This window comes from Alnus glutinosa, chromosome 5, assembly GCF_958979055.1.
Source record: "Alnus glutinosa chromosome 5, dhAlnGlut1.1, whole genome shotgun sequence".
NCBI lineage: Eukaryota > Viridiplantae > Streptophyta > Magnoliopsida > Fagales > Betulaceae > Alnus > Alnus glutinosa.
The window spans coordinates 23,416,147-23,554,723 of record NC_084890.1 but is presented as its reverse complement, the minus strand read 5'-3'; the positions used below and the strand labels follow the sequence as shown (position 1 = coordinate 23,554,723).

Below are 138,577 nucleotides of genomic sequence, written 5' to 3'. Positions count from 1 at the left end.
AAATTAGAAAGATGTTATTTGCATACATGTTCTAGACCAGAGCTTTGCACAACGTTCGTTTGCACTCTTTGTTGACTTTGAATAAATAAAAAATAAAAAAATATGACAACTAAGTATACAGAGCAAAGCTATTAAGTTGTCTCCATAAAAGAAGAAAAATGAAAAATGAAAGAATAAGAAGTAGAACAAAGAAACAAAAAAAAAAAAAAAAGTACGGTAGAACAAGATTAACTCATCAAGATTAATATATATGGCGGGAAAAATGCAAAACCAATCATTCTTATTACAATGATTTGCAATAAACTCTTTGTAGTAAAAAAAATATTATGAGAGCTTCCTATAATACCCCAAAATATTATATAGGATTAATTAAGCTTTGGAATAGCTAATGGGTTTGATAAGATTTGTTAGGATTAATTGTGGAAGTAAGAATGTTGACTTTTGTTCATGACCGAACGTTCGAGTCAAACCCTAATTCTAGACATTTTATGTTGAAAGTGTTGGGGATCATCTACATGCAGAGTAAGCGCAACGGAAAAATCAATCCCGTTTAAAATTTTGCTTCAAGATAAATAAAGCTAGATAAAACAATTACACAAATTTGTGGTACTTACAATTGAATTCGACCTCTCCTTGCATGTTGAATGATCAAGAACAAGTTCTTGACGTTCATAGTGTTTTTAATTAAACCTTCAAATCTTATCTTTGATGACTAATTATGACTATGAATGTGGACTCACAAACTATTATTAAATCAATAGAATAGGTAGAAGCATAAATTTGAAAAAAATTAAATATTCTCTCTTGAATATTTCTCACGACTCTCTTACACGTTCATGTGTCTTTTCACAAAACTATTTGTAAAACTTGAGTCTCAAAGTTTTTCAAATTATGAATCAACGAATTCTATCAATCAATGAATGTGTAATTTATGCTTCACTATGGTACTCTATTTATAGACTTAGATTTACAATTATGATTGAGATAAGAGATAAACTGGAATTGTAATAAAACTAGGATTGAAGTCATAGAAGAACTAAGACTGTAGTCAAAGCAAAACTAGGACTGGATTCAACACATAACAAATACTAGAGTCAATGAAGAACTAAGACTGTTAGTACTATCCTCTAGGGTGCACAGTTAAGGGGAGAAAAAACTCACTTCAGCATTGCATTACACGGCTAGCGTCTAAGGCTAGGGCCACTACTATTATAACACAACGTGTAATAACCCCGACCCCCTTTCGAGGGTAGAATAGTCTTTACCACCTATGAGAATGGATAACTAGACGGGATTAATAAACACCTGATTTTACATATGAATTTTTATTTCTTGATATTAATTCATATTTCTTGATATTAAATAACCACTCCTATATTTTATTAAAACACATACTTTTAAATTTAATAAATTTATATCAATTTAAGTTCCACTTTTATATTTTATATTAAAATATGAGGATCAGATTTTACATTAAAAATATTAGATATCTGATTTATTATTATTAAAATACTTATTTTAATATATATAAAACCCTAGCAGCCAAAGAATGAAACCCTACTCCTATAAATAAATATTTGAGCCGTCGCTCTCTTCTCCCATATCAGAAGAGTTTTCAAGCCTCCTCTACCTTGCACAGGTTTCGGCTCTGTGGACAAGGTACCATCTTACCTCCTATTTCTTCTCCTTAGTTCTCTTTTTCTGGTGAAACCGTAGCATTCATTTGTTGATATAACCATTGTTTATTGTATTTTGTCTTCTTGTAAATCATGTCAGCATAACAATGAAGAAAAAGGATTGCTACTTTTTCTTTTAGACTCCTTCCTCTCAAAATGTGTGCCTCATGTTCAATATATATATATATAATTTTTCTTCTCTTTTCTAACCATGAGATGCAGCATCAATTGTCCTTTTTCTCTCTCCTTTGTCTTTCTCCAAATACTAACGTCACATACCTTATTGTATTGTCTTCCTTTTCTTTTGTTTTTTTTGTTTCTCCCCTATTCTTTCCTTTTTCTAATACCCCCGAGAGGTATAGATATATATATATATATATATATATATATATATATATATGTATATATATATATATTTTTTCTTCTCTTTGTCTTGGCCAAACTCAATTCAGAATTGTTGGATTATGAAATCCTCTCACTTTTCAATTCAACCAGGCTATTTTGGGGAAAGGATAAATTGTTGTTTATTTTCTTTTGTTTATTTTCTTTTTACTTTTATGTACAGATTTGGGTTTGCCCTAAATTCTTCCACAAAAAGATATATAGTCCTAAAAATTCTATTTTTGGTACAAAGTAGTTTAATGTAAACATTCAAACCTTCTTGTAAATTCCTCAAAAAAATCATGGATCATTTTTATAAATTACTTTATTTAAGGGTATAGTTTGTGATATCGGAATTTATTAAACTCTATAATTATAAAATAAAATATTTCTGATGACAATTACCTTTATGGAGTCGTATTTCTAATGTCAATAAAAGAAAACGTGTTATTACTTATCTAATGATTTAATTATTATTCGAATAATTAATGTTGTTAAACATACCTAGAGAATCCATTCTCAGTGGGTTAGCAAGACAAATCCTAGTGGTGTTAGTGTGTAGTTTAGTGACTAGCACAAGGTATTGATTTATTTAAACCTGTACCAGGTGACTAGTTAGCAGTCGAGATAGTCCAGCGACTTATTGCAATCAGAGAGGTAAGGGATCCTCTACCCCTTCTCAAATTGTTTTATGTCATATTACTTTATCATTTTATTAGCATATTTGAAATTAATTGTTCTTGTTCCGTATTTCCAATTATATTAATGCATGAAGAACTGTTTTAAAAATAGTTTTGAGATGAAAATTGTTGGTATAAATGTTAATCTTGAAATCACTGTTTTAAAAGAAGCTTGGTTATAAAAGGATTTTCTAATTATTCGTAAATTGTGTAGTTGGTTCCCGAGAGGGGAAGTTACAGCTTTTTGAAATTAATGAGAAAAGGAGAGCAAAAACCCTCCCCACACGTTGCCTACAGAGTTATCAAAGGAATAAGAATAATTTATGAGAATGAGATTTTTATAAATGAAGCACGTGTGTGGAGGAGACTATTATTTTGGCCCCAGATATATTCACAGAGATTTGCAGAGTTTAAGCTCGGTACCGTTGCTTAGATGGAAGCGCAACCGCTCAAGGACTTAGAGAAAGCGGATCCATCCCTATGTCATGCTAAGTGCACTTTAATTAATTAGCTGACGGGGCAGGGCCTATGGCCACAGTTTACCTGCCTGAGGTCGCAGTAGACCGCGCAACCCTAGTACACAGGGCGTAATAGTGTACATGGGCCCTATATATGAGAAGTTTTAATCGTTAACGGGTATTTTATATGTTAAGTAAAATGTCGAATTTTTATTTGTATTCTATAAATTTAGATTTCAAGTGTATTTTAATAATTGTTTTAAAGAAAATGAAGTTAACTCAACCGTTTTATGGTTGAGGGTTACCTTACTGAGCATTTTTCGCTCACCCCTTATTTTGTTTTTGTTTTCAGGTTATGAGCAGAGAGACCTAGGCGGCCGGGATGGGATCTAGGCTAGCATTAGGACATTGCATCTCAGTTACCTTAATAAGTGCACTTGCACAATAAATTTAGTTTTTCTTTAGATTTTCAATTATTAAATCAAGCATAATTGCTCTTTTCGAAATAACTGTTTCCGCATTTATTAAAGCTCTGAGTTTTAAAATCTTTATTATTTTTGTTATTTAATTTATTAATTCAGCATATTAGCTAGGTTGTTGGCAGACCTTACGAATCTTTGCAGTTTGGTGTAAGAAATTGACGAACCTAACCCTTAGCGGTTTGGGGGCGTTACACAACGGATTTTAAGATATAAAATATTATATCTTAAAATAAGATTTAAAACCTAATAATACAAATAAAATAAATATGAATATTTATGGAATAAATATTCATCAATTTAGACATAAATATTTATTAGTGATAAAATCACAGATCAAATTTATTAAGTGATTTAAATAAAAGAATATTCAGATGAATAGTGTGTCGATCGATCGACACAAATAGTCAATTGATCTACTAGTCGATCAATCGACACAAAATAAAAGCAAATCCCGAGTGAACAATGTGTCGATCGATCGACATTCTTCAGCAGTTGGCAGTAGCAGCACCGAACACCTGTATTTCAATTTTTATACAAAAATCTAATCCAAATCTTTCCCTAACCGTTGGATACGATCAAAATAGATTGATCTTGGTCGTCTAAATCCGTATAAATAGAAATGTACCCCTTTGGAATTCTCTTCTTCTTCTTCTTCTTTATTTCTCTGTTTTCTCTCCCACAGGAAACTCTCTCTAGTTCTCTCACACCTCTCTTCTTTCTGTTTCTTTCTCTGGATAGCAATTCATGCTGCTCTTAGAGTAAATAATCAACAGAAAGTTAAAGGAAGCTCTCTCTCTCTCGGTTTATAAAAAGAAAAACAAGAAATGGTCCTCTCCATTTTGCAACTCTCTCTTCTCTCTCTCTCTCTCTCTCTCTCTCTCTCTCTCTCTCTCTCTCCCTCCCTCTCTCTCTCTCTCTCTCTCTCTCTCTCTCCCGTGAGTACATCTCTCTCTCTTTCCCGAGCTCTCTATCTCTCGGTTGGTGCAAGCAAGAAGTAGGAAAAGAGAAAAGAAGAAAAAGAAAAAGAAGAAAGAGGATACAGGATAGAAAAAGAAAGAAAATGATATTTAGTCTTTAAAAATGTTGTTTTAATATTTGTAATTTTATGAGTTATTAGTTAAATAATCTAACATTTTAATGTTGGTTTTAAAATAGGTGTTTCAAAGCAGAGTATTTAATAAATAAATATGACATTGTGATGCCCAAATAAAAAGTCACTATTTTATAAAAGCATCGTTGCACCGTCCAAATATTTTAAAAGATTATTAGGCATTTAATATACTAATGTATTATTCTACTCAATTTTATAAAAACATAAAAATAGAATTATTTTATAACTGTGATAATTAGTTATAGTAATTGTTACATTTATAAAGTGATAATAGGTTATGGTGACTTAAAAGTGAAAATGACAATTTTTATTAAAAATGGGATTTTGGTCAGTTAATAATAAAATGTTGTATAATGCACATATGAAATATGTGGCATTATAATTAATCTACTTTATATGTCGTGGTAATTTCTAAGCAACATTAGAAATTAGGTTAAGTGATTTATAAGTCATAAGTGAAAAGAAGTGGTAAATAGTTACTTAGTATTTTATACTAATCATAGGTGTATAACTATGCAGTCGTCTTTCTGTGGATCAATCTTTGTAGCAGGAAAGAACTGTGAATATTCCACTTACGAAGCATAATACTGAGTTATTTAATGTAGTGATATATAGGTTTATTTATTGATATGCAATTGTTTAGGTTTAGGTTTAGGTATATGTGTGAGTATTACTAGAATACTTATTGAGTATGGTTTGTTTGATTATGTGGTGATATCAGTTTGTTTGATTATGTGGTGATGTTGGTTTGTTTGATTGTACGGTGATATTGATTGCTATGATGTTGTGATCTTACTATATTAAATGGTATGTGATATAAATGGCATTACATATTATACTGTCATGAGATATAAAACTGTTAATAAGAGCAACTATGAGTTAATGTCCCAAGGCAAAGACTGAAGGTTGTAGTCCCATGATAAGTTCGGTTTGGTAAGAAACCCACGACACTGATGAGAAAAATGATGGTTAAAGTTCATGGTATCTATCTATGATAAGATAGTAAAAGACCCACAACATCTAAATGATAAGATCGTATCATGTGCTAGAGTCTCACGACATCTATTCATCCATCTATCTATAATAAGACCGGAGATGGTAAAAGACTCACGGTGATGATAAAACCGTAGAATGTGTTAAAGTCTCACGACATCTATTTATCCATCTATCTATGGTAAGAGTGGAAATGGTAAAAGACCCACAATGATGATAAGACCGTATCATGTGTTAAAGTCTCACAACATCTATCTAACCATCTACATTAATGAGTAGAATTGTGCATATAGAAGTGTTAATAAGATTGTGCATATGATTCTGTCATTACATTATATTGTATATTGTTAAATATATCAATATGTCATTATATTATGGGATGCAGTTGATTCATTGTTCATACAGCGAGTTTTTGCAGGATGGAAGGAATGATACAACTACTAGTATTTATGTTTAAGGCTAAGACTTTTAATATGTGATATTTATGTGTTGATTTGAATTAGTTAAGAACAATGGTTAAGTATTATTAAGTGCCGCATGTGGCACATAATTGTTTTAAGTGTATTTATTATATTAAAACACTTGGATCGTATTGTAATATAATGAGGTAATTCAGTCAGCTCTGTCATGTTATGTTTCATAAGTTTTTAAAGAAAAAAAATATATTCTGCTGTCAATTATTTAACTCTGATGACGTCGTAATGACATGTGAAAATCGAAATTTTTACTTATGCCAAGTGGGTCGTTACAATTGTACACTCTTAAGTATGGGCTTGGGTTTTATCCCTAAGGCCTAATTCTCATTTAACTTCTCTTAAGCCCATTGAAATAAATTTCAAGAGTCGAAAGCTCTTTAATGACTTAAGCCCTTAGAAAATTAATTCATAAGCTAAATCATTTATTAGTAATAAGGGTGCGTTTGGGATTGCGATTTCGTAGACAATAAGTGCGATTTTAAACCAAATCGCAGAACATAGATCGTTTGGGAACTGCGTTTTTTAAAATTGCGATTTAAAAACGCAGAAAATCTGCTTTTTCAAATCGCAGATAAGATGGTGCTTTTTTGAAAACGCAGAATTTTAAAGGTAAATTCGCGATTTTAAAGGCCAAACTGCGATTTTGCCAAACGCTTAACTGCGTTTTTAAAAATCATTTTTTTCAAATCGCACATTTTAAAATCGTTATTTTAAATCGCACTTTTTGAAATCGCAAACCCAAACGGACCCTAAGCCACTTAGGAATTAAATTCATTTGACCCATGTTTTATCAAATAAAACAGTCTAAATAAATAAATGCATAAATAAGACCCAAATCATATAATCAATTTAAATCAACTCAAAGATGGACGTAAAAAGGTATGTGACAATATCACACGACACCATTAATCACAATTAATTCCACTAAAATAATGTAACTACACTCTAATATGTATTTTTTATTTAATAAATTAATCCATATAACATACTTATTTATTACATATTACCCCTCCACGAAATTATTCTATAGTTGAACTAAATTCAGTACATTGTAAGTTTATTCACTATCTCTTTTCTTTATTAACTTGATTTAATTAAATAATTATCTTTTTATACTAAGAAAATTTTATCTCATCTTACACAAAATTAAATTTATGTCAACCGTCCATAAATCTATAGCTTTTTTCATATGGAGCGCTATTCAGTGATTTGAAATGTGGACCCCGCACTCTTGCTCTCTCACTCTCAAGGTGAACAGTAAATCAATTCCGTACTAAAAGGCCCAAGTAAGATAACAGAGGAGGGGCAAGAGGGGAAACTATTAATAATGTGGCCCAGGTGTGTTTTTGGCAGTGGGCTGGCCATTAACGTTTTCCGTTACGAATCCAAAGCCCCATAGAGTCTGTTTGGATTTATAATTTTAAACAATGTGATTTAAAATAACAATTTTAAAATATGCAACTTAAAAAAAAAAATGATTAAAACACAGTTAAGTATTTGACAAAATTTCAGTTTAACCTTTAAAATTCTGCATTTTCAAAAAAACATCTTACCTGCAATTTGAAAAAGCATATTTTTTGCGTGTTTAAATCATAATTTTTAAAAAATCAGTTCTCATACGATTTATGTTCTATAATTTGATTTAAAATTGTACATATTGTTTACGAAATCGCAATCTCAAACACACCCTTAGCGTGTGTAAATAACGGCTACTATGTTGACTTGTGTGGTTTCTTCTAACCGTTGATTGTGCTTAATCTATGTAGATACTATGTACTTTGTATAATGTAGAGGAAAACCTTCCTGCAATTCATGATCGATTGCATAAGGAACAGAGAGGCAGAAGACTTGAAAGCTGGCTTAGAGTGTCATGTACATTTTTATATATATTTCCCTTTGCATTTGTTACCCATAGATTTTGGCATTAGCATGTCTACCTGCTTACAGCTCAAAAAACAAATTAATTCGTCTACCTTCTCAGATTTTTGGCCCATTGTCGGCCCCTTTTTAGTTTTCTAGCCCGTTGTTTATTTAGAGTGATAGACGTAAGTGTCTAACGTACACCGACCACATGTAATTTCTTATGTTCTTTTTTTCTTTCTTACTTACGCTATTTTTCCCATTCCCCACATATTTCAACATATTTGTATACAACTTCGAAGCCCTATTATTGCAGATGACTTGAAAAGATCATTTGGGTGCATATTTTCATTTTTTATTCTGTAGGGTCAGATTGTAAGAATTTACATTTTTCGGGGGATTAGTGGAAATATCCCAGATAATAGGAGCCTCTGTGCAAACCAAATTGACCAGTTCATGTTGAAGTTACTGAATTTATAAGGATAATGCTTGTGTAATTCTGAAAAGAAGTGGAAGAGAAGTTAAAGGACTTCTTGGTTTCTTTGGAAATACATTTCATAACAAATACAATTTTTTAATCCTTGTTCCAATTGAATTTGAATTTATTAATTACGTTCTAAATTTGAATTTTATTTTATCTGAATGAACATTTATCTCCGAACCTCCTTCTCCAAAGCCTTTTTATATTTGGAATATTGCTATCCATCTTGCTTAGTTGGTTAAGAACAGCTTCTAGAATCTTCTTATCACATGAAAAAGGTTCTAAAAACAATGGGTTTGTTTGGCGAGGAGAGAAAATTCTTCCTTCTTCTCTTTACTTTTTTCAAAAACAATCAATTTCAAAATATTTTAACTTTATATCATATTAATAATTCATTATTATTATTTAAATAAAAAAATCAAAACAATATAAATTTTTTTTACTTTTCCATACAAATTCTTTTTATTTTATATCACATCTATCACTTCTTACTACTACCCCAACTCACACTCTCTTACCAAACAAGGTATTGTTTGGTAATTAAGGCCTTATTTCTTTTTGGGGAATGAAGTATTTCATTAGAAAATAAAATAATTTATTACTAGAAATAAATGAGAGTGGAATAGAATAACAATTACTACTCCTTAGTTCCACAGTTTAGTGACAACATATATACTTCAATTGAAATCGAATCAAAATTACTAAAAAAACTCCATGTTATTAATTTTTTTTTTCTTCTAAACAAAAACTCAAATTATAAAAACAAATAATGTATATATATATATAAAAAATACTTTAAAATCTATGGTCGGCCGACCACCCAATGAGTATAAAGTAGGTTTGTTTCTTTAAAAAAAAAAAAAAAAAAAAAAGCAAAAGAAATTAGAAAATAATGAGTGATTTTTTTTTAAAAATGTAATATGTTCCTTTCGGCAGGGGCGACCCCCCCCCCCCCCCCCCCCCCCCCCCCCCAAAGCCAAAGGTTTTCTCCAAAAAAAATTAATTAATTAATTAATTAATCTTTATCCCTATTTTTTTAATTTCTTTAGTTTTGGCCTCCCTAATTTTATTTTATTTTCAATTTGGCCCCCCAAAGCCTAAAAGCTGGCTCCGCCCCTGCCTTTAGGAATGACTATTTCTATCATTTTTCTCTTCATAAAAGGATTAATTATTCTAAAAAATAGATCTTACCAAACAGAATAATGATTATTTCATAAAAATAATCATTATATTTTAAGAGTTTATTCCACGAACCTCTAAATCCTTAAATATATGTACGTTAGTTTCCATGGTGGTGATGATATGTGACAGTTGTGTTGGTTTGATTTTGGTTGAAAATGGAGAAGCATGGAGTTGGTGAGACTCATCTACATGGGTTTGAACGTACAATTTCATGAACTTGCATGTACCCATCGATTAAATACTTGTATTATTATTATTATTATTATTATTATTATTATTATTATTATTATTATTATTATTATTATTATTATTATTATTATTTAACAATTAGCATAGTTTATTGATAAAACAATAATCAAACATAAGCAATTTGATTACATTACCATAAATACAATTTAGACTTTCTTTCATCCAAATTCAATCTATGACACTCTTAACGGCTTCTCTAGCATGAATAGCTGAGTTAGCAAGATCTCAATTGACACTTTCTCAATTTGATGCAATCTATTATTTGATTAAATTTAACGAAAAATCTTAACAGATTGATAAAATTAAAAGAAAAAAAAAAATAGAAGACGGATACACTAAATTGAGAGTTTTTTAAGTTTATGAGGGTAATTGCAAATGTAATAAAAGTTTACGACAATTAAGTAAAGTTTCCCTCTTCTTTTTTTAATTTCGTTTATTTTTTATTTTTTATTTCTGTTTTTAAGAAAATTGGAGTATTTAAGAAGAGAGACCAAAAAAAAAAAAATAATAAGTCGTCACATTATGTATCTAAGTGTCACACATGTCCTTGAATTCCGCATATCAAAATTCCTCCTGAACTTCAAATAAATAAAATTAAAATTAACTCAAAAGTTAAGAACCAAAAAAAAAAGTGAAAAGACGGCAAAAAGAGAGAGATAGAAAGGAGGGAGAGATGTGAAAGACACATAAATGAATTAAATCTAGACCGTTAATTTTTATTTTTTTTTACAAGAAATCTCTTGGATGATATATTTCCACAGTTTCTACCAGCAGTGTCCATAATACGGTTGAAAACAAATTGGTCTAAGTAACCGAGTAATTTTAGAAGTAACTCTTATGTTTATTTTTTATTTATCATTATTTTGTTTATGTTCCTTTAAGAATGATGTGATTTTTAAAATTACAACTTAATCAAAATTTAATAGTGGTCAATCACAAGCGAGCAGGGGTGTAAACGAGCCGATCCTGAGCGGGTATTGACTATTTGGGATCGGCTCGTTTATGTAACAGTGAAGCTCGAGCTTGAGCTCGACACGAGCCTAAATTTGGTGTGCGAGATCGGCTCGCTAAGGAATAATTACTGATTGAGCTCGATCATTTTGGTTGATCTTGAGCTCGAGTACTCGGATCGAGCTCGACTCGAGTGAAAAATAAAATAAAATAAAATAAAAATCCCAGTACAAACAAGATCAAGAACCCTATAATCAACCAACAAATCCTATTCACAAAATTCAGAAAAGCAAATGACAAGAAAATAGAATGCAAACCTGATGGAATCGAAGCCAGAAGCGTCATTCTCAATTTTGAAAGCTTGAAAAGAAACGATTTTGGAGCAAGTTCTTTTTCAGAGTTGTTTATCGTTGTGTCTCCCGGTTTTAATAGCTCTTAGCAAAACTGATGAAGCATAGAGAGAAGGTGGTCGTGCAAGTAGCTGAAAATTAAATGGGTAACTGGATAGTTTACATATGAGAATAGGAAGTGGGTTGTTCCAGAAGAAGCGTTGATAGTGCCTAGTCTTTGGGGAACTCCAGGGAGTAGCTAGAGTTGGTGATTTGAAGTTGTGTTTCAGACGTGGGGCAGTGTGTGTTGAAATTAGGACTGATTTTGGAGGACAGCTAAGCTATCAACGCATTAGAGAAGGGATGAGAATTCTAGAGAAAGTGTTTTTTTGGGCATTGGGCAGTGCGTCAGTTAATGTGATGTTTTTTTTTTTTTTTTTTTTTTTTTTTTTGTTAAAGGCATGTCACTGATGTCAGTTAAGAGAAGGTGATTTTCAAATATTTTTTTTAAAAAAAAAAACTGAAATGAGAGAGTGATGGAGAGTTTAGAGAGAGTAAAAGAGACAGAGAGTACTAACGAGAGAGACTTGGGGTGTTTCTAGAAGGAAAAAAAAAAAATTGAAAATTTTTGGGTTGTGGCGCGGCAGGGACAGATTTTTTTTTTTTAATCAGTTTTTTTGATAGAAGATATTGTATATATATATTAATTATAATAGGTTGATAATAGTATTTATATAGTATGTTAAACTAATATATTAATTAGTTATTAATATTTAATTAGTATAAACATATATATCACATCACACATGATTAATTAATAAAAGTTATATATATTATACTTATATTATAGTTACTTAGTTGGAAAAAGTACACATAACCTCCTCAAACTACCACCTCAATGTATATGTCCTCCCCCCCAAAAAAAACTATCAATTGTGTAAATGTCCTTCCCTAAACTATCAAAAACTGTCAATGTTCCTCTAATGACAAAAATATCATTCATAAAATTATTAAAATAAATTAAAACTAAAAAAATATTAAAAAATATATAAAATAACAAAAATTTATACAAAAAAATAATAATAAACAATTAAAAACTGGGTTTTCTTCTTCTTCTTTTTTTCGCTTTTTTTTTGTTAAAAAAAAATTATTTTTGTAAGTTTCAGTTATTTTTTCGTTTGTTTTTTTTTTCTAAAAAAATATCATTCTTTTCATTTTTTAAATTTAATAAAAAACTGGTTTTTCCTTTTTCTTTTTCATTTGTTTTTTTTAAAAAAAAAATTATTTTTATATTTTTCAGTTATTTTTTCGTTTTTTTAAAAAAAAAAAAAAAAAAAAACTCTTTTTTAAATAATTTTTTAGTTTTTATTTTTAGTTTTAGTTTTTTTTTTCGAATTTATAAGGACATTTTTGTCTATTCAAACAAAAATTAGAATTATTTTTTGTCTTTTTGTTAGTATTAGGAGAGACATTGACATTTTTTAGTAGTTTGAGGAGGGCAATTGACACAATTGGTAGTTTGGGGAGTACATTGACAATTGAGTGGTGGTTTGAGAGGGATATGTGTACTTTTTCCCTACTTAGTTATATAAAATATATTAAACTTACTACTTGCCTACATTATACATATACCGTTAGTTTATGAACTCGAATAGGATTCTCAACGAGGATCGATTAGACAATCGATCGAACCTTCATTATGTCAAGTCTAATCGATCGAACTCTACCATGATTAATCAGACTAATGCGATAGATTCGATTGGATGTTTGATCGATTGGAGTAATACACTTGGATCGATAAGATCTTCTATCGATCCTATGATCTTGTCATGATCGATCTGATTAGTACTTAATTATGATCAATTGCACATTAGATGGAACATTCATTGTTTCAAGTTTGATTGATCGGACATTTGTATCACAGTAGATTGAACTGATGCACTTTGATGAATTAGATATTCGATCAAACCTTTAATTGTTTCAAGTTTGATTAATCATTTGATCGTATCACGATCAGTTAAACTAATGCACTAGGATCGATCAGAGTAATACACCATACCTTCTTCTTCTTCTTTTTAAGTCTATTGACAATAGTAATTAGATCTTATCTAACGGTTATATACTTATATAGCACAATATTAAATCATATTATCTAAATTCTAATGATAATACGGTTAATACCTAACTTGTGATTATAATTAACATATTAGTGATCGATTCCAATCCTAATAACTTAGTTTGGGATTATATGAATCACATTGTCATTAAATATGAATAATATGATTAAGTTTCAGAAGTGTGATTATATCATATCATTAATGTGAATTTATACTTACTAACTTACGTATGTAATCTATATACCTAGTCACTGTATTAGTGTATGAGTGTATCTAAGTATCTAATAATCTAACTACTTAATCATTGTACTAGTATGAATTTGTATATTTATATAACATTATGTAGTTATAATTTATGCTTATAAATTAATTTATAATTATAATTCTATACATTAATTATGAATCATATCATACCACTTGATTTATTAGACTATCTACGAATCTATGATAAGTATTATCATTATGAGTCATAAATCATAATTATAATAATTCATAAACTATCGACTAGTAATTCTAATATCATATGATCATACAATCTAAGTACTATCATATGATAACATATTAACATGATCTAACAATCCGTATAATCTTAGATCTTTGATCACATGATGTAATGATTACTAAATATCTAGTAATAATACTTATAACATATAATAAAGTGATTACATGTCATATGTCACAATGTTATATTATTATATTATCATATAGTCATATTATATTATATGAACAATATGATTAAAGTATATGGATTGTTATTATATCATATGACTAGCAATTAAGTATTGATATTATTTACTTTTACTATTTTATAGACATATAACCAATTAATATATACAGACCAATATGTATTTGTTACTTAATTTATGCTTACATATAGTAAATTGTTTATTACTATATATATATATACGAGTCGAGCCTTAATAAACGAGTCGATCCTTATACGAGCGGGTTCACGAGTTTTAATCGAGTCGAGCCGAGTTTATACGAGTTTGCATCGTTTAATAATCGAGTTTGATTTTGTGTTCACAAGTAGCTCATTTAATAATCGATTCGAGCACGAGTCGAGTTTATTCGAACCGATCTCGAGTAAGCTCACGAGTAGCTCAGCTCGTTTACACCCCTACAAGCGAGTAATGGTAGAAGTCTCTCTTCTATTACTCTTGTATCTCTTAAAAAATGAGGTGATTTTTAAAATCATCATTGGCTTGTGATTGATCACTATTAAATTTTGATCAAATAGTAATTTTAAAAATCTTATTTATTTTTAGAATCACTCGTCACAAGCTCAATGATAATTTTAAAGCTACATTATTTTTTAAGAGACAAAAAAAAAAAAAAAAAAAAAAAAAAAAAAAAAAAAAAAAAAAACATTATTCCTACGCAACTAGGTTTTCAACTAGGTTGTCTATCTTAATTAAAGAAACCTTTTGAATAATGGACACATTTGATTGGAACCCAACAACATTTCAAATTGTCAAGATTTCTAGTGAAAGAAATAAAGATCACGATTCACAAATAAAATTAGTGTAAATTACTCAGAAAAAAAAAATAGTGTAAATAAAACAATCTTGTTAACTTTAGCAATCCTTCTTCTTCATTGATTATCTTCGGATGAGCAACAAAATCCATTCTATCATTTCATTCTTAAATTCTTAGCCCTAGACTTTGCCCTAGAGACATGAGTGCTCTCCCCCTTCCTCCAATAGCCGAAGAGAGCCTCTTCTGTCCGGTTATGGCAGAAAACATGGATTTTTTGTCCACCAATAACCAGTCGACACGTCAGCTAAAAAAATTAAAACCAAAAAACTGAAATGCTCTTGATGCAATGAATCGCTTCTCTTCGTTCTTTCTTCTTCTGTTCTTTTTCTTTCCTTTCACCGGGACGCGGTGAGGCAGAGGGAGAGAGTGGGTTCAAGAGGGGGGAGATCGGGAGAGTGAGATCAGGGAGAGAGTGAAACAGAGAGAGAGAGAGAGAGAGAGAGAGAGAGAGAGATGTTGTCGGAGAGAGAGAGGATCCGATCCCGCGATTTTCGGTAGCCAGAACCGACTTTCGGCGAGGCAAGGACGGTTCGGCAGTTCCTGTGGAGCGGGGTTGGCGCCGATCGGAGCTGAGAACGCCGGAGATGCGCTGATTGGGTTTGAGGGGGTGAGATCGGGAGAGTGAGATCGGGAGAGAGAGAGAGAGAGAGAGAGAGAGAGAGAGAGAGAGAGAGAGAGAGAGAGAGAGAGAGAGAGAGAGAGGAACAGAGAGAGGATATCAGGGGAGAGAGTGAGACACAGAGAGAGGTGCTGTCAGAGAGAGAAAGAGAGATGCCGAGAGAGAGAGAGAGAGAGAGAGAGAGAGAGAGAGAGAGAGAGAGACGAACAAAGAAAGGATCCAATCGCCGGAGGAGCAGGAGGAAAGAGAGGATCCGATCGCCGAAGGAGCAGGAGGCGACGTCCGGTTATGGGTCATCGACTGGTTGCCGGAGAACTGACTTCCGGCAAGGCAGGGATGGTCCGGCAGAAGCTTTGTAGACTGAACAATAATTGGAGGCTTTGGAGCTTTGCTTGTCGATTGATTTGAGAAATGGAGGTTTTGCTTGTGTGTGTTTTGCATATTTTCATTTGGTGTAATATGCTAATGTGTCTGTTTTCTATTAGAGGGCAAAAAGGGCTTGGTTTCTGCGAAGTCCGAACTGAAGTTATTCCCATAGTCGAATCCATGTTGCCTCTGGATTGCTCTTACCTTTCGTTAACGGGACGTTGACGTGACAAACTGACAGTGCTAATTAGTTGTTATATCAACTCTGATTAAAAAATAAGTAGAAGAAGGATAGATTGATCTCCCGTTGACGTGACAGACTAACAGTGCTAATTAGTTGTTATATCAACTCTGGTTAAAAAATAAATAGAAGAAGGATGGATTGATATTGCCATGTAAATAAAATAAAATAATAATCGGGTAAAAACTTGCAATTATGCAAGTTTATACTTTATGTAGGTATTGGCAATTCAGCAATTGTTTGTTAAGCTGTCAACTTTTTTATTATTATTATTTTTTAAAAGAAATAAAAGAAAACAATTAAATGGTATTTTAGGAAGGAAAAAAAAAAACCTTGATATTTCGTCCTTTGATTTTTTGACGAGAAATTATAACTATGCATTATTTATATATCTCCATATAATTAAATTTTAAATTTATCTTTTATTTTGCGAAACCTACACAAATTCATTGTACGTGTAATCCAATGATAAATTTAAAAATAAAATGTCTACACCCTAGAGGAGAAATAGTTTGTTTTTCTCGACCTTTTCTGGTTTGAGAAGGTTGTTGTAGTGTTGGTTTGTTGGGGTTAACGGCGGTCGTTGGGGACTTGTTTTGTGGCCATCAGTGCTGATTTTGGGTCTGAGTTTTAGAGTTTTTCCACATCAGCGCCACTGACTGAAGATGCCTGTTGGTCTAATTGGATTCGTCGGCGACGGATTGGTGGTTCGGGGAATGGTTTTCCTTCTCTGATTCACCGTTTTCTTGTTAAAGGGTTTTCTTTTTTTTCTTTTTTTGTGTACAGGGCGTTTTTTTGCGAGCGTGCTTTGAGGGCTTTTTTAACGGGAAAGGCTTTACATCTTAGATTTCTGGTTTGATTGGTGGACACCGGTGCCGGACCTGACGTTTTTTCCACTCTGGCAGTTTTGTCTGTTGGTGCCCCTGTTTGTTTTTTCGATGATCTTGCAGGTTTGGACCATTGGCTCGGGTGACGGTTATCTTCTGTGGGGAACCGTTCCCCTGCAAGAGGGGCATTTCTTTGTGTACAGGGGTTTCTTTCGAGCGTGCTCGTGGGGGTGTGTTTGCCGAGTATTGGTTCTAGTTTCTTCTGGTCAGTTTGATGGGGTGGCCAGTTTTGTTCTAGATTTGTTGTTTGTTCCCTATTGTGTTAGTTGTATTATAAGGCAGTTGCTTTGTATTTTTAGATTAAACCTGATCTGTAAAAGCTAGTGTATAGCACAGAATGTGTGACCTCTCCTTGATCTTGTAGAGGCTTATGTATACGTAGAGGCATCTTCTATTGTCTAGGTTATTTTGTAGCAGATGTGGTCTGTTATGGTGGTCTAAGTCTGACCTTACCTGAGTGGAGGATACTCTAACCCTGTGTCTCTGACTTAATTTATTAGAGATTCTTTATAATCCTAGACATTAGACCGATTTGATCTCGTTTCAATCTATTGAAAGGGATCTTTAACTTCAAAAAAAAAAAAAAGTCTCACTCCTTTCTATCTTAGTAATAAAATAATAATAATAAAAAAGTCTCACTACTTTCCTTGACTTGATTTGTTTATTTATTTCAAAATGATTTATAGCTTCTATCTTTTCGAATTTAACTAGGGTCAATGACTTTTGGAATTCCGGATTCCTCAAAGGAAAATCCAAAAGCAAAAGAGAAATAAATCTCGTCAAAATAAGAATTAAATAATAAATAAAAAGATAAAGCTAACCATTTACTCAATCATAAACGAATAGTAATTAAAAAAAAAAAAAACCCAAAAAAATTCACGTTTAATCAGCCAAAATCTTCTTCACCCCTTTCAACTTTTTTAATAAATGCACGTTTTCTTCTTCTTCTTTTCTTTCTCTTTTTTCTTTTTTCTTTTTTCTTTTTTCTTTTTTCTTTTTTCTTTTTTCTTTTTTTGGTTTTTGGTTTTTTCTTTCTTTTCTTTTTTTCATGGGAGTCTTAGCACATTCATATGCAACTGGGTATTTCTCTTTCAGGGCAACAATGGTGACGGGCTCTGAAGGTGGAGATGGCAATGGGGTCAGGAAAAGAGGCTGGACATTGAGCAAACAAGATTTTTTTTTTTTTTTTTTTTTCGATGAATAAGTAAGCAATATTACTAACAACAAAAATCACCACACATACAAAGTACCGACATTACAACCAAAACAGCCAGCAGCAAAACTACTAAAAAACAAGACAAAAACAGATGCAAAAAACAGAGTCTGCTATAAACCGAAACAACAAACCAACATACCCAAACTGGGCTTAGTCCAAAACAGAATCAGCTAAATTTCAGAGCTGGCAAATTCTAACATTTTCCCTTGTCTTCTTGAACTTTCATTTACCAGAGATTCGAGTTCTAACTCTCCAAAAAATCAATTTGAGAATTTCCTCATCAGATTTGGGATAACCAAGAAACCGGACTTCATTTCTATCTCGCCAAATATTATACACAACAAAACCGAAAACGAGCCTACAAAGAACTCCCAATAAGGTTTTCTTTTCCAATTATTGCAACCCTCAGACAGCACATCCTGCCAAACATGAGAACAGGCCAAACCAAGACACCTTTGCATACATGAGTGCCAAATACGAGAACTAAAACTACTCTAAAAAAAGAGATGATCCCAACATTCAACACCATGCCTATAGAAACCACACAGTGTGTCACGTCTAAAACCCCACACCAGAGGCCGATCACCAGTAGTTAACCTGTTCTGCACAGCCATCCAACGAACAAAGGCATGCTTCGAAATGGCATTAGGATACCAGTTTAAATGCCACCAATCAACATTAGGCTTCTTATCCCTCAAGAAGTCCCAAGTGTCTGAACTCACATATGAACCCTTCCGGCCAATAGTTCAAACTAGTTTTTCACTAGAGCCAAGATGAACTTTGGGCAGACAACATTGGATATCAACCAACTCCTACGACCTTTCAAGCTTACAGCTACCATTACACAAAATTGTAGAAAGTTTGGAATTTAGACGACTATTAGCATCATAGATGATTCAAAAACCATACCTCTCAAACAACACACCTAAAGGGTGCCAATGATCTTGCCACATATGGATATTGCTACCATCCCTAACTTCAAACTTAATAAAACTCCTAGCAAGACCCCGCAGCTGAAGAAGCCTTCTCCAACACCAAAAATAGTCCTGAGGAATGCTCACACTCCAAAAACTCCTTCCTTTCGGCAGGTAAGTTTTAGTCCAAGCAACCCACAAAAAACCAGCACAAGCAAATAAATTCCAGATGTGCCTCAAAATAGAAGACTTATTCCAGACTTCCAAGTTTTTCAACCTAAGACCACCTTATTTTTTTGGAAAACAAACATCATTCCAAGCAACTTTAGCCTTTGCCGAGTCACTATCCTTCCCATTCCACAAAAACCAATTAAACTGCCTATTGATTTCCAAAATAACTTTCTTTGAAAGGATTGAGCAAACAAGATTTCCTGTCAGAGGAGTCGTTCCAAAGCTAGGGGAACTATGTCAAGGCATTGGGGAACATGAAAACCAAGCTGAAAGATCGCCTCCTCACGCGCTCCCTCAACTGACTGGAACTACAAAAAATGTGTGCCTGTAGCCAGCATGAGATGAAGAAAACCCTGAATTGGTGGGACCTCATTTGGTTCGGGGTCAAAGTCGTCATGGGTGCCAGAATCTTTGTCCTCACCCGCGAGGCTGTGAGGAACGACGCCGGCCCTGTGGTGGTGCTTTCGTACCTCATATCCGGCATATCGGCATTGCTCTCTGTGCTGTGCTACACCAAGTTCACAGTCGAACTCCCGGTGGCCGTCGTTCGCCTATCTTAGAATGGAGCTCAGCAACTTCATGTCTTACATTGCCGCCGGAAACATTCTTTTCGAGTATATAGTCAGAGGTGCCAGTGTGGCACGATCCTGGACTTCATATTTTGCTACATTGTGCAACCACAAACCCAATGATTTTCGCATAAATGTCTTAACTCTTGCCGAAGGCTACAACCATTTGGACCCAATTGCCATTGTTGTCTCGATTGCAATCGCTTTTGGTGCGAGCCTAGCTGAGCATGAAGGGGTCCTCGAGATTTAATTCCATTGCAACCACATCCATATGATGATCTTGATATTCATCCTAGCCGCAGGCCTTTCTAAGGCTAACCTGTCAATTTTGAAAACTTTATGCCTTTGGCATTCATGATATTCTGAAAGCTTTCGCCGTCCTCTTCTTCACCTACATCGGATTCAACGACGTGGCGACCTTAGGAGAAGAGACCAAGAACCCGGCACAGACATCCTGATCGGCCTATTGCCTTCTAGCCGCAACATTGTGCTTGATGCAGTCATTCGCCCAAGTTGATGCTGATGCGCCATTCACCGTTGCATTCCAAGTCGTGGGGATGAATTGGGCCAGGTACATTGTCGCCTTTGGAGCATTGAAAGGCATGACAACGGTTTTGCTAGCTAACGTCATAGCTCAAGCACGATATTTCACTCATATTGCGCGCACCCCCATGGCGCCACCCTTTCTTGCAGTCATCAATGAGAAAATCGGAACACTAATGAATGCCACAACTGTTATGACTGTTACCAACTCCATTGTTGCATTCTTTACAAGCCTTGATATGTTGTCAAACCTTCTTTACGTCTCAACACTGTTCATCTTCTCTCTTGTGGCAGTTGCTCTGCTCGTGAGACTATACTATGCCACCAGCGAGACGTTGAATGCTGACCAAAACAAGCTTCTCGTCTTCTTGGTGTTGATTATTGGATCCTCAATCGGTTCGGCTGTATTTTGGGGAGCCAGCCTGAATGGTTGGTTTTGGTACGTAGCGACGGTGATAGTGGTTTTTATCCACATTGGGGCTACAATTGAATGTAAAGCAAGCAAGGAAGCCCAAGATGTGGGGAGTACCATTGCTTTCTTGGTTTCCATCAGCTTGCGTTGCAATCAACGTCTTCATCATGGGTTCGATTGACGGGGCGTCATTTGTGAGATTCGCTTTATGGACAGTCTTTTTGCTCTTCTACTATATGTTTGTGGCGCTACATGCTTCTTACGATGCAACTAAGGAGAGTGAAAGGGAAGCTGCCACCATGACTCAAGCAACAAACATTGGGGCAGGGATTACCAAATAGAGAGAGGGAAAGTGTGAGTTTTCGTTTTGCCGGGGGGGTAGGCCTCACGCCTTCCCCTCCGGGTGTTGTTTTCTTTGTTTTTGTCCCCTTGGCCTTGTGTGCTAAGGTTTTGTTCCCCCTGGAAAGGTTCCAGTGGTGGTTGTCTTCTCCAAGCCTTTAGGGCTGTTGGAGTTTTGGTCCTCCCGGTATTTTGTACCGGTGGTAGCTTTGTTTGTTCTGTTTTTTCTTGGGCAAGCGGAAGATTTCAGTTACTGGCTTGTGGTGAAAAGCGGGTGTTGGAGGATTTTCTAGTGGAGATGTTGTTCAAAGCTAGATCTTGTAAACTCGGCTGGTTTTCCTTTAACAAGAACCCTCATGTTGCGGTCGTCGGCTTTCTCCGGTCTCGATGAATGCCTGAGAAGTTCGTGCGGTGCATTCCTGTTCGGTACGTGACTTGCACGCGCCAAGGGCTTTTCTTCCTTCTCTCACGCATGCGAGCCACAGCTAGCTTTTCCGACTTCTGAAGGTGTTGATCTGGGATCTGGAAGGTCGATTGTCATTGTGGGGGCTCCCGGATAATGCGCGTGCTTTACACGCGCCGGTTCCGGCGGCTTTTCCCGGAGCCTGTTTTTTGAGCTTCTGCTTGTTTGTGTTGTGTTGTTTGTATATTCTTCTCTTGATTCACAGTCTACCGTAATGGTAGCTGCTTTAAGCTAGTTTCCTAGCTTTGTGGGTAGAGAATCTTTTTCTCTAATCACTACGATGGCCTTCGGGCTTTGTTGTTCCTCGCCTACGGGCGTTTGCAGCTTATGTATTGGTGCCTTGTTCTCTGTATTTGGCTTACTGTTTGTATTCCCCTTTTGGGGTGTTTTCTCAGTAATGAAGACGGCACAATGGTTCAAAAAAAAAAAAAAAAGCACAGCAGAGCTTAATTTAGTTGAAAATCATCAATGTTGCTTTCCTGTACATAAGGTTAGAACTTTATAGTCTCTCTCTTGTTCTAATCATGGGACAGGACATTTCATTTGCGATTTGAATTCCTCTCTCTTGTTGCTTTAGTTCAATTAAGACTTGAGTTTGTATTTTGATGTTTTGATTTTCCTTTTTACCGTGTTTTTTTTTTTTTTTTCTTCCTACCAAATCTAGATCGGTCCTTGTGCCCATAAGATGATGGTGCTCATTCTAAGGGTCCATTTAAGTTTGATTTCAAGCCGTACGATTTATGAATGCAATTTTTAGAAGCACAATTTAATCTTTAAAATAGGGTTTTTTCTTTTTTTTTTTTAAAAAAAAAAAAGCAAAGCATAAGCTTCCATTATTGCAAACACATTGCATTTAGTGGGAGTCAATTAACATAACTGCTTGTGCAACAAGCTTAAAAATATGATCATTTTGAATTTTGATAATAATATACAATGATTGGGACAACAACTATATATCCACACCACTGTACAATAAACTGATTCTGAGTTTTTATCTTCAGACATTTTTGGGGAAGGTTCGAATGGGTGTAGTTTTGTGTGATTTTTGGGTAGTTGATCAATTGTTGTGTTTGTTGAATAAGATTTGTAAATTGGTAATTGGAAGATGATTATGTTGGGATTTAATTTTTTGGATTATGAGTTCCGGGTTTTTGTTGGAAGAAGTAAGAAGGATTGATTATGGATTGTTGGGTTCAAAATGTTGATGAAGAGGATAAGTTTGGGAGGTTGTGTTATCCAAATATGCAATGTTTCATTTTGGTGGATTAAATCGTGTAATTTTGATATGGTGATTCTTGTGGTGACTGAATGATCAAAACTAAAGAACCGAGGGTGGATGGTTATGTTGGGAGTGACAGGTTTGATTGGAGCAGGGATTATGATTGGCAAAAGAAAAATTGTAATGGTTATAGTTTGATTTTTATTTTGTTTGCCGTAGAGTTTGATTGGTTGATGGTAGTAGTATAATTGAAATTTGAAGAAAAGAATTCTAATTTTTCTATGGAGTCTAAAAATGAAGTCTTTGAACTAAAGAAATTTAGACTAAAATATAATAAAGAAAGAATATCTAAATCACATAGAGAAAGAATAGATAATTGAATATACGATGTCTTTTAAAATTCATTAGCTAAACTAGATAAAGTGGGTTTTAGTCAACTATTTTGCATAAAAATATGCATAAGCCCTTGAGAATGCTCTAAGTCTATGTTTATGGTTAGGAATGTGGTATTTGGTTAAATCTTGCATGATTGATCTTTAAGAATTATGTTGCTAGAGATTTCAGGAAGGTATATTTGGCTGACGAAACAACGTTGGATATTGTAACCACGAGAGATGTTCGCATCAGAGTACCCAGTGATTCGTTATGAAAGTTGCAAAAGTCCAACAGGTTCTGAAGTTGATAAAAACCTGATTTTCGTGGGACAACTTGATGATGAAGGGCACCATGAAATTCCACGGTGGTAAGTGGAAAGTCTGCAGGAGAGCAAAAGTTGTGGCTAGTGGACATAAGACTGACACAATGACACTCTATATGACTACGAATATAAGTGATACAGTTGCAGTTGCAGACAAGAGTGTTGACTCTAACTTGTGGGACCTAAGGCCTGGGCATATGTGCGAGAATGGGATGAAAGTGCTTCTGTCCAAAGGAAAACTATCATAACTAAAATCAGTTGAACCTGATATGCGTGAAGGTTGCATCCTTGGGACGCAGAAAAATGTCAGTTTCGTGATAATCGGCAGAACATCGAAGTCTGGAAAGTTGGAGCTGATACATAGACTTGTGGGGACCCTCCCCAATTGTGTCCCTTGGAGGTTCGCAATATTGATAACTCAAGCAGAAAGGTATGGGTTTATTTTTTGAAAAGTAAATCTTAAGTATTTGAGACTTAAAATGGAAGGACATGGTTGAGAGTCTTGAGACTGGAACAGGCTTAAAGCTAAAGTGTTTGAGGTCAGATAACGGAGGAGAATACTCAGATGGAGAGTTTAAAGAATTTTATGTTGCACATGGGATTAGAATGGAGAAGACTATTCCTGGGACACCACAACAGAATGGTGTAGCTGAGAGCATGAACAAGATCCTCAATGAGCAGGCTAAAAGTATGAAATTGCACACTTAGTTGCCAAAAACTTTATGGGCTGATGCAATAAGCATCGCAACTTACTTGATAAACCGGAGACCATCGGTTCCCTTAAACCACAGATTACCTAAAAAGGTCAGAAGTGGAAAGAATGTAAACCTTTTTTATTTGAGAGTTTTTGATTGCGCATCTTATGTTCACATTGATTCCGATGCTCGTAGCAAATTAGATGCTAAGTCCATAAAATATTTCTTTATTGGCTACGAAGATGAGGCCTTCGGTTGTAGGTTTTAGGATGATCAAAACCGAAAAATCATTAGAAGTAGAAATGTTATTTTTAATGAGCATAATGTGTACAAGGAAAGGTCAAGTGCATAATCTGATGTTATAGAGCTGGAACTTAAGAAATCTGAGTTTGCCAACTTAGATGAGCTTTCTGAAGGTACAATGCAGAATAGGGATCAAGTTGAGGAAAATGCAGATCCACAGGTTGAATAAGGAACACCAACAATTGTTGTCCGAAAGTCTTTAATAAACATTATACCTCCGTAGCATTTTTCACCCTCCATGTTCTATATTCTATAGACTAATGGCGGTGAGCAATAGGATCCTCTCCAGTTGAGTTTCAATTGGAGAGGAGCCAATTAGTTATAAGTCAGGGTATTTTGGTAATTTCATACAATGTAAAATTACCAAAATACCCTCCTAAATAACTAACTGGCCCCTCTCCAGTTGAACTCAATTGGAGAGGATCCAGGTCCTGGCGGTGATCAGTGAGAAACTTATGATGAAGCCTTGCAAGTTGAAAATTTAACCAAGTGAGAGTTAGCCATGAAGGATGAGATTGACCTCATTGATGACTAACCAGACATGGGAGTTGGCCAAACTACCAACAGGGAATAAGGCTTTACATAACAAATTGGTATACAGGATAAAGGGTGAGCATAATGGTAGCAAGCGCTACAAGGCCATATTAGTTGTGAAGGATTTCCAGCAGAAGGAATGTGTTGATTACACAGACATATTCTCTCCAATTGTAAAGATAACAATCAGAGTGATACTGGGAATTGTGGCGACAAAGAACCTACATCTTGAGTAGTTAGATGTGAAGACGACATTCCTTTATGATGAGTTAGAGGAAGATATTTACATGTCTCAGCCATAGTAATTTGCAATGTAGGGAAAGAAAAGTCTAGTATGCAAACTGAGAATAAGCTTATATGTGTGATACAAGAAGTTTGATAGCTGCACGTGTAGTAGTGGGTTCATGAAGTGCAACGCAGATCAGTGTCATTATGTTAAAAAGTCTTGAGAACTCTTGTATTATCCTATTGTTGAATGTAGATAATATACTCATTGCAGGGTCCAGTATTAAGATTAACAATATGAAGAAGCAGTTGTTCGAGCATTTTGCAATGAAGGATTTGGGAGCTGCAAAACAAATCTTGAGTATAAAAATCACCAGGTACTAGGCCAACACCCTTTGGAGGTCATTTTAGACTAACCAATGATCGGTCACCAAAGACGGATCAAAAAAAAATACCTACATGAGCAAGGTACCTTATGCCTCAACTATGGTGTGAGGAGTGCCATTGCTTCCTTGGTTGCCATCAGCTTGCGTTGCAATCAATGTCTTCATCAAAGGTTCCATTGATGGGGTGTCATTTGTGAGATTCGCTTTATGGACAGTCTATTTGCTCATCTACCATATGTTTGTGGCGCTACATGCTTTTCTTATGATGCAGCCAAGGAAAGCATCCCATGATGAAGCTACGAGGATGACTCAAGCAACGAACGTTGAGGCGGGGATTACCAAATAGCACAACAGATTTTAGTTGAAAAGCATCTCTCCTATGCCTAAAGCCAGTTGTAGAGATAAGTACGAGTTGAACCTGGTTACTTGGCTGTTTATCCTTTAGTTTAATAAAAATTAAGGTTTTATTTTATTTTATTATCCATTTGAACCATTGATACTGTTTATTTTTCTAGTCTCAAAGAGGGTTTATTAGATTTTTTTTTTTTTAATGTTTTCCTGTTTTTTTGCCGAGTCTATATCATTCCTTGTGCAGCTAAGGAATTGGTCCCCAATCTAAATTATATAATTGGATAAAGGAATAAGCAAAATAGATTAGCAACTTGTCAAAGAGCATGCTAAAGGAGCTTAAAAAGTGTTTCTAGTAAATAAAAAGTTGTGATAAACAAAAATTGATCGTCTTTTAAAAAAATATAAAATTAAATAACATAACATAATGTACATCATCAAATGCACTAACTTTAAATCATGACAATGAAATAGAGACCTAAACATCAAGGTGGAGAAAAATTTAAGGCCAACCTACCAAACTAGTCTGAACCGTAATGCATACACTGATTTCTTAACAACTGAACACAAACTCACGAATACACCGAATCAAAAAAAAAAATTAAAAAAAAAAAAAAAAAAAAAAAAAAAAAAAAAAAATTGAATTTCTTGACAATAATATACAATGATTATGACAGCAGCTATCCACACCACTACACAATATTTCTTACATTAAAAATAATGAATACTGCGATCAAATAAACTATTGATGGAGGGAAAGGGGGAGATGTGATGACATGTATGCCTCAAAACCTAGAGTGATATATTTCAAAACAAATTCGCTTTACACTGCTTAAATAGACTTAGGTTTCTATTTTGAGAAGGGAATTGAGAGATGTACTATTGAACCGCTGAGCAAGGCCTCGGATCACAAGCACAATAACATCCCGGAGGTGCCGCGACTGCACCATCAAGTCTACTTCATTCTCGCTGTCCACTACAATTCTAAGCCGATGTTGATCATTTCGGAAAAGCTCCACCTGTTACACCGTTAATCCTTATATTCCGGAGTATGTCGATTAACACTTAAAAAATAATAATAATAAATAAAATAAATAAATAAACTGAATTATTGTCGACTTTGTGGAACTTGACAAACATGGATGAGAATTTCAAGTATCTAGAGTTGAGATATGAACTTACATGAAAAGGAGGTGCATAACTTCCACGAATTTCAGTAGTTGGGAAAGAAGTTTTAGACCCTGGTTTTACAACCTTAACTCTTTTTCTATTAACTTCTAGGAGTCTTCTCTCCAAACTCCCCGCTGAAGGCACCTGCTAAATTACAACAGAGAGTTTGTTTGTTCCGACTTTTATCTTCACAACATTCATGAACACAAAAATATGTACAAAGCGAATATCAAAAGCAACCTTTTTAGAAGTTCGGTCCTTGTCACACAATGCCTGTTTCCAAAGAGGTAAAAGTGAGGCTATGGAGCATTAAAAGAAAGAAAGAATTTTTTAAAAAATAAAAATAAAGTAATAATAAATGTAGAAAAGCATAAGACGACAATGAAGGAAAATTAAAAACTGCATTTAATCAAACACAATCTGAAATTTAAGTTTTATAGTTCTGGTTCTAGTTCGATGAAAATCTAACTATCAAACATGGGGAAGATGGTTTTCATCATCGGAGATGGCATTGTTGAAAATGGAATAAACCCAAGATTTTTTTAAACATGGTGGTAAGAGCACTCAAATGAAAAAAGAGGAGCATTTCCCAAAACATGATTAATTAAGTGTGAATGTGCTTCAATATACACTATTACAGTGGTCTAGCTCTGAGCCATGGATAGGACTATTTAAACAATTTTAATTGTGGTTTGACTAATTATTTTCATTTTTACAGTTAGGTTTAATCTCTTCTAGACAAATGGTGCTAAGAGCACATCATGCTTGCACCCTTAATCTATAGGAAATACTGATTCCATCAACAAGAGCTCTCTCTGGCAATAGACATCAAGGTTTTATAATGTCAGTTTACATTAGCAACGAATTGACAAAGCCCAATTTGTTAGAGAGGTTCTTCGAACTGTCCTGTACTTCTTCACACAACTAGATTTCCGTGAACATCAGAAACATGTTCTGTCTCCCGTAATAGGAGAAAAAAAATGGATTGAAAAAATTACTATAACATGGAAAATGTTTCTAGAAACGACACTGAAAAAGAAACCAATATATCCTTTAATGTTTTATTCATAGACTCTTGTCATGCTTTATAACCTATTTGATTTGAGTACCCAATATGCCTTGGTTTAATTAGAACCAAAGATTAAAGAATAACCAAGGGGCATGACATCTCTAACACTCTTCGTTGGATAAACCTTATACTTGGAAAGATAGGATAAGGTATGGAAGTTATTCGTGAAAAGTTGGGGTGGCACCAATTAAGGATAAAAGAGGGCGAGTCATTTGAAATGTCTACGGAAGCCAATGAACGCACCAGTGTGAGAGTACTTACAATAATGTGTAGGGAGCAAAAAGGTCAAAAGGAAGGCCAAAAAATTACATGGTAAAAATAACCAAAAGAAAACAAGACACGGTTATTACAAAGGTAAATGGAGACATGACCCTACATCGGGCCAAGTGGCATAAAAGGATGCAAGTAGCTAACCCAATTAAGATATAGATCGAGTTGAGGTTGAATTAAGAAATAGTAACCCTAGAAACAAAGTCCACATTAATTTCAGTTGGATCCTACTCACTATTAAAATCTGATGATAATCTAATCATGCAAGCCTAAACAAGAAAATCAAACAGGTTAATATCAAGCAAAAGAAATGAGAAATCAATTTTAAGCTTTGCATAAGGAAAACAAGGCCACAGAAAAAACAAAGATTACTATCAGGCTATACTCACAATATGAAAAGATTACTATTCTGATTACTATTAGGCTATCCTGATCCAAGCATTTCTTTCTCGGCAAATACACCACATTAGAGCACTCCCATCAGTGACCCTAAAATGGTTCCCTTCCCTATGTTTAGGGAAAATATCATAAAAAACACCAAAAATCAACCTCCAACAGATACCCTAAAATTGGGTTTTTTGGTTGGGAAGCACAATGCTTCCCAACCCATTATTTTAATAAAAAAAGAAGCTCTCTCCTCTATCTCTCTCCTCTCTCCTCCTCTATCTTCCCCCCATCGCCGAAGCTCTCCCTCGGCTTCAAACCTCGCCTCCCACCCATCCACGCCTCCTCTTCCACAAATTCACCATCCCACCATCACCGGCCTCGTCCTCATGGCAATTGCTCTCCATTTTCATCTCCACCATCGCCAGCCTCGTCCTCAGCCCCCTGCCCGTCGGAGCCTGGGCCTTCCTCGGCCTCACCCCCTCCGTCGTCACTAAAACCCTGTCCTTCTCCCGCGCCATCTCCGCCTTCACCAACGAGGTCATCTGGCTCATCATCATCTCCTTCTTCGCCCGCGGCTTCGTCAAGACTGGCTTGGGCGATAGGATCGCCACCTACTTCGTCAAATGGCTGGGCAAGAGTACCTTGGGGTTGTCCTATGGATTGACGATCAACGAGGGCCGGCGGCGTCTTCTTGCCAATAATCAAGTCTTTGTCGCTATCGGCGGGGAGTAAACCGGGCGATCCGTTGGCGAAAAAGCTCGGGACTTGAGGCTGTGTTTGGAATGCGGGAAAAGAGAGGCAGAGGATATTGGGGGAATTGTGAGAATTGCAGGAGAGAGGAATTCGGTGAAAGGCAAGGAATTAAGGTTGTTGTGGTTGAAGATAGAGGGTTTTGGGGAGAGGATTGAGGAGGCCGTGGAGGGTGAGGGAGGCGGAGGCGAGAGAGGAGGGATTTGGGGAAGTTTCTAGAGAAGACGAGAGAGAGGAAGAGAGAAAAAAAAATTAAAAAAAAAATAAGATAAGGAAAGAGTATTTAATTGATATAGGAAAAATTTAGGAAATCTATTGTGGGGTGTTTTTTTATAGGGAAGTAAAAAGTAGTTTTGTTCCCTAAATATAGGGAAAATGGTAGGGAAACTGATGGGAGTGCTCTTAGACAGAGGAATAAAATTCCAAATCACTCTCCATACTTGGGTCATTCCCCTTCTTTAGAAAATCATCAAAGTACTTGCACTTTTATCAACCATTATTGCAACCAAACAAAAAAAAAAGGAGACCTTTCAGATATGTGTGCCTTGATGTATGTTGTATTATTTATTAATGAAAAGTAAGAGTGAATAACATCAGTTAATACATTGATCCATACTTGTTTAACTGCAACAAACATTTTAGTATGTATGACTAAGTTGAAGAGAAACCAAAATCAACATAAGACTGGAAATATAATCACACCTCAAACTTCACAGATCCAAGATCAAGCTTCTGCTTCACTTCTTTAAGAACATCAGGCTCTGCAAGCAAATTAATAGATCAAACTCAGTAGAAGATACCTCCACAAAAGTGCAACAGCAAAAAAAAAAAAAAAAAAAAAGTACAAAGAAAGAAAATTCAAGTAAACGAGGACATTTCGGGTATAAAGAACCAAACTTCATAACATTTTAAATTGGTCTTTGCTGTATGAGAAAATGATCTTAAGCGTCCTTGAATTGATTACACCTTCATTTATTAATATTGGTGATTACCATTGAAACAAAAACTTTTGTTGCCTACATTGAACTTGTTTTCTCAACCTTGGTGACAACTTGGCACCAAATTAATTGTTTAATTAGAGAGAGATGCAATTCTCAACATCTAGGAACTCTATGTTCTAATAAATTTTTCCTTTTTTGTAAGTGACAAATATATTACGTGCAAAAGAGGGAAGAATCATAGTAGAAACGAAGATGGAATGAAACCCCTAAACAAAAAGATAAAAAGAGTACAAATCAAACCCTGATTGTATTTAACATTTCATCTCTCAATACATTGGCTTTTGAAGATAATGACAACCAAATTTTATTAGGAATAAAAAATGGATAACTTTGGCAAAATGCATTCGGAAGTAATTTAGTTTCGGACCAATTACTGTTGCAATTACATGACCTTTGACGCATGGAAAATAGTTTTCAGTTCATACTTCTTCGATGATCCCCATCCGTCCAGCCTTGCTGGCCTGCTCTGAGGAATTAATGGGCTACAAGGCGGGCGAGACGGAATGGGTGGGCACTACTAACCAAGCTAAACCTAGTTCTCGCCAACAGTAGCTGGTAACTTGCTTCCAAGCATCGCCTTTATAATAGTTGAGGCCATATCCCAAAGGAGCCTTGAGCACTTGTAAAATGCTCAAGTCAAGGCTCCACGAGAAAATTGAAAAATTCTGTTATAATAGATCAACAGATAAACTGATACTTTATGCGACTTCCACTTTTTAAGTAAATAATAATACACATTTCAGGTTCCATGAACAAGGAAAATAACAGATCGGTGTTTCCAATTATAGGGACAACTATGATATCACCATACAAAAAAAAAAAGAAAAAAGTTGTGATCTCACTTAGTAAAGATGCCATGCGAAGCTCCAGTTGCAAAATTGAATGGTACAAATCAAGGCATGTATAACAAAAAGTAGCATACATTTATGAATCACAGAAGTCAAGCAACTTTACTAGAAAAAGATTCCATTCCAGGAACACTTCTCAAAACCTAATAGAGTTCAACTTGTTAAAAGTAATCAACAGAATGACAAGGTAGCTTATTGATTTCATACAGATTTGCAATTCTAAATGAAAAAAGATCCAAGAAGACAACCATTACTGTGCTTCTGATTTAGTCAGATCAAACTTCAAAAGAAAAATTGGAAAAAAGAGAAGAAATACAAAGCAAGCATTACGCTTGCACTTAAAGAGTTGACTTCAAAAAAAAGAAGAATGAAAGTGAATAGCAAAAGTTATTTGCAAAACCATTGAACTTCAAAATCAACATAAGATGGGATTCCAAATTACCAACTGCAATCGGGTCAGTTGATGCAGAAACAGGTTGCCCCTCAACTCCGTCCTCTCTTACAGGAGTATAAATGGCCACCAATCTGTACCCCACATCATCAACATTAGCTTCATACATCCTTCCTACTTCTCCTGCAATCAATCTTTTGCAATCAGATATTGAAAAATGGAAAATTTGGATTATCTAAAAATATATTCAGCAAAGAAGAAACGAAAGAGGAGCCAATAAAACAAGCTAAACTGTTTACTGCCACAAAGAAAAAAAAAAGAGATGATAAAGATAAAACTGCGCTAGTTCATAAGATCAATTTAAATCTAGAAAGAGAGATCATTAAGTGAGCTCTGGGATACACAATTTTTTATATATATATATCATTTTCCAAACTGAAATTTTGATTGGTTTGTAATCACAACTTGCAAACTTTATGACTGACCTGTATTTATTGTGATCAAAGGAACAAATGCTCAGGGATTTAAGCTCAAAACAGTTGGCCAAATATCGGATATTTCAGACAGGCCTTTAAAGAATGACGAATTTAACAATGAGCAGCAAAGACAACGACTTGCACAGAGATCCAAAAGAGTTACTAAATTCAAGGGTGACCCTAGTTGACTAAGGGGAAAAGTGAGTCCAATAATAGATACAAATGTTTGCGCAAATTTTATCTCATGTCATTCCTCAACCATTTATTCCCTTCTCTCTTCTTTACTGCTAGCATGACTTAAAAAAGGGATAAATAGTGAAGAAAATGAACTTGTGGATTACACGCTCGCGCACACAAAAAAAAATAAAAAAAAAAATCCAAGGGACACTTTTAAGCATGTTTACAAAGAGTTTCCTGATCTATAAAATACACAAGCTTTTTGCACATTTTTACCCCAATTTAGATATAATACACATTATCCCTTTTTCTTTTTAATAAATTGGCTGGTTAATATATAAATGCAAGTAATAAATAAAGAACAATACATATTGTCACAAAAACACGTGATATGAACTTCTGAGTAGTAACTTAAAGATATAGCATACCTGGTATGGTGATGAGATCAGGACTTCCAACCATTGATCTAAGCCACTGAATTCTACTTTTGCCTTCCTTTCCTCCACTATATATGCCACGAACAGCATATAAGTTGGTGTGGAAACCCCTACCCTCAATCTCCAGCTTATCTATTTTTGGAATCCCTACAGATAAACAAATCACTTTTGTTAGAATATTAATTAAATGATTAAATTCACTCTTTCCTATAAGCTTAAACTTTTGAAATAAGTAATGATTTAACATGATATCAGAGCAAAGGTCCTGAGTTTGAAACTTGTCTACGTCATTCACTTCTCATGTGCAAGGAAGAGTGTTAGAATATTAATTAAATGGTTAAATTCACTCGTCACAGAAGGTACTTGGCTAAGCACAAGTTTGAAGCACTAAAAGAATGCGTAGCTAGGAAAAGAGAGAGCTTCACAAGAGCTTCTTGCATAAATGCTACTCTTCCATTGTCACAGATGTCAAAATTTGCAGATGATCTATACTCTGAGTGCAAGGTAAAGAAACTCAAAGTAGACTCCTCTCTCCCTTGCGACAGTGTGTGCAGGCGCTTCCTGCCATTCTCCCCTTGTCTCTTCATTTCTTTAGCTTCTTACGTCTTGGGTCGCCTCATGGTTTACTGGGACGAGGACTTCATCGTTGTCTGCAGAGCTTGCCAGTAGCTTTGTGATTCAGAATGTGTAGTTGTTGGCTTCTCTGGCGAAGGTGTACCCGTTGCTTTTTTCTGTTTGGTGTGTTACGATGCGTCTGTCCAAATGGTTTTACATTGAAACTAAATCCTTCGAGTTTGCTCTGAAAGTAGGCATCTCTGTTTTGCGTATCTTTGAAAGGAGCAGGGGTTATATGTGTTATGTTTCCCTGGGTAAAGCTTCGATTCTCAGGTCGTTGCCTGTTATGGAGGAGGTCCTTAATGCAGAGGTGGCCAAGGAATTTTTGCAGAAATCCAAAGCAGGCTCCAAAGTCTTCTTTGTTCAGAGAAGTGTGAATAGAAGTGACCTTTTTTGGTCATTAGCGAATATGGCGGAGGAGGGCAGCACAGCTCCATCGTCATTCCAGAGGGGCGTGAGAGGAAAGGGTGGCTTGGCTGGATGTTCAAACTGAGCACCATCACAGCCTCTCTCGGTATTTCAGACAATGATAGACGCGTTGGAGGAACGGGTGTGTTTTCTCAGCCTCCAGTCAGCGATGGACAAGGTGTCACTCTTCCAAGGAGAACTCTTCATGGGTTTCCTTTGACCAAGAGGGAGGCACATTTTCCGGCATCCAGGAAGCCAGAGCAGAGGGCGGCGCAGTCGTATAAGGCACCGCTGGTTGGTCGCACTAGATGCCAAGACCCCAACAAGGATGAGGCAGCACCTTCAGCTTTTATAATAAGAGCGACACTCCATATCTGCCTTTTACGACTGCAAATGAGCTGAGCTCAAGCCTTCATAACTCTTAAGTGTATTGAGCTCAAGCAGCACAAAGTTCGCTATTTTACATTTCCACAGTGATTAACACAACTCATAGCACAACACCTTTCTACCAGTATAACCTAACACCTTACAATATTTTACTAAAATGGGTGAACAAAAGAAAAGTGATTGTGTGCCATTAATTGAGTAAGAGAGCAGTGCATGAAGTCAATTTACTAGAGTGGAGTAGAATAATACCTGGCATTACAGGTGCAGTCTCAGTATACACTGGCTCGGTCAACCTCCCAAACACGTCAGTCACAATGCATTCACATCTCAAACACCGGCCGATGTCCTCAAACCGCACCTTGTAGGAGCAGGAACACTGTGTAGGTAATGGTTCATAGGACTTTCTATCTCCATATTCTGACGAACAGAACCTGCAGTATCCTTTGTGTCATATATAAGGAACACAGTTTTTACAAGAGCCTATAAACCAGTCACAAAGATTAAATAAACTGCTAAAAGACTGGATTCAATACATCAGGATAATGCAAACAACAAAATGACAGTCCGGGAATTCTACATGAGAGACAAAGATGTAATTTAGAGAGCTTCATTTTGCTCAACATCTATTTCCCTTCAATATTACTCTGATTTTTGAAAGATTCTTGCAACTGAATGAAGAATTTAGTGAATGCAAAGATATTTGAATATGCTGCAGGGTAGTAAAAAGTAGCACCATACCACTGGTATCTGACATCTTTCTTGTACTTGCTCCACACACGTTGTTGAGTCTCACTCTTTGGAATTACTTCAACGGCAGTGAGTACAACACCTTCAACTGCCTTTCCGGTGAGTGCAAGCATCTCCACTTTTGGAAGTTCTGGAGGGCAATGAAATACCCAAATTCAGATTAAAATAGTCTTCTTCAAGTTCAATATGCAGGACAAGTTACATCACACATGCTTTAGAAATTTTTTTTACTTTTTGTAAATCCAAATCCCAAATAAGGAATGCAACTTATATGAGTCCAACATAATGAACGACAAATGTTCATGCTATTCATGAAATAATTGTGATATTAAAGGGCCCAAGCTTTTGCATAGCCAAACAAAGTTTTTACCTGGGAGAATAATATCAGTCGGCTCAGACAATTTGAGTTCTCCAACAACTGAATCTGAACGGACTGGAGTATAACTGTGAGATACATATGAAAAGGTTCGTTACAAATAGATGTTGAAAAAAGGCAAAAATCTTTTATGTGCTAAAAGATGCATAGGTCACATAATAGGTATATATAAGAATCAATAGAAAATAGCACCTATGTTATTGATTTAACAAGAACTAGTACAACAGATGAGAAAAGGCAGAGAAGAGAAAACCAAATTTAACCACTATATGATATCCATTGGTAACAAAAAGGGATTTGCAGACTACCCCAGTCCCCAGGCATGTCTGATAGGCCTTTCTTTGATACTTGGAAAAATCCAGGTCCAAAAAGGCTGACCGGCTCTTGGTGAACACCACAGACATTGTCTTGCAGCCAAATGCACAAAAGCTTAATTTTGATATCAACAAGAATATGCAAAATGAATTGTACTACGTGACAACTAAAAATTTCATGTTCAATTTATTACAAAGTTATCTGAATGCCCTTCCAATGCTGAACGACAGCAAGTTTTATATTCTTGGAAATTGATGTAAGTATGAGAAATCAACTATTTTATTTATGATCCATTTAATTAGATAGGAAGATCCATTCAGGGGTATCAAGGTTATGCAGATAGAGAAAACAATCACACCATTAAAAGCCATTAATAGATCAACCTTCCCAGGTAGTACTGCAAGATCCAACATGTTGAGTGGTTCTAAAAGTCAATATGCAAACAGATTGGCTATTCTGTCAAACAATCTGTTCAAAATTTAAAACTTTCTTGAGAACTATCACCACCTATTTTATTTTAGCTCTATCACCACTATTCAATAAAATATCATCCAGCAATAGGTATTAACTTAATGTTCAACAAATTTCCTCACTAGAAACAAACAAAACCAAAATTGGTTCTTTTCCTTTTTGGAACTTTCAGATGGCAACTTTAACATGTTATGAATTATTCCATAGTACTGAATAAACTTTCTTCTAGTTAAACAAATGACAGCAAAAATGAATAAGACAGAATAATTACCCAAACAACAAATGGCAATTGTAGTCTGAATCAGTAACTTCATAAGTACTCGAGTTAGCTCCATTGATAAGAATAATAGTGCCCTCGTTAGTTTCTCTATACCAGCTGAAAAGGCTTGATCCCTCGTACCCACCAAAATATTCACCTTCTCCAGAATAAATACCCGAAGACAACTCCCTCACACAAACATTAGAGACTACTGGAAGAGCTGCCACATCATTTTTTTTTTATAAGTAGTAAAATTCAATAAAAAGCACAGAGGGGTGCAACCCTAATACACATGAAGTATACAAAAGTGCCCATAATCAGAGGAAACAAAAGAACATGAATGTAAAAACTTGGCAAACATAATAACAAGACTGAAAAAAGTAACATATGAATGCCTTGGTATTACTTTTTTTTGATAAGTAAAATTTATTGAAAAGGCGCAAAGGGGCGCAACCCAAAGTACACAGGATGTATACAAGGAACCCCTAAGGAACAGGGGAAAGAGAACAACTGTCTAAGAAATCAAAATAGGAACAATCATGTATAGTCTTAATTCTATCCCTCCACATATACAACACTTGCAACATCTTTCTCTTCAGATTAGACAAACCCGTCTCACAATCTTCAAAGCAGCGATCATTCCGTTCCCTCCAGATGCACCACATCAAACACAGCGGAGCCATGCGCCAAATCTGTAACGAGGTCCGATTACCCTTCTGGCCCCTCCAACTCCCCAACATATCTTTCACCGACTTCGGCATTACCCATTCCACCCCAAACAGTTGCAAGAGAACCCTCCATAATTCAGAAGCCATCATACAATGCAGAAATAAATGATCGATGGATTCTCCAGCGGATTTACACATATAGCACCAATCCATTACGATAAAGTTTCTCTTACGAAGATTATCCAGAGTTAAAGATTTCCCTAGAGTTGCCGTCCAAACAAAGAAAGCCACTCTCGGGGGAACATTAACTTTCCAAATACTTTTCCATGGGAAGGAGAACTGAGAATGACTCGACAACAAATGATAATAGGACTTTACCTCAAAGGATTTCTTACGGGCTGGCACCCAATACAACTTATCCTCTCCCTCGCTACTAACTTTGAAGTTGTACAAAATCCCAAAGAACCTACTAACCGCATCGACCTCCCAATCATGAACCGGACGAGCAAACAAAATATTCCATGAGATGGTGCCATTTTGTCTCTGCATAATATCCTCCACCCAAGCATCCTTTCTTGTAGCAATAAGAAACAACTCAGGAAAGAGGATCTTCAAAGGAATATCCCCACACCAAACATCATGCCAAAACAAGACTTTCGAGCCATCCCCGATCTCATATTTCACATGCGCAACGAAGTCATCCCATCCCCTCCTAATGCTTTTCCACACACCAAACCCATAAGAACCCCCAACCTCCTTAGAACACCAACCACCCCTCGAACTACCATATTTAACCTCCACCACCTTTCTCCAAAAAGTATCTCTCTCCATAGCGAATCTCCATAACCATTTACCCATCAATGCTTTGTTGAATCTAACCAAACTTCTCACTCCCAACCCTCCCGAAGCTTTTGAAGAGCAAATCGTACGCCAATTAACCAAATGAATTTTGAATTCATCACCAACACCACCCCATAGGAAATCTCTCTGAAGTTTCTCCATCCGATTAGCCATACCCACATGAATAGGGAAAAGAGAAAGAAAATACGTAGGAAGGCTAGAGAGAGTGCTATTAATCAAAGTAAGCCTCCCCCCTCTAGATAAACACACCTTCTTCCACCCTGCTAGTCTAGCTTCCATCTTCTCAATAACATTGTTCCATATATTAGAATCTTTATATTTAGCACCCAACGGAAGGCCCAAATACTTAATCGGAAGCGAAGCCACACCACACCCAAGGATACTAGCCAACTCTTCGACATCCTCTACCTCTCCCACCGGGACCATCTCAGATTTGGATAAATTGATTCTCAAGCCAGAAACTGCTTCAAAACAAAGCAACAAACACCTCAGATCTCGGACCTGATCAACAACCGGATCACAGAAAATCAACGTATCATCCGCAAATAATAAATGGGAAACCTTCATGGCAACCTGGGAACTCGATCCCACTGAGAAACCCGATAGCCGCCCACTATCCACTGCTGCATATGTCATCTGACTGAAAACCTCCATCACCATCACGAACAAGAGCGGAGACAAAGGATCCCCTTGTCGAAGACCCCGAGAACTACGAAAAAACCCTGAAGGCGACCCATTAATATTGATGGAAAAAGAAACAGTAGAAATAGCATGAGCAATCCAACCAACCCATTTCTCCCCAAAACCACATCTTTTTAGAACGTAAAGCAGAAATTCCCAATTGACATGATCATAGGCCTTCTCCAGATCCAATTTGCAAATTATGCCCGGAGTTCCAGAACGAATCCTACTATCCACACATTCGTTAGCCACCAACACTGAATCCAGAATTTGCCTCCCCTCTACAAAAGCATTCTGAGACTGAGAAACAACCTTCCCCAAAACCACCTTCAACCTATTAGCCAGAATCTTAGAGATGATTTTATACATACCACCTATTAAGCTGATAGGACGAAAATCCTTGATATCCACCGCTCCGGCCTTCTTTGGAATCAACGACACAAAAGTAGCATTAAGGCTCTTTTCAAATTTACCGGTCGAGTAAAACTCCTTCAGCACCGCAAAAATATCATTCTTCAATATCTCCCAACACTTCTGAAAGAAAGCCATAGAGAAACCATCAGGCCCAGGAGCCTTATCCCCTTTGAAGTTCTGAATAACCGCCCAAATCTCATCTTCCTCAAACTCACGTTCCAACCAAATTCTATCTATATCATCAATGGAAGAGAACGATAAGTCATCTACCTTTGGTCTCCACTGATACTGCTCACTATAAAGCTTCGCGTAGAAGTCTACAATGTGATCTTTGATAACTGCACGATCCTCAGTCAATTGACCATCCACCACCAGTGCCTCAATCATGTTATGCCTTCTATGAGAGTTAGCCACACGGTGAAAAAATTTTGTGTTGCTGTCCCCCTCTTTTAACCACAGAGCCCTGGACTTCTGTCTCCAACTGACCTCTTCAAGAAAGACATGCTGCTCTAACTTTCTGGAAAATTCTACCCTCTTTTCTATTTCTTCATCAGATAACGGCCTCTCCTCTGCAATCAAATCCAACTCGCACAGTTCAGTCTCAAGTTTCTTCTTATTAGCCCCTACATTTCCAAATACCTCCTCGTTCCATTTTCTAAGGTCAAATTTCAAAGCTTTTAATTTCCGAGCAAACACATAGCTAGGCGACCCTTCGAACCCATAAGATCTCCACCAACCCTTTACCAACTCCTCAAAACCATCAACTTGCAACCACATATTCTCAAACTTAAAAGACCCCCTGCCTCGTCTACCGATGCCGCAATCCAAGAGCAAAGGATAATGATCCGATAGAACCCGAGGCAAACGCCTTTGAGAAACCTCAGGAAAATACTCCTCCCAATCTGGAGACAACAAAAAACGATCTATTCTGGACCACGAACGGCAATTAGACCAGGTGGATCTCCCCCCAACCAAGGGAAGATCAATGAGAGCCTGATCAAAAATGAACTCAGAAAACTCAACCATAGCATGGGTAGATCTCCCTTCCCCCCCTCTTTCGCTCGGATACCGGACAGCGTTAAAATCCCCCCCCATACACCACGGCATCTCCCAAATATTCCTCACACCCGCCAATTCATCCCAAAGGCCTCTTCTATCACAATCATCATTAGGCCCATAAACACCCGCAAAACCCCACTCAAAAAAGTCTGACACATTCCGAAAGGCACAGGCTACCACGTATCTCCCAACATACTCTTCAAACTTCTCAACAACTCTTCTATCCCACATCAACAAAATACCTCCCGAAGCCCCTCTAGAGCCCAAATACACCCAATCCACATAAGCACAGCCCCAAACACTATAAACCAACTCCCTGGTAATAAACTCCAATTTTGTTTCTTGTAAACATACAATGTCTGCTTTCCATTCCCTCAACAACCCCCTAATCTTCGTTCTTTTCTCAAACTCATTCATGCCCCGCACATTCCAAGAAATTATTTTTGGCTTCAGCATAAGCAATTGCCTACCCTCCCCTTCCTAGTCAACCTGGACGATTGACCTCCTTTCCCATCATAATTCACCGAACACTCTAACCTCTTCACTTCACGGTGTCCTCGGTTCCCCATAGTACTACTATTATTGTTTTGCCTCACTCTATCAGAAAACCGTTGTGCCTCAATACCATTAAACAATTCCATCATCTTCTCCTCAAGGCCTGGACAAGAAATTCCAACAACTTTGCAAAAACCACTAATTCTCTCAAGCACCCAATCCGATGACTCCACTCCTAAATCCTTCTCCAAGACTACCAAAGGCATAACCTCCAGCAACTCAATATCCCCCAGATTCTCCTCTGTGCTAGTCATAAAGGCTAAACTGTTAACCCCATCACCCTTCTCCCGACAATCAAGATCACTCATAACCTCATCCACCTTACCACTCACTTCAATCATTTCTAGGCCCCTGCACTGTACTGCCATCTCTCCCAATCCAAACTCAAATTCTGCCTGTTTCGGACTTTCTAACCCTTGCTCCCCCACCTCCCTGCCGTCTCCTGCCTCTCCACTCAAACCAGAAACCAGTCCGAGCTTACCCAACCTCCCACTTTCACTGCCCTTGTTAAAGCACTCCTCCTCCTCCTGATTTTCTGCCGGTCCCGGACTATAGACTATCGAAACCTGGTTCTCAATCGAAGTAGCCTCCTCTGTGGCCGATTTCAACCCTCCGATGACCCCTTCGTCCCCCTCTGAACCAGCTCCAATATCCTCCATATAGCTCCCCGCATGCTCAGCATCCCGACTCCCCAACCTTCCAGACCCAGAACCGGGATGGGCGAGCTCGGAACTTACCTCCAGCGACCTCATCGGTGATATCTGCCTTTGCTCGGCCTTTTCCTCCACCGACTCCGTTGTCGACCCAGCTTGGATCTTCTGCCTAAGTAGAACCCGACGCTTGTAGGTAAGCTGTGGGCTTCCACATAACTCTTGGGCAGCTGCTTCTTTTCCTTTCTCCTTATTTCCTAGTTGGTCCTGCGCAGGAGAGCCCAAAGCAACCTGACCCACTTCGATGTCTGTTTGACCTTTGTTTGGGCTTACGATGACCCGGCCCAACTCCAGCCGATCCAGCCATCTTGTAACTTCATCACGGATGGAGACGAGCAATTTTTTGAAATCTGCCAGCTGTATTTGCCCTTCCGCAGAAGCAACCAGGTCGTTCAGCGCAGAATGCGCTCCACCAATAGCTGTACAGTCTCCTCCCTCCTTCGTCGCCGGCTGCTTCTCCGATCTTGCCAGAAACGACAAGGATTGCTCTCCTGAACCACCCAGATTATCCTTACTTGATTCTCCATTTTCCAGCTTACTGCTGCTCCCTATCACCGCCTCCGCAAACGATCGGCCATCACGAAACGCCGGTTTCAACTCCTTTCTTGCAGCACTTGGTATATTTCCGCCTGTTTTCCCCCCAGCGGCTTTTCTCTCGAGGGATTTCTCTAATCTTCTCAGTTGCGCTAGACAATTTGCCCACCCACAACCAACTCTTCCCTCTGGTATCATCACAGACGATCTTCTACCTCCAAACGCATACTCTGACAGTTCCAAGAAACTACCGTGCTCGTTCCCCCTCCGCTGCAGGATCAACACCGTCGAACCCACCCGATATGTCCTGCAGAAATCCCGAATCTCCCCAACCTGCTTCAGTTCCTCCATCACTCTCCTAAACCATCCTACACTTAACGTATTCAGGAACACTGCCCTGAAGAGGCCCTTATTCCACTCAGCTAGCCTCACTCCATCCCCCACACAGACATCCGAACGAAACTCGAATGATTTGGCTTCAACATAAAAGTAACCGACGTAACCCATGACCTCCCTTTCTTCTTCTAATATTGAAAAGTTGGAGAACCACACTACAACCTTGGTATTACTAGGGCCAAAAGTCAGCCAGTATGGAAAGAAGATGGAGCACATACATTAATTATAACAAACCATTTAATGGCTCAAGAAAAGGTGGTATCACTTGGGCGAAAATCAGCTAGAATGAATGGGAACAACCACTTAAGCTTATCACTTGCTTAGAAATATACTAGAATCTATGTGCGCTAGAGACAAAATCTACAGGTGAGTCTTCTGATCACCCAATCCGAAATATATTGATATTATACCTAGATAAAGCCTTCTCAATGGTAGGTCTTCAAGTTGGCAACAAAAAAAAAATTAAAAACTTCTAATTCCAAACTAAAGACTAAAAACTGGTACCTGGGGCAACTGGAGAGTTGGATATTGCAACCAGGGGTTTCCCACATTTGCCATCAGCACGAGTGGGCAGCCAATATAAGGCCAAATAAGCCCCAACGTCTTCAAGTGATGGTGTATAAGATCTGCCACAGTTGCGCATAATTCACCACAATGCATTTTAAATATGGAGCCATGGATTCCTATATCTCAGAATTGTAACAATATTCAGAACTTACAGTGTTTTCCCACATATAACAACATCTTCACAAGCACTAGATATATCCATTAATGCAGACCCATGCAGCTTATTCTTTGTTCTGTACCATATATATTGTCCAACACCTTCTTGTCCACCAAAATATGTTTTTTCTGGGATTGCCTCCTCGTCCTCGACACAATCAGGAATTTCCAGGTCCACTCCTATAGGATCCGCTGTTGCAAAAGAAAGAAGAAAAGAAAAATAATTTAGACATGGAATATGCCACTTGCATAAGCACAATTAGAACCAGCAAAGTCAAGGATCTACTTGTTCGCTATATCAAATGAATCCTACAGCATCTGTAGTTAATAGACGGAAAAAGGTTGCACTGCCCCAACAGATATAGTAAATGATTATAAAGAACATCCAGACAGCTATCACTCAAAGTCCTTGGAAGCCTATGTTGAATTCTTAACAATAAATGTTAAACTAACCTGGAGCAATAACGTCAGATAATATGCTCCTAGGACTCCCTTTTGTTCCATCTTGGCGCACGGGAGTGTAAACAAGTTCAATGCATCTTCCCACATCCTCAAGAGTCAAATCCAGAAAATCTACTAAAAGAAGTTTACAACCATTAATATTGTAATTCCAAGTGGATGAGGTAAAAGATCTTATCTCATAAGTCAATAAAACTCACCAAAAGTACTTAGTTTCTCCTGTCCGCCATTACTTTTCACTCTAAACCATTCATAGAAGCAATTTCCTCTTTCCCTGAATCATAAACAACAACTTTAATTCAGGGGTAACAGTCACAATAGTAAGGCTTGGAGTTGAAGCATTATCAAACAGGAAAAGTGTTGATGTCTGACCCTCCGCTATAAGATGCAATAAAGCTCACACGTTGTCCTTCTATCATTGATCCAAGAAACTCTAAAGAATGACAAGTAGGGGGGCCTGCATTTCAAAATAAAATAAAAAATAAAAATAGTTAAGTAAATGCAATTTATAAAAAAGCGCAATCCACGTACACAGAAAGTATATAAGAGAAACAACTAAATAAAGAACAAAGAAGATCAAGGAAAACATGGAAGTTAGAAATATTTTAAGTCTAAAACAGCTGTCCAATGCAAAAGAGTTGTGAAGAAAAAATCATTTAATTCCACCACCATCCGAACACGATCTTCGAAACTTTGATCATTTCTTTCCCTCCAATGGCACCACATAAGGCATGATGGAACCATCTTTCGTATAGAAGCATTCTGAATCCTACCAAAAATGCCCTTTCCATCACGCGAAGAGATACCACTCGATTAAGTATGACCCAAGCCAACCCTACTATGATGAAAACGGTATTCCAAAGGGCACTAGCCATCTCACAATGGAATAAAAGGTAGTTCATTGACTCTCCACTCCTACACATGCAGCATCAATCAACAACAATGACATGCCACTTTTTTTTTTTATGACGGGGAAACCCTCCAAGGCAGTGCCACTTTGAGTAACCACCCCTGTTGGACAAACCCCAGACCCATGCAAAGCGCCCCTCTACACAGATCAAGTAAGACTCCATCATCATCAGCGACAAGAAATTGTTTACACCTAAGGGGATTCTAACCTTAGACCTAATGGAGATGCCACCAAGATCAAAGCCCTTACCACTTAAGCCAATCCCTTGGGATTAATGACATGCCGCTTCTAAGGTTATCCAAGGCTATAATTGTCCCTAAGGCAGCCGACCAACAAAGAACACTACTCTCAAGGGAGTCTTATTCCACAAAATACTCCTCGAATAGAAATTTGCAAAATAAAATTCAAGATAACTTTTATATCTATTAAGTTTCGTACTCAGCTTTATTGGAGAAGTGGATGTGGAGATTTGTTCCGGAGCGGAAGGCTTTATGGGGATTGGTGATTGAAGTTAAGTATGGGAGTTTGCGGGCTGGCTGGTGTTCATTAGCGGCTAAGGGGTCTTATGGTGCGAGTGTCTGGAAGTATATAAGAAAGGGGTGGGATATTTTTTATAAGTTTATGCGATTGGAGGTGGGAGATGGGTATAATGTACGATTTTGGCATGATTTGTAGGGTGGAGATAGGCTGCTAAAGCTTTGTTATCCAGTTTTGTTCAGTATTGCTCGTTTTCAAAACGCTTGGGTGGTAGATAATGTCTTTGGTAGATGGAGTTGCACATTAAAATGTTGTCTTTACGCGACTTGCACAAGATTGGGAGGTGGAGACAGTCCTTTCATTATATGAGCGTTTGTATTCTCATCGGATTCAGCATGGAGCGGATGACAGGTTGGTGTGGAGTCTCTCTGAAGGGGGGTATTTTGAAGTGAAGTCTTTCTATAAAGCCTTAGCTAGTCAAGAGGTTGTCTCTTTTCCTTGGAAGAGTATTTGGCTTGTTAAGGTCCTGTTGCGGGTGTCATTTTTTGTGTGGACAACGGCTTTAGGAATGATATTAACACATGACAACTTGCATAGACGTCATATAGTGGTGGTTGAGTGGTATTGTATGTGCAAGAAGAGTGGAGAATCCATTGAACACCTCTTCACTGTGATGTTGCACGGGATATCTGGAGTTTTTTCTATAGGTTGTTTGGTATGAAGTCGGTCATACCGCGACGGGTGCTAGATTTGGAGTAGTTAGGGCCAATTTGCTTGGTCGTGGTCAAGTTCAACAAATTTGGAAGAAGGTTTCTTTGTGTGTTATGTGGAGTATTTGGCATGAGAGGAATGCACGGCATTTTGAAGATGTAGAAATGCCGGTGTTGGAATTGTGTCGAAATGCGCTTTTATGTTATTTGTATGGGTCTCGACTCATACCCCGAGTCGTGTTACGTTTGTAGAGTTTTAATTTCCTGCTCCTTTGTTTTCTTTGATTATGAGCACTTTTGTATACTTCATATGTACTAAGGTTGCGCCCCTCTGCGCTTTTTAATGATATAAAACTATTTATTAAAAAAAAAAAAGTGTCATACTCCTACTAAACGAATTGATTTATCAAAAAAAAAAAAAAAAAGTTTCCTTCTCTGCTTCAATGGGCTGGGGGTCTAGGTCCATGCATGAGTCGATGGAGAATAAGGGGAAGGAAGTAGAGGCATGGGCGAGTTTGGTTCCTTTCAAGAAGGGGCCCTCCTTTGTGGAGGTGTTGAAGGTAGGCTCAGCCGTTGTCGTGAAGAAGGTGCCTATCGTGGGGGATCGTTTTTCCGGGAGAAAGGTTACGCCGATGGAACAATGTGATCTTGACCTTCTACCAGCGGTGAGGGTGTTAGACGCAAATCTGAGGTCGGCGTTGGACTGTTCTACCTTGGAGTCTTCTTCGTTTGATATGTTGGGTAAGGACCAGCCTCTCCGTCCGCTGGGTAAGACTTATCTTTCACATGCGAGTTTGAAATTTGAAATTTGAAATTTCAAAGTTGCGCACGTGGAGTAAGCGGGTCATAGGGTTCAACAAGGTTTTGGGCCGGGCTGCTAAGAAACTTCTGGGCCAGCTTTCAAGGTACTGACTGAGACGAAAGGGCTTGCGTTTGGGTCGTCTCATGCCAAAACCCAGTTCCTCCCAATTGTCGAGTTTCACGCCGGAGATGACGCTGGTGGCCTCTTCTGGGCTGTGCGAAGACATTCTACCAGAGTCGATGATGGAGTTTCCCTATGGGGATCCTTTGTGCGAAGACAAACCTAGGGGTGGGTCGTCTCTGGTTAAGTCGGCTCCTCCGTTCGTCTTCCCACCTCTGCCGACTGCGAAGATGCCGTCTCCGGCGACCTTGGCTGCTCCTCTGGCGTTGACTGGGCTTTTATGTGGTGAAGAGCTCTCCGTCTCAACTATTCCTTCTCCCTCAGGGGCCTCTGAGTTGGGGAAGAAGATTCGTTCTTCCCCCTCCCCCTTGCTACAAAGTCGCCCTTTTCAGCAATATTACAGGAGGGCTAGGGACCTCAGGGTAGGGCATTCTGTAGTTTGGAATGATGGGTTTTTATCAAACTCTTTGGAAGCCTTGAAGCTATCTGCTGGACCTGCTCTTTTTAAGGATACAGGTGGAGAGTTTCATGCAAAAAAGAAGACGGAGACTCCAGCAAAGCAGGGTCTATTTAGGAAGGGATTTCTCAATCTTCCCCCGATTGTTTCTGTCCCTCCCGTTTTGCCGCGAGAGGTCAAGGACGTCGGGGTAGCAGGTCCTTCCTCTCCTTCGAGTGGCTACATCATTCCTCGTTCCATTGAGGGAAATGGTTTCTCCCAATCTCGAAATTGGCCTATCGGTTTTGATCATAACAAGGAGATCGTAGTTTGGGAGGAGGAAGATGATTATTGGGAGGAATTGCCCTTGGATTGGGCATTGGAAGGGGCTTTTGGGGAGGAGGCCTTGGCAATTAGGGATGCCATGGAAGAAGATTTTCAACGGGAAAAGATGATTGCGCGCCAAAAATCTAAAGGAAAAAGAGAGCTACTTAATTTGCATAGTTCCATCAATTATGGTGTTGCAAAAGATCCTTCTAGGAGTAGGAAAGGCAAGGCACACATGATGTAGGTTTGTGTGCTTTGGTGGGTGGTGGGTTGTTTAGTTTCTACTTGGGTTCTATTGTAGTTTGTTTTGGGTTTTTCTTCGGTTTCGGGGGTTTGGGTTTTGTTGTTTCTGTTGGGTTTTTGCGGGTTAGCTTTGGTTGTTCTTGTGTATACTTCATGTATACGTAGGGGCGTCTTACGCTTTCATTAATAAAGTCTTCTTACTTATAAAAAAAAAAAAAAAAAAATTATCAGCATTATTATTTCTCCACATTTCTTTAATGACTAGATTCCTGTTGAATAACTATTAGGCAAACATAGTGAAAAAATAAAACCACAGTTTTCTGAAAACAAAGCTGACTGAAAATATAGATCAAAAGAAGACATTAAAATTGTACCAGGTATTATAGGTCCCATTTGTTCAGAAAGAACAATAGGACCGCGAGCCCAGTCAGTTCTTACAGGTTCGCATGAAACCGAAATGAAGAAGCCAATGTCATCAACTGAGATAATGTACGATGCACTAGATGCACCCCTAATTTCACATTGAATGCCATCTGAACTAGTCTGCACATCCATACAATTGGTTAATCAAACCTATCAGCCATTAACAAACTGCTATAACAGCAAGAGAGACAAATCAACATGAATTAATTGATAACACTGAATTTAAGGAACCATGACTTTCTGATGCTTGAATGCCAATTACAACAAGTACTATTCCTGTATGAGGCAATGTCACATCTGGGAGTTCTCAATCCAGAAATGGCTTTGCAAGATGAGGATACAATAATATTAACTAATACAAGATGTTAAACAAAAATACCCGGAACCAGCGGAAAACTGAATCTCCCTCTTCACCGCCCCAATATTTCTTTTCAACACTTAGTGCGGTTCCTTCAATAGCATTCCCGACTATTTGAAGAGAAAGCAACCTTGGACTTCCTAATCATCAAGTAGCCTCAGCATAAGAAGCAAATTTTTTATTTTTTATTTTTTTGATAGGCAAGAGAAGAATTGATATGCAAATTTCAAGCAACAAATATCAATATCAATCACAATTGACGAATTATACATGATCATAGTTCCAATATGTCCGCATGAGTGCACATTGCACAGTGCAAATATTCATTTGCAAACCAACACATTACGAACACATACATATAGGTTAGAGGCAATCATGCAAAAACAATAGCCTGATATCAAAATCACCACCAAGAAAATGAAATCACAAACACTGAGTGAATCTAGGATAGGTCACAGCAAAATTTCACATAGAATCTAATACACAAAATGAGATAGTGCCCGTGTGAAAGATAACTCTGGCATGGGTATTAGATATACAACCACATATTGCTCTCAAATGCACACCATTCAGGAGAGTCCAGTAAAGAAGAAGAGGTATAGATTCCCAATTAGATAAAGACCATTTTTGCGATGTTTGATGTTAAGATCCTCGAGGATAGGTACAAGAACAACCTATCGGATAGAAGGTTCATTACCCCCCTTCGCTACGCTCTTCCCCCTCGGGGGGATCCATAGTCCCTAGGAGATGCTTGCTTTGGCTAGGTTTCCTAAGTTTTAGGTTTGTTTCTAGTATTAACACCTTAACTCATTCTGTAACGTACGCTATGACCTTACCTCAGCTCAAACATGCTAAAAAGCCAACACCCAAAGAAAATTCGCCAAAAACTTCGTAGGTCGAAAACTCGCCTGAAGACTGCAACGGGCAGTCGAATCTCACCAGAAAACATCAAGAACCGATTGCAACCCACCGCAAGGCCGGCCGGATCTCAACAACCAACTACGACTATCACAATTCCAGTGATCAATACCACCAACAACCAACGATGATCACAATTGCTGATCAATACTACCAATAACAGACAACCATCAACAATCAACCACAACTAACAACAGCGTTGGATTGATCATCAATACAACCAACAACGGTCAACCAACTACAACTTGTAAACACGACCCTAAGAAACAAACCTAATGGTGGCTCCGTGAAGCCCAATCAAGCGATAAACCACACGAACCAATTAAGAAGCCACTTGAATGGGCCGGAAAACAATTGAATCGGTTGAAAAACTATCTAAACTAGTCAAGAAATAGAAAGAACTAGCCAAACAATGTACTGAACTAAAACCAAAACCACTAAATCGGCCTGAATATGCTCTAAACCAAAAATAAAACCACTAAATTGATCTGAATATGCTCTGAACCAGAAAGGAAACCAATGAATTGGTCGAAGAAGACACTAAACCGGACGAGAAAAGTGTTGAACCAGTCTCAAACTACAATGAGCCGGACTAGAAATACAACAAGCCATGAGAAAAGATATTGAACCAGAAGGAGTTGATGAATTGGCCAAAAGGATACAAAACCAACCAGGATAGTAAATAAACTGAGAACGCAGCTATCCTGATCCAGGATAGGGAGAGCTGCCGACAAAAACCAAACAAGGATCTTCCTTGTTGCTGGAGACATCATCAGCCACTGATTCCGACGGAGGATTCAACGACGACACCACAAAACTCGTCGGAAGGATCGCCGTACACCGCAAAACACCACATACATAGCCAAAGAACACAAAACCACCAGAAAACACCACAAAAACCGCTGGAAACCATCGGTAATCGCCATACTTCACCAAACTAGCCATCGAGCACCACAAAGAATGCCACCAACCCCAAAACTACTGAGAGACACCACAAAAGCATCGCGACTTGACCGAGAATCACCACAGAAACTGTTGAGTAACCAAAACCAACATCCTGAATATACGGGTTGGGGGTTGGGCTGAGCGGTAAGATGTTTTATCTTTTCTATTGTCGGAGGCTTTTTGTTCACCATGAATAGATCTTCTAAAGCTTTATCAAGGCACGACCCGTGTGGGCTAAGCCCACACAGGCAATGCTACCATTGGGACTATAAAACAACAACGCGTCAACCACAAGGAAGAAAAACCAAGACCACCAAAACTACTGTTAGAATGTAAATAAATAGTTAAATTTATCAATTCCTATTAACTTACGCTTCTGGGATAAGTGGTAATTTAATAAGATATCAAAACCGAGGTCCCGAGTTCGTACCCTATCTCTGTCATTCGCCTCCCATTTCGATTAAATATTTCACGTGTTGGGTCTCATCTATTAAGGGATAGTGTTAGATATAAATTAAATGATTAAATTTATCTATTTCTATTACCTTAGGCTGTTAGGATAAGTGGTAATTTAACAACTACAAACGGGGGATTTAGACTAGAATCCTAAACACGCTCTAATACCATGTTGTGGTTTGCATGAAAGGTTTAGAGAGAAGGTAGAGGCTCATTACTGTTACATAGCCCACCTCACACATCTTGTTATTTATGTTTTGAGAAATATTACAATGACTAAAATACCCACAAACCCTTATGGCACGTTTGAGTGTTCGATTTTTTGAAATCAGAATTCAACTATAATTTAGTGCGCGAATTCTGAGGCAAATAAAGTTGAAAAAGATGTTTGGATAGTTTGACTTTCTAAGATAAAATTAGAAAAAGTGAGATAAAATCTGATTTGTTTCTGAAAAACCCAAACACTGTAGCAAATAGAATCAAGACTCTTCTTGTTCCCAAACATACCATAATAACTCTCACAAACCCTAGTACCTCTTCTAACACACTTAAAATTTCAACCACTGACATTATAAATCTTTCAAACAATATATCCTACAATGTATCATTTTTATGTGAGAGTATAATTATTAATATCATTTGGCATTTGCTAATATACTTTTCAGAACCAAAGAGAACAAAAATACCAGGTCGAACGCGTTCCTGACCCATGCATGTTCTTGGCTCACCCACAATCCCATCATCACGGATCGGAGTACATTGGAAGGAAATGAATCTACCAATTGCATCCTTGGTAATACGATACTGAAGAAGTCCTGAAGCCTCGGGTATTAGAGAACTGGAGTCAGTTTCGAGCTGCAGATTCCAAAGAAAGTTCAAGTTAATATAAGAATAATGATCTGTTGAATATAAAGTATAAATATATGCTGTATTTTAATGTGACATAAAGGACAGGGAACTTTACACCAAATTGTTGACTGAAACTAAGTGTAAGCCTCAAGTAACCTGTAGGTCTTTTGTTTTTCTTTAACATCAAGAGGTACGGAACAAATAACTTAAATCAGATCTTAACATCTAAAGACATATTTATAGCATATAAGAATGGTGAGAAGAAAGATAAAATTTCATCATAGATTTATACAACATGATAGCAGACAGAAGTACCAACAGAATATGATTCAGAAAAAAGAATAGCTGAAGAAAGAAATAGAAAAATTACAATGAAAAATACTAAAGCCACAAAAACAGGCACGCATATATTAAACCTAGAAGGGCAATAAGAGTTCCAAGTATTATGGATTCAGGTAAAAAATCCTTTAAAGGTGAACTTTGACTAAACACTGCCATGTAAGCCATAAAGAACCATAGGACTTCTTTAATTATTTCATAACCTAATTATTCTTTTGGAACCTTAAATCTAAAATTTGGTGCGAAAACAACAAATTCAATGCAATAAGCAAGAATATATAACCTTTTATTACAACAATAGAACCCATGCAATAAGGAATAATAATGTGACCACTACGAAAAATGTAACAATATTAGCCCACTAATGAGTTTAAGAGAAAATAATGCAACTGAGGTCCCCCACATCTGCATAATTTATTAGGATATAGAGATGATTTTATTGCAATGAATCCTGCCAATGGAAGAGTGATGAGATGGCACTTGTAATGACTGGAAAGTCAGTGTGATTACCATCGATTAGTTCTACATGGTTTCTACATATGTTCTATCTAGGAGCTATTTCTCTTTTTAGGGTAGATTAAACAGTTTAGAAAAGTTCACAGTTACATACCAAGGAGACCAAGGCACCAAACCATACATAAAGCATTACTTACTGGAAAAAGAAAGTGCACATAAAGCATTACACCATGTTGCTAAAACTGTATACCTCATGCAGATACCAATTATAGATACTCTTCCCCTCATGACCTCCTATGTAGCCATAAGATGCTGTCAATATTCTATCTTCAGTGTATTCACCAGTAATCGATAAGAAATTCAAGCTTGGGGGAAGTGCTGCAAAAATTTAAAATAGGAATTAGTGAATAAATTTTGCATCAATAGTTTCAGGAATCACAATGCTGCAAAACAAGAAAGTTGCGCATTAATTATGCAGAGTGTTGCCAGAAGAAGAGAGGTTTTCTTACTCTCAACTGCTCTATCTGATATGGCATATACTGGTTCACCAGATTCACCATCTGGAGTCATAGGAGTATATTTGGCAACAATGTGAAAGCCAACAGCACCTAAAGGTATGCGGAACGCCTAAACAAAGAACAAAGCACAGGTAAGAAGTCCCATCATATTAAAGGAAAAAGATAATGGCTCTGTTCGGTAACCCCTTCCCCCACCCCCACTTTTCTCTAAAAAAAAAGGGTTTAACTTTAAAACATTCCAACTTTTTCATTTTTTATATCATATCAATCACTTTTTATTACTTTTTAAACAAAAAAACCCATTACAAAACAAAATTTTTTCACTTCTTACAAAAAATTCATAACTTCTTTCTACTTTTTTTTTTTTTTGATAAGTAGATTTTATTGAAAAGAAAGCGTAAGGCGCCCCTACGTACACAAGAAGTATACACAGAAGAACCACAGCTAACCCAAAAAACCCAGGAAACAGCCCCCAAGTCAAAACCTAGAAAACAAAGAACCAACTAAAGTACTACCGCAAAAGAAACCAAACAGCACCCAAAATAACTTCTTTCTACTTTATATCAGAACAATCACATCTTACTACTATTCATAAAAGTCACCTCAAAAATCTTTACCAAACACACCCAATGCCCTACAGTTGAAGTACAACTGCATACTCATGCTCAGAGAAAATAAACATCACCTACCTTGGCAATCTTGGATGCGCTCAACGGTTCGAGATCTTTCTCACCATCCAATATGGATGATCTTTTCTTAAACCACTGTACTCTGCTAGAACCCTCAGTTCCTCCAGTAACAATACCAGTTACAGTAATCTTGCTGTTCTCCCTATATTCACCAATTATCTTTACATTTGTCACCTTTGGTGGTGCTGTAATTTGAACAAAGATAAGCATCACAACTAGAGGAAGTTAAAGAACAATATGCACCATGACAAAGGCAATATGGCAGCAATTTATAAGTAGAAACAGGATGATACAGATAAAGCATATATAAGCCACAAAAAACAGTTGACACCAAGAAGTACCTTGCTTCACTACGGGAGACACTACTGATACAGATTCCCCTTCCTGCCCTGAAAGGTATACCAATTATGATATTACATGATGATCTCTGAGAAATCTACATGTTGACCATGTACAGAAACATTGCCACAATACAGAAAGGCGGTTGACATACCCTCAAAGTTGATAGGTATATATATGAAAGCCAAGACTTGCCCAACATCTTCTTTGGTCAAGGTATACTCGGATGTACCAGTTGACACTAGTAGAAAGTCTCTGCCAACAAAAGCCATAAAAATGAGGTGGAGATAGCTGACTTGTAAAACGGAAAAATCCAAGTTAAAAATCAATCTTTTATACATAAGTAGGTTTATATCAGTATTTTTTAAAAAATCCAAAAAAAAAAAAAAAAAAACTTTTAAAACTGAAAATGCATACATTCAGTACACTCTGCAACAAAAGGACAAACCAAAAACAGATTTAAATAAGGAAAGTTAGAAATAAAAAGCCAAAATAATCTAGGCCTATAATAAGAATGATCTATTAAATAAAATTATGGGACACCCCACACATGCACCCGAATAAAACCATGGCAGGTAAAATTGAGCAAGATAGAGTATGTGTGTACCAACCCTGTATCCTTATTCTGACGTAACCAATCAAACTTGCTGGGACCCTCCCTCCCTCCAAGGTAATCACCAACTCCTTCAATGATACATCCTTCAACAGCGTCTCCAATAATTCGGACATTACTGACTGATGGAGGAGCTGCCATCACAAGAAAAGATCCAATTAGAACTGTTACACTGCATTTTGCGGTTTACGACCAAAACAAAGAACACCCAAAAAAAAAAAAAAAAGAACAAAAAACAAAAAGAAAGAAGGATAACAGATTTGGAACGTAAATTTGCAGAGCATTAGTTTGAATGGCATGTGTTATTTATGAAATCTAATTAAAATCGATCACTCGCTATGCTATATTTCAGGTACAAGGTACTCTGAGACCATCCCTGACCAGCAATATTTTTTTTTTATATAAGCAAGAAACCGATCTCATTAAAAAAGCGTACGGCACTCCTTAGTACTTTGAGAGTCTACAAGGAAAACACTTAGCTAGAAAGAGAAAAACGAGCGAGAAAGTCAGGAAAAGAAAAGGACAAAGGGTGGACATAAGCCGTAGTCCAAAAAAACAAGGAATGGTAAAACGAGAAAAGAATCTCTTCTAAGGTACTTTCCAAGTCCTCAAAGCTCCTATTGTTTCTTTCCCTCCACAAGTACCAAAAGTGGCAAATAGGCGTCATTTTCCAAACAGCGGGGCTCTTTGATCTTCCAAAGGACCACCAACACATAAGCAAGTCGATAACCCATCTGGGCATAACCCAAGACATGCCGAAACGACTAAAGAGGGAACTCCACAAAACAGAAGCCACATCGCAGTGGAGAAGGAGATGATCCACGGGCTCCCCAGTCTTCTTACACATATAGCATTTGTTTATCACGATAACATGCCGTTTCCTGAGGTTGTCCAGGGGGAGAATCTTGCCAAGAATCGTGATCCACACAAAGAAGGCAACCCTTGAGGGAACTTGATTGCGCCAAACACTTTTCCAGGGAAAGTGGCTACCATTAGAGCTAGCTAAGAAGTAAAAGGAGGACTTGACTTTGAACACTCCTTTTTTGGAGGAGACCCACCATAGCTTGTCTTCACTGTCTGTGCTCACTTTGACTGAGTGCAACACTTGGAAGAAAGAAACAAAAACATCCACCTCCCAATCGTGGGCCTCCCTAGTGAAGCTCACGTTCCACTGGATTGAGTCGCCCAAATGCTCCAAATTATCCGCAACAGCACGTCCTTTACGCGGGCAATACCAAATAAAACTGGAAAAGCTACTTTGAGAGTCACGTCCCTACACCACAAATCATGTCAAAAGCTGATCTTGGAGCCATCCCCCAAGACAAATCTAGTGAATCGAGATAATGAAACCCAAAGTTTTCTAATGTTCTTCCACAACCCCACCCCAAAGGCACCTGTCGACTCAAGAGAACACCACCCGTCCCATAGTCTGCCATATTTAGAATCCACCACGACTCTCCACCACGCATCTTTCTCAGACCCAAAGCGTCATAGCCATTTGCCTAGCAGGGCGCAATTGAAAGCCCTCAAATTTCTGATCCACAGCTTTCCCTCAAAGATCGGAGAGCAAACCTTGTCCCATCTAACCAAGTGATATTTAAATTCATCACCTATCCCCCCCATAGATAGTCTCTTTGGAGCTTCTCAATGCGATTGGCCACACGAACGGGAATGGGAAAGAGAGACAAGAAGTACGTAGGGAGATTGGAGAGGGTACTCTTGATGAGGGTAACTCTGCCGCCCTTGGACAAATACAACCTTTTCCAACTGGCCAAGTGACGCTCCATCTTAACCACGGTATCATCCCAGATAGACGTAGCCTTGTAACACGCCCCAAGCGGCATACCAAGGTACTCAATGGGCAGAGAGGAAGTCATGCAACCAACTCAGCAACATTGTCCACATTACCAACAGGGACCAAGAGAGATTTGGCCAAATTGACCTTTAAGCCAAAGACAGCTTCAAAGCAGAATAAGAGGACCCACAGGTAGCGAAGGTGGCTAGTACTAGCCTCACAGAAGACCAAGGTGTCATCCGCGAACAACAAGTGGGAGATGTTGATCACATGAGGCCTAGAACCCACAGAAAAGCCAGAGAGGCGACCACTGTCAACAGTAACAGAAAGAAATCTGCTCAAAGCTTCCATGACAACTATAAACAGGAGGAGAGAAAGATGATGGCCCTGTCTCAGACCTCTAGAACTATTAAAGAAGCCAGCCGGCGAACCAGCATCACCCCAGCGTTCTCCCTGACCCCCCCCCCCCCCCTTTTTCTCTGTGCCCCGCTCTCTGTGGTGGCAGCCTCTCCCCTCCCCCTGTTGGTAGGTGGCTTAGAGTTGGAGTTATTCGCTGAGGTCGAACCCTCCCCCCTAGCTTGTTGTCCACCATCTAAGACTAAGCGGAAGGTCGGAGAGCAATCTCCAAATTGGGTTTTGCAGATGCTAGAGGAGTTTAGTCATTTTGTGGGCCTTTCTTGCGATGGTTTTGAAGGAAGACTTTCGTCTCTATTTTCAGATATTATAGCAAATCATGACACTAAGGTGGCGAGCTCCCGTTTGAAAGTGGGTAAAAAAGGTGTTAGAGAAATTAATGGTTTGGTCAACTCCATCAACTATGACGCTCGCAATGGCAGTGCTTCTCGTGGCAAGAACAAGGGGAGGGCTCAAAGAGGTTCCACGTGAATCCTAGGCTGATCTCTTGGAATGTTAGAGGGCTGAATCAAGGTAGCAAATAGTTGAAAATCAGAAATCTCCTTAGGCAGTGGAAGGCTGACATCATATGCTTGCAAGAAACTAAATTGGAGCTTATTTCTAATAGTATTGTGGGAAGTTTGTGGGGATGCCAATTTATCGATTGGTGCTATCTTTCTTACAGTGGAGCTTCCAGTGGTATCCTGCTGATGTGGGATAGGAGGGTTATGGAAAAATTTGAGGTGTATGTAGGGGAATACGTTGTGTGGCTTGCGCTTTTAAAAATATTTAAGTTAACTTTTCTTGGGCTTTTGCCGGGGTCTACGGTCCTAACCTCGACAATCACCGCAGGTCTCTTCGGGATGAATTGGCTGATTTGCTCAGTTTGTGGTATTTACCATGGTGCATTGGTGGGGATTTCAATGTCATCCACTTTCCCTGCAAACGAATAGGAGTCACTCGTCTTTCTTCCACGATGACGAAGTTCTCTGATTTTATATCAGAGCAAGGTCTCATGGACCTCCCCCTTGCAAGAGGGTCATTCACATGGTCCAATAATTCATCTTGGTCTAGGCTTGGCAGGTTTCTTGTTTCTCTGTATTGGGAAGCAAAATATCCTAGTCTTTTCCAGAAGAGGGTTCCTCGCTTGTGCTCTGAACACTTTCCCATCCTCCTCGTCTGCGACAGCATCCAAAGGGGGAAAAGACCTTTTAAGTTCGAGAATATGAGGCTGCAGGAAGACGGTTTCATGGATAGGGTGAGGCTTTGGTGGGCGTCTTATTCCTTTCAAGGCTCCCCTAGCTTTGTCCTTGCTCAAAAACTGAAGGCTTAAAAGGTCGACCTCAAATCTTGGAACGAACAGGTGTTTGGAAATGTGGATTCCCTTAAATTAGCTCGCCTTGAAGGTTTGCGCACGCTTGATAGGCTTGAGGAAGAGAGAGGCTTAGACTCTGAAGAGCTATTGAGGAAAAACCTGATTGCTAGTGATCTGGAAAGAACTATTCTCCAAGAAGAAATTAGTTGGAGACAAAAATCCAGGGTCCTTTGGCTAAAAGAAGGTGACAAATGCACAAAGCTCTTCCATCGGATTGCTAACTCGAACAGAAGATCCAACACCATAGAATCATTGGTTGTTAACAGCTCAGTCACTTCAGATCAACCGGCCATCAGAGACCACATTGTTCATTTTTATGAGTCCCTTTTTTCTAAGCAATACAACTGGAGGCCCAAGTTGGATGGCCTCGCTTTCAACTCCTTAACCAGAGGAGGCTACTCAGTTGGAACTCCTTTTGAGGAAGTGGAGGTCTTAGAGGTGGTGAAAGCTAACCGAGATAAGGCTCTAGGTCCCGATGGGCCGATAGCTTCCCCATGGCTTTTTTCCAAAACCATTGGGACGTGATCAAATCTGATATCATGGGGGTCTTTATAGATTTCCATGCTCACAGCAAATTTGTAAAAAGCCTCAACGCCTCTTTCATTGCCTTAATCCCCAAATCTCCTGGGGGGATCGAACTCGCAAACTTCTGGCCTATTAGCCTCATGAGTGGTGTTTATAAGATCATCGCCAGCAATATTAGCAAGTATTTACTAGATCAGCGACCACAGCCACATACAATGAGCTTTAGCTCAAATGAAAACTCTTCCCCCATAAGAACAAGTGGGAGGGTGTGGCTACAGGTTTAAAATCTAGCGGCTGTGTGAAACTTACAAAAGGCAAAACAGAGCACCCATTGCCATGGACAGTATAATCCAATATGAAATTTTTATCAGTATTGGATGGGACCAATCATTTATTTTCCTTCCTTTCCATTTTGGGGAAAGGCAAGGGGGCAAACCACCGGGGGAGGGGGTGGTAGCGCATAATGTGAGGATGAAATTCATCTAATCAAGGGACCCTAATATTCTGTCGCTCCTTGTAAATATCGACCTTATTTGGTAGCGATACCAAACCACACATTTCTCAAAACCGTTAAAAAAAAAAATCAAAACACTTTTTTGAAAAGCTTTTCACACTTTCTTATATATTTTGAAAAGAAAAATACTTAATTTTTCAGGTGCAAGGGCTAACCTATTACTTATATATTAGAGAGAGGTGACCGCACGACCATCTCCAACGGAGGAGATGGGTGGCCACCTCTGCTAGGAGTAATCCCGCGTAAACAATTTTGCCACATCACATGCCACATGTGAAAACAAACATTTATTTTATTATAAAAGTACCAAAATCCAAAACAAAAACATATGGCCAGAGATGGCAGAGCTGCCCCTCCACCCCTACAAGGGGTGCCGGCCACCCCCGCAATGGTGGTGGCTCGCGTGGCCACCCCCAATTGATGGGATGGCCTGCGCGCCACTCCCAGCGGAAAAGCTGGCTCGCGCAACCGACCCCAATGGAAGGGGTGCTCGCACGGCCAACCCCAACAGAGGGGGTGGCTCGTGAGGCAACCCCTGACCAAGGGGTTTCTCGCATAGCCACCCCAAAACAAAGGGTGGCTCATGCGGCCACCGCCTTAATTTGAGGTGGCCACGCAAGCCACCCCAGGGTTGGCCGCGCAAGCAACCCTTGGGTTGGGGGTGGCCACCCCCCTTGAGAAGGTGGAAGGGTAGCTCACACAGCCACATAAGCATGAGTGGTATGTGCCATTGTAAAATTGCTTACGTAGCATTAATCCTATTAATGCCACGTAAGCAATTTTGGATAGGAGTGAAAGTGAAAAACGCAAGTTAAAAGTCAGATTTAAAAGCCAAGTAAATTGAAAGAATGCAAAAACTCATGGAGTTTTAATCAAATTTACCTTTTTAAAAAAAAATTATTCTTTTTATAAGTGAGAAGTCAGCTCCACACATGCTTGTGTTTTCTCAAAATAAGCATGTTTAGTATGTATTTCTTTGAAAACAAAACCAAACCATTTTCTTTAGTGGACTCCACAAAATACATTTTCTCAAATGCGGATCCCACCAAAAAACACTTCTCACATTTATGTCACATCAAAACACTTTTTCAAACCAAAACTAAAAACACTTTTCAAAACGATTATCAACCATACCCATCATCTCTTTTGCATAGATGAAAGCTCAAGCTAAATTGTTGATAGAGTATGTCCATAGTAGTGGATGCCTTATAGTGCAGTATCCACACAACTATGGGAAGTTATATTCTAACTTTTCAACATCTTTCAGGTATTGCTGAAGTTTAAAACAGCATGATTTTGTGAACGGCAGATAAGAACAACCAGTAACAACAGTGAACCTCAGATCATCTTTTCTTTAGGTTTCTGCCTCTGCTCATTATAGTTCTGTATAATCCTTTGTTTGTTTAGGTGCTGTCTACTAGCATGCTTCCAGCCATCTTTTCTGGGCTTATTGCAAAAGTTTCTGTCAGCTTTTACTAAAAGCATCTTTTCTGGGCTTATTAGTAAAAGCATCCCCAAGCCAATCCTGGAATACACATCCATCCATGTACAGGCAGCAATTGAACCATAAGTTGATTTAGGGCACCATTCCCTCAGTATATCTAATATTTTAAACCATAGAAACAATATGTGATCTCGAACTCCAACATGTATACAAAACTTTGTATAACAGCTAATAGAAAAACAAAATGCAAATTAGAAATAATTGCAAAGGCAATCAAGCATATTCATGAAGGAAAGATAAAACATCCACATAAAGAAAGAAAAATTGATCGAGGCAAACTTTAACAAAAGCAAATTGGAAAAAAAAAATGAGGTTTGCCACTCACGCACCTGCTTTTACAGAACCTGTATATTTATATTGAGGTTCTCCTTTGGCACCTTGTTCAGTTACTGGTGTGTACATGAAAACCAAGCTTGAATCAATGTCATCTACACTCAACCGGTACTCCTCATCTTCTGCTCCAGTAATTACCACGGGGCTGCCATTCCATTTTCTCCTTAACCAACTACAAGATATGAGTTGTACGGTTAGATTTTTTTCATTTTATTGCAACAATTTTTACATATGTATATATACACATGATGCATCTATATTCGCACATAAAAAGCATACACACAACGTGTATAACCATTTTAGTAATGCAACTGACCTAGCAACACCTTTCCCTGGAGTCCCACCACACCATGCAACATCAGCATGACCCCTGATGATATTTCCCTCGACCAGTTCCCCACTGACTTCAAGATTCACAACCTTTGGAATTCCACTTCCTTTGCAAGACAGGAAATATGAGGAAAAAAAAAGGAAGTTAGAGGGAAAAGAAGATCTACTGGCTAGACACAGGTGCAATACGGAAACTATTTCAAAAACAATCGCACGATCTACAAGATAGAAAACTATACATGACCCCACAATACAAACTTAAGCAAATGGAGCTTTGAACACACTATTATCTTTTTTTTTCATAAGTAATCAAAATTCATTAAAAAGCGCAAAGACACGACCCAAGTACACATGAAGTATACGAGAGAAACACATAACCAAAAAAGAGAAAAAATAAAGAAAGTCATGAAAACTAGATATATTAAAATAGTCAAAGGCAGCTGTCCAATGGTAAAGGGTATTGAAGGAAAAAGCATTTAATTCCACCACCATTCTCTCGCAATCTTCAAAACTTCGATAATTTATTTCCCTCCAGAAATGTCACATTAGGCAGGATGGAAGCATCCTCCATTCTGTTGCACTATGAAGGCTACCAAACTGCCCCCTCCAACAGGCGAAGAGGTCTACCACTAGTCTAGGCATGACCCAAGCTAACCCAACACAACTGAAAATAATATTCCATAAAGCACTAGCAATCTCACAGTGGAGTAGAAGGTGATCAATGGACTCTCCACTCTTCTTACACATAGCAACACCAATCTACCACTATGATATTGCGATTATTTAAGTTATTCATAGTAAGGACCATCTCTAAAGCAACCGACCAAGTAAAGAACGCCACTCTCAAGGGAGCCTTGTTTTACCAAATAATCATCCAAGGGAAAGGAGTACTATCATGGGGAGCAAGGACATTATAGAATGACCTAACATTGAATAACCCTCTCTTAGAACAGGCCCCACAAAGCTTGTCTCACCACTCAGTCTTAGTCTGAAGGAGTACAACAGATTGAAGAACGAGGTAAAGAAATCCACCCCGAATCATTCATTGCTCCAATAAAATAAACATTCCACTAATGAGTCACTAGAAAGGTCCAAAAGATCTACCATGGAAGCATCCTAAAAACGAGCAATACTGAACAATTTCGGAAAAGGTACCTTAAGGGTCTGATACCCAAAATCTAATCTTGGAACCGTCGCCCACCTCAAATCTAGTATAACGAGAAAACTCCCCCCAACCCTTCTTGATATATTTCGATAACCCCACCACATACAATGATACAACCCATGAACAACACTTGAACATCACCCACCCACGAGCTATCATATTTAAAATCCACTACCATCCTCCACGGGGCCTCTCACTCTTGCACTTAGCGCCATAACCACTTCCCCAAAAGGGCTTGGTTGAACAAAAGTAAATTTCAGACCCCCACCCCTAAGAGATTGAAGAAGACACCTTGGACCAGCTTATGAAATTTGATCTCTTCACCGATACCACCCCACAACAAATCTCATTGTAACTTCTCTATGCAATTGGCAACACCAGCCGAGAGGGAAAAAAGAGAAATGAAATAAGTAGGCAAATTAGATAAGGTGCTTTTAATCAAAGTAATCCTCCCAACCTCAGATAAATGCATCTTCTTCCAACCAGCCAAACTACGCTCTAACTTCTCAATAACGTCATCCCACATAGACATGCCTTAAAAGAAGCTCCTAGCAAAAGACCAACATACTTTGAAGGCAAAGAAGAAACCTTGCAACCCAAGATACTACCAAAACCGTCAACATTATTGACATTGCCAACAGGGACCAATTATGATTTAACCAGATTAATTCTCAAACCAAATACAGCATCAAAGCATAAGAACAAGCCACGCAACTAGTGAAGGTGATCAGGATTTGCCCCGCAAAAATATCAAAGCGTCATTTGCAAACAAAAGATGGGAATAGAACATTTTACTCAGACTCCACGATGATGACGAAAAGCAAAGGAAACAAAGGATCTTCCTACCTCAAGCCAAGAGAACTACCAAAAAAATACTTTTGGAGTGTTGTTCAACAAAACAGAAAAATGCGCCATCCAATTACACAATTTTTCCCCAAAATCACACCTCCTCAGCATATACAACAAAAAAATCTCCATTGGCATGATCATAAATCTTCTCAATATCCAATTTGCACGGGCCACTTATCTCCCTAGATTTGATACTACTTTCAAGGCATCCACTAGCTGTAAGAACAGAATGTAGAATCTGCATACCCCTGATAAATTTATTATGGGGATTGGAGATAATCTTCTCCACAACCATTTTCGACCTATTAGCTAAAACTTTGGCAACAATTTTGTAAACTTCACCCACTAGGCTAATAGGTCGAAAATCCTTAATATCAACAGACCCTAATTTCTTCGGAATGAGAGCAATGAAAGTGCCATTAAGGCTTCTTTCAAACTTGCCTTTGGCATGAAAATTATGGAATACATTCATGGGTTAAATACATTTTTGCCCCATGTGGTTTAAAGACTATTTTTTGCACCATGTGGTTCATTTCGTATCGTAGATGATACCCCGTTTATAGCTAAAGACAGAAATGGTACCTCCATCCAACTTCCGTCTAAAAATTAACAAAAGTCCACATCAACACCTTTAAGAAGCTACCCAATAGTGTCTTTGGGTCTTCCATATGCAGTCTGGTTGGTTGCAACGGTAGAGGTGGCCTTGCGCAACACTAGGATCAAGGATTTCGTCAAATCCTTCTGGGAGGTTCAGCAAGTCTTGATCTTTCGCCGAGGTGAGAACAAGGCCGGCCGTTTCTTGGAACTTGCAGTGTATGCTGGGGGGGTCGGCAAGGGCTTATCTTATTGCTGGAGGGTTGTGACAGGAGAGGTTGGGCTCAGTTTGCAGGGGACTTAGCAAGGTGGTGGCTTTTCTTGAAGCCACGGCTGCTCCCTCTCTTCGTCTTCTTCCTCTTCTGTCTTTCCTAAGTCAAGGGAGAAGTTTGGTTCGAAGTTTCCTTTGTATGCGGCGGCGCTGCGAGCGGAGGCTTCTACAGTTGTGCCTCTTGGTCTGCTGGGTATTGAGCAAGCTTTTGATGGAGATCTGTGGGGTAATTTTTTCAAAGATCAGTTGGTGTCCAATTCTCAAGGGATGGCGGAATGTGCTGTTGGAGTTTCAGGGTTTGGTGAGAAGCTCTCTGATCTAGGTTTGCAACGCTTTTGTTTTGATGCTGAATCTGAAGGAGTTGGATGTAACGTGGTAAAGGAGAAGAATCTTTCTCCTTTTTGAGCAAGAAGGTCAAAGGCTGAAGTGGGTTTAATCCTGGGCCAAAACCCATGTTTCACTCGGGGGGCTTTTACTCCTGCTTAACATAAATTTAGCTTGGTCCGACAATAGTAGTTTTGGGCCTTGGTCTACAATAGGGTTTTTTTTTAGAAGGTTGGATCCTCACTATTATCATACAAATATAGCTTATTTTTTTTATAAATAATTAAACCAATCTCAATGAAAGCATAAGGCACCCCTAAGTATACAAAAAATATACAAAATGAACAACCTAATAGAAAGGGCAAAACAAAAAAGAAAATCACTAAAACTAATCAATAGATGAGACACATACGCCGTCGTCCAAAAATACAAAGTTTCAAAGAACATAGAAATAATATCCTCCATAGTCCTTTCATTGTCCTCAAAATTTCTATCATTCATTTCCTTCCATAAACACCAATAGAGACACGTAGGTTGACCAAAAATGTCTATCAAACTCATAAACATACCAACACTAACGCTCCTCTCACATGTGGGCCCGCCGAGTAACAGTGAACCAAATACAGCTTACATGTGCAGAATAAAGGGCCTAACACATGGAGATTACAAAGACTTGGACCAAGGACATCATAGACAACTTAGCTCTGATTCCATGACATAGACCATCAGCCCCAAAAGCTTAAACTATCAAGAAGTTGGCCAATAATATATATATCAAGCACAAACTAGAGCACCAACAAAGGGATTAAAGTAACTTTCTTGTACATCCTCTAGTTAGATAAGTTGATCATACAAAGCCCACAACCACACAAAGTTGAGTATCATTCTCCACAATACTTTGGATAGACGAAAGGTTATTGAACAAGTGAACTACCAAGAATGAAATACATGAGGTGTCTTGTACTTATGTGGGGACAGAATAGACACGCGAGGGGCTTGAATAATTAATTGCTAAGCTTTTTGTTGTCATTTGCAAATTACTAGTGCATTGTATAGCAATCTGCTATCTTATTCTAGATTTCAACCACATAAGTAATTATATAGATAAATACCCAATAAAGGAAAATATTTTGGTGTTAGCTAGATATTTTATCCAGCCAATACATGTTCATTGATTAAATCTAAGTATCTACTCCCCAAAGGGTTGGCTCAAGTGATGAAGGCCTTGGACTTTGGTGGCATAACCATTAGATCTAGTGTTTAAATCCCCTTGAATGCAAACAACTCCTTGGGGCCACACCCCTCACGAAAGCCTGATTTGACCGATCCATGTGGTGAGGGTGCAAAACACGGGTCTAGGGTTTATTCTTCAAGGGTGGGTACACGAATGTGGCCTTGCCTTGAAGGGTTTCTCCTTCATTAAAAAATAATAATAATAAATAAAAAAAAAAATAAAAAAAAAAAATTATTTCATTTATTACACACTTCATCTTTGAAGCTCTAGTATTGTTCAACAGAGGACTTCCTTGCAACAGAACTTTAAAACCATACTCATGAAGCAGTATCATTGATCAAGAAAATTTCATGAAAGGATTTTTTACTTTAAAGCTCACAATTTCTCTTGCTTTCATCTGTTTAATGGATGAAAAAAGCATGAAAGGTGATATAAATTAAGTACACAAGGGTGATTTTACCAACATCTCATATTTTGAATTATCTCGTGGCAAGAAAGGCATTGATGTAGAGAACTACAAGTTTCACATTACTCTCCAGCTAACATACATTAGAAATATTCAAGTTTGAGTTCAATCTCAAATAAAACAAGGAAAGGGTATACCTGGTGAAACTGGTGAGGATATTGCAAAAATAGAAGGATATTTTGTTTCTCCTAGTAGGGGAGTACATTCCACTTTCAAGATTTTATCAATGTCTTCATGCTTTGGCCAATAAACCTGGCCATCACATCATGCAGCATTACATAACAAAGAAGCATTAAAAAGTGACTCAAAAGCTTCAAATCTACTGATAATGACGTAAAAATCCATTACCACTCCAGTAGCATCAGGAATAGCAGCAAAATTTGAAAGCATTCTCTCTCCCACAAACCATTGATAGTTTAAGACTAATTGTGGGTCACTGCATAATTCACCATCTTGAACAAAAGTGAAGTGACAATGACAAGCATCCTCTTCAGAAGGCTGATCCACATAGGCCTCCTTGAGCAGGTACCCTGAAGGCAAATGATCCTTCCATTTCTCGACAAGAAAGCGAAACGTCGACTCTGTCCATGAACCACAAATATAAACTGACAAGTGTCATGCATGTATATCATAAAAACTATCATGCACGATTATCCCTGCATGCATAATTTCCAGTTGCATTGAGCATTACCAAACTCAAACGACATTCAAGAATCTTAATGTGATATTCATTTAGAAGCTGAAAAAACTACTCCAAAGGAAAAATGCAATCACTAAAACAGAGTAACTTTTAAAACAGATCCACAGGAATAGAAGAACCTATACATCATTTGATGATATTAAGTTATCAATTATCATCTCCAGCCTCTTGTTAGAACAACTCCAGTAAATGTGAACAAAATGTGTAGTAAATTATGAAAATGGAAACTATCACCTATCATAAATGTAAGAACCGAAGTCAGAATGATTAAAGTAGTTGCCTACTAGACTTAAAATTGGATATCCAAAAGACATGTGTACCATTTTTTAGTACTACACAGACACTATAGCCCCAAGAGTGTCGAAGTCCAACACTTAGCGAACATAAATATGGCATGAACACAGAAAAATACATGTCTGATACATGTCATAACATAAATAATTAATTTTAAAATGCAGACACAACTAGGATCCAGTGTTTACATAGAGGGATACAATCATGACAGAAAAGGTCGGTATAGTCACCACATTTGGAAAAGAGCTACTAGTCTCTTTAATTCTCTTTTTCATCTCAATCACGCCTCTCTCACACAAATCAGTTGTGGCCATCTCTCTCTTATAATCAACATGTGGCTCTCTCTCACACACAATTGATCATGACTCAAGGCTTCAACAACTCCTGGGGGATTTGTTGGGGTCACACTTTGCTGGGTTTCTACATCGATCAGGGGTTGTGCCAGCATCAAACACCGAGTTCAACTCCTCATACCACCTTTGACTCCAGTAATGTCTGTCCTCTTCTTCATTCTCCTTTTTCAAATTTTTGCATCCTTTGAGTTGCCCAGTTTGACGGATTGAGTATTAATAAAGTCATATTTAAAAAAAGTTTCCTTCCTTTATATACTTACTCAAAACAAAACAAAACAAAAAAAAAAAAAACTACATTGCATTTAATTCTTCTTTCTTTTATTTTTAATTTTAGTTGAATTGTTGGAAATATAGCAGTATATACCCTTGCAGGTTAATGTCTTTGAAGAGTACAAACTCTTATCCTACCAAAATATATGCAACAGGTAGTCCGATGATCATGCTCCTCTTTGGAAATATGTCACCGAATTGGAAAATCAGGTGCAGAGGGTGGAAACACAAGCTTTAATTGCATTTATTGTCAAAGTTTTTTAAAACATATTCTAAAGTGAAGGCACATTTGTTAATCATGTTCTAAAGTGTCACCAGAGCATACTCTAGAGATGCAAAAAATGAAAGAAGATTTTGTACGAAGAGAGAAGCAAGAAATTGTAATTTACCCATATACATATACAAAAATATAGACGTATCCACGTACATATGCTTATATAGACATATGAAACAAACTCACTAACGTCGAATAATTACCTTGAATAAAAATGAATACATAAAGACTTAGGGTCCGTTTGGGTTTGTGATTTCAAAAAGTGCGATTTTAAAATAGTGATTTTACAATGTGTGATTTGAAAAAGTGATTTTTAAAAACGCAGTTAAGCGTTTGGCAAAATCACAGTTTGGCTTTTAAAATCTCAGGTTAGCCTTCAAAACTCTACGTTTTCAAAAAAGCATCCCCTTGCCTGCAATTTGAAAATGCAATATTTTGCGATTTCAAATTGCAATTTTTTAAAAATGTAATTTCCAAACAATTCATTTTCTGCGAATTAGTTTAAAATCGCACTTTTTGTCTACGAAATTGCAATTCCAAACGCACCCTTAACAAGGTCTAACAATTAACCACGAATTAAGAAAATAAAGAGTTGAAAAAAGATATGTAATAAAAGTTCATATATTTAGTATGTATCTATTTACATTCATCTTACAATTTATGTAAATTTTTGAGTTCATCCAATGGCATGGTCATATCATCCATCATGCAATTCCATAAATTTTAGGTACAATACATAATACAATAGTAAGTAATTTATGCCCCTTATTGTTGAAGAAGAAAGAAGGGAAAGTTGAAGAGAGAAGAGAAATTTTTTAGGAAGAAAACTGTTTAGTCCATGATGTGGTTCCATATGTTGGGTTTAAATAGGAGAGGAATACAAACTATTATGGAAAGGAATTATTTTTTTTTTGATAAGTAAGAATTCATTAAAGAGCGCAGAGGGGCGCAACCCTAGTACACAGGGAGTATACAAAGGAGCCCCTAATTAGAGGACCGAAACGAACAAGAAAGTAAAAAATCAGCGTACGACATACTACCCATGCCATTCGCCGACACCCAAAAAAACAACATATTAAGCATAATTCTACAAAGAGCCCCAGCCTGAACCTCCACATCCTCAAAAAGCCTAGAATTTCTCTCCCGCCACAAGCCCCACAAAACACAAAGAGGAACCTGCTTCCAAACACGGTGAGCAGGACCACGACCCAGCAAAGTACCCCAAGCACTCAATAAGTCCAATACGCTCCTAGGCATAACCCACTCCACCCCAAACAAACCATAAAAAAAACTCCAAACAACTCGAGCCACGTCACAATGGAGAAGAAGGTGATCAACGGATTCCCCATGCTTTTTACACATAACACACCACTCGACCACCACAATTCCACGCCTTCGTAAGTTGTCATGAGTTAAAATCTTCCCTAAAGCTGCTGTCCATACAAAGAACGCAACCCGCTTCGGAGCTTTAACACGCCATATACCCTTCCAAGGAAAAGAAGCCGTCTCGTGACAAACTAAAGCTTTATAGAAGGTCTTCACTTCAAAATTCCTCCTCTTGGAAAGAATCCACACCGCCCTATCAACCTCCCCATGCCGAACCCGAGTAGAGTATAACTGTTCGAAAAAGGACATCACCATCTCCAACTCCCAATCCTGAGCATTGCGCGTAAAGAGAACATTCCAATGAGCCACACCTCGAACCATAGACAAATTATCCACCACCCAAGCATCAGGAGAACGCGCAATGGTAAACAAAGTTGGAAAACAGAGCTTGAGAGGCCTGTCCCCACACCATAGATCATGCCAAAAGCGAATATGGGACCCATCACCCACCTCATAACGCAAAAACTTGGCAACATTATCCCACCCCTTACGAATAAACTTCCAAACACTGACACCATAAGGCCCTGTCACCGGTAAAGAACACCAACCTCCCCTCACACTCCCATACTTCACCTCAATAACCGATCTCCACAAAGCATCGCGCTCCTGAGAAAACCTCCAGATCCATTTCCCCAATAAGGCTTGATTGAAATTAATAACATTACGAACTCCTAGTCCACCAGCCTTAATTGGAAGACAAATACGATGCCAATTGACTAAATGAAATTTAGTCTCATCACCCATACCATTCCAGAGAAAATTCCTTTGAAGCTGCTCCAGCTTTTTAGCTACACTCACAGGAATAGGGAACAAAGATAAATAATAAGAAGGAATGCTAGAAAGAGTACTGTGAATCAAAGTCATCCTACCTCCCTTGGATAAATAAAGTTTCTTCCAACTAGCCAACCTTCGTTCCACCTTCTCAATAACCCCATTCCAAATAGAAATAGATTTGAAAGACGCTCCCAACGGCATACCCAAATAGGTCATCGGCAAAGACCCAATTCTACACCCCAGAATATGTGCCAAAGACTCCACATCTTCCACCTCGCCAACAGGGACCAATTCGGATTTGCCTAAATTGATCCTCAACCCTGACACCGCTTCGAAACATAAGAAGGTACACCTCAAATTTCGAACGTGCTCGGCTTGTGCTCCACAGAAAATTAAGGTATCATCCGCAAACAATAAGTGATTCACCACTAAAGCTTCATTACCCCTAATGCCCACAGAGAAACCTGACAGCAAGCCTTGATGCATAGACGCATAAAACATCCTGCTAAGCGCTTCCATAACCACCACAAACAGCAAAGGAGAAAGAGGATCACCTTGCCTAATCCCCCGCGAACTCTGAAAGAAACCATGAGGGGTACCATTAATCAATATGAAAAATTTTACTGTAGAAATGCAACATTTAATCCAATCCCTCCACCTCTCCCCAAACCCACATCTCTGAAGCATGTAAAGAAGGAAATCCCAATTCACGTGATCATAAGCTTTCTCCAAATCCAGTTTGCATAATAACCCAGCCTCCCCTGACCGTATCTGACTATCCAAACATTCATTGGCAATAAGAACTGAGTCCAAGATTTGCCTTCCACCAATAAAAGCATTCTGAGAACTCGAGATAATTTTTCCCAACACTGATTTAAGCCTGTTAGCAAGGACCTTAGAGATAATTTTATAGACCCCTCCCACCAAACTAATAGGCCTAAAATCCTTAACTTCCATCGCATCAGCCTTCTTAGGAATAAGGGAAACAAAAGTAGCATTCAAGCTCTTCTCGAACTGGCAACTATTATGAAATTCTGAAAAAACCCCCATAATATCTTTTTTGAGAACCCCCCAACATTGCTGAAAGAACGCCATAGAAAAACCATCTGGACCCGGAGCCTTATCCCCATTCATCTCTCGCACCACCTCCCACACCTCCTGCTCCTCAAAGCCTCGTTCTAACCGGAGGCACTCATCCGCATCAATGGAGGAGAAAGAAATCCCATCCACCCTAGGCCGCCACGAACTCTGCTCGGTGTAAAGAGAGTCATAATAATTCACAATATGCTCCTTAATTTCCAACGGATCAGAAGACAGAGCCCCATTTATCCTCAAGACTCCCACATGATTGTGCCTCCGATGGGAATTAGCCACCCTATGAAAAAATTTAGTATTATTATCCCCTTCCTTTAGCCACAGAGCCCGAGATTTTTGCCTCCAATTAATCTCCTCGCACAGGAGTGTTTTTTCCATCTCTCTGATCATGTCTGACTTCTGAACCCTCTCCTCCTCCACTAACCCCCGATCTTCTTCAAAACACTCCAACTCTTTAATACCTTCCAATAGTTCCTTCTTCTTCTTCCTCACATCACCAAAAACCTCCGCATTCCATTTCTTCAAATCTACCTTTAAAGCTTTCAACTTATTAGCCAGCACAAAACTTGGTAGACCTTGAAAATCATAAGACTCCCACCAACGATGCACAAGATCTACAAAACCATCGGATTTGAGCCACATGTTTTCAAATTTGAAATATCCTTTCCCTTCTCTATGCACTCCACAATCCAACATCAAGGGAAAATGGTCCGAAAAAAGCCGAGGCAAACGACTTTGTGACACATCCGGGAAATGTTCTTCCCACTCCGGTGATAACAGAAACCTATCAATTTTAGACCAAACCTGATTATTGGACCAGGTGAACTGCCCTCCTTTGAGAGGAAGATCCACCAAACACTGCCCCTGAATGAACTCCGAGAACTCTTCCATAGCAACAGAAAAACCACCAACTCCAGAACGCTCACTTGGAAACCGCACCACATTGAAATCTCCCCCAAAACACCACGGCCTATCCCACCAACTCATCAAACCAGCCATCTCATCCCACAGCACCCTCCTCTCCCCATCATCATTAGGCCCATACACACCCCCAAACGCCCACAAAAAGTTATCATTAACGTTACGCAACGAAACAGCTAAAGTATACCGCCCCACGCATTCATCCACTTTCTCCACAACCCTCCTATCCCACATAATTAGAATCCCACCTGACGCCCCACAAGCCCTCATATAACACCAATCCACATGTTGACAACCCCATAAACTTCGAACCACCTCTCTAGAAATGACTTCCATTTTTGTCTCCATCAAACACACCAAATCAGCCTTCCAATCTCTGATGAGCCCTTTAATACGCAATCTCTTGTCTAGCTCATTTAATCCCCTAACATTCCAAGATAGAATTTTAAGCATCATTAACACAAAACAAGCCCCTTCCCTTTCCTCTCCTACTATACGATTGAACCCCTTTCTTGTCATAGTTTATGGAACAATCCAGCCGCTTAATTTCCCTTTGACCTTTCACTCCTGATACTGAGGAAACCCTTGCCAACGATTGGTCCCGCTTGGCTTCGATTAGTTCGAACAAAGCCAACAGTTTGTCTTCAAATTGATCACATGACACTCCTATTAGTTTGTAGTAACCCTTCACCTTCTCCATCACCCATCTAGGAGACACAATCGAACTGGAATCCTCGTCCATCTCCACTGCCAAAGGCAAAACCGATATCGGGCCCAAATCCTCCACCTCATCGCCTACACCACCCTCCACAAAAGCAGAACAGAGCGCAGATTGAGCAACGACAAGCTCAATTGAACCCTCCTGCTCACAAGGAATACCCCCAGAAAAAGCTCCCTCAGCCTCCAAAACCGGGACCATATCCAGCCCCTTCCAAACCCTCAAAGCAGCAGACTTATGAGGAAATGGGTCAGAAACCAGCGCAGATTTAGAGGGAGAAAGCACCGCAGCAACCAAGGTGTCCGAATGGTCTAAACCAGCCCCGACAGCCTGCTCACCGTCTACATGCATTGAAGATTCAAACACAGCAAGGTTGGTCTCCATACTGGGCACTGACTGCGCAAACCCAGTATTCAGTTCTGGTTGAGATGCCAAGCTAGCCATATCACTGGAAGAAGCCGAGCCAACGAAAGGCCCTGGACTCACCGAAGAAAAGGCCATCGACCCATGCGAACCCACTCCAACCTCCTGAGCCGTTGTCCCGAAATCAGGCAGAGGATTTCGCCCAGGTTTGGGGGACTGAAATTCCGAAACAGAAGGAACAGACGAGAATGACGACGGACACACGCCACCGGAAAGCTCAGAAACGGCTGGAACTGTCTCTGACCCACCATAACCCGACGCCGATGAAGGACCCACGTCAGGACGCACTGCAGGACACACCCCACCGGAAAGCTCAGAAACGGCCGGAACTGTCTCTGACCCACCATCACCCGACGCCGACGAAGGACCCACGTCAGGACGCACTGCAGGACACACCCCACCGGAAAGCTCAGAAACGGCCGGAACTGTCTCTGACCCACCATCACCCGACGCCGACGAAGGACCCACGTCAGGACGCACTGCAACTAACGGGTCATCTCTGGGCTTCTGAGCTACCGGAGCCCAACGCAGCCTCCTCTTCTTATTCTTGTTGCTGTTCTTCCGCCCAAACCGCTTGGACTTACAGCCAGGCCCAAACGAATAAAGCCCCTCACAAACTCTGTTAAGAGCCTTGTCCACGTCCTCCTTCAACTTTTCCAGCTGGCATTTCCACAACAGGAGAGAGGGAAACGTGTGTTCCACCCCTGACAGCTGACGGTCTGCACAAGAGACACCGAAATATCTATCATCCATGCCTCGAGAATCAGAATTTTCATGCAGTCGACTGACATTCGACCCTTCCTTCACGTAATCAGCGCCACAACGGTCACACCGGTCCTTGCCCAATGGTTTCTCTGATTGAAACAGCTTCTTCTCCTTCACCAAAGGATCACGGCGCTTCACCTCTACCGGAGCCACAGGAAGAGGCATCTTCTTCTCCACCTCCAGACCATTAGCACCCCTACGCAGAACATCGGCGAAGGAGGACCCTCCATGATAGACGGGAGAGACGGCTTGGACAGCAGGGGCAGAAACTTTAAAATTTTCAATACCATCTAAGCTTAACTTCTCTGTGGTTGAAGCCAGAGGAGACAAACCCTGCCCATCCGGGATTTTGAGGAAAGCACTAACCTTACCCAACTCAAGAACAATTTTTCTCCACCCCCGTCCCTCAAAACCTTCAGGGAAGTAAATAACCCCTCTCCGGCCACCCACAGCATACACTGCCACTTCAAGAAATCTTCCAGCTACATTGCCCCCTCGTCTAACAATAAGCACCTTAGACCCCTCCCTGAAGGACCTAAGGAAATCCTTTTCCCCCGGACACCACAACATACTCTCCACCGTTGAAACTAGCCAACCAACCATGTGAGCACCAAGCAAAATCATCCCTGAGAAATTCCCCCTCCTTTCTTCCAATCTCACCACAAAGGCTCCTTCTACCACCGTAAACATAAAGGACTTAGCCTCCACGCAACACCGCCTCTCCATCTACTTTAAAAGGTTCATGTAAATTAAGGAATTATTAGGAGATTACAATCAAAATAATAGAAATAAATAACAGAATAAAAACAAGGAGAATAAAATCATAACATATCGGTAGTTTCCATCTTCAACACTTATTTCCTTCAAGTTTATCCAATAGCATGGTCATATCATACATCATGCATTTCCGTAATTTGAAGTACAATACATATTAAACATAATAACTAATATCCAGTCTAAGCTATTTACATCCCCAAATGTTGCACATGGCATGTACTTAGAATAGTAACTGGTTCATGTCATACCAACTAAACCAAATAGCAACTTGACCGTCCAAGAAATTATGTACAACAGCAACTTATTACTCCCACAGAATAGACAAAGTGAAAACACATATATGATGCCAAAAATAATTGATAAAAGTTCAAAAGCAGCTACTAGGAAGAAGTGGATTTCCTGATTATTCACCTGCTGCATGCTCTGGACGGCAAAACTCCCAACCATCTGTAATGCACAGAGCCGTTTGTGCAGGATAACGCTTTGCTAAAGCTACCTCCTCCCGGGAAAGATCTAATTTCTCATATTTAATACGAAAGGAAAATTAAATAGAAAATAAACTATATGAACAATCTAAAGGGGTAAGATAACACCCAATAAAATAAGCAACGGCTCATAAGAAAAAAAAAAAAAAAAAAAAAAAAAAAAAAAAAAAAAAGTGAGATAATACCTTAAAGATGCCAAAAGTAAAACAGAAATACCTCTATCGTTAAACTTTTTGAAAGTAGGACCAAGCAGCAAAATGGAAGCTGCTTCTAAATGTGGCATCTTAAGAATAGGGTTCTCCTCCACTCTTAAATGCTGCAGCACGACATAAAAATCATAAAAGCATATATTATTTTTTGCTTGTATATGAAGTAGTAGAATAATTTCGTATCTTATTCGCAAATCATGAATTCCTTGACTTTTTAATTCTCTTGTACCACTAAAAGGTACACATTAAGAGGAAATATTTTACAAGTAGCAACTAATTTTCTGCATAAATTAATCCAAAAATTCAAAACTCAAAGACAGCAAAATGAATCCGATAGTTATTGGCTATGTTTCAGTTGCAAGTCAGACCAATGCACCAGATTTTTAGAAGTGTACGGATAAAATAACTTCTAGCTCCTCCCTACACATAGTAATTACTGAAACAAGGGATCCGAATTCAAAAGAATCGACCGCTTTATTGATAAAATATACATGGTGAAAAGTTGGACAATCAAGTTTTTTTTTTTTTTATAAGTAAAAGTTGGACAATCAAGATTCTCAGACCATCTAACTTTCATCCACAAACCCTTATTCCAAACTCGTTAATAATAATGTAAATCCCTTTGCTGTATCTTCTAAATTGCATGGTTAAACAATTCAGATTTACTGAAGATATCATTCTGCATGTTTTGCCAATAGACAACCTAATGAAAGTGATATTAACCCCCACAGTTACTAGAGTAAGTTCTTGCCACATCAAATCCTCCATGTGACGAAAAACAGTGCTATGGATCCACATAAGACTGCTTGAGTAACCATTTAGCAAGCAGTGGGTCTTACAAACAAATTTTATTTTATTTTATTTTTTTGGATAAGTAATAAATCAATCTCATTGAAAGCGTAAGATGCCCCTAAGTACAGGAAGTATACAAACAAATTTACAATACTAACCTCAAGAACTGGTAAATGCGGGAAGCCCTTTAGAGTTGTAATTTTGTTTTTGCTCGCAGCTAATACCTACATGAAATTTAAAATGAAAAAATAAAAAAATGAATTCACACATTTGTGATGAAGAAGAAATAAGCAGCATAAAATCAACAAACCTGCAGTCGAGGTTGACTTGCCATCGAAAGAGACTTCAACTTATTTTGTGCAACAGAAAGAAACTGCAAGTGAAAGGGTGGGGGGGAGGGGAGGAAGACATACATAAATTGATTCTAACCAACAAAAATACGAATCTTCAATGATGGTCAGCAAAGCTTAAATCAATTTTCAAAACTCTACCTCTAAATTTGGAAGCTGTGGAACGCTTGCAAGTGATGTGATTTGATTTCCAGCAAGATATAGTTGCTAAAAGAGTAATAAGCAATAAACATTCAGGACCCTATTGCATTGATAACTCCAAGATGCACCGAGTCACTGCAATTCAGAGATGAATATGCAAGAGACACATACCTGTAGAGCTTTGCAATTCTCAAGAGGCTCAAATCCAGGCCCTTTAAAGTCATTGAAGCTCAAATCAAGAACCTGGGAAGAAACAATACTACCAATAAATTGCAAGGTATTCTTTTGCAAATCTACATGCAAAATTGAATGTCTAATTGTTTCAGTTTCTGGAAGAATGGCCATTAAAAAGAATAAACTTGTTATGTAAATATCATGAAATAACAAACCTTCACCCGGGTCAGTATCTCAACTCCTTCCAATGTAGACAAGAGATTGTCTCTGAGATAAACAAACTGGCAAAGAAGATTATTAGCACCCTTTGTGGTCAACTCATGCTTTTAAAGATTACAACCTCATGCTACAGAATTGTGATGCAAATATGCAATCAGATTAGTTTGAGACCACTCCATGTTTTGAAGTAGTCCAGGTTTTCTTTGCAAACCACAGAAAAGAAAATAAGGGGTACTCTTAATGAAAATTAAGAAAGGGTAATAATTAGTTTGCCTGTATTCTTTTCAATAAATTATTACTTACCAAAAATAATTACCATATCCCTCAATTTCAGAAATTACCAAAAGAGCCATCTTCTGATTTATTTTGTCGATTAGTCAAGAAATTACTTCCAAAAAATTAAGATTCTATACATTTTTTCTGATAAATTTGTGAAATACTTTCATCCATTTACAGGCATTAATACTATATCCCTCTTTGTATCTTAAATCAATCTTTCCAGTGAACAAAGAATTTAATGACAATCAACTTCAAAAGACCCTTATTTTGATGGTAAAAGCTCCTACTCTATAACAAGAAGAGTGCTACGAGACTACAGTTGATTGAAACCAAAACACACCACAAGGACACATTATGAACCCTTGGCATTTGAACTTATATCTTACAAGTGACAAGTTTAACATCAATTATGAAACTAGTTCACTTGCCTTTCAGGGCATTTAATGACAAAATGGTAAATCTGTCTTCATTAAATAGTTTTCCATATATAAGTAATAATGCATCGGATATATGATGAGTTTACCTCTAAATTCGCTGACAAGTTCAAGCCACTAGCTTTGAGACTACGAACTCTGTGACCCCGAAGATCCAACCTCTGATATTATACATATTAAAGCACTAATAAGTAATGAAACTAAAAACTCATTACCTCCAATAAAATTATATTTGATGAGTGTTCATTCCAAAACCATACTAAAAAAACCATATAAACTGAAGTAGGTGAAATATATAATATAAGTACTTCCCATAAAGCAAAAGGGAGAAATTGTGTGGGCACATCCCCAAGCAGGGATGGGGGGAGGCTGTAGGAGATCCGTCTGTCCTATGCATGCCTCCTCTAATTGCAGAAAAAACTAAAGAACCGCCAATCACCTTCTTCGCTATCAGCATCTCTGTTTCATGTTTGCTAATATCTCATACCAAATTCTGAATTTCTTGCAATCAAACTGAAGCTATCCTTTTTTATGGTAAGTGAAGCTATCCATAAAAAAATACTAACTAAAAGATTTAGCATACCAATTATTAACTGATCTTAGAGGTTTCAAACCATACACTAGATATTATCTAAGGAAGTCATGCCTTGTTATCTAAAATGTACTCGTTTCCAACAGAGATTCAGAAGCCATATGATTATAAACGAGAGAAAACATGTCTGAAGGCATATACTCCATGGTTTTCAATAGGCACAATGAAAAGGAGAAGAAAAGCAATGTCGCTAAATACTGCAGCTTAATGATGAGCACCTTTACCTTTCAAAGTCAACTGAATTTCTCTAGGACAAAATTTAGTATTCTCACAAGCATCTCTCAGGCAACTAATCAACGAAACCAAAACATCGTAGATCCGTAATTAAAAGTTACACTTGTACCACCGAGCACAATTTACAGTTTTCAGATAGTGCTTACCACATCATCACCAGCTTTAATCTCCACCTGTGGAAGTACAATGAACCTAGAGTCCCGGCTTTCAGGAGTCCCCGTTTTCCTCCGTCCAGACAAACTAGAACTCCTGTCAAGAGATGACGACAAAGACCCAGCTCTCAACCCACTGGAAACCGAAGGTGACCGAGCTGATGGGGAAGAAAGCTTCGAAACCGTTTTCCTAATCCCGCTGCTGCCACTACTGTCCAATGACGTAGAAGTTATCCTCCGAGAAAAAGAAGAAGAGACCGATGACGCTGGCCTAACCGAGGATTTCCTCACACTCTCCTGCTTAGTTATGTCAGACCCAGTTGATGTTTTCAAACTCCTTCCCACTGGTGAAACTGGAACCGACTTTCTACTAGCGTCCGAAACACTAGTTCGAGTGGAGGCTTTGGCAACAACTGGAGGCAATGAACTCCTTCTATGTTCCGGGAGAGACCGCCTTACTGGTTCCGAACCCGAAGGACTAGCAGTCTTCTTCCCTGCAACCGAACCAGCATTGCTTTGCCTCCTCTCGGGCAATCCTCCAGTGCTGTTTCGCCTTGCCACCGGAACCGCATTCGAACTCTTCAATGACGCACTTACAGTCGGTTTCATCACAGTGGAACTAGATTCCTGACCCGTCTTGGAGTCCAACCTCTTCCTAGCAGAACCCGTTGCTGCCGAGACCTTTGAGGACGCTGGAACGCTAGGTTTTGCAGATTTCGCAACCCTTTTCGTGCTTTCTGATGAACCAGCAGGGGTCTGTTTCTCTGCAATTTGGGGCTTTTCCACTGGATCTTCGCCCGGTGGTCCTAGGGGCTCCTCCATCTTAGTTCACCAGCTCAAGCAAATTGAAACTAACAATCTGATTCAACAACAGCCAAACAGAAGTCAAAAAAATGAAGTGACATGTCAACAATGCACTGTTTGGTTTGCGGGAAAATGCAGGAAAGATAGGAAAAGAAGAGAAATAAAATCTGGATTGAAGTCTTTTTCAAACTTGGTTTCAAAAAAGCATAGAACTTGGCCCCCTATGCAATTACTTAGTTAGCTGAACAGTCATTTTCATTTCTCGGCCACCACCCCGTAAAATCCAAATTCATTTCTCAAACTTCCTCGACTAAAAACAGTTGAAACTAAATTTTCAAGAAAAGAAACTAAAAACACAGCCAGAGCTACTTACAAGTTACAAGGTCCAAAACTCAGAAAAAAATTCACAGCTTTCAGAGCACACACTCCTGCTCTGGAAAGCAAAAGATCGTGCTGGATCTGTACAAAATGCAGGTTCTTCAGCAAAAAATCCAAGCTTCCGTGTCGATCTAACTCAGAGAAAGACTCAAATAGCGAGAAAGAGAGAGACTGAAAGTGAAGCAAGAAGCAAAATTCGGAGTGGATAGAGCTGTACCTGGAGAATGCTTCAGATCTAACTGACACCGACACCGAAGCAGAGAAGCATTTCTAGGGCTTTGATATCCGTCGGAAAAATCATGAGGATTTTCGCGGCGTGGAAGAAAAAAGGCAAGAGCATGTGTGAGAGAGAGTGAGACAGAGTGGGTGCGAGGGAGCCAATGAGCGAAGAAAAGCTGGGAAAGCCAGCTAAAGGCCAAAGGGAAGTGGGACTCAAATATTTTTGAAAAAGGTTTCTGGATAGATTTTTAAATGTTAAAATAATTCGGGACGTTACGGAAATTGGCGGAACAGGCCCTGGGCGTTTAAAAAATATTTATTATTTTTTACGATAAACCCCGTAAAAGGAACTCACTGCCACTGGTGTAACAAATGTACGTGCTTTCTTTTTCTCGGGGTGAGCAGCCACTCGTCTCTTTCCTTTTCGCTCAATCCTTATCGCATTGTTCTCGTCTTGTCCACGCCAAAAACCGAAAGAAAAAACAACAAAAAGAACCCTTCAAGTTCCTCAATTATTAAAAAAAAAAAAAAAAAAAAAAAAAAGCTCATTTTCTGTGTGACTGGGATCTGCGTTCAATTGCCGGTGGCGGTCCAGTGGCTCTTGGGCTTACTTTCAAGTAAGTTGGTGGATGATAAGTTTTGAGATCAAATTCTGAGTCGTAAATTTCGTACGAATTAGTGTTGAGAGAATGATAAGTTTAATTAAATAAGTCGAGTTATGATTGATTTATATAGTCTTATACCTACACTTTAATACAACTTAAATCTGACACGTCACATAATGACAAATAATTTTTTACATGTCCTACGAACTCAACACGAACCCAATACAAAATTAGACTATTAAGGTTGAGAAATTTAACCAATTTAATTAAATTGGTCAGGTTATAATTGACTTATATAGTTTTATACTCTGTTTCGACATGACTCAAACCCAATACGCGAACACAAACTGTCACCCTTAATAGGAAGTACTTTGGGATTATTTTACGTCACAGGTTAGTTGTGAGACTGGGTCATGTTATGGTTGAACCAACTTGAGAGAACGCATCTAGTCTCATAGTTTAAGGATCCGTTTGGGTTTGTGATTTCAAAAAGTGTGATTTAAAATCACGATTTTAAAATGTGGGATTTGAAAAAAAAAATTAAAATTAAAAACGCAGTTAAGCGTTTGGTAAAATCGCAGTTTAGCATTTAAAATCGCAAATTAGCTTTTAAAATTCTGCGTTTTCAAAAAAGCACATCTCACCTGCGATTTGAAAAATCAGATTTTTTGCGTTTTCAAATCGTAACTTTTAAAAATGCAGTTCCCAAACGATCTATGTTTTGCAATTTTGTTTAAAATCACACTTGTTGTCCACGAAATCGCAATCTCAAACTTACCATAAACCTCTTATGTCATTGGTTCCCAGCAAATAAGTGTTGTCCTATCATTTTCTCTTTAAAAATAAAATTAAAAAAAAAAAGATTTATATTCAATTAAAACTTTTCAGTCTTCTTCCATTTACAAATAATTTAAATAGAGTAATATTATTTTTCTCATCAATTTTACATTGATTAACGTGGTGTGTTTTAAATAGCTTTTCATATCAACTATTTAAAAAATAAAAAATAAACATAATGAATGTTATTTAAAACACGTAACATCAGCGGTTGTGAAATAAATATGAAAATTTATATTATTCTAATTTCAAACACAATTTACTTTTTATATTTTTTTTTAATTTGTCGTAAAAATATTTTAACAAAACATGTGCTTAATTTGTACAATGATATGAGATGATTTATTGTTTAAAATAATTAAAGTAGTCTTGTTGTTACTTTAAATAGAGAAATGACAGTTGTACAATCACCCCCGATCTAATCGAGGTGGCAGCGTGACCACTTTAATCTAGTCGGGTTGGCTGCACAGCCACCCCTATTTGATTGGAGTGACTTCACGACCACTTTTGTCCTGGTTAAAGATGGTCACGCGACCGCCCTCTCTTCCATTGTGGGTAGTAGTTACATGACTCATCTCTTCTTCTTTTTTTTTCTTTTTTTTTTTCATTTTTTTCTTTTTTTTTACAAGTAATGCTCTACACATGTTTTGGTTTACTTACAATAAGCTGGCGTACTACTATAAAAATACCTTCCCTAACACTCCCCCACAACATGCCTCCGGCCTCCCAAACTATGAGACCACCGGAACAACAACAACAACAACAAAAAGTCCTCTTTTAAAAAATACAAATAAATATAAAACTAAATATATTAATAATGTATTAACAAATAATAAAAATGAACAGATAAGACATTGGTGTTAGGTGAAAAAATACAAGTATTAAATGGGTATGGCCAATTTCGATTGATTGAAATAAGTTCAATCGATCGAAATATGAAAGTGGTGTGTAGCAGAAGCCACGATAAGATGGAAAAGGGCTGATTTTGATTGACTGAAAGTTGGGTACAGGAGAAGCCATGATTAAATGTAAAAATGACGGTGTTTTCATTTTCATTCATTCCCCTCCTCCCTTCCAAACAGTCAAACACACACAAAGGGAGGGAAGGCGTGAAGGCCCGAAATTAATTAATTAGTAATTAATTTAGAATGTTACCATAATTTTGTTAAGTTTATTTAGTAAGTAAATAACCGAAAGAGGCCGGTTACATTTACTCCTCAATACAGAATATAAAGCAACGGAAATATATGACCTTTTATTTTTTTATTTTTTAGCAACATTAATCATTATAATCAAAGCATTTACTAAGAACCATCACATCAACAAAAATCGTTACACAATATCTATTACAGCCACAAAGTATATCTAAACTACATAAAAAAACAACTTAAACTATAAGTCTACAACCTTACCCAAAGGCACTAATATCGCGAGCAGCCTCCAAAATCCTACAATAAGTTCTCAAGTGATAACCAAATCAATATTGTTACATCAAACGGTTATATCTATCTCAATAAGTTCTCAAGTGATAACCAGATCAATATTGTTACATCAAACGGTTATATCTATCTCAATGTCCTTCTTACTCAAAACCTAACTAGCTTATCTATAAAACAAACATGTTTTACAAGCAAAAAAGATAAAAGCGTAAGTCTACGACTTAGTTAATACATCACACATGAAATATAATTATGAAGTGAACCCAATAATTTTGAGACGTAATAACGAAATCACCAATGACTCTTATTGGGGAAATTATTATTCCTAAAGCCCAGGTGAGCCCGTGACGGAATTTTGGGCCCAATCGATATGATCACCCGGAGGAGGCCCCATCGGCCATGATACCACAATCGAGATTCATGGAGATCGTAGATCTCGAGAGATCTGTCGAGGAGAACGTGGGTCCCGAAAAATTCGAGATCCTCATAAGTACACTCCAACTGCATCCGTGTTCCTTTAAATAAACACACATCTCATGTATCAAACCAACGCATTTTTTTACCCAATTTATACTCAATACTCACTGGAATTGTCTATTGACTTGGGCATCAAAGCGGGATCAATCAAAACCCCTAACAAGTTGATTATTATTTTGCAGATCGTCGAATGAGGGAGCGAATTATAAAACGACACGTCACTATACCGGAAACTATACCAAAACCTTTCAATATGGTAAAGCCAAAAATATGATGATGCACATGTCATAATTCGCCCTGCTATGGTTCATCCGTGCATTTTTTCCCCCCTCCATACCCTAGAAATATGAGACTGATTGGAATTCGTTTGAAGGTCGAAAATGAACGGAGGAGAATACATACCCAAAAACTTTGGTTACATGAAATAATGAGAAAATAATCTCATTTTCGAGTAATATATTAAAATGTTCATCTACAAGTCATCTAGTTACCCTTAACATTTAAGGTCAATCGAAGTGAGCTTGATAAATGGTTGGGGTGTACAAGTGTTTGTTATTAATCAACTATAACTACTAACTGCCTACCTTTATATATATAACAGTAAAAAAAATATACAAAACAACATCATTTTCGTGTGTTTGATATAGGGTTTTTATTTTGAGTTTAATGAAATTGATATTTATTCATCAAAACAATAATAATAATATTCTAGAGCTTTGTTATATTTTCAAGTCTTCTAATGATTTAAAAAATGGCCTAAAACATCTAAAATAGGTTATAAAAAAAAAAAAAGGCTAAAAGAAGGTACAAAACACCAGAATAGGCTTACATTAATTGCCAATTTCTAAAAAACGGTTATGAATTTCAATAACCGCTAACCGGCGGTTATTTTAAAACCGTTAACCAACCAAAGTGGAGAGATTGCGGTTACAAAAATTCAATAATTGCTTAAGGCAGTTGCAGTTAACTGTTAGAGATAATAATCACTAATTATAACTGTCTATGCGCTCTTAATAAATGACAATTTTTGTGAGTTTCCACTAATTTTCATGAAAAGCTAACAATTATAGAGAGTTACGTACCGAGAAATGCTCTTACCGCTGTCATAATTATAGTGCGCTGTCATAATTATTGAGTGCAAGGCTTCTTCTTGAAGCAAGCCGGCAAGGGGTTGAGATATGGGGAATCCAAGGCAATGGGACAACAAGAAGAATAAACCCAAGTACCTTTAAGAAGCTTCTTATGGACAAAAGTATGTCAACAGATTAAAAGTTTATTCACGTTATAATGAAGTTCAGCAATCACGGAATACCAATAGCAACATTGGAATTGGCGGCTTTCTCGTCTTCACTCCCTTTTATTCAGGACCGGACGTAGCGGACGCTGTAGCGGCTCGAAGGGCAGTATCTTTTTGCTGTGAGAGGGGATTCCAACGAGTTATTCTTGAAGGCTACTCCTTGAACGTGGTCAAAGTGCTTAGGCAGGCGGAAGGTGCTTGAACCGGTTTGGCCAATTAATTGAGGACGTGCGAACTATGCTTTGTAGTGTGCAGTTTACTGAGGTTAAGCATATCATGCGGGAAGCTAATTTAGTGGCACACGTTTGGTTCAGAATGCTTTATTGTTGTTGGAAGATAAAGTCTAGGTGCGGGAACGTCATTCCTTCATCCAGAGCAATGTACTTGCTGAACAAGGTTCTTCTATTATTTGGTTTTGAATAAAAGATCATTTATTTTCTCATAAAAAATAAAATAAAAAAAAAAGAATACCAAACCAACATAGCATAATAAGTATAGTGAGCTGCCTTTTGGGTAGTGCCGAGATGGGATATATGGGAATGTTAGAATTGTTACGCTTAACGATTTTTATTTTTATTTGTATTTATTTTTTAATTAAGTTCATTTTCAAAGGATGTGTTACTCATGAATGAAATTTATTATTTTAAAAATGTGTCACCATATAATGGCGATACATCATTTAAGAATCACTTTGGCAGGAAAAAAATAAAAAATTAGAAAGTAGAACATTTTGTTTATGCCTTTAGGAAATATAAAAAGAGAAATGCGCACTCACAATGACTAATCAAAAACTCACTTTTGCTAACTTATCTAACTACCTTTCAAGACTTTACTCAAACAGCTTATTTAAATTCATTCTCTATTTTATTAAAATAACAAATTTTTGAATATTTTATTCATTTTAATAAAAAACTAATTTCTACCAAAAAAACACTAACTAAAACTATCATCTCTAGTAGCATAATCATCGCCCTATCCCTCATCATCATCAATACAGTATCACCGAAAAATAATCACAAGAAATAAAATAACAATCTTAAATCACAGGATTTAAGAAGCATTGGTCATTTTTTAGGATTGAAGAAGCTATGAACCAAATATCACTCTAAACTGAAAAAATTATGCAAAAAGAAGTTGCATTTTGCTTGATGAAATAAACTAGCAGTACATTGGCTTTTATATACAAGAGATGAATCCTCCCATTTTCCCTTACAGTATATTGTATTTTTTTTACTGTCATTTTTTTCAAACAGTCGTTTTTTTTTCTTTTTTTTTTTTCATACGGTCATTTTTCTAACACAATAATTTTTTTAACAGTCATTTTTACATTTGTCATTAAAGTTCACTACTATTATGTATCATGCTATAGAAATAATTGCAATTCTTGTATTGTTTATATTGTAGTGACCAAGTTCGATTAAAATTAATATCATCAATAAAATTATAATAAGTTGAAAATGCTAATAGGAGGGGTTTTTTTTCTTCGTGAAAAAGTAAAAAAGTAACTACTAATTAATTATAATCACAAGCAACCGTGAAAAAGAAGGAAAAGACAGAAAAATAAATAAATAAATAAAATAAAATAAAAAGCCCAAAAGAAATATTAAAAAAAATATGCATTTGTGAATACACTAAATAGTGTAACTTCACATGTAGAGTTACACTATTCACAAATCCAAGACAAATATATTTTGCATTTTTAGTATATAATAAAATTGAAGGCTTTTGTATGACTTTGCTTAGCTATTTTAACTAAAAGCGAGAAATTCATAATCCATTGAAAATACTCTGATAAGAGTTTTTTATTTTTTTGGTAAAATATTTTGTAAGGCTAGGAATAGGATTGCTCAAGATAAACAGCCACCAACAGTCACGTTGTGATGTGGGTTACAGACGTGCAGAGAATGTCTAGCTGTTGAGGCAAATCTTTGTACCATAAAGGACTATGCTGGCGTGCAATTTGCCAATTTGGGTGTTTCCTCGGACTGACCATGCGGGGAACACGTCCTCTTTCCAGTGCATGAATGATGAATTCACGCCATACGCCATATTAGGCGAATATGCGGATCAGATCCTTTTAGTAATTTATTGGAATGCCTAAGGCCCTTTTAATAACCCCCTCCCCTCCCCCTTCCTCTTATTTTTACCTTTTCCAAAAAACATCAACTCAAAACATTTTTAACCTTTTTTACTTTTTATATCACATTAACAATTTTTTATTATTATTTAAATAAAAAAATCCACTACAAAACAAATTTTTTTTACTTTTCCATATAAATTCTTTCTACTTTATATCACATCAATCACTTTTTACTCACACTCAAAAAAAATATTCTCCCATAAGGGAACGGGAATGGAGGGGAGGGGGATTACTAAACGGGGCCTAATTATTGTCGAAATTATTAGTAATAAGACAAAACATTGTAAAAAAGTCCAAATAAATTTTGATTTCTTGGGCTACCTATTTGAACATATATATCTTTTTCATGTATTGTTCGAATTATTAACATTTTAAACAGTAAATTATTGGAAATTTCGATCGGTATAGCAAGTAATTTTGCAAGTATTAGTTTAGTTTAGTTTTTTTTTTTTTTTTTGTTAATCATTTTAATTTTAAGAATAAGTAAGTTTTATTTCAACTCAAAAAATAATTGGCAGCCAATTTAAGGTGCGTTTAAGATTGTAATTTCGTAGACAAAAATTGCGATTTTAAACCAAATTGCAAAAAATGAACCGTTTGAAAATTGCGTTTTTAAAAAATTGTGATTTAAAAACGCATAAAATTGTTTTTTCAAATCCCATAAAATTTGGTGTTTTTTTGAAAACGCATAATTTTAAAATGTTAACTTGTGATTTTAAATGTTAAATTGCGATTTTATCAAACGCTTAATTGTGTTTTTAAAAATTTATTTTTTTAAATCGCACTTTTTAAATCACAAACCCAAACGAACCTTAATCAACTTGATTACCACAGCCATAATACCTGCGGACACACATCTAATCAGAGTGGTTATTAGCGAAGGAATATGATCCATTATAACTTTTAGTGCATTCTACATAATTTTTTAAATTTCAATTATTATTTTTAAACTAAATAGAGAATAGAGAAAATGATAATATTATCTAAAAATAAAAACTATGCCTCAAGCAGACAAGGTAAAATGCTTATATTAGTTGAATTTAGCTAATATTTTTCATTCTTATACCTCCAACAGAGCTAAAGGTTACCTAAAATACATTTGGCTTTATAATAAATAGCAAAAGATTGTCATTCCCTGCAACACACTAAATTAGGGGTGGGCAATACCCACCCGAACCCGTGAAACCAACCTGGTCCGCACCAATCCGCCTCGTGAAAAGCGGATATAAGGCATCCGTTTAAAATCGTGGATCCTAAGCCATTCAAACCGTGATTTTTGGGGCGGGTCACGGAATTTATATTTCTTCCACCTGCAGACCCGCCCTGCCCCGCGTACATCTTCAATCTATACACAGTATTTTGAGATTTCCCGTTTCCCCCAAATCTCCCGTCTTCAACGACTCACAAGTAGAAAGAAGAAATCCTAATTTGCACGATTCAAACTAGAGCAGCGCTCCGAAGATCAAGGAATCATTGATTCTTTCCAATTTTGGCCAACAATTTGATTTTTATACGATTTAGGGTTTGAAATCAAATGGGTTCCCATTCTTCATCTTCACTCTTTAAAACCGTGTTCGTCGGCCATCACTCATCTTCCACACGATTTGTGCATCGACTCCTTTGTGCTGATTCTGCATAATAAATCTTCACTCTTCAACTTCCACCGCCGACCGTTGGTATAGGTAGTTCAATCTCTCTCTCTCTCTCTCTCAAAAACGACACCTACCGAGCTCATATTGTTAAAAAAAAAAAGAGATTGTATTTTTGCATGCTGATGAATAACTAACCAATAGCATGCTGATCTATAGAAAAAGTGTGGTTCAAGGCAGATACCAAATCTTGTTTTCAGTTCTGATGTACTAATCAAAAAATAATTTTTAAGTTTTTGATACAAGTTAGATACTTACAAGTCAGTTCTATGATATTTAGATGCTTCATGCTTGTTGTATATTTGGAGAAATACTAAAGCAGGCTGGAGGATTATTGATGATTCTGATTTCTGACAATATATATATATATATATATATATATATATATATATATATATTTATATTTATTTATTTATTTATTTATTTATTTTCAGTTGATTTCAGCCTCAGAGTCTCAACAGGTAACAGAATCTGATCTTGATGTGGTTTTTTTATTTTAATCTGTGTATATTTTTTTTCAATTAAGGTTTAAATTGTCTTCAATAGCAATAAGTTCATCGCCTAGACTGTTTGAGTGTGAAAACCATGGTTATCAAAGGATTTTAAGCTATGAAAAGTCCTGGTAGAAACTAGTTTAAAGATGCCAGTTTAAGCACCAGAATCTAAAAGATGATCATTTAAAGATGCCAGTTTCAAAAAGAATCTTTAAGATTTTAGATTAATCAAGTTTTAAAAAATAGAAGTTAAATAATTGTTGCAGTAGAAACTAGTTGGTGTTGTTTCAATTGTTCTTGTTGCATTTTCAATCATCTGCATCAATTTGGGAAAATTTTGGTTTTGTTTGGAGGGTTATTGGAGAAGTTTTGATTTTGATATCGGGTTTGTTGGTAATTTTGATTATCTCTTCTTGTTCTTATTTGTTAGTGAAGTTTAATCAATTGGGATTTTCAATTCTGAATTGGGTTAACAGGTTTGTGATTTATTTTTGTGACTAATTAAACGCACATTGTCCCCCTTCTTTGAAAACTTGGTTAATGGTTATTATGGACATATCGCCTTCAATACTTTATTACGCACAAGCATGTAAATGTTTTTGTTCTTAGAGAAAGAGTTCTTTGTTTGCGAATTGTATGGATTGTATATGTGTTTGTTATGAATTTTTTATATATATGAAGTTCAATATTTTATAAATTGTTGATAATTTATTTATTTATTTTTTTTTAAAAAAAAAAACCTAATTGTAGATTCATGGCTGGTAACGCAAATAGCAGTGCTAAGAATATTGGTTATATTGCTGGTGATTTAGCTTCACCTTGTCCTACTCCTAGTCTTTTAGATAGCACTATACCTCCATTAATACTGAGAATGTTGAGAGTGTTGGTGATGTTGGTACTCATAATCCTAATTCAGTTGAAGCTCTCCCACCAAAACCTAAACCAAATATACAAAAATCAATTGTATGGGAACATTTTACCAAGATAGTGGGGGGTAATCTCGAAGATCCTAAATCAAAATGCAACTATTGTAGCAAATTGTTTAGTTGTCACCCTAGAAGGCTATGTACTTCATCCATGTTATCACATATCATAAATTGTTGCAAGAAATATCCTGGTAGGTTTGACAAATTAGATAAGTCACAGTCAGCGCTGAGTTTTGATGCTAAGAATGAAGGACAAATGGGAGAAATATCTGTTGGCAATCTTGTCATTGCGAAATATAATGTTCAAAAAATAAGGGAGGCATTAGCTAAGATGGTAATTGTGAATGAGTTGCCTTTCAAGTTTGTGGAGGGTGAAGGGTGAAGGGTGAAGGGTTTCACGATTTCATGAAGACGGTTGAGTCTATGTTTAAAATTTCTTCCCGTTACACTATGATGAAGGATTGTATGAAGATCTTTATATATGAGAAGGAAAAGCTTAGGGCAATGTTCTTGACAACTAGTGCTCGGGTTTGTCTTACCACTGATACGTGGACTTCAGTTCAAAAACTTAATTATATGTGTGTCACTTGCCATTTTATTGATAGTGATTGGAATTTACATAAAATAATTATAAATTTATCTTTAATTCATAATCACAAATGAGAGACTATTGGGAAAAAGATAGAGTCTTGTATGCTTGAGTGGGGTATTAGTAGCATTTTTACTGTCACGGTTGACAATGTTAGTGCCAATGACACTGCTATTGAGTACTTAAAGAGGAAAAATAGAGATAAGGTGGGCGCTATATTGGATAATGAGTTTATACATATGAGATGTTGTGCACACATACTTAATCTTATTGTGACTGATGGTTTAAAAGAGGTTAATAACTCTATTGTGAAGGTTCGAAATACGGTGAAATATGTGAAGTCATCACCTTCAAGATTTGAGAAATTTAAGGCTTGTATGGAGACAAAAAAAATTCAGTTTAAGGGTTTGTTGTGTCTTGATGTTCCAACTAGATGGAACTCCACATATAAGATGTTAGAAGCCGCTGAAAAATATCGAAATGCTTTACATCTAATGGAAGAAGAAGATGGATACTTTGTTTCTACATTGTTTGAGGGAGGGCAAGGGAGACGGGGTTTGGGACCTCCTACTTTTGAGGATTGGGAAAATGTTAGGGTATTTTTCAAGTTTTTAAAACTTTTTTATGATGTGACCATGCGACTTTCAGGTTCTTTGTATGTGACGTATAATATGTACTTCCAAGAGATTTGTGGCATCCAAGCACATTTATAGGCTTTTAGCGAGAGTGGGGATTATGTATTAAGTGCCATGGCAGAGAAAATGAAGATGAAGTACAATAAATAAGTATTGGGGAGATCTTGATAGGGTTAACTTGATGTTGTTTGTTGTAGTTGTTCTTGATCCACGTACCAAATTTGATTCATTAGATTATTGGTTCAAATAAGTTCTTAGTGTTGAGCAAGCAACTCGAATGACTACAAAATTGAGGTGCCACTTGGACAAATTATATGATCACTATGACAACAATGGTGAGAGTTCCTATCGGGTTCATAATGGTAGTGATTCGTCAACCACAATAGATGAAAGTGAGAATATTGACAATTCATTTCACTTCATGAGTAAGTTTCAAAAGTATCGGGCTTCTAAAAGTGATGTAGAAAGCAAATCAGAACTAAATCGGTATTTGATGGAGGATGTAGAGAAAATGAATGTTAATTTTGATATTTTAAATTGGTGGAAGGTGAACTCAATCAAATTCCCAGTAATTGCCCAAATAGCACGGGATGTTTTAGTAATTCTCATTACAACAGTTGCTTCAGAGTCGGCTTTTAGTACTGGAGGGCGTGTTTTGGACCCTTTTCGAAGTTCGTTGGCTCCAACAACTATTAAAGCCTTGCTATGTTCACAGAATTGATTAAGGTTGAAACCCATAAGCGGTGACAATGGTTATGATTCAGAGATAATTGATGATGCTGAAAGTTATAGGCTCGAATCAGGCAAGCTTTCTATTATTTAAATATTCGTTTACTCTATTTATCATATTTGAATTATGATTGTAAATCTTTTTTTTTTTTTTTTTTATTCTCCTTTGTAGAAATAACTTTGAAGAACGTCAGCATTTTTCTTGAAGATGATTAGTTGAAGATGCTACCATGCAGGGTTTCTTGTTTTTTGTTGCTGGTTTAGAGCATTTAGCTGTTGATGAAATTATTGATTTTTTTTTTTGCGTTCATTGATTCTACTAAATTACGGATTATATTCTTTTGTTGGGACTTTTAATTTTTGTTGTACTAAGTTTTTTTTTTTTTTTTTGTTGGAACTTTAAATTTGTTGGACAGTTGGACTAAGTTTCTAATTCTCTTGTTGGAACTTTTAATTTCTATTGAACCAAGTTTATGTTTTTTTTTTGTTGGAACTTTTAATTTTTTTTTTTTGTGTTCATGCTTAGGTAGCTTAGCTATTGATTTAAAATTTGTTTTGATTATTAATGTATCCTGCAGTGAACAATATGTATTACTTGTGTGATTGCTAGGTAATCTTGTGTGAAGACTTGCATCAGTAGCAGACTAGCAGTGGACTAGTGTGACACTGATTGCTAGCCTGTTAGGTTTGTTCACATTGATGAATGTTGAGGAATTGAGGATGGACGTGGACCACATACATACCATTCTTGAATCTTGTGGAAGGGTTGGTGCGTTTGGGTATCAAATATTTCGAATATAAATAATATTCTGAATCTGATCACGGATTTCAAGGTAATGGACCTTTAGGGCCCAGAATATATTTGTAAAAATAATAAGGAAAAAAACAAATAGAATACCCGAACCCGCAAAACCCGCCCCCAATCCGTGGTACCCGTGGCCCATCGGATTGACCATTAAATACGCGGGTTGCGGATCCCGATTTTTAAATTCGCTCACTGTGGGGCGGGTTGTATAAAACATATAAATCTGGTCCAATCCGGCCAGCGCCCACCCCTACACTAGATCATTTCTTTATTATTTTTTTTTTCACTATTTTCTCTCTTCTCTCTTCCTTTTCAAGATGTCAAATTGGTAATAATATAATAAAAATTTGATTTTTTTTTTAAAAAAAAAGAAAAGAGAATAAATACTGTTAAAAGTTCGTATAAAAAGATAATTAAAGAAAAGCACTTTTATCTATAATAAATAAATAAATAAAATCACTTTTTATTAGACATTTTACATCTTATCGCCAACGATGCTCTAAATGACGTTGAAGAGAATCTATGGCAAGCCAAAAGTAGCTGGATATGTAAGAGTAAACATGGGCCTTGTTTGGAAAAGCCGTCACTATTTATATTTTTTTAATTTTATTTTTACATTTTCAATACCAATCAATATTAAAACATTCTACATTTTTTTAATTTTCATATCACATCAATAATTTTGTTATTACTATTCAAATAGAAAATTTACTACAATATATATATATATATATATATATATATATATATATATATATATATATTTTCACTTTTATATACAAATTCTTTTTACTTTATATCACATCATCACTTTTTACTAATTTCAAAATTAACAACCGACTATACTGTTCTGTATAAACATTTGCCAAACATACATGATGATCATTTACTCTGAAAAAAGGAGAAATGCTGGACAATCTACTTTGGTCTATTTTTGATCCTTTGTGTTTTTTTTTAATAAAAGAAAAAGATAATTATACCACTAGTTTATGGGTTAACCCAAATTACGAATCACTTATTGTGGTACAAAAAGTTTATGGAGGGTTATTGTGGTAAATTATAATTATAAATCACTCACTGAACCCGTTTTTCATCCACTAATTTAACAGAGTTGATTAGTAAATTATAATACAAATAATATTTAGATGTTGTTTCATTATTTATATGACGTGACAAATTAATGGATTCTGTTAATTTAGTGGATGAAAAATGGGTTCAAAGAGTGATTTATAATTATATTTTATCACAATAATCCTCCATGAACTTTTTGTACTACAGAGAGTGATTCATAATTTAGGCCGACCTAAAAAATTAATAGTGCAATTACTCTTAAAAAAATTACTGTTTAAAATCGGTTCTCTCTATTTTTTTTTTCTCTTTCAACAAAAAACTGTAAGATCAACAAACCACTACAGTAAATGCATTATCGGCCTTGTTTGTTAAGGCACGTTACAGTACAGAGTCGTGCTGTAGGGTCCCACGACTGACATTTTCTTTAATTTTTTCAGATGAATTCGTTCTGAGAGAGGGGAGTTTACGTTGAACTGGTCTCTACGTGGAATTATCAATAAAAGCAAGTATAATATATATTTTTTTCTTTTTCTTTTACGTTGCTTTTGTTGACAATTCCACGTAAAGACCAGTTCAACGTAAACTCTCTTCTCTCAAAACGAATTCATCTGAAAAAATTAAAAAAAATGTCAGCCGTGGAACCCTACCGCACGACTCTGTACTGTAACGTGCCTAACAAACAAGGCCATCATTTCTCAGTAAAGGAGGAGGACGTCTCTTTCTTGAGGCGTAATTTACAAGGGACGAGAAACCCTCCCCCGGCCCATTTTTATTAAAAAATAATTTCTTTTATCAAAAGCAATTTTTGATGTCATATCAAGAATTACTTTTTAATTAAAAATACCGGTTGAGAGACGGAAAAACGTCCCCACGAATCATTTTCGCTCTTTATTTGCATTCCCATTCATAGCAGCACCAGCAAAGAACATTCCAATTCCCAAAACCAAGATTGACCTGACCAGGCAGAGAGAGCGAGAGAGATCTTGTTCCAATGGCAGACCTGAACGACGAGAAGCCCCTGAGAAAAATATCGGAGGCGTTCAAGGAGCTCGCTGCCACTGTGAATTCCCAAACCGCAGACGTGGAGGTCGCGCCATTCGCGCGCGCCTGCTCCCATATCTCGACTCTCTTCGCCTGCTTGGGCATCGCCTTCAAGTTTGCTGAGAAGGACTACGTCGCAAAGGTACGTGTTTAGCTCTCGATTTCTTACTTTGATTGCAACAATTGATAGCAAAAGCTCAACTCTTTCGAGCCTAACCTCATCATTTTGGTTTGATTGAATTGTGTTTTATTGTTGTGTTGGATATTAGATCTACTTTCTCAGTTTTCTTGGCAAACAAACAGAAAATTGGAATGTTTTACTGCAGAGTATAGTTGAAATGGGAAACGATGTGGAAATCTGGACAGTTTTCTGAAATGTCAAATTTTAACTGTCTTTGTGCCTTATGAATATCGTGATTTAATTGATTAATTAGTTGATTATTTTGTCGTTTTTGAGGGTTTTAGCATTCTTTGATTTGCTGCTTGATAATAACAGGTTAATGATCTCGCGGGGGCGGCAAGATCGATCGGGACCTTGCAGGCTTTGCTTGAACGGGATGTAGAAGCGAACACAGTAAGGAAAGGTGGTAGTCATTCGAGAAACCTCTTGAGAGTGAAACGTGGGATTGATATGATCAGGGTACTCTTCGAGCAGATCCTAGTAACAGAGTATGTGGATCATCAACTTCTTTATGTAGCTTTTTGCTGTATTCTAGTGGCTTTTCAGCATGTGATATCGTCCTGCTCTGGACAATTTCTAATTTTTACCGTGTAGTTGGATACACGTGTTGTTTAAGAATTGGCCAGAATGGATCACATCAATTTGTAATCTTAGAATGCCCCCCCGTCCTGCCCCTAGTCCTTTGTAGGGGGAAAAAAAACTCTAAATATGAAAGGTTCATATTATGTAGTTACACGACAGCATAATCAAATAGGGAGGATTCGTTATACCAAGATATAGCGAACCTTGCTCAAATTTAAAACTTTGCTGAGGAACTCTAGAACCAAGATTTTATGGTAAACCCCTAGGCAGACAAAGAATTTGTGGAATGTAATTTTATTCAAGGCCGGAAGTAGTTATGAAAGAATGTTGAAGTGTGCTGGCCAAGAAACACCACCGAGTGTCCTTGTCAATGGATTTGATATTAAAATGTGATTTGGAAAAATAAGAAGTAAAGGCAAATTTTAGTAAATTTTTCATAAAGGGCTTATAATTACTTTAATATGATATTTGGACAATGTTTGTATGATTTGCTTAATATCAACCCGAATATGCTATATAACATTGATTTTTTCTAAATTTTAAATTCTTTTTAGGCATATATAAAAGGTTGAAAATTTCTTAATGCAAAATGATATGGAAGCTTGCAATGCCATTACAATGGCTATTGTCAAATATTGATTTTATTTGTCTTGTGAGGAGGGAGGTGAGGCTCCCTCCCTCCCTTCTCCTCTTCTGCTAGTGGCTTTTCTTCTTCATTTTGGTCTTTTGTTTTTGGGTTTCACTGCATCTTCGGAGTAGATCTACGCTGGGTGGGTCTCCTTCGGTGCACATGCGCCCCGCCTGTGGCATCGCCGGCTTATTCCGGTCATCACTGTTGTTGTCGTTTTTGTGGGTGGCTGCTGCGCCGGTGTGTGTGGCTATTTTGGTTCCTTTGCACCTTGGGATGTAGATCTGTAGTGTTTGGGTCCTCCTCATGCACGTGCCTCATTGGGGGTCTCCCGTCATGTTCCGGATCTTCCCCGCCGTCGGCGCAGCCGTGGGTTGCCGCCACTCGCCGTTTCGGCACGCATGGCCGAGGGTGTTTTTGAAGTTTGGGTGTTAGATCTACAGTGTTTGGGACTGTTTCTCCACGCACGCGCTGCTCCTTAGGCTTCTTCGGCTGATTCCGCGCCTTTCAATGGCTCTCCGGCAGTTTCAGTGCCGCCACCAGAGTGCGTGGCTTCACGCGCCGCCACCAGGGCGTGTCTCCATGCGCTGCCGCTGTTGCAGGTTTTTTGTTTGTTTGTTTTTTTTTTAAGTAGCTCTGGCTTTTCCTTGTATTTTGGGTTTGTTTTCGGCTTCTGTGGGTTCGGGTCTTTGGGTGTTTTCGTGGGTTTTGGGCTCGTGGGTGTTTTGTTTGGGAGGGTTGTTCGGAGTTTGTTGTGGGTTTTGGGGGGTTTGTTGGGTTGGGTTGCTTTAGGGTCTTGTTTGGGAGTTTTTCGGGGGCTTTTTCTATTTTTTGGGTATTGGGTTTCTTGTGGGTTCTGCTTGGGTCGGTGTTGAGGCTATTGTTTCTTGTATATTCCGTGTCTACTAGGGGCGCCTTACGCTGTTATTTATAAAATCTGCACTTATAAAAAAAAAAAAAAAAAATTGTGCTACATGGGTTTTGATTGAGCTTGCAGTAGTACTTTAAAATTTCTTTGTTAGTGCATGTATTTATGCTAATTTAATCTTGGACTGAGGAATCTATGTGAGACGTGAACTGGTCTCTCAAGGTGTACTTAAACATAGGAAAATGGATACGTGGTGCTTTCTATAAGTTGCTTATGCATATTTTACAGCTAAATTTGATGTTAAACAAAAACTGCACAAATTATATTTTGCAGCTAAATTGCATGAGTGTGGATACTAAAGATAAGATTCCATAAATTGTTTGAAGGTTCATGCAATTCAAAACTAACAGAATTTGTCAGAAGTCAATTATCATTAGTACTAATCTGTGATGTGGTATCTCCCCCTCCCCTTTAACCCTGGATTCAACCATTTGTGAATGGGGATATGGTGTGTGTCAGGGTTTTATTCTATCTGATGGTACCAAGATTGGCCTAGTTTATGGACTTAAATTTTGCCTTCCAGGGTGGTTGACTCATGTGATAAAGGCACATCATAGCTTGATTGTTTTTACTTTGCAGGTTTTTTGAATTTATGTTCTTCTTTTTCTTCCTATTAGGGGTTCTCTTGTAGACTGGTTGCGCCCGTCTATCCTTTATTAATGATATGAAATTTCTTATAAAAAAAATGGCTATGTTTGTTATGAGTTTTGATTTGAAAACGTTTTTGATATAATAGAAAGTTAAGAAGTGTTTTTGGTGGAATCCACATTTAAAATGTTGTCCGTGGGGTCCACATTCTGTTAGTTTTGACTTGCATGAACCATCTTGAGACCCGGTTGGTTGTGCCAGACTGGTAAACCAATAAGTATGGCATGTACTCCAGTGATACTACTACAGAGAATAGGTGATATAATTGCATGGAGGAGTTTGTGTAAATAAATATGACTATAGGATAAGCCAAAATCCTTTCACATGACCTAATACACATGCTAAGGCTTATATGCAAAGAAAAGGGAACCAGACAACTTCAAAAAAGGTTCAGGGAAAAAAATGGTAACTGTTTGCTTATATTTTATCCATGTTTCTGGTAAAAACCATGGCAATAATTATTCACAATAATTTACATGTCCTACATGAATAGCTTCAGAGTTCAGTAGATTTCTTGGTCACAAAGGACGGAAGCGTTCCCCTTGAAGATTCCAGATTGTCCAAATAGAGAAAGAACTCAAGCAATGGAATTTTTGAATATTCCATTGAAGCAAGAAGAGATAATGCTGCTTTAAATGCTTGGTTGCCGAATGCCTTAGTCATGAAAATATATATTGTGCAAATGGCCTACAATCCCATAAGTGATTGGACACAAAAAGTTGATGTTCAAGAAAATAGTAATCAATTATTTATAATAAAAAAAATCCAGCAATTGTTAAAAAATTAACCTGATTGACTTAGATTTTGAAGTTGATGTTATGTGGTTAATTTTATAGATGGAGTTAACTGTTCCTGACAATCCTGACAATCATATGGCAGGGGAAATTCCCTAAAGGATGCAGCTTCCAAGTCCTATGCACAGGTACTTGCTCCTCATCATATATGGGCTATCAGAACAGCTGTAGCTGCAGGGATGTATGCACTTCCTACAAAGGCACAGCTATTGAAGAAGCTTAATGAAGATGGTGAGTTCATGAAGCAATTGGTACAATTATTTGGTTAAATTTATCAAAAAAGTACAAAAATGAATACCTGTTAACATGCTTTTAGTATTTGAACCAGTTTTCTACATAGTGTATTGCAATAGGTTATGCAGTTGGTTGGTTAAAATGCATACCCTTGACTTCTTTACCCCTTAATTTGTCAAAAGCCTTCGGGGTCGGTGGCTGTTTCTCACATTGCAATGAAGTATGGACATAGGCTTATTACTCCAAAACCAAGTTATACTTGCATCCTTAATGATCCTCTCGTTCAATTAGGCTTTTCTAGCCAAAAAAAAAAAAAAAAAGTAAAAAGAAAAAAGACAGCATTGCGGGCAACTGGCAGAGGGAAGCTTGTGTTCTTTAAAATCTAGTTTTTTATGTTTCTAATTTAGGTAGCCCTAATGGTATATGCTTTTGCGCTATGTTACTTTCAGAGACATCGGCAAGGATTCATATGCAAAGTTACATTTCTACATCAGCTCCTGTTATCCGGTACATTGACAAACTCTACCTTTCAAGAGGACTGGGTGTTGATTGGTAAAGCATGACTTGTTACGTGGCTACTCAGATTTATTTGATATGATCAATCTCTGTCTATTGGAATTAGCTTTGATATTATTATTACTATTATTATCGTGTTTATATGAATACCTTGAAATTATTGTATATTAAGATAAGCGTTATTGCAAAGTTGATGGGAGTTAAATTTCCTGTGATGCTATCTTTGAGATTGTGTAATCATCTAGAGATAGAAAATCAGTTGGTGTTGTGTGTTGCTTGCAAATGGCTGGGTTTTTCCATTGCTCTTGCAATGGCATTGGAAATTGTAACCTAAAATCGATTCATGGACTAGAATGTATCAGCTTAAACCAACCCACAAACTGACATATAAATTTGAGGTTCTCAAAGTTCATTTAGCTTGAGTAGTTTTGAGAATTGGTAATTTGATTTTCTTATCGTTGATTAACTGATTACGTCAGGGAGTCTTACTTGAATATTATTGAGAATTCTGGAGTTTTTGATATAACATTGCAGTTTGAAAAAATTATCACCGGCGATTGAGTACTTCTAAATTATCCCATCCAATGGTCTTTTAACATGCGGTTTTTACCTGATAACTTCAAGAAATGAAGAACTGAACTCTTCGGTTTGGTCAGGAGAAACTAATTAGAAGTGTATTTACTATGCAATTCACTGTATTTGAAAAAAAAAAACAAAAAAGACGAAAAAAATATAAAAAAGCCCCTTGAACTAACAGAGGATTTTAAAATAACCCCTTAACTAATGTATGACTTATTAAACTACCAAAGTATACCAAAAAGATCACTTTTGTCCAAATATTCTTATAATACCCATATTCTCTTATAAAGTATGCCAAAAAGGTCACTTTTGAAGAACATAAGTTAGAAACCAATGTTAGATCAATTACTATTTCTCTAGGATCACTTTGAGTGGATTTTAGTCTCTTTGGACAAAGTAAGAAGGACCATTAGTTGCATGGTAAGAAGGGTGTTTTACATTTTCCTTCGAACGAGGCCATCAACTGAACTTCTCGGATTTTAGTATTGGGACTTGATGCATTGGTTCGGTTGACAGAGCTTCGATTGAACTATCAATTGAGTCATTTTGTCATGATTTTCAAACTTCTATTGACAGTTTGTTTTGCCATAGTAAACATCAAAATCTGATTTTTTTTGTGAATTACGAAGTTTTAACCCTTTGAATCGTCTTTCCAATGCCACCGAAGTTTATTTCATATGATGTCAGAATAAAAATATATTGGCATCTTACTTTGACTATGTCACGCCCAACAAGACACCTTGCAACCATAAACATGTGAAAGTCTACAGAAACATAACTTACACTTTGATACCAAAACACATGCTTTTAACATATCTTCTAAAATTTAAATAGTCTTTTCTAACTGATCATCTATTTGAGGGTGAAGCGAAGTGCTGAAATTCAACTGTGTTTCCTCTTTACATGAACCCCAAAACCTTAAAGTGAAACGTGGATCTTAGTATGCAACAATGGATACCAGTTCCTTAACATAAAGTTAGGCTAACTTATCAATAGGGTAATTCACCCAAACAAGAATATAATGAGACAACTTTATCAATCTATCCACAATTATCTAAATTGCATCTAGACCACCAGACGCTCTTGGTAAGCATGTTACAAAATTCATAGATCGATATGTGTTCCCATTTCAATTTAGTTATAGGAAGTGGCTATAACAACCTTGTAGGTCTCTGATGCTCAATCTCCATCCAAAAACTCATAAGTACTCTGCCTCCAAGATTAACAGCAATTTAATCAAGTGGATATCGAATTGTTGGATGGCTAGTTGATGATTTATAGAACATATTAATATAGATTAACCTTGTGGAGAATTTTAGTGAATCGTTTGTTTGAAAAATCCTAAGTGGTGTAGTTTTGGTATATTGACTGAATGTACATTTTGTTAAGGGAAAAATATATATTAGCCCCTCAAACTACCACTCTTTCTCCGGATAGCACCCCGAACTACCAACACTTGCACTCCGACCCCCCAAACTACCACTTTCTGATTTTTTGGCCCCATCCGTCTATTTATACCGTTAATTCTAACAGAAATTGGCCAAAAACCCGAAAATACCCCTCCCTTAACCGTGAGAATTTCAAAGTGTAGGAGAGGTATTTTCGGAATTTTGTTTAAAATTAACGGCATAAATGGACGGATGGGGCCAAAAAATCAGAAAGTGGTAGTTTGGGGGGCCAGAATCTAAGCATTGATAGTTTGAGGGGTCATCTGGAGAAAGGGTGGTAGTTTGGGAGGCTAGTATATATTTTTCCCTTTTGTTAACTTTTTATTGATATGCTTAATAGTGTAAATATTACGAAGTGGCTGAAGTAATTATGGTAAATTTTAGTGACTTGTTGAAAGATTCCTGGTATTAGCTCTCGGGAAATATGAGGATTTTGGAACTTAAAGAGAGATTGTTTATCTTGTGAAAATTTTATAAAAGAAAGGGGAAAATACAATTTACCCCTTTAAAGTTTGACAACTTTTTTAATTTTGCCTCCAATGTTTAAAAAGTTGCAATGTGTCTCAACAAAATTTTCAATTTGACCAATTCGTTAGTGATTGCCATCCTTTTTAACTCAAATTATTGAAAAGACTTAAATGCTATTTTTCAAAAAGAAAAAGAAAAGGTGGTCATAGTCACACCCCATCTAACTAGAATGAGGTTGGCCGATCCACCCCCATCTGGCCGGAATGGGGGTGACTTCACCGAAACCACCTCCAAATCCTTTGGGGTTAGCTCGACCACCCCCATTTGGCCAAGGGGGTGGCACAATCAACCCCAAATGGCCTGGTCACTTCCCCCCCCCCCCCCCCCCCCCCTTTTTTTTTTTCTTCCTGTTTTTTGATTTTTTTTAAACAATGGCATTTTGGGAATTAACATATATGTATGGGGTAATTTTGGAATTTTTGTACCAAAAAATGCATATTTGGCGCACGTGAGCCATTTTTTTTTGTCAAATGAGACAGAAATCACTAACGAATTACTCACATTGAAAATTTTGAAAACTTTGTTATGGCACATTGCAACTTTTTAAACATTTGCGACAAAATTGAAAACAGTGGTCAAATTTTGAGTAGTAAATTGTATTTTCCCCTAAAAGAAAGATATGCTTTAGCATGCCTATTGTGAGATCGGGGCGTGACAGACTAAGTTTGTGCTGGAAGTTATTCATAAACGTGGACTGAATTTTACACTAACTTAGTCCTTAACTCAAGAGTAAAACATACCCAAAAACATATTTTGTCACATGAATTTGCTAACACAAAAATAAAATCTTTTTACAATTGAATTCTTCATGATTTGACTAAAACTCATCAATAATTAGAATCAAAACATGTAAAGTATTATTCACCCAACTAAAATACACCAAGGTAATATCAATTGTTCATTTTTTTAAAATATTGTAATTCCTACTTATCCCGATAATAAGATATTTAGTCGATTTACCCTAAAAATTACGAAATTAAAAGGAAAAATTCACTAAAATTAATATTCTAATCACAAAATGTAAAAAATTATCTTTATCCTCAAATTAAAAATATCTAAATCGCAAGGAATAAAAATTTAGGGTGTTACAGCTAGTTATGCCACTTGGATTGTCAAATATTGCGGCAAACACTTTTATGCTGGTGGTGAATCTTGTTTTGAAAACTTATATAGGGAAATTTATGGTAGTGTACTTTGATGATACTCTTGTGTGTAGTCATTCAATTAAGCAGCAATTACAACATTTATAGGTTGTTTTGACTAGTTTGCAAGAACATAGATTGTTTATTACTTTGAAGAAGTGCAGCTTTATGACAAAACATGTTTTGTTATTGGGGTCTGAAGTCTCTTCTCAACCATTCTAGAGTGGCCAACTCCTTTTAAACATTCATTAGGTACGTAGTTTTTATGGTTTAACTTTTTTCTATCAACATTGTACAGGGATTTTAGCTCATTCGTTCCACCTGTTACTGATTGCTTGAAGAAGGGGACATCTAAGTGGATTGATGAAGAGGAAGAAAGCTTTAAAATCATCAAGAAAGCTAGCGGAATCACCACTTCTTTCTCTACCATATTTTGCTAAAGTTTTTTAATTGCATTGCGATTATTCAAAGCTTGGCATTTGAGCTATACTTATGCTCCGTTTGTTTCGATGTAAAATGGGTTTCGTCATAAAATGGTTTTAGGGAAGTCATTTTTCAAGAAAAATATTTTTTGACAAAAGCATTTTTTGGTGTTTGACACGTACGAAAAATCACAAATATTTTTTATATTTTCATTCAATCATATTAACTTATAAAAATCAATTTTTATTCACAACATATAAATATTAATGTAAAATAATATAAAAATCACCGGTGACGAGATTTCGTCACTAACAGGCAAGATTTCGGTCAGTTTCACTGGATTTCCGGCTACTATTGCTGGAATCCAAACAGTTTCGTCGAAATCTGGGTTAGCCGGATTCTGGCGAAACTGGCTGGAATATGACCATTTGTGCCGGAATCCTGCTAGAACGGTTGGAATCCGGTACACATAACGGCTGGATCCTGGCAAGTAGGCTAGAATCCGGCCGTTTTGGCCTGATCTGGCTAATTGGCCGGAATCCAGCGACTGTGACCAGACGTTGTCGGATTCCTGCACCGGCCAGATTCCGGTGCTGGTCGACTGCTTGAATGTGAAGGTCGACTGCATTGTTTAAAAGATGGTCAAATGCGTCTGCCGTCTGGGGAAAATGATTTACGCTTTTAAAAAGCGTAAATTATTTTTCAAAATTTACTAAGCATTTTTGGTCAAATGAAAATTATTTTCTGGTTGACTATTATTTTCACCCCATCAAACACCGAAAAATGCCAAAACTATTTTACGTCAAAACAAACGGAACATTAGTCAAGAATAGAAGCCCGTGGCATTCTTTAGGGAGAAGCTAAGTGGTTCAAGGCTGTGATTTTCAACTTCTAATGTGGAAACCTATGTAGTTGTGCATGCTATCTACCATTGGAGAGAGTATTTATATTAGCGGGATTATAATTAATATTCAAATCATGAGGCTTTAAGTATCTAAATGGGCAGCAACATTTGAATCGTAGGCATGGGAAATGGGTAACTTATTTGCAGCAGTTATCTGTTTACATTAAAGCATAAATCAGGTGCACAAAACAAGGTGGTTGATGCTTTAAGTACAAGGTCTCTTTTGTTATCAACTATGAAGGTTTAGGTTATTAAGTTTGATAGGTTCAAAGATTTGTTGGGATCATGCATAGAAGAATATACGGAACGGAAAACAACATGTAGGAACTTTGTCTTCAAGATAAATAAGACTTTGATTTAAAAATAAATACATAAGTTCGTGATACTTATAATCGAATTCGGCATCTTCTAATCATTTAGGGATATATAATTCTATTTGAAATTCTTCTTGCAGGTTGAATAATGAAGAACACATTCTTAATGTTTTTGATTAAATCTTTAGATCTTCTCTTTGATACTTGAATATGATTGTGAGTGTGGACTTACAAAACTATTCTCAATTCTATAGAATAGCTAGAAGCATAAATTGGAGAAAAATAAATATTCTCTCTTGAATATTTGTTGAAACTCTTTTGCACCCAATTGCGCATTTCATAAAACTGTTTATGAAACTTAAGTTCTTAAAAACTTATCCAAGCTTAAGTTATGTTTATGTTTCACTATAGTCCTCTATTTATAAATTCAAGTTTATTTTGCGAGATAAAAAAAAAAAGAAAAAGAAGAAGATGAAGAAGAAGAAGAAACAATCTCGAATCTTACCAGAACTAGGATAACAACTCCTAGTTTACTAGGAGTTGTGGTTACGAGGGGATAACTCCCCTTTTGATCTTCCCATGTGCTACCTAGGTCTAGGTTTTACCCTAGCCCTTATCTAATAAGCCCAAGACTTGGGCTTGAGTTTTATCCCATCGGTCAAATGCTCGCTTAACTCTATTTAAGCTTTTAAGAAAAAATCTCTAAGTTTGAAGCTTTTTAATTACTTAAGCCTTTATGAATTAAATTCCTACGCCCAATCAACTCCAAATAAATAAATGCATAACTGAGACCCAAAACGAATAATCAATTTACATGAGCTCAAAGAGGGACTGTTTGCTTATTTTAATCAATACAGATTGTTGAAGTTGACATGTTATGGTCGAGATCAATTTCTCAGTTCTATTTACGACTATAAACATTTTTTTATAAGTCACAATGGCTTATGACTATGATTTTTTGTATGCTAATTTACTTACTCACACCATAGTCAAATACAATGTAACTTAGAGACCTTACATGTCTATAATATGAAAATATTCAAATATATATGTACATATAACACATTAATATGTCAAATATTCAACATTATACAATTATAGAAAGGCATAATCTAACTAATTGGAGTTTTGAATACTAATCCCAACAAGATTTGTATTCAATTGATTCCTACTTTGGACAGATTTACGAGGAGGTTTCCAATGGCAAAGGTAGGCTTGCAATCCGACTTTCTGTTGAAGGGAACAAGATTGTGTGTTCCAAATTGTTTTCTTAAATGATAGATTCATTTTTCAATTGCATAATGAAGGGCACTTTTGTAGGGATAAGACTTATGCATTGGTTGCAGCAAATTATTTCTGCCGCAAGTGTCAAAAAGGAGAGCTACCAAATCAGTTTGTGGACTGATGTTAGCATGTATTTAGTCGTTATTGGTTTCTATTAAACATTTGAGTTCACATCCTTCTCAGGATTGGGAGGCAATACTATAAGCAGTCATGACTTCAAGTTATTTGCATTGAAAATAGTTATAATAAAATAACAACTCACATGGTTTGTGCAGTGCATTGTCACCGCACCAACATATGAATCAGAAGTTTTCACTTAATGTAATCAAGATAGATCATTATGATTGGTATCTTATAGTCTTATCAAATAGAATGCCCAATGCCATTATAAACTAGAAACTATAATTTATAAGTTACAAAGTTTATGGCTTAAATCTTTTATGTGATAATCTCATTAACCATTCAATATAACTTAAAGGACTACATGTATATAATAAATAATATGCATGTGTATACAATAATATGCCAAAGTTCTTAAAATAATTCAATAAATAAAAATCTTTATTTAATTAAATCAAACTCACATGCAAAAGAAATTAACTTTTAGTGCATAAACCCTGGTAGCAACTTATAGTCTTATTCAAGTTTTATATTATATATGATCTATTAAATTACAAATTCGAGTTTTATATTTTATATGTTCTATTGTAGTGCTCACACTCTTTGTCTATTTTTCTCTAGGTTGGTGTTGATGTCTCAATTATGAGAAGAGGAAGACATCAATACAATTAGCTCATCAATATTTTCAAATCCTCAATTATTCCAAGATTCTTAGGATCTATATGGAGATTAGGATATGCAATTATGATTTAGAGCACTACCAGAAGCTTTTTTTAGATTTTCTTTAAATTTAGAAAATCAAACTACTTTTTGATTTCCTATTCAAATAAATTCCACAATAACTTCCCTTATCATTTTTTCGTACAAGTTAAATATTATTTCAAATAAATGCTTGCGGAAGGAGAGAGGAAAGAAAAATTCATATAAATATTCTTTCAAATAAATACTAGGAAAAAGAAAAAAGAAAAAAAAAAGGGAAAGATTTATATTTTTTTTTGAATAAAACAATGGATAGAGAATAAAATATGCTACCTTATATTTAAGGAAGATAATGGAATTTAGAGAGTCCATTGCTAGTGCTAAGATTATCACCGTATGAATTTGAAAGGAATGAAACAATTATGGTCCAAAAGCAATTGCCAACAACAATTATGAAGGGGATTTATGTTTCAACAATTACAAAGGAATTTTGGCTTTTCGATAACCTTTACTCTTCAACATGCGATTGTTTTGCTTTAGGGACAATTATGAGGAATCTCTACAGTTGAGATACAATTATAAAGCTTCTTTCTAGACAATGAGAATCTTAATTGCTTTTTCAAAAATTATGGAGCACTTACAACTTTTTCCTTCTATATAAGGGATGTTGAAGCAAGCATTGGGCAGGAGTTAACCCTCTTCCTAACTCCTTCACAAAAATCTCAAACTAGCCCACCCTTTCTTCCATAAGAAATGATCCCTACACTCATTTCTCACAACAGCCTCACAACAAACTGACGTGGCTGGTAATATTTTATTATTTTTTTACAAAAAGAAAAGAAAACAAAACAAAAAAAATAATAAAATATTACCAGCCACATCAACTTGTTGTGAGGCTGTTGTGAGAAATGAATGTAGGGATCATTTCTCTTCTTCGGTAGCTCTTGTAGAATCGTGATTGGAGTTTAACTCTTTTGTAACGAAGACTCTCTACTCATTTTTTTTTTTTGATTTTATAAATGAAATAGATTTCCTCTGTTTTGGATATCAACCAAATTTTTAAACTTTCAAAAATTGCATTAATGGAAGAAGAGAAGAGAAGAATAAAGCTTGCACAGAAAAAAAAAAAAAATTATATATTTTTTAGAGATGTGTTATTTGCACACACGTGTGTACACGCATTGTACACACATTTAATGCGAGACCCAATGCATATAGGACATACAAATATCCTTAGTCTTCCCTTTTTATTTTTCTTTTTTCAACCAGAAAAGACGAGTGCTTTATCACGTCAGATCAAAATCTGACTGTAATAGTGGCGTTAAAAATGGAGAAATTAAATCTGATGTGGCATATTTCATGTTGGGGAGTAAAGGGTTGAGAGTGTTGAGTGGGTGTAAGTGTAGGGGTTCTCTTTTTTTTTTTTGGTTTTTTCGAACACGTAGCATTTGCTACCATATATAACTGAAAGCCCAAAGGCCAGTACAGAGAAAGGGAAGTCAACAAGACCCCTGAACTCAAAGTCAGAAGGATCTGACTTAAAACAGCTGCTGGAACAGAAACATTAAATTTACTAGAATTACATTTGAACCTCTCTTACATTAACGCTCACTCTCAAATAAAAGAGAGCCGATCTAGCAACTAGCCAATAGAAATTCCGATAAAATTTGAGTAATACATAGACAGATTGTACCGGAGGAAACAAGAAGAATACACAACACAAAACATGAAAAAACCCAAAAAAAAAAGAGGCTGCCAACAGTAGAGGAAGAAGCGGAATCCACCGAAGGCGGCGGCGGCGCGTGGATGACATGCGCCGTCACCTGTCCCACCCAGCCGTAGATCAACCACCGTAGACCTCAACCAGCACCGTGTGCGGCCAAAAGAAGAGGGGCGTGGCCGTCACGCGCGCCAAAGAGCAACAATCTCTCTGGTGCGTGTAGGCCACGCGCTGGACACCGATGACCACCGTGGCCCGAGCTTTCGGCAACTGGAGCGGACGATGACGGGGAGCACGGTTGAGGAGCGCATGTCTTGGAAAAAACAACGGAGTTGTGTAGATCTGGCTCCAAAAATGAAGAGGAAATCTGGAAAAAAATCGGCCAACAACCACCGTTAAAGACACGATCACCGCCACACCTCCAAGCTGGAAACACCTAGATTTGAGTTTTCCTGCCAGAAACAAAAGAAAGAAATAGAAAAACACAAATGTAAACCACCATAGCCTATCAAGGTTAGGGGAACAAAAACTCCATAACCCTAAACAAGCTGGGAGAAAATCTAGCCTCCACTGAAAGAGGCTCAGGGAGGAAGCAAAACACCTTAGTCCTAGAGAAATAAGGGCAAGACAAGAGCCGGGGGGAGGGAGGTTAGACAAAACGAGGAGCACTCCTTTTTTCTTACTTCTTTTCTCTCTCGCTCTCTGAGACCATAGCGGTTCTCTTGATCCCATATGTGGATTAGAAGTTGAAAGTATACATCATATATTATGGAGTTGTTCATAAATAGTGGATGTTTGGGGGTAAGCGAGATAAAATTTCAGAAAAGTACTTGTTGTGGTTCTGAATTTTTACAGGTGGTGGACGTTATGGTGGAAAAATGCGATAAAGATGATTTTGGCTGTTTATGGGGGACTCAAGTGGGTCCTACTCATGTGAGTAGTGCGCAAATTGTGCACCAAGCTTTTCCCATGTGAGTTAGAGTCCGTTTGAGTTTGCGATTTCAAAAAGTGCTATTTAAAATCACGATTTTAAAATGTGCGATTTGAAAAAAACGATTTTTAAAAACGTAGTTAAGCGTTTGGCAAAATCGCAGTTTAGCATTTAAAATCGCAAATTAGCTTTTAAAATTATGCGTTTTCAAAAAAGCACCATCTTACATGCGATTTGAAAAAGCAGATTTTTCTGCGTTTTCAAATCACAATTTTTAAGAATGCAGTTCCTAAGCGATTTATGTTATGCGATTTGGTTTAAAATCGCACTTATTGTCTACGAAATCGCAATCCCAAACGCACCCTTAGTTTGTTTCTCCTATAGAGACTAGAAGTGGAATCCACACAATGTGGAAAACACTTTCAGAAGGACATTATAAGATAAACTGGGACGCTACTGTGGACAAACTTAGTGGGCGTATGAGAATTGGTATTATGGCGAGGGATCATGAGCAATTTGTACATGCGGCCAGGAGTATGACTAGAATGGATCACCTAGATCCAATAGCTGCATAAGTTTTAGTAGCTTTCCGAGCCACAATTTTTTGCAAAGATATAAGATTACGTAACATTCTTTTAGAAGGTGATGCGTTCCAAGTGATTAAAATTGTAATTTCAAAAGATCGTAATTTGAGAAGGTTTGAACAAATAGTGGGAGATATTCGCATAATTTTAAATTCGCTTTCTAGTTGGCAGATTCACCATATCAGTAGAATCGCTAATAATGCTGCGCATGATTTAGTTAAGGCTGTCGTTAAACATATCATAGATAATCTTTGGACGAAATTTTTTTTGAATTATATATGTGATGTTATTTTGGTAGAGAAATTTGCTCTATTTTCCTATATATATATATATAATATTTTTTATTCATAAAAAACTCTGCTATCATTGACTAATTTCAATTCTCTCCGGTGTTTAACGCAAGACCCAGGAACCCCGTAACTCTAATTCCTCCGTTCAGATCAAACCAAAAATGTTCTCCAAAACCCTAATTCTCTAACCAACATAACCACCACTAACAAAAATCCACATACATTCAAAGAATCCCCTCAATGGAGGACTCGGAGGGAGTTCTCAGCTTCGACTTCGAGGGCGGCCTGGACGCCGGTCCCGCCGCCAACGCTGCCGCGACGTCGGGGCCGCACATTATTCATGCAGATTCCGCCGCCAGTGCAGCCACCAACGCCAACGTGGCCGCAGCGGGAGCCGGCGCAACAGCGGAGGGCGGAGTGGGGGGCAACGCGGGGTTGGGGCGGCGGAGCTTCAGGCAGACGGTGTGCCGGCACTGGCTGCGCAGCCTGTGCATGAAGGGAGACGCCTGCGGCTTCCTCCATCAGTACGACAAGTCGCGGATGCCCGTGTGCCGCTTCTTCCGGCTCTACGGGGAGTGCCGCGAGCAGGACTGCGTGTACAAGCACACCAATGAAGACATCAAGGAGTGCAACATGTATGTGTTGCTTCTTTTTTTGTTTATCCATGCTGCGTTGTTGTGTTTGGTGGGTGATGCTTTTTTTGACATTGTTGGATTTGGGGTTGATAGGACATTTGTGGTTATGTTTTGTGAGATTAATTGAGATGGGTAGGGTGTAATTGTGACTTATTTTCTTTCTTTTTTTGTGATTAAGTGTGTAGATGAATAAGAAGTTCAGGATGCCAAGAATGAGGTTTGAGTATGTGTGAAATCCGCCCTATAAGGAGCGACGTTTATTGTTTGTACCAGTATATGGAGGATGTATATCACCTAGTCTTGTTCGAATATTTTGTTGATTATTTATCTTTAAGATTTCTGGTAGAGGGCTGATTGTGATTAAAATAGAACTTGCTCGATAATACTGCATTGCAAAAAACTGGAAATCTTTGTTTGCATAATTGGCTTTACTACGTGATATGTAGTTTTTTGGTTAATAGAAGATGTATCTACTTAATTGAAAAATTCGGTAATTTTGCAGGTACAAGTTGGGTTTTTGTCCAAATGGTCCTGACTGTCGGTATCGCCATGCAAAACTGCCTGGACCTCCCCCTACTGTCGAAGAGGTCCTTCAGAAGATTCAACATTTAAGTTCTTACAACTATAACTCTTCGAACAGATTTTTTCAACAACGGAATGGTGGTTTCACACAACAAGCAGAAAGACCTCAGTTTCCACAAGGTCCCAACACTGCTAATCAAGGTTTGGTTGGAAAAACTTCAACAATTGAGTCTGCCAATGTCCAGCAGCAGCAACAGTCCCAACAGCAGGTCAGCCAGAACCAGATACAAAATGCTCCAAATGGCCTGCCTAATCAGACAAGCAGAACGGCTACACCTTTGCCTCAAGGAATATCTAGGTGTGTTCAGAGTCCTGTGGTCTTTAATTAGGTTATGTAAATCAGGTTTTGTATATTTATACGGGCATTGCCATGAAGGGCCCATTATTCAACCAATAATTGCCCAAAAGAATTCTGTCCTCATTTAACAGCTGTAGTTAGCCTCCCTTAAGCTTATGCTAGTCAATTTAGATTTTTGTACAACTTTATGTTGTACCGTTCTCATTTTGACCATTAGATGTATGGATTTTTTCTCATCTTATGTGGTGTACTTTATCATTATAATTTTTGTTTGCTTGGGAAATCTTAAAGGAAAGCAAACACCATTTGATCATGATGTGTGGATTTGCTTCTCATCTTATGCAGTGTAATCTTTCATTATAATTTTTGTTTGCTTGGAACATCTAAAATGGAAATTAACAACTGTTGAATCTCCTTGATAAATTCATGGCCCAATTTTTGCTGAAGGACTTGGAATGATGAAGTCTTTTTCTGCGGAATTTTTTTTTTTTTTTGGATTTTGGATTTTATGCTTTTAAAGGAAAAAAAAATGATATAACTACACTTATATTAAGGCAATCAGAAGTTTTGTAAAAGGTAGTTGGTGTTTAAATTTCTATCTTCGGATAAATGTTAAATCATTATTTGGTGCCTAAAGTGTGATAGGAAACAAACTTTCTTTTCTCAATGTTTTTGATGTGGGGTATATTTTGTGAAGCAGAGTATGTTGGTTTTAAGGCACATAAAGCTATATTTCTACTGCTGGGTGTTTTCTCTTATATACTTTTATATGTACTTGGATTGCGCCCTTTGCGCTTTTAATAAATTTGCTATACTTTTAAAAAAAAAAAAAAACCCTAAAGCTATATTTCTAGTTGCAGTTATGGCTTTTGCCTCGAGTATTTCATCTTAGGGATGCTATGGAAAATGCCTTGACTGCAAATCAGCTGCTTTTTTGCCATGATTCTGTGGCTGACACCTTTGGGTGCCTTAATGTCTTTTCCTTGTGGTTAAATTGTAGCTAATGGGAATTATATTTATTTTAGGCAGAGTACGTCATAAATGGATTGGCCACAACTTAATGTTTGATATCAGTAATATTAAACGTTGGCTGAAATATGGAACCTTTTGTTGGAGCTATATTTTGGAAGTTTGGAGGTTGGCTCTGTTGTGTTTAATGTGGTGTATTTGGAGAGAGTGGAATGCATGGAGATTTGAAGATATAGAGACTTCGGTGCTAGAGCTGAAAAGGATTATGTTCTACGCTTTATACACATGGATAGCAGCACATCATAGCTTCTTTTGTTTTGTTTTGTTTTTTTTTTTTAATTTTTTAATTTGTTTATTTTTTTCTCCTAATTAGGGGGATTCTCTTGTATACTTCTTGTGTACTGGGTTGCGCCCCTATGTGTTTTTCTAATGGGATTGAATTACTTATAAAAAATTTAAAGTAAAAGTAAATATGCAAGAAGGCTGAAGTTGTTAGTGAGCATGAAAGTTCTTCTCTCATGGAGGAGGTGAGTTGGCGGCAAAAGTCTAGGGTGTTGTGGTTAAAGGAGGGGGATAAGTGCACCAAATTTTTTCATTCCATTGCTAATACTAATAGAAGGTATAATTCTATAGACTCCTTATTGATTGGCCCGGCGCCTTCTAATTGGGTTGAGATCTGCAAGCTCATTGGTCAGTTCTACAGAAAGTTATTTACAGAGAAATGTAACTGGAGGCCGTTGGTGGATGGCCTTTCCTTTGACTCCATTTTGGAGTCTGAGTCATATTGGTTGGAGAGAGATTTTGGAGAGCAGGAAGAGAGGAAGGTTGTGAAAGCGATGGTTGGTGACAAGGCACCTGGCCTTGACGGTTTCTCTATGGCTTTCTTCCAAACTTGCTGGGATGTGTTGAGAGTGGATATTATGAAGGTTTTTAGTGATTTTCATACCCGAGGTAAGTTTGAGAAGAGTGTCGATGCTTCATTTATTTCGCTTATTTCAAAGATTCCAGGTGCTACCAATCTCAAGGACTTCCATCCAATTAGTCTTGTGGGGGGTATTTACAAAATTATTGCCCAGGCTTTAGCTAATAGGCTTCGGATGGTTATGGAGAAGATCATCTCTAAGTCCCAAAGTGCCTTCATTAGAGGTAGGCAGTTTCTTGATCCGGTTCTTATTGCCAATGAATGCCTTGATAGTAGGCTCAGATTTGGTGAGCTAGATGTTACCTGTAAAATGGATTTGGAGAAAGGGTATGACCATGTGAATTGGGATTTCTTATTGTATATGTTGAAGATGTGTGGTTTTGGAGGGAAATGGTGCTCGTCAATTGCCCACTGTATCTCCTCAGTGCGCTTTTCGGTTTTGGTAATTGGCACTCTGACAGGCTTCTTTAGTAGTTCTCGTGGGTTGAGGTAAGGGGATCCTTTATCCCCCCTGTTGTTTGTTTTTGTGATGGAAGCTCTGGGAAGAATGATTACTGCTGCGGTTAGTGGGGGGTTGTTGGATGGGTTCTCAGTGGGCAATACTTCCTTCTCCCATCTCCTGGTTGCAGTTGATTCTTTGATCTTTTGTGATGCTCTTCTTGCTCATTTGCGTCATATGCAAAGCTTATTCCTGTGCTTTGAAGTTGCGTCGGGTGTAAAGGTGAATTTGCTAAGATAAATTTGGTTCCTATTTGCAATGTTACTCAGGTGGGAAGGTTGGCCCGAATCCTAGGGTGTGGGGTTTCCTCTATGCTAATCAAGTATCTTGGCTTACCATTGGGGGCCTCCTATAAAGCTAAGCATATTTGGTATGGCGTTATTGAGAAAGTGGAAAATCGATTGGTCTGTTAGAAAAGGATGTACTTGTCCAAGGGTGGTAGGGTTACTCTAATTAAAAGTACTCTCGCTAATATGCCTACGTACGACATGTCTCTCTTCCCTATTTTGGCGAGTATTGCTATCTGTATTGAGAAGATCCATCGGGATTTCTTGTGGGATGGGTTAGGTGATCAATTCAAACATCACTTGGTGAGTTGGTCTAAGGTTTGCTCTCCAATTTCAAAGGGAGGATTGGGTATCAGGAATTTGATGATGTTTGTGGTAGTTTATGGGGAGGGTGGTGTTCTCTAGAGCCCGCACGAGTCTTTGGGGTGGGGCTGTGGAAGAATATCAGGAAAGGGTAGGATAAACTTTCTAGCTTTACTAGTTTTGTGGTGGGGGATGAGTCGAAGGTTAGCTTTTGGTGTGACCAATGGTGTGGGGAAATGACTCTAAAGGTAGCTTCTCCGGTTTTATATGGTCTTGCACGTGAGAAGGACGCCTCTATTGCGGATAATTTAGAGTTTTTGGGAGGCTCCAACTAGTGGAATGTGAGTTTCACTAGAGCGGCACAAGATTGGGAGGTTGATGGATTTGCCTCTTTTTTCTAGGTATTGTATTCTAGTAAAGTGAGAAGAGGATGTGTAGATAAGCTGTGATGGAATCCTTCCAAAAGAGGTTTATTCAAGGTTAAATCCTTATATAGCTCTTTGGCTTGTTCAGAAGGTAGCAGCTTCCCCTGGATGAGTGTTTGGCGGACTCAGGCTCCTTCGAGGGTAGCATTTTTTGCTTGGTCGGCGGCTCTAGGGAAGATCCTCACTTTGGATAATCTTAGGAAGCGACATGTCATCGTGATGGACAGATGTTGCATATGCAAGAAGAATGGAAAATCTGTGGACCACCTTCTTCTTCATTTCGATGTGGCTTCTGCTATTTGGAGTTCTCTTTTCAATCGCTTTGGGATGTCCTGGGGATGCCTAGACGTGTCATTGATTTGTATGATTGTTGGTGGTCCTCTAGTAGGCCATGGAGCGCTGCGGTTTGGAAAATGGTGCTTACGTGCCTATTTTGGTGTTTATGGAAGGAAAAATGAATGATAGAAATTTTAAGGATAGGGAGAGGTCTACGGGGGATATTATTTCTTTGTTCTTTGAAATTTTGTATCTTTGGACGGCGGTATGTGTTTTCTTTGTCGATTAGTTTTAGTGATTTTCTTTATCGCTTTACTCTTTCTAGTTAGGTTGTTCATTTTGTATACTTCTTGTGTATTTAAGGGCGCCTCAAGCTTTTAATGAGATTCGTATTATTACTTATAAAAAAAAATGGTTTAGTTGGTGTATCTATTGTGAGTTTTATGCAAGTCATGCCAGTGGTCTTTGAGACCTAATAGCATCTCCTCTCCCCATAAGTATGTGGAGGGTGAGGGTGAGGGTGAGGGTCATGGGTTCAATTTTGAATGGTTGCTTGGGTTTTGGATTTACCTATATTAAAGAGTGTAGTTCATTGAAATGGTGTATTCTTTATCCTCTATCTCTATTTCTGATAAATTAATAAATATATAAACAAACACATACATCGACATGTAAATATGTACATATATGTCCTCTTCTTAGCAGCCGTTCTTGTATACTCCCTGTGTACTTGATCGCATTTTGCGTTTTTAATAAAATTTTACTTATCAAAAAAAAAAAAAATGCACATATATGTGTTTGTGTCTACTGGTTTGTATAGTATGTTGTATAGTATGTAGAAGAAATAACAGTTAAATTTTAGATGAGGATTGAACCCATCGAGGTCCGTTATGCCTGCTGAGAGATTACATAGATTTGTCTCATTTCTGGATACTATTTTTAGTAGATCTGGGATTAGATCAATTAGAACACATGTAGATGCATGTTGAATTCTATAAATTCTATTGGATTTGGCTAATAATGCTGATAAAATTAGTGTTTGTGTATTACTCTAGATTATTTTCTTTTGCTCATATTACAGCACAATAGATTTCTACTTGGAGCAAAGAGTCGATTTGGTAGCGTGTGGTAAATCAACCTTGGGACCTATATTCCCTTGGATTACTAATGAAAATAGCTGAAGGGGGGATGAAAGACCTTTTGCAAAAAAAGATCTTTATGTACTTACTATAATCATATGAAGGTTCTCCAAACATGTGATACTGGGCAAAATAAGTTTCAAATGGATATGTGAGATGATTAATCAGAGACTTGGAGGGGTTGGGGGGAGCTGTCTAGCCACACTAGATTTGAGATGGGAGATGGCTCCAAAATCTGTTTCTAGCATGATTTTTGGTGTGGGGCTCAAACTCTCAAGACATCTTTTTTAGACTTGTTTACCATTTCCTATTTTAAGGATGCTGCTGTGGCAGACTATTTGGAGCTTTTTAGAGGTCCCACCAGTGGAATATTTATTTTCTCAGAGTAGTTCATGATTGGGAGGTGGATTATTTTACTGCACTCTTCACTTTGTTGAGTTTCGTTAGAGTGAGACGAGGCGGTGATGACAAGACTTTCTTGGATTCCTTCCATGAGAGGGTTGTTTGATGTTAGATCTTACTATAAGGTTCTTATTTCCCATGATAACATTCCTTTTCCCTGCTCCAGAAATATCAATTAGTGGTAACTGCATATAACATGAGAAGGAAGAGGTACAATCTCTTAGAGGCCGAGATCGGGGAAGGGGCTCATCTCGTTTTTTATGAAGCCTAAAATCTTAATGTCGAACGTCAGAGGGCTAAATGAGCTTAATAAAAGATTGAGGATTAGAGGGCTTCTAAGGGATTGGAATGCGGATATTGTATGTTTACTAGAGAAGAAGATGGCAGTTATCTCAAGGGAGGTGGTGTGGAGTCTATGGGGCTGCTAATATGTGGATTGGTGCTATTTGGGAGCAAGTGGTGCGTTGGGTGGGATTTTTTTTAATGTGGGATAGACGGGTGGTGGAGAAGGTTGAGGAGTGTGTGGAAAGATATACAGTTGCTTGTTCTCTGTGCAATACTAATAATTTTGTATGGGTTTTGGGGGGGGGGGGGTTTACGGTTTGAATGATGACATGGATAGGAGGGAGTTGTGGGATGAATTAGTTGGGCTGATGAGTTGGTGGGAGATGCCATGGTGTATTGGGGGAGACTTTAATGTGGTTTGTTTTCCAAGCGAGAGGTCAGGTGTTTCCGGATATTCTGCAGCTATGGAGGTGTTTTCAGAATTCATATTCATGTAGAGCTTGGTGGATCTTCCGCTTGAAGGTGGTCAATTTACTTGGTCGAATAATCAAGAAGATCAAACATGGTCTAGAATTGATAGATTCTTAATTTCTCCGAAGTGGGAAGAATATTTTCCAGAAGTGACATAGAGGAGATTGCCAAGACTTCTGTCAGATCACTTTTCTTTGCTGTTTGGATTGTGGGGCGCCTAGAGGAGGGAGCATGTATTTTAATTGGAAAACATGTGGTTGAAATACGATTCGGCTAAAGTTGAAAGCTTTGAAGGTGGATTTGAAGAAATAGAATGAGGAAGTGTTTGGTGATGTAGGGAAGAAAAATAATGAATTATTGGAGGGTATTTGAGATCTAGATTTAATTGAAGAGTGTCATTGCTTAGAGGAGGAGGAAAGGGTTAGAAAGAGAGATATGTCAAGAGAGCTGGAGAAAACTCTCATTTTTGAGGAAATGAACTGGAGATAAAAATCACGAGCTTTGTGGCTGAAGGAGGGGGACGAAAACACAATTTTTTCACAGGGTGGCCAATTCCCATTGTAAATTCAATCATGTGGAATCTTTCAATATAAATTGTGCAATGTCCAAGAATCATTTGGAGATAAAGGAGCATATAGTACATTTTTAAAACAAATTGTATTTTGAGCAGTGTTCTTGGAGGCCAAGGGTGGATGGTCTATCTTTCCTATCCATTGATGCGGATGTGAGTATTTGGTTAGAAAGAGAGTTTGAGGAGAAGGTGTGGGATGTGGTAAGGGATTTGAATGGAGATAAGGCATCGGGTCCGGATTGCTTCACAATGGCTTTCTTTCAGAAGTATTGGGAAATATGGAAAAGGGATCTTATGGCTATTTTTGCGGAATCCCATAATAGATGTTAGTTTGAGAAGAGTCTTAATGCTATTTTTGTTTCTTTGATTCCAAAGAAGACTTGTGGTGTGGATGTGAAAGATTTTCGCCTTATTAGTTTGGTTGGGGGGGGGGGGGTGTATAAGATTATTTCTAAGGTTCTCGCGAACAAGATTAAGTCAGTATTGGACAGGATTATCTCCAACACATAGAATGCTTTTATTGGAGGTCGAGAAATTTTGGATTCAGTGCTTATTGCTAATGAATGCTTGGATAGTCAACTTCGATAAGAGGAATTTGGGATGCTGTGCAAGCTGGATATGGAAAAAGCATATGATCATGTTAATTGGGAATTCTTGCTCTATTTGCTGCAGCGTTGTGGTTTTGGGGAGAAATGAAGGGTTTTTTTAATAGCTCTCGTGGGTTGCGACAAGGGGATTCACTTTCCCTTTATTGTTTGAGGTGGTTATAGAGGCATTGAGTCGGATGTTGATTGCGGCAATGGTACTTTATTTCTTTGCGCGACTTTATTCTATTCTGGTTTGACATGGAGAGGATGATAGGTTAGTTTGGAGTCTCTCCAAGAGGGGTCTATTTGAAGTGAAGTCCTTTTTATGAAGTGTCAAATAGACAAGATGACCCTTCATTTCCTTTGAAGAGTATCTGGCTTGTTAAAGCTTCGACGAGGGTGGCATTCTGTGTGGACAGCAGCGTTAGGTAAAAATTTGACGCATGACAATCTGCGAAAGAGGAATGTCGTGGTGATCGAGTGGTGCTGTATGTGTAAAAAGAGTGAGGAGTCCATTGAACATCAGTTACTTCATTGTGAAGTTACTCACGATCTATGGAGTTATCTTCTTAATTTATTTGGGGTAGACTGGGTTATGCCGCGTAGGGTGCTGGAATTGTTGACTAGCTGGGGTGCTTCGTTTGGGTGTGGTCCAGCTAAGGAAGTTTGGCGTAGTTCTTTTGTGTTTAATGTGGTGTCTTTGGCGGGAGTGGAATGCGTGACACTTTGAAGTTGTCGAGACATCGATGTTAGAGCTACATAAGTGTTTTCTTTAACATGTTATATATTTGGATAGCGACTCATCATAACTTGAGTGTTTTTACCTATGCAGATTTTTTAAATTTATTTTTTGTTCTTTGCTATTAGTGGTTCTCTTGTATACTCCCTATGTATTAGGGTTGCGCCCCTCTGCTGTTTATTAGTGAATTGACATTACTTATAACAAAAAAAAATATTTGGCAGAATAAGGCTTCCTTGATAGTGGCTTTCTTTGCTTGGTTGGCTATCTTAGGGAAGATCCTCACCATGGATAACCTAAGGAAATGACATATCATTGTGGTTGAGTGGTGTTGCACGTGTAAGAAGAATGGAGAGTCAATGGACCATCTTCTACTCCATTATGAGATTTCAGGTGCACCTTGGAATACTATCTTCAACAGTGTAGGGCTCGTTTTTCTCTTAATAATAATAATTAAAAAAAAAACAGTGTAGGGCTTGTTTGGATTATGCCTAGAAGGGTGGTAGATCTCTTTGCCTACTAGAGAGTGCCAGGGGTTAGGTTTCAGTTTGGAAGATGATTCTGCTTGCCTAAATGTGGTGTTTATGGAGGGAAAGAAACGATCGTAGCTTTGAGGACAATGAGAGGACCTTAGTGGAATAAATGCTTTATTCTTTAAGACTTTCTTTCTTTGGGCTGCTGCCTCATATCATAGTATTTCGAACTTTCATACTTTCTTAGATCTTTTCTTCACTACTAGTTAGGCTTCTCTCTTATACACTTCCTGTGTATTTAGGTTTCGTCTTTGCGCTTTTAATGAATTTCCAATTACTTATTAAAAAAAGAAACCCCAGGCTTCATGGAGATATAATAAGTGTGACCACTGTTTGTGGAGGTATAAGATTCTTGAGGGTGGCTTTCTTCACGTGGATAACATCTTTAGAAAAAATAACTTTTATTTTTATTTTTTATGTTTTTCTGAATAAGCTTTAGGAAAAATTCTCACCATTGATAATTTTTGCAAGCATTACATCATAGTGATAGATTGGTGTTCTATGTGCAAAAAAAGTGGAGAAACTCCCGATCACCTCTTTCTTCACTGTGATATTGTAGGAGACTTGTGGAATTTGGTTCTTCAGATGTTTGTAGTAGAGAGGGTTATGCCCAGACAGGTGGTGGAGCTCCTGGTGTGTTGGAAAAGAAGGTTTAGGAGAATGATTTTAATATTGTTTGGAATGTAATCCCTTGTTGAATATGGTGCATTTGGAGAGAAAGGAATGCTCGAAGTTTCAATGATTGTGAGAAGACGAGCTTGGATTTACAACTTTGTTTTCTTAAATCCCTCTTTGAGTGGATCTCTGTTAATGCCCTTCTCGATGTCTCTAACTTTGTAGGTTTTTGTGCTCTCTTTTTCTTATACTTGATCTTGCTGGGTGTTTCCAACTTCTGACAAGGGTGATGCTTTCAGGTTGACAGGTTTGGTTCAATCTCAGAAGTGGCCGATTGGTTTTGGTCTGTCTTCGGAGCTAGTGGTGTGGGATCAGAGAGGCGACGTTTGCAATGGGGAGGATGGAGATTTTCCGTACCCTTTGGGTGTGTTTCCCCCTGCCAGGCTCTTGGATTGGGCTTTGGGTTGCGTTAAGAATGTGTGTCTAGTGGTGGGGGTGTCGTGTGAGGTTTAAGGATACGACTATGGCGCTCCTAACAGCCATTGAAGAGGATCATCCTTGGGAGGTAAAGGGTGTGTGTTCTAAGACTAGAGGTAGAAGGGAGCTTTTGAACTTAGAATGTTCTATAAACTATGACACTGCAGTCGCGTCCTCTAGGTGTGGGAAAGGAAAGGCTCATGTTCTGCAGCGTTGAGCGCTTGTGTGGGTTTTGGGTCAGAGGGTTTTTGGTGTTTTGTGGGTTTCGGGTTTGAGCGCTTGCCGGGGTCTTTTTGTTGTTTTGCTTGGGCTTTTGTTATGCTCGTTCTAGTTAGGTGCTTCCTGTGTACTTAGGGGCGCCTTATGCTTTTTATAAATTTTTTATTACTTATATAAAAAAAAAAGTATCCTTATTAGATTACAGGTAATGAGCTTTAACTCAAATAGCACCTCATCCGCTCACAAAAACAGGGTGTAGGATGATGTCATGGGTTCAAGACTCACTGGGTCCATATTTAACCTACCTATAAAAAAGAAAAAGTACCATTATAACACTAGAGTAAGTATGAACCTACAGAATTGCTAGCAAGGTCTTTTCAAGAATAACCCATTTTCTGAAAAATTTCCAAGTATCTTACCTCACTTTTGCATGAGTGTCTTTGTAATATTAATAATGTCTATTGGTCTGACTATAAAGTTCCAGTTTACACTACATTCCCTGCAACTAAAGTTTTAAATTAGCCTTTAATTTGATGGACCGTCTAGCTAGAATTAGGAAAGCTTTTGCGTTCTGGGGTTGGCACACTTGTTTATTCCACTTGACTATACGCCAGCTGGCTATCATAATGAACTATGCCTGTATACCTTTTTTTGTTAGTTTTCAGGCCGTTCTGTTTTATGATGTAGGCTTAGAGACTGAATGCTGGATCAGCTACTAGAAGGCATATTCTTTAATGCCATTCACAACCCTTTTTGTGACTGTTAATTTTTTTTTTTGAATTTTTAGTTTGATGCTGTACATTATTTTCTTTCCAGTTACAGATCATTCTTCTGTTTATTTAGGTTGGATTTATATGAATTTGATTCTAATTTATTTTTAAACATGGAACCTCAGGTATTTTATTGTTAAAAGTTGCAACCGTGAAAATTTGGAATTATCTGTACAACAAGGAGTATGGGCAACTCAAAGGAGCAACGAAGCTAAACTAAATGAAGCTTTTGACTCTGCTGAAAATGTGATTTTGATTTTCTCAGTCAACCGGACTCGACATTTCCAGGTAGATTTTGGATTCAGTATCCTACAAGAGATATTTATTCTGTGCACTAGATCTGTGTGGTTCTTGATGATTACATAGCTTACTAGGTTTTACATTCCATCTGGTCATTTGGGATCTCTGTTTTCGTCCGTTCCAAAGTAAATGCAAAGACATATATGTTTTCTCAGGGTTGTGCCAAGATGATATCAAGAATTGGTGGTTCTGTAGGTGGAGGCAACTGGAAATATGCACATGGAACTGCACATTATGGCCGGAATTTCTCTGTTAAATGGTTAAAGGTACATGTTTGTTTCTCAATGGTTACCAATTTATGTCAGACATTTTTCCACAGTTTTCTTTAATATTTCCCCTGGCTTACTTATGAAAAATATTTCCCCTGGCTCAAAAATTATTATGCTGCAAATGATGACAAAAACCATGATCCTGACAAGGTTGCTGTTCATCCTACCAAATGCCGCAAGTGTTCTTTAATTTTATTGTATTTCTCTTTTCAAATCAATTTGAGTTCCAAAAATTTGGTACGCTCATGTTAGCTTCATTTTGTTTTTCTTTTGTTCCTTGAGATTCATGTTACAAATCAATGCACTTTTTTTGTGAAATGCAATTATGTGTTGTACGAGGAGCTTTCAAGATATGTATTACATTGCCAGTTTTAAAAAAAATTGTTTACCGAGCAGTTTAGTTGGAGGCCTGTGGTGGACGATCTTTCTTTGGATTCTGTTGATGAGGTTGCGACTAGTTGGTTGGAGAGAGATTTTGAGGAAAAGGAGGCGTAGGAGGTTGTGAAAGTAATGAATGGGGATAAGGCGCGGGGACCGGATGCTTTATGGTCATCCAAGCTTGTTGGGTTGTTTTGAAAGAGGACATCATGGTCGTCTTTCATGAGTTCCATGCTAGGGGTAAGTTCAAGAGAAGCCTTAATGCTATGTTCCTCATCCTAATTCCGAAGATTCCAGGGCTGTCGACCCCAAGGATTTTTGGCTGATCATTCTTGTGGGTAGCATCTACAAGATTAATTCTAAGACTCTAGCGAACATGCTTAAGATGGTGTTGGAGAAGATCCTTTCTAAGTCACAAAATGCATTCATCCGAGGTAGGCAGATTCTAGATCCTATTCTTATGGCCAATGAATGCCTTGATAGCAGATTGAAATTTGGAGAACTGAGGGTTATTTGTAAAATGGACTTAGAAAAAGCTTATGATCATACTCATTGGGTGTTCTTGCCGTACATGTTGAGAGGGTGTGGGTGGGTTTTTGGGGGGAAATGGTGTTCATGGATATGTCATTGTCTTTCCTCAGTGCGGTTCTCTGTTTTGGTGAATGGCTCTCCCATAAGCTTCTTTAGCAGCTCTCTTGGCTTGAGGCAAGTGGACTTTTTATCTCCTTTGCTGTTTGTCATAGTGATGGAGGCGTTGGGTAGGATGATTTCAGCGGCAATGAGTAGAGTTTTGTTGTCTGGTTTCTTTGTGGGGATAGAGACTGATATCTCCAATCTTCTGTTTACTAATGATACCTTACTTTTCTGTGGGGCTAACCCAAACCATCTACGCGATTTACGAAATTTATTCTTATTATTTGAAGCTGTGTCGGGTTTGAAGGCCAACTTAGCCAAGTCAGAATTGGTTCCTGTGGGATATGTTGAGAATGTGGCTGGGCTGGCTGGAGTTTTGGGTTGTGGGGTTGCGTCTTTGCCCTTGAAGTATCTTTGGCATTCTATAAGGCCAAGCATATATGGGGACAATGCGATTGAGAAGATAGAACTTCGATTGTCTTGTTGGAAAATGTTGTATTTGTCTAAGGGTGGTAAGATTACCCTTATCAAGAGCACTCTATCCAACTTACCTACGTACTTCATGTCCCTATTTCCTCTCCCTCAAGTGTAGCAAACTGTATTGATAAGCTCCAATGGATTTCAAGGAGGGGGGCTAGGTGAAGAGTTCAAATATCATCTGGTGAGATGGTTCAAGGTTTGTACACCGATCTCTGAGTGAGGGCCGGGGATTAGGAACTTGCTGAGGTTCAATTACACTTGGACTGCTATTGTGTGAAAGATAGTGCCTTCGTGCTTTTTGTAGTGTTTATGGAGGGAAATGAATGATAGAAGTTTTGAGGACCGTGAGAGGACTTTGGGGGAAATTAAGTCTATTTTTTTAACACATTATATTTTTGGACAGCTGCTTTTGTTTCTCTTTTGGTGATTAGTCATCATGATTTTTTTGTTCTATTTGTCCCTCCTAGCTAGATAGCTTCTCTTGTATACTTTTTGTTTACTTGTGGGCGCTTTATGCTTTTAATGATATTTCGATTACTTATAAGAAAAAGAAGATATGTATTGCATTTACCTGAGTTGGTTTTTTTTTTTTTTAAGATTTAAGGAAGAGGAAAATTTACGTTGGATGACTGAATTTTTGGCATTTGTTTGAAACTCTATTGGAAATCAATATCCCAATATGAAGACGGGCAATGCTAATAGAGCAGAAAACCAAATAACTCTCATCTTTATAGTTTTATGGACTTGTACAAGTCGGATAGGTAAAAGTTTGTCATGGCTAATTGCAATTTCTTATATGCAGTTATGTGAATTGTCCTTCCACAAAACTCGCCATCTACGGAATCCATTCAATGAGAACTTACCAGTGAAGGTACTATTTTGCGCCTTTTTTTTTGTTCTTAAAGCTGAACTTGTGCTGATAGTCTAGAGTTGTTTTGCTATTCTTTTTGTTGCTGCTGTTGTTGATTTGTTCTTTTCCTTCTACTTCTCTTCTTCCTTCTCCTTCTCCTTGCTTTCTTATTGAGCTTGAACTATGGCCAGGCTTGAGCTAGGCCAAACTATTGAGAAAGGTGCATTAACTTGGCTTGAGCCTGGCTCTGCCTAGCCTCACATATTTGGATTTAGTAAATCGATCCTCACCTGCCCTTTAAAGTACACTCATGAAGGCCTACAAACGTATGATACTCACTTACGTGAGCACACACAAAGTCATGTATGTGAGGGATATGCTAGTCTCCCCACCTTGCGTTAGATTTTAGCTTCAGCTTGAATTAAACAGACCAAGCAACCACACTATTTGTATTCTGTTTTTCTTCCCCACCTCCATTTTGCAAGTCCTAAATTCTGCAGATAGTTCTCGTGAAAGGGATTGCAGAAACAGCTCTACAGGAAATAGTATCCAAAACTCTTTCTTGCCCTTATGATAATTTGTCTTCAGGAATGACAACTGGAGTTTGAAACTGATACTAAGCTAGTAGGTGTTTCTATTGTATACTTTCTGTGTACTTATGGGCGCCTTATGCTTTTAATGGTATTTCGATTACTTATCAAAAAAAGTTGATACTAAAGCCAATGTGGATTTGATTAAACAATTGGGTGGTCTGTTCTAAATTTTAGGACCTCAATGTTATTCAATTAAAAATGCAGGATTTTTACTTCATTATACAACTTTACTTATTAAAAAAAAAAATGCAGGATCTGTGTATAAAAATAGTGAAATTCCCTATAAGCCTTCTGTTTACTTATTTATTTGTTCTTTTTTTTTTCCTATGTGATTTTCATTCTTGATTTACAGAGAGATTAACAACAACATTCTTTTAGAACTCTTCGCAGTACATTTGCCATCAAAAAGATCTTGGCAGATATTTGGTTTTGCATATTACTGAATACGTCAGGAAGAAGGATGGTCTTTGCACAAATTAATGACAATAGGCATCCCCCATTTTCAATCTATAGTTAATACCATGTGAATACAATGTGCAGGGAAGGTAAATTGTTTAGGTTGGACACTTGGTATTCACCTGGCACTTCGCCCCTCCATAATGATTGATTTAGAGAGAGATTGATGACAACATTGTCTTAGGACAGGCACAGCATGTTTATGGATAGAAGAGCTCGCAAGATATTTGGTTTTAAATATCTTTGCACAAAGAAAATGTAATGGAAATCCTCATTTGAAATAGCTTGTAAATCTATAGTTAATAGCATCCAAATAAAATGTGGGAGGAAGACAAATTGTCTGGGTTGGACACTTAGTCTTCATCTGGCATTACATGCCTACCCATAATGGTGGATCCTGCGCACTACATTTGCTTTTAAATGTTAAAATTTAAATTTTGGTTATACATTGAAAAGTTCATTTTCAGGAAGCAAAAAACAAAAAATTTCTTTTTAAGTTGAAGCCAATAATTGCTATGAAAAGCAAAATATATACCAATAGAAAGCGAATAAAAATAAATATGCTGATTTTCCAATTGTACTTTCTTGAGAGAAGTTGAGATAATCCATGCTGATTTTTTTTGTGATAATCCGTGAGAGAGCTTCCGTTGACATTTGCTGGAGTTAGGTAACATTTTTCTTTTATTGCTTCTATTTTCTAGCCAAAAGGGCAGAGGAAAGTGATAGTTGCTTTCTGAAAAAGAATTGAAAGGACAACTCTTGAACTCTTGCAAAGAAATATTATTGTAATTAACTACGTAACTCCATGTTTGTACCAATCTTGGTTTCCATTTCACCACTTTCTTTACTTGCTATGATTACTATTCTCAATATTTATATCAGGTTGTGAGAGACGTAGCTTGTGGCCTTGTTTTAGTGCGAGCTCCAACTGATCTCATTATTATGTATTTGTTATTGCAGATAAGTAGGGACTGTCAGGAGCTAGAGCCTTCTGTTGGTGAGCAGTTGGCTTCCTTGCTTTATCTTGAGCCAGATAGTGAACTTATGGTATGCTTTCTTTTGATTTATTTCGGGATGCAGCATATTTGATTAGATGACAGGTTTATGAAAAAGAGGAATAAAGGAAAAATAGAAAAGAAAAAGGAGTGAATATACTGAAAATGGGAAATGTATATGTATGCTTTTAGCATATGAAACAGGGGTTATATAAATGTGTCTATGTAAATGGAAGTGTTTAGAATATTATCACATATGATACTAGATTTGGTGTTGAAATACCATACCTATTGTGCCCAAACGCTCTCTCAATCTCTCAGCAAATGATACATTTCTTAGGTCAGAGGAATATTATAGTGTGTATGTATTTTTAAACAAGTTAGTGATAAACAAATTGATAATAAATTTTGACATGCTTAGCTTTTGCTGTGATCTTGATGGCACACTGCACTATAGGTATTGCGATAGAAGGGACAGGTAGAAATAACAACCCCAAGTCAAATGCCAAATCCAAATTACTTTGATAATAATAATAAAAAAAATAATCTCCATGCCCCAATAATCATCAGCTGTAAAAAGAGATAAAATCTCTCAGTTCGCAGTCTTGTAAGAAATAAGGCCTAAAACTTACATATATATATATATATATATAAGTTCGCAGTCTTGTAAGAAATAAGGCCTAAAACTTACATATATATATATATATATATATATATATATATATATATATATATATATATATATATATATATATATATATATATATATATATATATAAACATAAGAAATAAGGCCTAACATTTAGTGGACCTTGCTTCTCTTATGAATTTAAGAACACCGAAAACTCAGTTATATAATGCTAATCCTAACATTACTTGTATATTCCCCTTGCAATTGGCATAGAGGTAAAGTGAGTGAGAAGAACCAACAGTGATTCATTGGTTCTTGTTGCATAAAAATATAGAATGATGCATTGCGTTATGGACAGAGTTAGGTTCAATCAGACTCTACCCACTGTACCCAGTCCTTCACCCTGCTGTTTGTGGCTGGGGTGAAATTCAGTGAAGGAGAGTATGATCTAAAAGAACTGCTTACTATTGGAAGATGGATTATGCATAGTCAAAGTTCATTGCTAGAAATGCTTTATTTGGATTGATATACTTGCGTTGTAATATTTGACAATGGTATACCATGTGTTACAAGACAACAGTATTAACTTCTGAGATAATTTAAGAGGGTGTAAAATAATGGTTACAAAGATCATTTGGAATATGATATGCAATACGATTTTCTGCACTGAGAACAACTACCACTAGCGATGCTTTGTGAATCAGTATGCAGGCATTAGGATACTCCAGAATAGAACTTCAAATTTTGTATCCATAAAATGCTTTTATTTTGTTGCTATATAAATTTTGTATGAAATTCAAAGAATAATATTTTTTATCTTTATTTACTCATTTTATCTTCAAATACTTGACATTATAAAACATCTCCCGTTAGATCATGGTTTTTCTTTATTGTTGTCTTTTTAGACACATTTCGGAGGTTGTTTTGGTTCAGTAGAGAGCAATCAGTTTACTGACCTTACAAGAATTGAACATTTGCTAGAATTAATTATTGGACAGCAAGATCTTATTAGTGCACCAAACTGTTTCCCAAGCCTGCCAGTGACTGGCATCTTTTTGTGATGAAGTGGATGGAGACAGCCTAAGAACTGCATAGCACTACAATATGTCCTCTCTTGTATGCCATTTTAAATGGTCAGAACTGGATGAATCTGATCGTTGTTGTCTTTTGTCCTTGGGTACAGGCAATCTCGATTGCTGCTGAAACAAAACGAGAGGAGGAGAAAGCAAAGGGAGTCAATCCGGACAACGGAGGAGAAAACCCAGATATTGTCCCCTTTGAGGACAACGAAGAAGAGGAAGAAGAAGAAAGTGAAGAAGAGGAGGAGAGCTTTGAGCAGGTTCCTGGGGCAGCAACTCAGGGCAGAGGAAGAGGCCGGGGAATTATGTGGCCCCCTCACATGCCGCTAGGACGTGGAGCCAGACCTATGCCTGGGACGCAGGGTTATCCCCCTGTAATGATGGGTGCTGATGGGTTATCTTATGGACCTGTTACACCTGATGGGTTTCCTATGCCAGATATTTTTGGTGTGGGCCCCCGTGCTTTTGCACCATATGGTCCAAGATTCTCTGGTGATTTTACAGGTCCCACACCTGGCATGATGTTTCGTGGGCGGCCTTCGCAACCTGGTGTATTTCCAGGTGGTGGATTTGGAATGATGATGGGTCCAGCGCGTGGTCCCTTTATGGGAGGGATGGGGGTTGTAGGTACAAATCCAGGTCGACCGGGCCGGCCAATGGGAATGCCCCAAATGTTTCCACCACCACCACCGCCATCCTCTCAAAACGCCAATCGGGTTGTGAGGAGAGACCAGAGGGTTAATGATCGGAATGACAGGTATGGTGCAGGTTTAGAGCAAGGCAAGGGTCAAGAGATGCCGAGTCCGGGTGGTGGGCAAGATGATGAGACACAGTATCAATATGGTGCTGGTAATAACTTCAGAAATGATGAGAGTGAAAGTGAGGATGAGGCACCAAGGCGGTCAAGGCATGGAGAAGGGAAGAAGAAGCGGCGGGGCTCAGAAGGAGATGTTACCACTGCCTCTGATCACTGACAGATGCCACCAGCTGAGCAGCAAAATGAGTGACGTTACTAACCAGGGAGGCCATGCATGTTCCTCATGCTTACCTGCTCCTCTTGGAAACATGATCAAATTCAAATTCTTCATGAGTTCTTTTGTTGTATTTGAGAACGTAGGGTGCTGAATTTTTGTCCTCTTTAAATTATTTTAAAGTGTTTGAATTTGTTGCTAGGCTGTGCTATATTTTAATGTAACAAATCATGGGAAGGGCGATGAACAGATGAGGGTACTTAATATTGATCTATACTAACGTACATGTAAATAAATTTTAGAAAACATTGTATCAGTAGGCTACTCAGTTGATTTACAAATTCTCCTCTACTAACGATAGAAATATATTAAAATGCCTTAGATGTATTTTTAGAGTACTATGCAAGCCAAATTTTTTTAGTAGAGTATGTGAAAAACAAGACTGTTGAGATATCACAGTGGGATTTCATCTGGATAGTTTACCAGCAAAAGGGATTAAGGCCCCAAACAATTCTCCATTAATGTGAGGACTGGAGAGAGGATCCAAATTAAAGGATATAAGGGTAACATAATTAATTTTATGGACCCATGCAAGATGACCAAGTTTTGTAATTTTCCTATCTTTTCCACTACTAATTATTAGGATTTTTAAAAAAGTCCCATCATTAATTAAAGAAGTCGAAATCATTGACATCTTGCCTGAATGATCGAGGAGTCTTCTTGCATGGCATGGGTCCATAAACTTATTGTATCAGTTCATGTTCATGTGCTTTCTTCTTTCAGTCACTGGCTCTATGTCTTCTCTGCAGCCATTTTGCCTTGAAAATGAGAGATCAGCCTTGTTGCAATTCAAGGATAGCTTTGTTATAAACAAGTCTGCTTCACCAGATCCTTCTGCCTGTTCCAAGGTTGCATCATGGACTCTAGAAGGAGGGAATAGCGATTGCTGCTCATGGAATGGGGTTGAGTGCAATGAGGACACAGGTCAATAAGAGTCGATTGGAAACCTCACCTTTTTAAACATTTAGCAATTTCTCAGGTTTTATCCCGCCTTCACCCTCCATTATCTAGACCTCTCGCACAACAATCTTGAAGGCCACATCCCTTCTTCCTTCCCAGTTAACCTGAACCAAGCAACCCCTATCATACAATTACTTGCAAGGCACCATTCCTAGCTCATTCTCCAAACTCAAGAATGCTGAGTGTCTTGACCTTGGTGGAAATGAATTAGTGGGAGAAATTTCACCATGGATTTGCAATCTGACTTCACTCAGTATACTTGATTTTTCCTATAACAATTTGAGAGGCATGCTTCATCCATGTTTAAGCAACTTCAGTCATTTTTTGTCGGTGCTCGAACTACAAAGTAACGACTTCCATGGCACCATACCAAAAGCATGGGCAAAGGAAAGCAACTTAAGGATGATTGACTTGAGTCAAAACCAGTTACAGGGTCAGCTACCAAGATCATTGGCTAACTGTAGGATGTTAGAGTATCTTCATGTTGGTAGCAACCAAATCAATGATACCTTTCCCTTTTGGTTGGGAGCTCTTCCCAAATTGAAGGTTCTCCTTCTCCATTCTAATGGATTCAACGGTATAATTAGGTGTTCGGGAACCAATTATACGTTCCCTAAGTTGCGTATCATTGACCTCTCTCACAATGATTTTTCTGGAAATTTGCCTACAAGGTGCTTCCTTCATTGGGATGCCATGAAAACTATTGATGCGAGTCAGTTGATATGCATGAATGCAAGTGTCACAGGAGACGATCGGAGTGTAGGTTTTTGTACTCAGTTACAGTAGCAAATAAAGGTATAAATTTGGACTACAAGAAGATCTAAGATGTGTTCATGGTCATTGATTTCTCAAGCAATAGATTTGAGGAAAAATCCCTGAACTAGTTGGAAGTCTTAAAGGACTTAATTTTCTGAATTTTTCCAATAATGCTCTCACTGGTTATATCCCACCATCCTTAGGGAACTTGACACATCTAGAATCAATGGACCTTTCCCAAAACAAGTTGCTTGGAGAGATACCTCCAAAACTAACACTACTCTTTTTCCTTGAATACTTTAATGTCTCCAACTGGACCTATACCACATGGAAATCAATTTGACACATTTCAGAATAGTTCATTTGGAGGTAATGATTGTTTGGAAGCTCATTATCAAAGAAATGTGGAGATTTCAAGTACACATCAACTCCACCAACTCCCTTTGAAGAGAATCAAAGCTCAGAGTCTCCATTTGAATTTAGATGGAAAGTAGTTGTCATAGGGTGTGGATGTGGGTTTTTAATAGGAGTTGTTATTGGGCAAATTGTGATTACAAGGAAGTATGATTGATCTGTGAAGACTTTTGTAAAGATGCAGCAAACTGAAGAATGATGAATTGGAGAAAGTCATAAATTTAAATGTAATTAAATAAAATGTTTTAGGAAAAACTTTAAATATTTACGTTTCTAGCTTTATTATGTGGTGCTTGATGGAATTGTAAGCCTATATAAATTTCAATATAATATCTTACTATTTATGTGTGAGTTTGCATTTGTTTACGTGTGTTTGTTTGTTTTTTTTTTTTGGTAATTACTTTTTCCCCCTATGAATTACCAGCAATTGTCAATATACTCCCATGAACCGACACCCTTACCAGAAAAGAGCATCGAACTATCATTTACATACCAAAACCCCCATTTCATCAGTCAACATCGTTAAATCAGACGGTCAACCCATCACGTGTGCCTCACATGCCGTTTTAGCATTTTCTCTCCCACTTTTGCCATCAGTCTCGATTGGTAAACAAAATCCCGGGAGCCCTTTTTCTCTGAAACAAAAAATAAAAAGAAATAGAAAAAAGAAAAAAAACCAAGTCAACAAGGGACTAAAAGGAGCGACTTTTAGCATTTTCTCTCCCACTTCAACTTCAAACAGCAAAATCTGGGGAGCCCTAAAAGGAGGAGTCGACTTTCTCTCAAGCAAAAATGTAGTGTTCACTAAAGAGCGAAGCAACATCTGGAGAGCCCATGTGCCGTTGTGGAGTACCTGTATGTTTGAAGACTTCCATTACTGAAGAAAATTTTGGATGGTTGTTTTACGGTTATGTTAATTATGATGTAAGAATTTCTTCATAGATTTGTAAATTTCGGATGATTCTCTTTTCTTCTTTTCTATTTTGTAGATAATGGGTAACTTTTTTTTAGAAAATAAACTTTTAAATCTTAGATCCGGAACATAATGGGCCAATCTTTTTGGCTAATCAGGTTTCACTTGAGAAATTTGGGAAAACAGAAGTTGAATTTCTTGAAGGGGATCTTTCTCCTTGGGTTTACTGAAGTACTTGAGCTGATATTGGGTTTTTTACTTTTTATTTTTATTTTTTTTGAACAATTTTAAGATAGGAGTGTACAATTATTTCTCTTTTTTGGGAAAACAAAAGGCTGTGAAACAATAAAATTAATGTAAAGGAAAACAAAAGTAGGTAGGAGGGGATATTAGATTTTTAACATATTTTTCATCGGCAAAAATTACTGATTTTAGCATTATGCAGTAGGAGTAGAAATTGATGAAGGAATATTAAAAAAACAAGTGGATTGGGACATTGAATTTTTATTTTGGGAAAAGTATACATAACTCCCTCAAACTACCACTCAATTGTCAATGTACCCCCTAAACTACCAATTGTGTTAATGTCCCCCTCTAAACTACAAAAAAATGTCAATATCCCCCCTAAGACTAACAAAAAGACAAAAATGACCCTAATTTTTTTTTGAATAAGACAAAAATGTCCTCATAAATTCAAAAAATTAAAACTAAAACTAAAAAACTTACAAAAAAATAATAAAAAACTAAAAAAAAAAAATTAAAAAAAAAGAACAAATTTTTTATTCTTTAAAAAAAAGCAAACAAAAAATAACAGATTTTTTTTTTTTTTTTTTTTTTATTATTTTTAAAAAAATAAAACAAATGAAAAAAATAAAAACCAGTTTTTATTAAATTAAAAAACAAAAAAGAACAATTTTTTTTAAAGAAAAAAAAACGAAAAAACAAAAAATAACTGATTTTTTTTTTTTTAAAAAAATTAAAACAAATGAAAAAAAACCAGTTTTTATTAAATTAAAAAAACGAAAAAAGAACAATTTTTTTTTTAAAAGAAAAAAATGAAAAAAAAAACTGAAAATTATTATTATTTTTTTTTAAAAATAAATAAATAACAGTTTTAATTTTTTATTATTTTTTTGGAATAAAATTTTGTTATTTTCTATTTTTTTTTAATAATTTTTTTTAGTTTTTATTTTATTTTAATAATTTTATGAAGGACATTTTTGTCATTAAGGTGACATTGACATTTTTTAGTAGTTTAAGGGGGAACATTAACACAATTGGTAGTTTGGGGGGTACATTGACAATGATGTGGTAGTTTGAGGTGGTTATGTGTACTTTTCCCTTTTATATTTTATATTAGTGGACATTGAACATCGAGCGGTGCAAAGAAAGCATGAAACTCATGTACGACAAGGGGGAAAAAATAATGAAATGGGTGAGGGACATTGGATTCAACAAATTGTCACCATGCTAAGGTCATAGCCGGTGTGCTTCATTCACAAAATATTGCTACTTTATAAATCTCCCAATTACTTTATTGGGCTATCTACTTTATTATGGTCAATCTTAGACATGTGAAGGCTGCCTGTGTGAAACGTGAACATGACTGTCTTCATGAATACTTGTCTTTTAACAAGGAAGAGGAAGCTTGGTGACCAAAACAACTCTTATTTTCATAGGCTTGTTAAGGTCAACAATTCTAGGAACCTAATTTCTCACCTATGGGATGGGCAAGGAAGACGTGTGGATGATGTCCAGCAAATTAAATACGTGGCTATTGAGTTCTATAGGAAGCTGCTTGGGACTACTTGTCATGTGTTTGAATTTTTTCAAAGTTGATAAACTAACCCTTGTTTATATGGCCTTTAATTTGAATAGGTTGGTCGGTAGTGTAGATTCTTTCAATAGAAAGATACTGACATGTGTGACCATGTTAAATGAGTGTTGGGTCGTTTGCAAAACAGGGACATGATGCTGAATAAAGAGGTTACAGAATTGAAGGCCAAGTTAGAGATTGAAGCAATTCGGTATGAGATGCAAGTGAAAGTTTCGAAGACACATAGTCAACTTTTGGCAGTTTCCTGGATTTTTGTTGTTGTCTTTGTAGCGTGTTTTGGGGCAGCGATTATGGTGCATGTAATGGATATTTGTCCTACAAACGGTTACCATGAAAATGTGGTTTATGTTCTTAAATTTGTAATAACTAATGTATTAGCTTAATGTTGTCATTTGGAGTTGTGATGGGTTAATTCCCTGTGTTATTTAATAGAAGTATAGAATGATGAAATAGAGATGATGTTCTATTTAATAGACTACTGCATGAAAAACAGGCATCCCATGCCCTGTTTATTATTATATGGCATAAACTTCGGTTGTTGCATACAAATTGATAGTAGTATTAAACTAAGCATATCACGATATCTTCTCCTTATAGAAACAGCAAGTTGGTGGCATTAACATAAAATCACTCTATCAATCTCTTTACGTTCCTTCCATCTCACCACATACAAATCACAATCAATTACAATCCCAAGTCTCCAATAGGACATGGGATGATCAATTATGTTAGTATTTTATGTTGGCTACATTCTGATGACAAAAACGCTTTATATAATGGTTGCAATTTAACAGGACGATCGGTTTGTTTTAGATTCTTCATGTTTTATGGACAGTGTTTATTTCAAGCCATGTGATTGGTCTCTTGTTTCTAGAAGATGTTCATGAAGATTCCTTGCAAAATTCAAGTTAGATCAACCGGTTTCTGTGCAGCCGTCCAAACGGGCCTTTGAAGGCGTCCGGACGCCCCCCAGTGTCTAGAAGCTTCAGCTTTGCAGACGTTCGGACGTCAGGGCAACATCGTCCGGACGCTAGGTCAAGCTTCTCCAACTTCTACACGGAGTTGGATTTCAGTCGACACTTATTTGGAAAGTTTTTGCAAGACGTCCGGACGACGTGGCAACACGTCCGGATGCTATTCAGCATTCCAGAATATTCTGGGTTTCCTTTACAAGCGCGAAAAGGAGAGATAGTGAAGACCGTCCGGACGCTCGGCCAAGCCGTTCGAACGTAGACCTGTTATGGGAAGAATCGAGCTATTCTGGAAAGGCGGTCGCAGAAGACCGTCCGGACGAGGCTAACTTCCGTTCGGACGCCAACTTGCCAGAGTCCGATTTTGAGTTGAAATAAGATTTGTAAAGCCTATATAAAGAGGGCTCTAGGCTTGTTATTTGCAAGAATTCAGTATAGAATTCCATAGTGCTTAGAGAGGGTGTTTAGGGATAATTGAAGATCCGCTAGCTCTCTAGCAGTTGCCGGTAGTGCTACTTTGGTCGTGTGAATTCTATCTTAGGGGTCGGCTGATGTGGTCTTTTGTTTACCAAAATATATCAATAAGAAATAACCACTCGCAATAGTATGAATCCTTGTAGGATAGGGCTATATTGAGGGTGTTGAACCTCAAGGACTGCGTAAATGTTGTTATCAAGTTTTTTGAGATTAAATATAACTTAATTTAAAAGATGTTTGATTTTATTTTTGTTTTCTAAAAATAAATACATAAAAGTAAAAGATATAAATGTAAAGAGAGTAGGGATGAGAGAAAGAATAGGGGATTGATTTCACCACTCACCGCATAACAATGGTCAATCATAAATTAACAAAGAAAATTCATACTATGCATGATATAGGGCTCGTCTCACTCGAGTAGTCAAGAAATTACCTTTAAAGAATAAGTATAACTCATCTTCGGTTGGCACAGACCGTCCACCTAACCACTAAGATGCGGTATGACCAGTCATCCTTAGGTATGGATTAGCCACGTCTTTAATAGGATACACACAATCAATGGAATAGTATAACCCATCTTCGGTTGGTATGAACTGTCTACCTAAATTACACTAAACTATTGTGAAGTACAATCCGTCTTCCCTAGGCATAGCCTATCTAATCCTCTTGATCATATATCAATTAAAACCATGTATAACAATCATTCACATAATCAAAGAAAATATGAAGGATTGAGTTCAATCAATATAAAAGACTTTCTAAGATAAGATAAGAAATTCATAATGATTGAATATAAACATTAAGATCAATTCTCACAGTTATACAATCATCATGCATATAGAAAATACCAAATTAAAATACAATTAAACCCTTTTTACTTGGAAATGGCTACGTCAACACCTTAGTACGAATTTAGCCGTTCATCATGGTGCTGGGATGGCCTTCTGCCATGTTTTTCTCCTCTTCAACTTATCAAGCCTCCAAGAAGAATTTTCTGTCTAAAGCTAAGCACAAGCACCCACCTTATTTTGAAGCTTACGGGTCTATTTATAGAGACTAGGAGAGGTCTAAAAGCCATAGGAATCCAAGAAAAATTGGAACTTAGTCTCTTAGTCTAAGTAGGTGATTGAAAATTCAATCCAAGTAGGAAAAGGATTCCAAAATCGTCCAGATCTGCGGACTTTTATTGCGGGGCATTTTGGCATGATAAATGTCAGAATTAGGGAAAATCTATTTCTGATATATTTGTTTCATTTTTTATTAGCTTTCCAATGCTACCAATTTCATTACTATCCGATATTTGAGCAAAAAGTTATGATCAAAACACTAAGACATTTGCATAATCCAAATTTAAATCCAATCCGATTTTGGCTCTTAGTGGAGAAATTCTAATTTAATCATTCCCTTGATTTGATTAAACTTAACCAAATCATATAAGTCTTCTATTATGATTGGTTAAGCTTATAAATATCTTCTAGGTCTTTTCAAAGTGTGTTTTAAGCCTAAAATCAATGGAATTAATTGCATTTTTATTTAAAACCCGAAAACAATAAAACAACACAAAATTAAACAAATAAAAATGCTAATGAATTAACATATGCAAGTTAAGGGGCTTGAATGTGCAACATTCGACGCTTATCACACCGCCAAACTTACATATTGCTAGTCCCTTAGCAATACAAAACAAGAAATAAAAGTGAAAAACAACAAGATAAATCATTCTTTCATGGGATGTACAATT

At 37.3% G+C, this 138,577-nt stretch overlaps 4 protein-coding genes and 1 pseudogene across 6 annotated transcripts; 3 read left to right on the top strand and 2 right to left on the bottom strand.

Moving 5' to 3' along the window:
- Positions 1-18,180: 18,180 nt before the first annotated feature.
- Positions 18,181-21,304, top strand: LOC133869116 (cationic amino acid transporter 1-like; annotated as a pseudogene).
- A 5,339-nt stretch (positions 21,305-26,643) lies between these two features.
- On the bottom strand, positions 26,644-80,781 carry LOC133868016 (187-kDa microtubule-associated protein AIR9). Of its 3 annotated transcripts, none has more exons than XM_062304803.1 (39): positions 80,597-80,781; positions 80,375-80,460; positions 79,192-80,056; positions 78,309-78,380; positions 77,503-77,568; positions 77,285-77,356; positions 77,114-77,179; positions 76,933-76,995; positions 76,781-76,846; positions 75,838-75,937; positions 75,548-75,649; positions 66,735-66,967; positions 66,524-66,638; positions 61,470-61,590; positions 61,150-61,325; positions 54,713-54,848; positions 54,256-54,356; positions 54,104-54,151; positions 53,763-53,947; positions 53,065-53,182; positions 52,806-52,933; positions 51,598-51,766; positions 48,614-48,732; positions 48,186-48,354; positions 44,159-44,243; positions 43,987-44,060; positions 43,781-43,903; positions 43,324-43,519; positions 43,109-43,230; positions 36,739-36,946; positions 35,676-35,749; positions 35,297-35,435; positions 34,808-34,989; positions 33,140-33,295; positions 32,110-32,241; positions 30,521-30,579; positions 27,583-27,615; positions 27,355-27,486; positions 26,644-27,191 (listed from the first exon to the last, which is right to left on the bottom strand). In XM_062304803.1, exons 3-39 carry the CDS (start codon positions 80,017-80,019, stop codon positions 27,015-27,017), a joined length of 5,145 nt encoding a protein of 1,714 aa, XP_062160787.1. In that variant the 5' UTR covers positions 80,020-80,056; positions 80,375-80,460; positions 80,597-80,781; the 3' UTR covers positions 26,644-27,014. The 3 variants fall into 3 exon arrangements, with proteins under 3 accessions (XP_062160787.1, XP_062160789.1, XP_062160788.1); XM_062304805.1 differs by having other exon boundaries at positions 43,781-43,900; XM_062304804.1 differs by lacking the exon at positions 80,597-80,781 and having other exon boundaries at positions 80,375-80,478.
- On the bottom strand, positions 69,178-75,085 carry LOC133868126 (uncharacterized). The gene is made up of 3 exons (XM_062304946.1): positions 72,951-75,085; positions 70,533-72,877; positions 69,178-70,451 (listed from the first exon to the last, which is right to left on the bottom strand). The coding sequence occupies exons 1-3, from the start codon at positions 75,083-75,085 to the stop codon at positions 69,262-69,264; spliced, it is 5,670 nt and encodes a 1,889-aa protein (XP_062160930.1). The 3' UTR covers positions 69,178-69,261.
- Positions 80,782-95,182: 14,401 nt separating the features above from the next.
- On the top strand, positions 95,183-100,032 carry LOC133867588 (accelerated cell death 11). Its single transcript, XM_062304331.1, has 4 exons — positions 95,183-95,474; positions 95,829-96,001; positions 99,179-99,324; positions 99,777-100,032. Exons 1-4 carry the CDS (start codon positions 95,283-95,285, stop codon positions 99,881-99,883), a joined length of 618 nt encoding a protein of 205 aa, XP_062160315.1. The 5' UTR covers positions 95,183-95,282; the 3' UTR covers positions 99,884-100,032.
- Positions 100,033-110,876: 10,844 nt separating this feature from the next.
- On the top strand, positions 110,877-130,754 carry LOC133868386 (30-kDa cleavage and polyadenylation specificity factor 30). The gene is made up of 7 exons (XM_062305272.1): positions 110,877-111,444; positions 111,947-112,324; positions 122,939-123,101; positions 123,269-123,379; positions 125,676-125,744; positions 127,733-127,819; positions 129,582-130,754. Exons 1-7 carry the CDS (start codon positions 111,050-111,052, stop codon positions 130,449-130,451), a joined length of 2,073 nt encoding a protein of 690 aa, XP_062161256.1. The 5' UTR covers positions 110,877-111,049; the 3' UTR covers positions 130,452-130,754.
- The last annotated feature ends 7,823 nt before the right edge of the window (positions 130,755-138,577 follow it).

Excerpts from the sequence above, each read along its gene's own strand:
- LOC133868126 (XM_062304946.1), bottom strand. The coding sequence starts at position 75,085 with ATGGAGAGGCGGTGTTGCGTGGAGGCTAAGTCCTTTATGTTTACGGTG. Across the intron at positions 72,878-72,950 it reads GACAAGAAAGGGGTTCAATC|GGGATTAAATGAGCTAGACA; the intron begins GTATAGTAGGAG and ends TTGGAATGTTAG. Across the intron at positions 70,452-70,532 it reads ACTTTATTTATCCAAGGGAG|CTAAAAAGCTGGAGCAGCTT; the intron begins GTAGGATGACTT and ends CTGTGAGTGTAG.
- LOC133867588 (XM_062304331.1), top strand. The coding sequence starts at position 95,283 with ATGGCAGACCTGAACGACGAGAAGCCCCTGAGAAAAATATCGGAGGCG. Across the intron at positions 95,475-95,828 it reads AGAAGGACTACGTCGCAAAG|GTTAATGATCTCGCGGGGGC; the intron begins GTACGTGTTTAG and ends TGATAATAACAG. Across the intron at positions 96,002-99,178 it reads GAGCAGATCCTAGTAACAGA|GGGAAATTCCCTAAAGGATG; the intron begins GTATGTGGATCA and ends ATCATATGGCAG.
- LOC133868016 (XM_062304803.1), bottom strand. The coding sequence starts at position 80,019 with ATGGAGGAGCCCCTAGGACCACCGGGCGAAGATCCAGTGGAAAAGCCC. Across the intron at positions 78,381-79,191 it reads TTAAAGCTGGTGATGATGTG|AGGTTGGATCTTCGGGGTCA; the intron begins GTAAGCACTATC and ends GTATAATATCAG. Across the intron at positions 76,847-76,932 it reads CAAGTCAACCTCGACTGCAG|GTATTAGCTGCGAGCAAAAA; the intron begins GTTTGTTGATTT and ends AATTTCATGTAG.
- LOC133868386 (XM_062305272.1), top strand. The coding sequence starts at position 111,050 with ATGGAGGACTCGGAGGGAGTTCTCAGCTTCGACTTCGAGGGCGGCCTG. Across the intron at positions 111,445-111,946 it reads GACATCAAGGAGTGCAACAT|GTACAAGTTGGGTTTTTGTC; the intron begins GTATGTGTTGCT and ends GTAATTTTGCAG. Across the intron at positions 125,745-127,732 it reads ATGAGAACTTACCAGTGAAG|ATAAGTAGGGACTGTCAGGA; the intron begins GTACTATTTTGC and ends TTGTTATTGCAG.